This window comes from Amblyomma americanum, chromosome 1 (assembly GCF_052857255.1).
Source record: "Amblyomma americanum isolate KBUSLIRL-KWMA chromosome 1, ASM5285725v1, whole genome shotgun sequence".
In the NCBI taxonomy this organism is placed as follows: Eukaryota; Metazoa; Arthropoda; class Arachnida; order Ixodida; family Ixodidae; genus Amblyomma; species Amblyomma americanum.
The window spans coordinates 412,730,341-412,874,519 of NC_135497.1; the positions used below are offsets into that span (position 1 = coordinate 412,730,341).

The 144,179-nt window shown below is 45.5% G+C and overlaps 3 protein-coding genes and 1 long non-coding RNA gene across 9 annotated transcripts in view; 1 reads left to right on the forward strand and 3 right to left on the reverse strand.

Annotated features, from left to right (window-relative positions):
• Nucleotides 1–6,391: 6,391 nt before the first annotated feature.
• On the reverse strand, nucleotides 6,392–6,950 carry LOC144103070 (uncharacterized). Its single transcript, XM_077635978.1, has one exon. The coding sequence runs from the start codon at nucleotides 6,948–6,950 to the stop codon at nucleotides 6,393–6,395; it is 558 nt and encodes a 185-aa protein (XP_077492104.1). The 3' UTR covers nucleotide 6,392.
• A 17,170-nt stretch (nucleotides 6,951–24,120) lies between these two features.
• Nucleotides 24,121–65,560, reverse strand: Hs2st (Heparan sulfate 2-O-sulfotransferase). Its single transcript, XM_077650313.1, has 8 exons — nucleotides 65,308–65,560; nucleotides 62,155–62,426; nucleotides 56,520–56,605; nucleotides 54,288–54,426; nucleotides 52,589–52,686; nucleotides 36,998–37,155; nucleotides 25,031–30,734; nucleotides 24,121–24,882 (listed from the first exon to the last, which is right to left on the reverse strand). Exons 1-7 carry the CDS (start codon nucleotides 65,429–65,431, stop codon nucleotides 30,511–30,513), a joined length of 1,101 nt encoding a protein of 366 aa, XP_077506439.1. The 5' UTR covers nucleotides 65,432–65,560; the 3' UTR covers nucleotides 24,121–24,882; nucleotides 25,031–30,510.
• A 6,311-nt stretch (nucleotides 65,561–71,871) lies between these two features.
• LOC144115815 (uncharacterized) lies at nucleotides 71,872–84,739 on the forward strand. Of its 2 annotated transcripts, none has more exons than XR_013311556.1 (4): nucleotides 71,872–71,919; nucleotides 72,485–72,636; nucleotides 76,888–77,123; nucleotides 84,387–84,739. It is a non-coding gene; the product is annotated as an uncharacterized LOC144115815 (long non-coding RNA). The 2 variants fall into 2 exon arrangements; XR_013311555.1 differs by lacking the exon at nucleotides 71,872–71,919 and adding an exon at nucleotides 71,960–72,066.
• A 5,840-nt stretch (nucleotides 84,740–90,579) lies between these two features.
• Nucleotides 90,580–144,179, reverse strand: part of Cip4 (formin-binding protein 1-like Cip4) — a 193,745-nt gene continuing 140,145 nt past the window's right edge. For 3 of the 5 annotated variants that reach the window (XM_077650316.1, XM_077650314.1, XM_077650317.1), the window contains exons 5-15: nucleotides 142,991–143,053; nucleotides 141,032–141,136; nucleotides 138,607–138,735; nucleotides 137,535–137,681; nucleotides 132,859–133,077; nucleotides 127,717–127,835; nucleotides 117,893–118,025; nucleotides 116,232–116,398; nucleotides 108,713–108,864; nucleotides 99,399–99,580; nucleotides 90,580–94,239 (exon numbers count right to left, since the gene is read on the reverse strand). In XM_077650316.1, coding sequence (XP_077506442.1) covers nucleotides 99,423–99,580; nucleotides 108,713–108,864; nucleotides 116,232–116,398; nucleotides 117,893–118,025; nucleotides 127,717–127,835; nucleotides 132,859–133,077; nucleotides 137,535–137,681; nucleotides 138,607–138,735; nucleotides 141,032–141,136; nucleotides 142,991–143,053 — 1,392 coding nt within the window. In that variant the 3' untranslated portion in view covers nucleotides 90,580–94,239; nucleotides 99,399–99,422. The remainder of the gene's footprint in view (nucleotides 94,240–99,398; nucleotides 99,581–108,712; nucleotides 108,865–116,231; nucleotides 116,399–117,892; nucleotides 118,026–127,716; nucleotides 127,836–132,858; nucleotides 133,078–137,534; nucleotides 137,682–138,606; nucleotides 138,736–141,031; nucleotides 141,137–142,990; nucleotides 143,054–144,179) is intronic. The other 2 variants (XM_077650318.1, XM_077650315.1) reach the window with 1 other exon arrangement.

The following is a 144,179-nucleotide window of genomic DNA, read 5'->3' on the forward strand; positions in this document are numbered from 1 at the left end:
CCCACCATTTCAGACCCGCGTGCACTGCAAAATGGCGCACGAGTTAGCTTCGTACGAATTCTACCACGAACGACGTTCCATCGAACAACGACGCGGCGAACTACGGGACAATAGTTAGGTGCAGTGTCAGCACCCCCTATTCCCACTCAGATGCGCATGCAGTATCCCCACGCACCGTCCTCATGCAAAAACACCGTCGTGGTTTCTAAACCCTCCTTCAGACAGGGATTACGTGCAGCGCAGACAATGTACGGCACGACAGGCATGTCCACAGATCTGTCACACATACTTGCTCTGGCTAGACGAAGCCAGCCCTGTCCTGTGCTTAACTACGCCCCAAAGTAAGCACAGAAGACTGTTCTAAAGGGATTGATAATGGCAACTCCCCTTTGGATTCTTTTCCCGCAGGACAAATCTGTACTTGGCGTCCATTGCAGCCATTTCCCTTTTGGCGGCGACTTCACTGGATCTTTTCAAAAACACTCAATTTCCCACGCCGCGAAAAGTATCCATAGTCTCCACTTGCCTCCAGTGTGTTCATGGAGACTTACGGACACGTCATTGTCAAGGCAAACCCAATATTGGTACTTAAACACCATCCAAGGCCACTGTCAAGCAAAAAGACATTATTGTTACTTAGATACTGACCGTTGAAAAACTAGTCTAAACATCTTGTCTCAAGCTAAACAGGTGCTCATCGCCTCAGCAGCAAGCGCGGGAGCATACGTGCGTAACATTCGTTCGGGACATGGAAGATGCGTAAGAAATTACCGCTTGCTTAGAGAATCGAAACTGAGAAAATTGGTCAGAGCCCAACAGAGCCCCGCGCGGCTCACCACCACTTCGGTGCGATCAAGGCTGTGCCAGGGAAGCCACGAGCGCAGTCGGCCGCGGCAGTAAATCTCTCATCCCCTCTGTTGTCAGCAAACAAGGAAAGAGTGAGGGAACGTGAGTGAATGGTTGTGACTCGTGACAGCGAGCGGACGTGACTGTGAGTAGTTTTGGGTGCGAGTGAGAGGTTGTGAGTGTGAGTGAGTGGTTGTGAGTGGACATGAGTGCGAGTGTGAGTGGACATGTGTGCGATTGTGAGTGAGTGGTCGTGAGTGCGAGTGAATGGTTGTCAGTGCGAGCGGTCATGAGTGCGAGTGTGGTAGAGTGGTTGTGAGTATCAGTGCACATGAGTGTGTGTGAGTGTGCGTGAGTGACCGTAAGTGTGACTGAGCCACATCTCGTGGTTCTGAGGTATGGGCACGAAGCAGACCGAGACGAACGAGGACACACGACGACCAACACTAAATTACTAACAATTTACTAGCACTTCATTACTAACAAGTGCGCATTCAAAACCATCACACATATGAACCACATCCCTCTGGGCACAGTGCGCACCCACGTAAGGAAACAGTTTGAAAATACGCAGAGGAAACTGTATTAGATATGAGTTACGGCCATTATTTGATGAGGGTTCCAAGAATTCCCAGTTTAGTGTAAAGCTATCTGGATCAATACGCGTGCCTTTGTTTTTCTATCTGGAAGGCCTCCACGATTTCATACGCTTGTGGCTTATTGTGAAGGAAAAGAACATTAGCGCACTGTTAAGTATCGACCTGTATAGCATCAATGCATTGCATCAGGCCGCACAAGGAGCACCCTAAAATGCACGTCGACGTAGAATTTATCTGGGCACTGGGGACAGTGTGGGTGCACCTCAAAGGTAGGGTTAACCACCATTGCAAATTTACGCAAGGAGTATACCTATAGTCCCAGATTTCGATCTGGTAATACTCACGAGCCGAGCGCACCCGGCGCGTCGCAACAGAAACATCTTGATGTCTTCGTTGTGAGCAGCATTTCGTAAACAGCAAGTAACTAAGCTAAGAGGCCGCAATAATCGAAAGCAGATAAGCGATGAAAAATGTCTCGCGGAGGACCGTTCTTAAAGCGGCAAGCAGAAAGAGAAATATAATTTGCGCTCAACCATAGAACGATTGTCTTGCGCTTACTTATCTCGCTGATTTTATTTCTACTGTTATCTTGAAATGGCAACACCTGCCATCCCACCTCCCTTCTTTTTTTTTTATGCCCGACATCCTTCATTGGAAAGTTGCTTAACAGCTCACAGCTGAATGGCTCTAGGTTCGACTGCTAGAGCGACTGTACTCGCGGTGAAATTTATTCCGCACGTAAAATGAGAATAAGTTACCATATTTATAACTGTCTTTTGGCTGCCCTTTCCGCAGCGGAGAACAAGAAGTCGCGCAGCAATAAAGAGTCGCTCGCTTCACGACGAATTTGCCTTCGTTCGCTCTCTATGCATCGCGCTAACAAGCAAATATGAGTGCCCCCCCCCCCCCTCCCTCACTTTGGTCAAGCTTTCTCCCTGTCTTTTATTCACACAAACAAAAAAATCACCTTCTCTGCGCCACGAAAAGCGCGTTTTACAAATGCCCCAGCTATCCCAGACTTTCAATCTGTTGGCCGCTAGTAGCGAACATCGCGTAACTAAATGGTGATATTTAGAACTCATAAATTTGAGAAAATTAGAGTCCTGAGAAACTCTGCGCGAGCTTGGTTACGGCCGACTCTTCTTTATCGCAGCCAAATTTGACGCACAAAATGCTTCCGCGCTCACAACTATTTCCGAAGGCCATAGAAAATCAATGGGATATTCCAAACATTCGAAATTCCCGCGGTGAAACTGAGTGTTTAGCGCCACGCGACATGTGGTGGCAGCCGTGGAAACTAGAAGCGTTCGTCCAAATATCCTGGGCTTGTAGAGTAACAGCATACAGCAGTTGATGTATCGGCTTGACACGCTAGTAAAGCCATGTGTACAGTGGACAAAGTCTGGATGGCTTTCTTCTGGGGAACGCTGTTGCCACTCGGCATAATAAGAGTGGTAATAAAATAACACTCAACAAATGCACACGTAGAGAACTAAGAAATAATCGGCGAATTGTTGTCTCCGGGAAAACTGCAGTACGCCATGAACAAATACTGAAAATTGGTTTTGAGGCAAGCAGGGGCAGATTTAAGGGTCACTCTTGGAGGGGGCGGTTTCTGGGTGCGGTCCCATTTGAACCGCATATTTCTTGTACCCTTTATTGCCATCCGTCCGTCCGTCCATCCATTGTTCTTTCCACTGCACTGGTATGCCAGAAAGCGTTGTTGGAACTTCCACATCGACAGATGGAGAAGACACCATACCATTGCTCCTCATTTACAAGCTGCTGTTCGCTCGCGTTCAGCCGCTCGAGGTCTCAATAGAGAGTTTTAGTTGGGCGGGTTTACGGCCAGCGGGGACGCCACTGCGCATGCGCACAACGCTGAGGAAGCGAGCGGGTTTACGCAGCGGCGCTTACGTCCGCTGGGCGGCCTTTCCCAGCGGAGCGTACGCGTCGCGTGAGCGTCTCCCAGCGCGCGCGGGCGTGTATGGGTAATTCAACATGGCGGCCTGCTACACAGACGCATCGCTATGCATCGCCGACTGCGCCGACCGCGGCGCAGGCCCGTTTGCAAGCGAAGAAGTCGCGTAAGTGCTACACCGTGCAGGAAGACCTCTGTCTGCTACGCGAAGTTGCAGCGACGAGGCCATTTGGTGATGACATCAAGTGGATGACTGTCATCGCAAATGTAAAGCAAGCGATAAGCCGCGAGCTTACACTGCGCGGTGTGAAAGACCGGATCGATCTCCTGATAGGATATTGGAGGCAACAAGACGCAAGAAACCTGAAGAAATGAGTTTTGTTGTTCTTTACAGCAAAAAACGGTCATGCGCTCTGGTGCACTTGTTTGTGTGACGTGCATGTTGTGCATTCAGGTCAGGGACTGAGGAGCAGTACTCCGAGAAGGAACAGATTCTGCAGGACCTGTCGGATTACGCCCGGGCTATAAACTATGAGCTAGCTCCGGATAATTCCCCGAAGTGGCGGCAGCGTACTTAACAGGAAGCGACAAGCAACTACTGACCGCACTACCTCCGTGAAGAGGTCCGTAATGGACACACGGGCAGGTAGCACCACCCTGATGCAGGCAGCGGAAGGTGACTGCAGCGCTTCTGTCGCGGCGCCTTCTCAGAGTTGCGTGCTTGGAGAGATAGCTGGTAAGTCTTGTCACGCGCACGTCCAGTTTCGCACGTTTTGGCTTTTGATTTTCGCCGGCTGAAATTTAAAAGCGCATGGAAAACGCGAAAGTTGTGGGTCTTAATCGGGAATATGTCTTTGTACAAATGAAACACTGGACTTCAAGGGCTTCGTCTGTGTCGCATGCATGTTCATACAGCCGAAGAAACGCATTGAGGTGTGTGGACAGTCTTTGTAAGCCCTACTTCCAAGACGGCTAGCCTCAATGTTTAACTTGTATTCTTGTGGGGTTAAGCAATTGTAATTATGGTTCTGTAATTATAAAGTGGGCTCACTTAATACTCGGCTGTTGAGGCTTGGAAGAATTAATGGGCGAGCTAGAGTGTGCGAGTGTGCTTATTTTTATGGAATCGAGTCGCAGGAAAAGATGCTGTCAGGATGACTGCTATCATTTTGCCTCTCCTTTTTCTCGTACATTAGAGCCAGAATCTCCTGCTGCTCGGCTCCTTTTAAGTACGATTGGGCAAAATCCTCCGGATACGCCACCTCCTGCTGATACTGCTGCTTATGGAGAGGCCGAGCAGCCAGAGACAGATGAACGAGGAGGTTCGCCCTCAACAGGTGGCCTTCAGCAGCAGCAGCAGCAGCACCATGACCCCGCAGGGCAATGCCACCAGCAGACAAGTGGATCAGCCAGAGGGCCGCACCAGTCTTCAGCTGGGCGACAGCTTCTGCCTGTCACGACTACAGGCAAGACATGAAGGAATATTTTTCCACTGCGTGTACAGTCGGTGACAAAAATCTCTGGACGGCTCGGATAGAAATTTATGAACATAGCTGCCGTGTATGTTAGCAATCGTATCATTCCGCTACCACAGAGTACAAAATGCGAGTTTGTCTTTGCCTTGCACAAGTGTGGTCTTGATGTAGCGGCTAGTAAGGGAGAAATTGGCGTTTGTCATTCACACATTCTGGCGACTTTCGTTCCCGACTGTGCATGGCAGAATGACGTATATAGAAGCACCATAAACGCAAATTTAAATGACGTCGTCATTACGGTTTCTGCAGTTAGCACACAGGACACACTGCAAGTGAAACTCTGTTGACTGAAATCATAATGAAAATGTCACACAAGCAGAAACACAGGAATTGTAATATTTTTACTGTTCTTGCTACACAATTTTTTTTTCCATTTTATGCATGTTCATATTGTATTACACATTGCATACAAACAAGCTGAGCTCAGCTGCACTTGTAGCATGCCAACTCATTATGGCTGGTCGAAAAACACTATGGCAGCTATTTTGCTCCAGTGGAGGAATCCGAGGACTACAGAACTTAGGACTTCAGCTGCTCACAATGCGCGAGGCTATAATGAGTACGAACTACGCCACAGGGAGATTCAAAATGAAAAAGAAAAGATTGCTATTGAAAAACAAAAAGCGGACAATGAAACACGGCGCATCGCTCTAGAGGAGCGGAAATTGGACCTCGAAGAGCGCATGCACCAGTTGGAAGTTTCCCGGCATGAAAGAGACAATGAGAAACTGCTTGACAGCATACAGAAAATGTTCAATGCACAACGCAATGAAATGCTTGAATTTTTGAATGGAAATCATACTTAAAATGAATGTCATGAATAAAGCCACCATTTCTGCAACTGTGTGTTACTACAGAGAGGTGAGGTAAGTCTCAAGTTCTGGTGGATCAACGCCAAAGTAGTGCGATACCTGGGCACCATACAAGCAGGTATGACAGTTCGCGAAAAGTGCACTCGCTTTATATATGCGTGGCAAGTTCTGGAGGCGCAGCTTTTGGTTTTTTTTAAAGTCGACAAAGGCGAACAGTCCCGCAATTTTGCCAAACCCCCACTCCACAGCCTGCCTCACACCACTCATTGCCTTGTTGAATTCGCATTGCTCCGGAGTCAGGGACACACCGCCATAGGGCTTCAGCAGAAGTGGTCGCAGTGGATAAGCAGGGTCTCCGTAAATGCAATAACTCTGGCCCTGAACAAGCTTTTCTAGCTTTGAGTAGACCTTGCTGATCCCGAAGTTACCTGAAAGAGTAAAAATAAATTGTACATTATGATGTAACGGGGCTGCTCGTTATTTACTCACCAGCATCATGTTTGCTGCCGGGGTAGGACCCATCCAACTGGCAAATGATCCCGTTAGGGCACATTATCGATTGGTACTTCAAAGCATGGAAGCGCTTGTGGCCACTGAAAGTTTTTGATCTCTTGATGGCCGGCATATCGCCCGGGCGGTGCCGTCGATGAACGCCCAGCAATTAGTCCGAGGGGCACCTTTAGCATGAATGGCCTGAAGAATGAGCAAATGTGTTAGAAATGTCGACACACGAAATTCTGACCCTAAATATTTTGTATTTGCGACTTACCTGCGAGAATTTCTCAAGCGTGTTCAGGTTCAGCCACTTGTGATTATTGAAGTCGTCCAGCAAGTGGAAGAAGCACTCGTCGACGTGCCGGAGAACTTCGTTTGTCAGGGACGATAGCGCTGAGCTGTGCCGCCCGAAAAGGTCCTCGAGGTCGCACAGGCGGTTCGGATAAGCCAGCCGTCGAAGGGTTATACACAGAGCCTCGTCCCCAGGAACTGACACTTTCTGCGGAGTTACCACCATTTCGGGAATGCGCAAAGCCGACTGCAGTTTGCGTAAATCGTCCTTTTCGAAACGAAAATACGTCCTGAAGACGCCACTGTCCATAGCATCAATGTTGATAAGTCCACGAACTGACAGCGGGTAACGCCGTGTTTCACCAAACACCTCTAGGCACAGCAGATCTTCAATCTCGGACCACTTTAGTCGAGAAAGAAGCAGCGGGTCCTGCAGTATGCTCTTCGGCATCGTGCAAGCAGCTGTAGCTGTAAGCAGCAACAACCCGGAGAAACAAAAAAACCAGCTTCTTTGGTGGCTGCGGCTTGACTGCACTGTTTCAGTGCTCAACACTTTTTCTAACATACCATCCTCGCGAGTACATACAAAACAACACTATTATAAAGCAATGTTTAAAAAACGATTTTATTTAGCAGTTCTACCAAAATAAAAGCAAGTGTGATTCATATTCTTATCACGCTAACTCCAATTTTGCCCACTAGACGGGGCAACGGAGCGCTCCGCTATCACGCTAACTCCAATTTCGACCACTAGATGGGGCAGCAGAGCGCTCCGCTACTCGATGCCAGCGCCGCTTTTCAGGGTGGGGACACCCTTTGTAGCTCTCCGCGCCGCCTCTGCGCCATGTTGGTTCTTTCCCGCCGGCCGTCGAGCTGAACGGAAGCGCGTCGCGTTCTATTTGCTGTCTTTGTGGTGTTGCGGTGCGAGAGCTCGTGTTTTATGTGGTCTCTTGGGATGTGCGCGCTTGTTAACGAAACATGACGGGCTGTTGTGTCCCTCTGTGCACTGGATCGAGCGCAAAAGGGCAGCGGGTATTTCGTTTCCCCCGCGATGCTGAACGAAGAAAGAAATGGGCAGCGCAAGTAAAACGTGACGGCTGGGAACCGACGGATACAACTAAGATATGTGAGGTAAGGCTCATGATTTTGTGATACACTATTATGAATAATGTCATTTTCTATTGCTTTTCATCATCTCAATACAGCAGCATGCATATGTTGGCGTGCCTTTTGTAGTGATCACGCTGCAGTATGGTGCGATCGCCGTGTTTGACTCGTTGCAACGGCGTAGGTTTATTCTAGACGTGTGAACTGCGCATTTTTTTTCTATCTAGAAGTATTGGGGCGCTTATAAACTCGGTTCGTTTCCGAGTTCGTGCATTGATCTCGATAGGCATGAGGGGTTTATTTATTCGTCGACTGGGGTGTGTGTGAAGAAAGCGCCTTACGATTCTGCTTGCCACCTCATCTTTCAATGGCATGCTGTGCTTCTTTTTTCATTCTTACAGCTCCACTTTGGGCAGGATCAATATGAATTAAATCGTCTGGATGGACGACGGCTGCTCAAATGGAACGCCTTGCCTACTCTCTTCGATTTTAGGCGTACGTAAACATGAATTTGTTGTTTTTTATCTTTCGCTATTGTGAAAAATCTTCTAAAGTTTGCAGTCGCGCGAATTTTTCGTGTTTGTTTTCCGCAGACTGCACTCGTTTAAGCTTTGCTCAAGGAGTGTGCATATGTTGCGTTGCATGTATTGCTCATTATGTAGAAGATCGGCGGAACTTACACGCGTGTTTGTAATATGCAAGCGTATATTTGATTACTCTATTGGACTCACTGATTATTGAATCCTTAATTAGGTCAAAAGTATTACAAATTATTAGCAGCAGGGGTCTTGTGCTTCCCATGACATGCACTTATTGTGTTGTCATTGCCAGTTCCTTAATCACGTGGCTCTCATGGGTAACAAGCTCTGTGGGCCGTCTGCTTTCAGGGTGGATTCATTGTTGTTTTTATGAACTTATTGCTCCCATTGGTTACGACTTTTTTCTCAAAGGTGTTGTCCTCATTTTTTCGCCACTTGTTTGTGTAGTAGATACTGAGGCTGCACTAACTGCACACAAGCTTCGAAGCTTAATCTAGGTGGTTTTAGATATACAGAATTTTCATAATTACTGATATTTGTAATTTTCACTTTTGCAGCTCGGCCCAGGCATAGAAAGCCTCCGTGTCAGCGAACGCTGCACACGACCCTTGTCGTCGATGCTTCAGAGAGTTCGTCTATTGCACAAGGGGATTGTGACAGTAGTGACTCCGATATTGCTGAGCAGTGCAAGACAGTGACGGAGTCCGCTGATGTCTTTTCTCTTCATCCAAGCGAGCTGATCAAGAAATTGCAGGACTTGCAAAAGAAGAATACTGCACTCAATGAGCAGCTGTTACGTTCCAAGAAGAAACTAAAGAAAGAAGCAAAACGAACAAAGCGTCTTCAAGAAAACATGTCTGCTTTGACTTCAAACATGAAGTTTCTAAATGAGGATCAGAAGTCTGCCTTGCATAAGCGGAACAGAAAGGGTTGCGTGTGGAGTGCCGAGACTGTGAAGAAGGCTCTCCAGCTCAAGTTTGCCTGTGGCTCAACAGGCTATGACGTTTTGTTAGAGCAGGGCAATCCTTTGCCTTCTAGAAGAACTCTTTGTAGGCGGCTTCAACATCTTTCATTTCAACCTGGTATCCTTAAAGAGATATTTGACATCATGGAAACAAAGGTTGCAGCAATGACAGACATTGAGAAGGACTGTGTTTTATTTTTGGACGAAATGGAAATAAGAAGGGGACTTGACCGTGGCAGTGATGCATTCCTTGGAACGACAACGCTTCCAGAGAATGACCAACCTGCTAACCATGCACTTGTCTTTATGGTTGGTGGAATGAACACCCGATGGAAGCAGGTGATCGCCTACCACTTCACCGGGGCGTATGTTTCTGGAGACACGCTGAAAGACTTCGTGTTCCACTTGATACGTCTCTGCACACAAATATCGCTGCGTGTGTTATGTGTAACCTGTGATATGGGTTCGTCAAACCGTGCCATGTGGCGAACTTTAAATATCTCCTGTTCACGCAATTCAGTGACTACATGCAGTGTACCACACCCTTGTGATGAACAAAAGGAACTTCACTTTATGCCGGACCCTGCGCATGTCCTCAAAAACCTAAGAGGGCACCTTGTGCGAAAGGACACTATGCGCCTTAGTGATCACATTGTATCCAAGTATGGATTACCAAGTGCTCATGTTTCGATACAGCATGTTGAACGTGTGATTGAGCTGCAGCGAGATGACCAGCTACAGGTGGCCTCAAACCTTAGTGATGTTCACATATCAAATGGCCACTTCACGAAAATGAAGGTTGGCATTGCCGTACAGTTTTTCAGAGAGGTACCACCAGTCATTCGGTTCTGGATTGAAAAAAAAATGCTTCCTCCTGAAGCTGAAACAACAGCATGGTTCTTTGAGCTTATCTTTCAATGGTACACGCTCATGACAGCTCGCCATCCCGTAGTTGCTTTGAGCCATCTCGATGACGCAAAATACAAGCAAGCCATATCAACTCCTAGTCTTGCTTCAGATGTGATCAGGGGTCTCAACATTGGCGTCAAGGGTGTATGGAAGCCATGCCAGTCTGGCGTCTTGATGTCAACGGAAGTGGTAATGAAACTACATGCTGTTCTTATTAACGAGCGTGGGTACACATTTGTGCTGACTGGAAGGCTCGCTCAAGACTGCCTTGAAAACCTGTTCTCTGTAGTACGAATGATGAGTCCAGTACCGAGCGCTTACGATTTGAAAAACGCACTAAGAATAGTGTCGGTGAGCCAGTTCCTCAAGGTACCGAAAGCGTCTGGATACACAATCGATGACAGCATTTACCTTGTCGATTTGCTCTCACCAGAAATTAAAGTTTCAAAGTATCATCCAGTCGGAAGAGAGCGATGAGAGAAGAGACTTCGTTCTTGACTTACAGGAAGTGTCTTCTCTTGAGGAAGATGTGCTCGCCCACTTGGCGGGCTTCTTGTTAAAACCAATTGTCCGCACTGTGGAACACTGCTCTGTATGCATGCGCATGCTAGTGGCAGAAGAACCTGGACCGGAACACCACCTTACTCAACTAAAGGAATATGTTAAAGGTGGCAGGAATTTAATTTATGCAAGCAGACAAGTGCTGGACTTTGTTTTTAAATGTGAGAGCGCTTTCAAGTCCTTTGCTGAAGCTCAAGATCTGAGCCATCTAAGAACACCATTGAAAGCACTGAAGGAAATTATTGCAAACAATGTAACCTTGCCAGAAAACCCATGTTGTCAGCACAAAGATGTGATCGAAAAACTTCTTCAGCGCTTTGTGTCCACAAGGCTTCAGATCTATCTGCGATGGCTTAACACTCCAGAAAAGCCAGCTGAGTGTTACGCTAGCAAGACTGTAGCAGGTACGAGCCTCCAGTAAGGCAATTACATTTCAGCCTTATAACCTCGTTGAGACCTCATAACGTGAAGTATGAGTGATTATTTTACAAATAAAATGTGTTTGATTGTTGAAGACTGTTTTTAGTGCATTTTTTGCTCTTCCGTTAGCACGTGAGCTGCTTTCGGCGAACTTACGCGGCGTCTCCTCATTTTTCTCCTAGTTTTATAAATCTGACCGGAAACACACAATAAGAAACAAAATTGTTACGAAAGTACTGCAAACAATAAATTTCATCCAAGTGTGCAATTCCAGTAATGTTTGTATGACGTGTACGAGTGAAATGAGTAAATAAAAAGGGGTAACCTCAGATGCAAATCTTGCCAACATCAGGTTGTGATGCACGCGAAAAGTGTCGCCACAACCACTCTGGAACTGAACAGTTTATGCAAACAAAATGCTCAATAGATGGTAAAGCAGAAAATTTGCATTTAAATAACGGTGGTATCGCCCTCATACGCCCGCGCCCCTTTCTTTCTGCCCGATAGTTAATCTGCACGCCCTGCGCCTCCGAATCGGAAAGAAATAAGATGGCGCCGAAAAGAGTCGGTGTCCCCACCCTGAAAGCGGAAGCGCGGGCATCGAGGCACCCTACTCCGCTAGAGCCGCTGAGGGTTCCGCCGGGCTAAAACTCTTTTCTTGCGCGACGTATCCGCTGGTGTATCCGCTGGCCGTAAACCCGCCCAACTAAAACTCTCTATTAAAGGAACCTTTCGTCCTGACGCCGTCTCCAAACTCTGACGCATGTGCGAAGGCAGGAGGACCCGCAGGTCCACTACAAGCGTGATCTAAACGAAGTTATGCATACCCGCACTGATCAGCAGTCGTAGATGACGGTGAACATTTACAGTGGAACCTGGTAAACGGAGCTGAAATCTGGATTACCACTGCTTCGTTGGAAAGCTGTCGATGGTTTGACGGCATATGTAGTACGTACAAACCTGAAACAGAAGATGGGGCCGCTAAACGTCAGAGTTAAGGTTGCATGGTGTTAGGTGCGGGTCCCTGGTTCGCCTGTGTCGTCTCTCGCCAAGGTCGGTGTCCCCGGGTTCCGGATCGGGAGACTGCTGTTGTGGGGGTGACGAAGATATGAGAGGATCTTCGAGGTGAAGAAGAGACTGAAAGGGTTTATTTACATTTTTACATAGTTCGAAAGAGTGAATCAGGAGCTGGCTGATCACACGCCAGATCGCTGCTTAAATAGGGTCCGCTGTCCCCAGGTCCCTAGTTGGAGAATTTAGTTCATTAAAATGCGTCGAATCACTGTGATGTAGACCACGTGTGCAGTCTTTAGGGTCCGCCTTCCAGGACGCCCCCAACAACACTCTTGCCACTTCTGGCAAGTTATGGTCCGCGCTGTCCAGGCAGCCGTGATGAAAAGCCCGAAGCGGGTCCCAAGCAGCGTCGAAGGTCAGTAACCTGCACTTCACAGCGGTAGCGTGGGAACTAAAGATTGCCACTGCAGTTTGCAGAAGGTTCCACGTATAAGGAAAAGCACTTAGTCTAAGACGAGGTTGTTTTCGAAGCACGAGGATTCCGGCGTCGTTGGCTTAGTCAAACACGGCCGCATTTGCCACGGCACATTTGCAGTCCCGCGGCTCGCCGGCTCCCCGCCGTCCCCTCCGGGAGAAAGATGTCCCGGGTGTGTCCGGCGTTGAGAACAAAAGACAGGTTCACGAAAGCCGTTCTCAGACAGCGGAGGGCCGTTTCACCCCGTAAACAGCAGGGGGGGGGGGGGGGGGGGGGGGGAAGGTCCCTTGTAGACGCCACCACCTGCACTCGTGGCGCTGCAACCACATCGACGGCCCTTTGAAGCCTCTGTAGATTGATGATTCCCAGTGGCTTGAATATTCTTGGCATGTTGGCGTCTCCAAACGTAACAATGGCAACACGCACACAGTGGTCTTCGCACAGCGTATGACAGGAAAACTTTAAGGACACGCTTCGTAATAGGAGCGATACATATGTCGGCGCTCCAATGAAGACCCGCTCTTAATTCCCACGGGGTTCATGTTAACGGGCTAAGTGTTCAAAGGTGAAGAAAGCTATGAGAGAACCAAAGGCGCAGTAAATGCCGCGCTAAGCGATAACTGCACACTTAAGAGAGAGAATGTGGTTCAAAAAGATAAAATTTGCCTGGCGCATGCAACTCTTCACCGAGCTAGTGGTATCGATCACCGCAACTGTGTCAGTTTAGAATAGGGGAGCTGGGAATTAAAAGAACAGGAGGAAAAGACCCGCGGGGAGGCGCAGGGCATCGCATGTGCAGCGCAGCGCGGTGTCGGCTGGCGAAGATAAGAATTGAAGTAGTGGGGGGAGCCGCAGAGGGCACCTGAACTGCCTAGGGGGCGCTCCTAAATCTGACGCCCAGCGCCACCGGTTGTCAAATGAGTAATCACACAGTAGGACGGAGCAGATGATGCCGTTGGAGCGTGGTTGGCGCGATCGCTGGCTCCTCCGCTTTCTGTTGCGTTCGTAGACTTTGCCTAAGCTTTACTGTTCCGGAGAGCAAGAGCTTACCGAGGTCAGTTTAGCAACACGTCTTGATCGTCGCAGTTGCCTAGCAGCTTCGGCACCGGCTATGCTTTCGCAGCACTGCGGGAAACATGACGCTGTCGATGCTGCACTGCGGCTTTCGAAGTCAAACTTCTTTTGAGTGTGTTTTTTTTTTCGCTCCGGTTTTTCTGAGAACAGCGGAAGAATTTGCACAGCAGAATATGTGTACCCCGGTAAGGAAACCCTCTGCAGCAACCAAGCTTCGTTCCAATGCACGGGGTCAATATTCAAATGGCTTTCCGCGAACTACACGCGCTACGCACAGAAAACTTCAACGTGTTTTTGTGCTTTCGAAAAACTGTGCTAGTATATTAGCCAGGCCAAAATCTGTCCACTTTGGTTGCCCTTAACGCGTCATCATCATCATCAACCTGACCACACCCACTGCAGGACAAAGGCCTCTCCCATGTTTCTCCAATTAACGCTGTCATTTGCCAGCTGCGCCCACCCTATACCTGCAAACTTCCTAATCTCATCCGCCCAGCTAACCTGCCGCCCCCTGCTACGCTTGCCTTCTCTTGGAATCCACTCCGTTACCCTTAAGGACCAGCGGTTATCTTGCCTTCACAGTACATGCCCTGCCCAAGCCCATTTCTTCCTCGTGATTTCGACTAGGAAGTCATTAAAACGCGTTTGTTCCCTCGCTCACTCTGCCCGCTTCCTGCCTCTTAACGTTACACCTATCATTTTTCTTTCCGTGGCTCGCTGCGTTGTCCTTAACTTAAGCTGAACCCTTTTCGTTAGCCTCCACGTTTCTGCCGCGTAGGTGAGTACCGGTAAGATACAGCTGTTGTACACTTTTCTCTTGAGTGATATTGGTAACCTGCTATTCATGATCTGAGAAAACGTGCCATATGCGCTCCACCCCATTCTTATCCTTCTAGTTATTTCCCTCTCATGATCCGAATCAGCTGTCTCTATCTGCCCTAACTAGACGTATTCCTTTACCACTTCCAGCACCTCGGTTCCAATCGTGAACTGCTGTTCCTTTGCCAGAGTGTTGAACATTACTTTGGTTTTCTGCATGTTAATTTTTAGACCCAGCGTTCTGCTCTGTCTGTCTAACTCATTGATCATGGTTTGCAGTTCATCTGCTGAGTGACTCAGCAAGGTAATGTCATCAGCGAATCGCAGATTATTTAGGTATTCTTCATTAACTCTTATCCCCAACTGTTCCCAATTCAGGCCCCGGAATATCTCCTGTAAACAGGCGGTGGATAGCATTGGCGAGATTGTGTCTCCTTGCCTGACGCCCTTCGTTATTGGAATTTTATTGCTAACTTTATGGAGGACTATGGTAGCTGTGCAGTTCCTATATATATCTGCCCGTATTTTGACATAAGGCTAATCTACACCCCGATTCCGCAATGCCTGTATGACTGCTGAGGTTTCCACTGAGTCAAATGCTTTCTCGTAATCAACGATGGCTATATATAGGGGTTGGTTATATTCTGCGCATTTCTCTATCACCTGATTGATAGTGTGAATACGATCTATTGTGGAGTATCCTTTACGAAAACCTGCCTGATCATTTTGTTGATTAAAGTCTAAGGTTGCCCTGACTCTATTAGCGATTACCTTAGTAAACACCTTGTAGGCAACAGATAGTAAGCTGATCGGTCTGTAATTTTTCAAGTCTTTGGCATCTCCTTTCTTACGAATTAAGATAATGTTAGCGTTCTTCCAAGCTCCAGGTACGGTTGAGGTCATAAGGAATTGCGTGCACAGGGCGACTAGTTTTTTTAGCGCAATCTCCCCTCCGTCCTTCAAAAGATCTGCTGTTACCCGATCCTCACCAGCTGCTTTTCCCCTTTGCATTGCTCCTAATGCTTTCTTTACTTCCTCTTTCGTTACTGGTGGGATGACTGACGCATTGCTGTGCGCTACTGTCTCTATCATTCACGTTCTCATTACATTGGCTACTGTATAGATTTCTGCAGAACTCTTCGGCTACTTTAACTATCTTATCTACATTGCTAATGACATAGCACTCCTTGTCTCTAAGCGCATACATCTGGTTTTTACCTATGCCTATAGTTTCCTCTTCACCGCTTTCAGGCTACATCCGTTTAGTGCATGCTCGATCCTCTGCATATTAAACTTCTTTATGTCGGCTACCCCCCTCCCCCCCTTGCGCTTATTTATGAACTTCGATAGCTCTGCTAGTTCTGTCTGTAGGGTTAGACGCCCTCATGCTTCGACGTTTCTTAATCAGATATTTCGTCTCCTGAGATAGCTTGCCGGTATCCTGTCGAACCGTCCTACCGCTTACTTCTACTGCGCACTCCGCAATGATAACTGTCAGATTACCGTTCATTGTATGAACATCAAGATCGTCTTCCTCAGTTAAAGCTGAATATCTGTTCTGCAGCGATATCCTAAATTCCTCTATTTTCCCTCTTACCGCTAGCTCGTTAATGGACTTCCTCTTCATTAGTTTCTTCCGTTCCCTCTTCAAGTCTAAGCTAATTGGAGGCCTTACCATTCTGTGGTCGCTACAACGCACCTTTCCGAGGACGTCCACATCCTGAACGATGCCAGGTTGAGCGCATAACATGAAGTCGATTTCATTTTTAGTCTCATCATTGGGGCTCTTCCAGGTCCACTTCCTGTTCTCTCGTTTGCGGAAGAAGGTATTCATGATCCGTAAATTATTTCTATCTGCGAGCTCTACTAATAGCTCTCCCCTGCTACTCCTAGAACCTATCCCATAGTCGCCTATCGCCTGGTTGCCAGCCTGCTTCTTGCCCACTTTCGCATGAAATCGCCCATCAGTACAGTGTACTGTGATTTTACTTTGTACATTGCCGATTCCACGTCTTCATAGAAGCTTTCAACAGTCTGGTCATCATGACTGGTCATCAGAATATGTGTACCCCAGTAAGGAAACGCTCTGAATTAAGCAACCAAGCTTCGTGCCAATGCACGGGGTCAATTTTCAAATGGACTTCCGTGATCAACACGCGCTACGCACAGAAAACTTCAACATTTGTTTTTGTGCTTTCGAAGAACTGCGCTAGTATATTAACCAGGCCAAAATCTGTCCACTTTGGTTGCCCTTAACGCGCCGTAATTTAAAACGCATATATTGAGTCTGAGGACATGTATAGAAACATGCTTGGGCGTGAAATGAATATGCCTGCCCTTGCGCCTCAATACATGCGTACTAGCTTACGATCGTTTATGACTGCCATTACATGGGTTTTATCGAGGTTACCACTCTTCATGCCTTCTAGATTAGCAGCATGCGTGGGTTCCGCAGGTGCATCATATATATCAGGCACAGGACTTGCTTTCAGGGCACTGCAAGCATGACACCGCAACAGGACGCCGCCGTCGTAATACACGACTGTGGTAGCCACCGCGAAAAGACGCAGGCGTGGGGATGACACAGTGGTAATCTGCAGCAGGCTACTCAGCCTGAGAACCTGAAGCGTTGGAAGTTGTTTCATTCAGTGTCACACAATGAAATAGTTATTCCGAGAGAACTGGAAAAACAAGTTTCTGTCTATGTCTGAATCAAGATACGAAATTTAAGGCTGGTATGAACTTAACATGCCTTCCTCTACCCCTTCAGTGCACTTGCTACGGTCAAAAATTAAAGAGCACAGAGCACTTCGGACAACATTAAGAAAGCCACACGGCAGCCGATAATGGCATACCGATCTCAACAAAGCGAAGTGTCATCGTAAAGCACAGCCTACAGTAGCCCATTTAAATACAGAAAATTCGTTTCGATTCAATGTAAAACGAATAAAGCTATGTGGGATTAGCATGTATCCTGAAACAAATACTGCGCGAAAGTTTTCGTGCCATGATACTGCGCGAAGGTTTTCGTGCCATGTACACAAGAAAATACTAACACTGAAGCAATTAAAAAACAAAAGTGCTCCGAGTGCAGTTGAAGCGATGTGGATTTTAGCAGCTGTATCAGCGACCAAGGCCGACCCGGTAAATTGTTTTTAGAGTGCACAGCTTACTTATGCATCTGCAGCCATCCTTAAGGAGCCACTGTAGGAGCCTCGCGATGGTAGAAAGGAGGAAGTTGTCAAAGGTGGTGCATTATGTCGCTTGGCATTCCCGACATAAATACTTGCTCCTTCGGACGTCGGCTTGCATGGTTTGCCGTCTTCTCTGCGCACTTTACATGCGCGACGAGCGGCAAAGCCGCATTGCGGTAAGAAAATTAAAGCTTGCACGACAAACCAATGAACGAATGAGCCGCATGCGGATTTTCCGTGCTCGTTCAACCACCTGAATATATCTCGCTGTCACTTTTATTCGCACATCCACGCCGGAAACAAGTAGAAAACACTCTTATCACAGCTCTCTTCAATGTGGCATTTGCAGACACCGCAGTATGCTGACGGTATTGGCGTTTCATCGGTCGCCGTTCCGTATTTCTAGCCACGGTAGCTGCCCTCGTCCTACCAAACAGTGCAGGTGATGGCCGCAAGGCGGCGCTAGTGGTAGGCGGGGAAACTTCAGTGCAGGTTCCCTAATGAAGAGCACGGCCGGTCTCGAGGGGAGCGGAGAGAGCGAAAGCGCGCGTCGAGACCGGCCTTGTGAAGAGCTAAAGGCGCAGGCCTGGAAAGGAGACAACCGTAGAGAGAGAGGGGGTGGGAGGGCCGCGACGAGAGGAAGCGGTGAAGTCATGCCCAATGAACGTGCCCGGACTGCATGGACTAAGCGAGAGCCGAGTTAGCCGAACGGAGGGAACGACGGGAGACGAGCTTCCAGAAGAGTTGGGGATTGGTGAGGCGCCGATGAGGCCAGAATTAACGAGAAACCGGAGCAAGCTCCGGAAGACATGGCAAATGGAGCACCGCGTGGGAAGAGGATGTCTTGCCCTGTGGAACAGGGGAGTCCTCTCTTCCCACGATGTCACCAGTACAGTGGTATGGGCAGCAAGCTCCAGGAATTCCATTAAAAAATCCTGGAGCGTCTCGTCGGGTCCGTCGCAGAGTGCAAGGAGTAAGCCTGCCGCCCATGGAGGAAGGCTGTCTCCACCATCCAGAAGCAGCCAATCCCGAGGCGAAGAAGCAGGGAGGGGTCCACATGCGCCAGGCATCGGAACGAGGGTGAGGCGGCCGGCTGGCTGCGACACGGGCGTCCGAGTTTCGTAGCCGCAGCTCCCACCGCAGCGCGAATCTCGCCACGCCGAATAGCGCGATGTCCTCACTGACAGGCGTTGTGGCAAGGTGGGCAGCTCTGGACAGTTCATCGTCCGCCTTGTTGCTAACGATACCGACGTGCGTAAGGGGGGAACGTCACACGCCAGCCCCTGTGGGCAGCTCAACGCCGTGATGAAGGCGCGGCGTCCAGTTGCTCGCTGCTGCGGCTCTAGGGTGGATCATTACCTGTCTTCGCTGCCGAGAGCAGGAGTCCTCGGGTCCGAAGATGCGCATCGACGGCGTCAAGTGCAAGCTGGATGGCGCGGCTAACGTGCGTGCATTGGCTTGTCGGGCCTTTATTCCAGAGGGTGATGTCGTCGGCGTATATGGACGCGCGGACGGGCTTGCGGACATCGCAGGTAATAGAGGACGTCAGCATGGAGAGAGCTAAGTTGAAAAGGCGACAGCATGCTGTCGCGCGGCACTCCACAAAGAACTGGGTGAGGGTCGCTAGGGACGCCGCCGACGGAGACTCGAAACGACCGATTGCTGAGGAAAGCCGGACGAAGACGAGCAGGAGATCGCACACTCCCAATTCTTCGACAGCAGCGAAGAAGGTGTCGTAAGGGAGGCGGTCGAAAGTGCATTTGACGCCCAGAAAAAGATAGGCTGCCCCCATGGGCGTCCTCCAGCGTTGCGGCGACGTCCGCACTAGAGCCAGCAGTGCAGCACTGGCGGCAAAATCCGCTCTGCTGCTCGGCGAATGCGTCAGACACGCATGCAACCCACTCGGGGCGGTGAAGAGCGAGCGCCTCGGACAGGTTGCATTCCACCGAGGAGACTGGCCGGTCGGGACAGATGGAGCTCTACGGTTTGCCGCGCTTCATATAGAGCTCCATAGAGACTACAGCGACCTTCAAGCTGTCCGGAAGCTCTTCGATGCTCCAGACCTCATCGAAACGCCGCATGAGGCTGTCTTGCTGTGGGCCATCCAAGTTGCAAGGCAATTGTATATAGGCCAGTCCATCGGCACTAAGCGCGCTTCGGCGTTCTGTCCAGCACAGTGCACGTCGAAGTCCAGCGAGGATCAAGTCCGCCGAACAAAGAGCGATCATTTCGGCGGCGGTGCACTTGGGCGATCGAGCCCGGCCGCGCTTGACGATGCGAGGAGGGAGTAATCGGGAAAGGCGACGACGGCGCAAAAAACTCCGCCGCTCCTTGCTCGGTTGCTCGCAGAGCACCAGACAGGGGCATTGTGGTCATCTCTCATCGCTGCGTGAAATACAGTCGAGCCCGGATATTCCAAACTGCTGGCTATATCGAACACACATATCCCCTTGAAAATCTTGCGTGAATGCAAAATTCGCGCAGTATATCGAACTCCAATTTCGCCAGTCGTTCGATATATCAACGTTGCGTCATGTCGCTGCAAATGGCCCTTCTAACGACGCTCTTCGATCTGCGCGGAGGCGGGTCGGCTACGTGGGCTTATGCACCTGCTGGCAGCGCAGCGCTGTGAAACCGCGTGACGAGCTGAAGGTGGGGTGTGTTTGAGGGTGGCCTTCGGTTTCTTGCACTCATTTTCAGCGCCACATCACTGCCATGCGGTGAAGCCAAAATAACTAAAGCCTAGCGGCCCTCGTATGGCAGGCCTCGCTCGCATCGCTGCTGAAGGCGTTGCGGAAACCAACTGTACCTTAATTTTAATTGGCGATTATGCTATTTATAGCGTACTGGTAACAGGATTAGACATCTTATGGTAGGCAGTGGCTAGTTCGTTCCAAAGCACAGTTATGCTATTTATAGCGTACTGGTAACAGGATTAGACATCTTATGGTAGGCAGTGGCTAGTTCGTTCCAAAGCACAGTTATGCTATTTATAGCGTACTGGTAACAGGATTAGACATCTTATGGTAGGCAGTGGCTAGTTCGTTCCAAAGCACCGTTATGCTATTTATAGCGTACTGGTAACAGGATTAGAGATCTTATGGTAGGCAGTGGCTAGTTCGTTCCAAAGCACCGTCCGCTGCGACTTCGATACGAAGCAGCTAAGACCTATAGCAACGCCTAGCGGCGGTGCACTGCCAGCACGGCGACGGGCGGAACGTCGCCATTGCACCATCGTGGGTGCAATGTATCCTTGCTTTCGGGTTACAGATAAACCTATCTATTGCCATTTTATCCATAGAATTATCGATATATCGCACTATTTCGCGATCCCCTTCGAGTTCGATATATCCGGGTTCGACAGTATACACCTTGAACCACACTGCGATATATAGGGCGGTCCCTCACTCTACGTAACCGCTTGGCCGGGCATGGCCGCGGGCGCCAGCGGACTACGGGAATGGTAGCTAGTACGGATGTCGTTTGCTTCCACTCTGCGCGCCGCAACGCAGCCTTTGTTTTAGCGGAGGCTACGCTCAAGTTCAGCTGTTCGGTAACAACGACTGCTAAAATACCTTGCGCTGCCGGATATTCGAAACAACGACGGCTCCAGTCTGCTTCATTATCTTTTGCGTACACTCTTGACAGAGCACAAGGACGTCCCAAACAGTTTAATAACATTTAGGCTGTAGCAAGGCGAATCTAGATGTGGAGTTTAAATTATCAGTGCAGTAGCATTACCACCCGCCTTCTCGCAAAACCCGAATTCTGAAGCCAGGAGGTTGTTTGGGAAGAGCAACCTGGTTATCACAAGCCCTACCGCTGGCATCATCTGCCATCACATGCCAGTGGCGCATCACTCAACCGCTGCACCAATGCTCCGGGAGGTGTATAAGGGCTCCTAGCGATCTATGAATGTTAAGTAGAGGAGGACCAATTCCGCACATACGGCATTAACCAAGTATCGCTATCCGAACAACTTCCGTGAACACTGGATCTGAACACCGGAACCGGAGTGAACACCGAAGTGCTAGCGCACCTAATTCACATTTGGCCTAACTACGCAAATCGACTGACTTTTTCTTTTTTTCATCCTTGCTGCAGGGTAGGATTGGAGGAAGTTATGACTGGGGACTAGCTCTATTTAGTACTTTTAACTAGCATTTGTTTAGCAATACCAGAACCAACTAGCCTGACAAATCTTATTACGAGGTTAGAAGCCACTTTAGCTGCTATGGGAAAAGTGAGCTTTGTTTCAAAATTACGTGAAGAAACCATCCGGCCGGCGGAATTCTCAAGATTTCTGCCACCTTATATGGGCCCCGAATTTAGATCTACAGAAATATAGCTTCAGCAGATGCATTAACATACATCACATATTTTACAGGCATGTAACTTATTTAATGTTAGTGTTTTGCTTTAAAAAACTAGCAAAATGGCTTTCTTTGGGATACACATTTAGGAGGAAAAATACTTGCCTTGAAACGAAATAATGAGCACTGCTTAAAAGGGCATGAAAAGCAGGCATAAAAAAAGGTGTTTGTTGAAGACAGGAGTAACAGCGAGGAAAATATACGTTAATTTTGAAAATAGCTTCCCAGCTGAGGCTCTGGAAATTACCTTCTACTTAATTGTAGACGTGCATGTATGCTGGAAAGGGGAATGCACCTATAATGAAGCATAAAGCACTATAAGGATACAGTATATAGGATGTAATATGAGGGCTGCAGATGGATGCATTGGTTCCAGGGCTAACATTTGTGATCGCTGTGCTGTGCTTGAAATCAGGTGTGCTGCAAGGACTATAACCACAGAACAGATTGGCTGTGCTCATGGAGACAACTAACAGAGCTGAACAGGGGGATATGGGTTGGTGGTCCTTTGAAGCAATGGGAACAGTAAAACATCATTTCAGGGAGGCTAGAAAAAAATTAGAAGAGGTGGACAGCATAAGTCTTCAGGTACCTCTAGAGTAGAATAGTGGACACGCAATGAAGAAAAAAAGACTACAAGGCTTACGACAGGTTACATAGTATTAATGACACAGAACATGAAGTTGCCCTGGACATCAAAAAAGAAAGTCCGTGAAACCAAGACTGGAGGCAAACTGGAAGCAAAAAAAAAAAAAACTTGTAGAGCTATGCATACTGGCTTAGCGCATGCAAAAGTTGGTTGGAATTAGCAGCGTTTCTGGCAGGTAAGGTCAGCCTGGCGCATACATGCAACAAGTGCAGTAGCGCAGGTACAAGCATATTTACAGGCATTTTATGCACACAACAAGCCAATCTGACAAAAAAAAGCTACTTGGCTTTGCTTTTCCATTTCGCGCACGTTTAGCTACTTGGCTTTGTTTTTCTATTTCGCGCATGTTTAGCTACTTGGCTTCGCCTCTCTTTTCGAGCTCGTTTAGGTACTTGGCTTAGCCTCTCTGTTTCGAACTCATTTGGCCACTAGGCTACAGTAAGCTGGGCTTCGCCGCTTTATGAGCCAGCACCACCACTAACGGTGCAGCTTTGCACATTCAGGTCAGGTATCGACACGCTTTCAACAATCCTGTCGGAATGAAGAACATTCACTTCCGCCGACATGGCGAATTTACGAGCATCCGACGGTGCACACTTTTCGCGAATATACGTTGTGGACTCTTCCCCCTCTCAAAGCGGCATTGAACTCAGGAGCTGTGTTTTTTGAGCAATAAAAATGGCGCAGTAACTCATATCTCAGTGGACACCTTAACTGCAGCCTCAGCTGGCGTGCGAGGACAGGGAAAAGAAAGATGTAGAAGAGTGCCGTGAGGAAAAGGATAAAGTAGGGAGTGAAAGAAGAGAGAGAAGTGCCGCCGCATGCCGAGACCAGCCGCTCCAGCGGCGCCCTCCACTACGGCACCTCTTTCTCCCTTCATTCTTTCACTCCCTCCTTTATCCTTTTCCTTACAGCATTGTTCTGCATCTTTTGAAAGCTTACCCACCGCGGTGGCTCAGTGGTTAGAACACTTGGCTACTGAGCCGAAGTACTCGGATTCGAACCCGACTGAGGTGGCCGCGTCTGTATGGAGGCGAAACGAAACGCAAAAGCGCCTGTGTGCTGTGCGATGACTGTCTGATGCTTGTCATTCACTTTAACAAGCCAGGCATCCTTCCATGGAATGATGGCAACACTACCATTGACATAGGTTGTGAGCAGCTGCAATGAATCCTAAATGTTCTAAGATGCATTTTAGTTAAAAGGATGGTTCAGAAGAACGGTATCTCAGACAATGACAGGCCACTGAAAACACTGTGCACTATACAAAAAGAAACAAGACCTAAGGAACTTTAAAATTCGTAAAAATTGTGTGCTGACTGCTCACAGTGAGAGATGGTGTATAAGAGCTTTTTATGAGTGGATTACACATAGCAGGAATTACAAAACTAACACAATATAATTACTGTTTCTTTCCTGACCTCGTAAAATGAGACAAAGCTGGACATTCACCTGTGTACAGCCACGGATGAAAGTAGGAGATGAAAACTTGTGATCAGAATACAAAACTTCTCCACCAAGGCTACAGAGCACGGCCCAGCATTTTATTGCATTGCACTGCACAAAGTCAACACCACAGTTGGTTTCATTCTTAACTATTATATGATGGACTTGAAGCCAGATCCATCCACAGCCTAAGCAAAAGAAGCAAGAGCCACTTTTATACTTTCACTGTCCCAGCGAGGAATTTAATTAGCATTTTTATTACTGCTAGGTTGCTTCCATAACTCCCCTCCCTGCTGCACACATCTACTTGCTGAAAATACATTGAATGGATCCTACTCCAACAATAGATTTGAATTCTACACAACTGCAACCTTGTCTCACTGAGTTGCTTTATTGCTAGTGATTGAAGCGAGGATTAGGCGAAAGCTTGTGAATCATTCAACTTCAGCAGAGTTTAGCCATGGAACCCCGCCTTGCTTATTAATGCAGCAAGCAGTCCAGCGTCAAAAATGCACCAAAATGATCAATGCAGTCCAGTGCAAGTTTTACTCATTTTTTTTTTTCTTGAAGAAGGAAAAGCATTTCAGAGTGATCATTCACAGCTCAAGTACTCTCCAAAAGACAAGTAAAATAATCAAAATGAGGTCACCAATGATAACAAAAATGCCCAATTTCATTATTATGCCTATGATAAATATAAATGAGGTAACAGATTAGGATGATGCATTAGGGCAGTTAGGATGAAAATGCATTATATGTAGTCCTGTTAAGAAATAAACAGAAGATTAGTGCCACAAATAGGGAAACTTAAATATGCAGCATGACACAAGGTTGTAAAACTGACAGCGCGAACAAAGACGAGCACAAAAGACAAGAAAGCGAACGACACGGCGCCGTGTCGTTCGCTTTCTTGTCTTTTGTGCTCGTCTTTGTTCGCGCTGTTTGTTCAAGATGCTTAACCAACTAGCCCGCCAAAACGTGTAAAACTGAACTGCCACAGTATTAACCCTTCCAGGTGCCACTTGCCCTTTCAGTTCGAAACAAACATTTTCTCATTTAAAAAGTATAAACAAGCCTCGATAAAGCCAATTCATCAGTTTAGCAATGCAAAAACACCAATTTATTTTTTTCACACATGCACAAAATTTCCTGGAAAATTGGAGTATCTAAATACCAGATGGAAATCACTTAGTCCTGAAGATGCACATGATGCAAGAAGTAAAAAAAACCTATATTTATATTATTACTAGTGGCGCAATCTGTTTGCATGAAAATAACGGACAACATGCTATCAAGCTCAATGTTTTTTGCTCTTCAGCAATAAAAAGTGCCCTATTTTTGATATGAAAAATGCTAATCAGCCTGAAATTCAAAAACCCGGGCCTAGTTGTAGCCTATTATCAGAAAAAGCAGTGAGTTCACTATATACATAACTGTGTGCATAGCACCTTAAAGGGTTAAAGACCATACAAGTGGCACATATTTTAAGACACCTACATGTAAAATGTTTTCTTGCACAACTGTAAGGCTTTCAACTACTATCCCATGTCGAACAGTTTGAGAAAACACTGGGCTGCATAAGCAGTGCACAAGCTCTGCACAGAATGACAAATTATAAGCAGCTGCACAGTGTACCCTCAAAACATGCTCCTGTGAAAGCAGGGCAATTACAACATTGACCAACAGTTAGCTTTACATGCAGCGACTGTTTCAAAAGTACAACACTGCAGTAACAGCTGGCATTCCTCACAAAACAAAATTTCCAAATTCAGCTGATCACACCCTTTTCATGTTACTATGTCATCGCTGAAAAAACATAACAGGAGCCAGCATGAAGAGTGCACCAAGCCAAAATATGCTTTTGCAATGCAAAGTTTCAGAAAAACAATGCATGGCACTTCCCATACCTCATTTGTCCCATTTATCATTTTCCACTTAAAACCAACCAATGAATCTCTGATTTCTTATCAGCAACTATAAAGCAAGAACACACAGAGTACAACAAATGGCAATTCGAACGCAAGTGCTGCTGTGCACCAACTGTTAACAAACTCCTACTTCTCTGTGATGAAAAAAAAAAGCTAGAGGCAGCTCTTGAATAGACGCCATAAAATTTCATGTGACAATTGACATGAAAGAGGAAAATTAAAGGTGAACAAATATTAATTTTATATTTGAACTGAGTGAAAACTGCTAGCACTACCTGATTCAACTTTAAAATCTTAGTACATTTAAAATTGTAAATAATTTGATGTGACGAATAACTAATCCCAGCAGCATAACTTCTGCAATCCAAGACTAGCATACTGAATATCTTTGAATCAATAGTACCACTTAAGCACACAAATGTTTCTCTTTACTCTTCCCACATGGAAATACGCAGCAGTATTGCTGCAGTAAGCAGCACTGAAATGCGCGACTCATTACGATTAGCATGACTGAAAATCTGCTTGCCCTTATAGTTATTGTTGCTCGCCACTTAGCAGTGAAAGTGTCCTGACAACAACATTGAAACTTACCTATCTTGCATGCAACACTGTTCATTTGTGCCAAAATCGACAAAGACCTCTGACAGCCCTTCACAATGCTAGGCTTAAATTGGTTGGTTCAAAAGTCTTGTACACAGTGTAGTACACTCTCTGACTGGCCACTAGAGTAAAAACAGGTGGTGTAAAGAAAATGTGCCAGCTCCCACAAAACATTTTGCTGCATCAGTGCACAAGGCACTTGCAAAAATGCATTAAGTAGGTTGCCCTTTATAGACATTTCCAGCTTGTTTCTAGTGTTTTATTTTCAAAGCTGTGTGTTGTTGCCTGCAGTAATGTTTTGCACATTTTGTTGCTCTTCAAAGGCTCCAGTAAATAAAGTTCTATTCACTACCATGGATCTCAAGTTTGTGCTCCCATGGTTTTTGTCATAAGCAAGTTCTTGTGCGTTTTCTGGTGTGATGAAAGCTGCTCGTGTTTTCACGATACAGTCGACGACCGATTTTTCAGACCCTCTAGGGACCACGAAAACGACCGAAAAGTCAGGCAGTCCGTAAAATCAAATTTCACCGAGAAAAATCACGAACTTATTGCCAATATGCTGGAGGAGGAGGTGAGTTGTACTGCACACATTTTAAAGCTCCTAATGACTGAATTTCACCGCGCGACAAGTGCACGGATAACGGGTGGCGACCGCTTTCACGAGCTCGGCCTTGCTGTGCTGCCCTCCACATGTCGCCGATGAACACACGGGTTGGGACAAAGTTTAAACCGGAAAGCAAACATGCCGCTGCATTGCTGCTGCGTTGTGCCCGCAGTACGAAAGGCCCGGAACGAGAACACGAAGATGGCGAAACAATAAGAACCAAGAAACGGCCAAAGCAAGCGCTCCGTCAGCGTTGGCCTTCGTCATTAGGCCTAGCGACTAGAGCCAAAATCGGCATCGTATCCGGCGATAAGCACTCTGCGGTGGTTTGCATACAACGAGAGGAGTCTTGCCTGTCATTGAAATGCCAGTTGTTTACGGTTTTACAATAGAAAAGTCAGGGTTGCGGTGCGTTTTGCCGCAGGCACGCTGACCTCACTTTGAAATGCACCACCATTTCCTCCCGCGCTTGCCACCTCCGTGAACTCGTATGCTTTCCACGCGCCTCGCTGCTACCTCTTTTCATATTCGAGACGAAAGACTCGGCATAGATGAATTCCGCGAACTCTGACTGCTTTTCAAGTTCATGTGCCGGAAGACATTAAAGAACAGTATGAATTCGAAACCACGCGGGCGCAATGTGCTGACTCGCGCAGAATTTCAGCATCGGAAGTTAGGAGGCCCCCTTTAAGCTTGAATTTCGTTTCATTTGATCAAGTTTTAGATCTCTCCTGCAGTTTGAATTAATGAGGTTGCACTGTACACATCATATGGCGGCGAGTGCGAACGAGGTCCGAAAAATATAGCAGTCAGTTGCGATGCGTCCGAAATTTCAGGCGCTCTTATACATTGGCTCTATAGGCCATGTCACAGAGATGCAAAAAAGTCCGAATAATCAAGCATGTCTGAAAAACCAGGCGTCCGAATTTTCGGTCGTCGACTGTACTTGCAGTTTGTGCACTGCCATTCCCTGTAAGAACTACTACTAAAGTTTACCCCAGATTACTCTGTCAGACATTTACTGCTATACATTTAATGTACATAAAATTATTCAGAAACATATTCAAAGAAAATGAGAAAGTGAAATGTCATGGTTGCAGCCATTTATGTACGTTTGTTGCATTTTGTCTTTGATCTAAGTAACATTTTAGACAACCAACAAGTGGTGCTCACTAAGCTACACCAATCTAAAATAATTTATTGAGCAAATGTTAATCTCAAACAAATAAATGGTCTTCCTGTTGATTTAAGCTGCTGCGTATTCATTTCTGTGAACTACTACAAGATAAGGTTCTTGGCATTCAATAACCACTCTGACATTCAACCTTCCTTGCAAAATATGATTTAACTGGCTAAGTGCAAGAAACACAGTTCTCTGCAGTGCCAAATTTATAGATGAGAAGCCTGTTAAGAAGTTGAAATAGAAATGAGCTTGGAGCAAGGCATAACTTGACTCCATAAACTAACAACAAAATATTTCTTTCATCACCGCAACTTCAGAACATTTCTGATAGTTTGCAGCAAACAACATATAACACACAAAAATGCAAAGCAAGTCCACGCCTTGCTGCTCAGTGCTAACAAAAAATTGTGCGTATCAGAACTAAAAATACTTTGCATATTTAACTTAGCACAGCCTATGTACAAATACTACAGGGCTTAGTTTGCAAGCTAAGAACATATCCCTTATGACAATGGCAAACAGTATGCTGTAGTAAATGCCAGGAATGTAAAAATATTTAAACAAAACAACAATGTAATGAAGTTAATTCGCCACGAAACCTTGGCATCAATACAGACTCAACCATTACTCAAGATACCAATATACAGTCTGCAAGCAATGTACCAGAGGATAATTATCCCCTTGAAGCAAGCATATAAGTAATTCATATGTGCATATGCACTAATCCATGTTAAAAAAAAAAGCACAAAAGTGACACAGTTCAGTTTCTATGCATGGCTCCGAAAACACAACACTGCTTTATGAAGCAAAAAAGAGACTTCAAAGCATTTCTGTGTAGATGCATGAAAACAAAAGGCTCCAGCCACTGAACATTCATCACTGTTTTAGCCAAAACTATACGATGTACAGGTGCAGATAAAAGTAAACGGAGCACGCTCTCGGCTTCCAACGTTTCCCACGTCTTGCCTAATCGAAACTGCCAGCTGTGGTATGTTCATGCTGGTAGCAGATGCTAGTGCTTGTTCTCATGCACAAACATTTTTCCAGTTTTCTATAGGAACGGTGTGATTGCACTTAGAACCAAAAAGCGCGATCCATTTATGTCCGCACCTTCAGAAATGACCAAAACATGATTGCGACATCAAAGTGCCCTGATGCACTGTGTAGAATTCAGCAGGCATACTGTACCTTGTGCCTATGTTTGAGCATTTCAGTGCCATATTAGTTGGCCAAACCAACCATCATACTATGAATCTGATACCCTGGGTGCCAGTGCATTTTGATCACACGACCACGTTCTGCTTACTTTTGGCCTGAGTGTTAGAGTGACCTCTATTCTACTAGAAACTACCACAGATATGTCTGCCTGCAACCAGGACTATCAAGGGGATGGCAAGACTACTGGCCTGGTTCTTCCGAAGTGGCACTGTATTCTGACACAATAATCAATTAAGCAGACCTGACTTCTTGCTGCAGCTCAAAAGCATAGACTGAAATTGTAGATGGCAGAGCCAAGTGGATCACAGCACTACCACAGTCTGGCAACATACTCATCCAATAACAACAGACAACACTAGTGTGCTTGACAGAAGAAAAGGTCATAGAACAAGAGAACCTTTGGCCAGCAATGGCAGGCCAAAGAGTCATATTCCTCTATGTTTCAATCATAAGCAGGCCACTGCACTGATTGGCTTTCACTATCTAGAACCCTCTCCAAGCAGCCAGGAGCTGGTCCACAGAAAGAATCATGCATTTCATCACGACAATGATGAGAATGCTTCAGGCACAAAAAAGTGGTTGTCAAAGCATGAGCTCTTAGCTCAATATGTAAAGCCACAAGGTTAGTCATCAGTGTAAAATTCACAAAAAGTCTGCAACAGTGTTGCCCAGTGTCTTAAAACAAATTCTTTTTCAAACCATATGTATACTCTAAAAGGCCAACGCAAATGTATGCTTCTCATTATGTCTAGCACCAAGGGCATTTGGTCAGAGCTTTGGTACTTGCCTACTGTGTTCCATTTAAACTTGGCTTTTGAATAAAAAATACGTCAGGCATTTGCACACCCCCGGTAAAATATGGCTCAATAAAAACTGTGCACCTAGCACAGTTTGACTCCAATTCAGGCATTCAGGCAAAGCGTGCTACCACTGATCACTTGGGACGGATCTTTTCATAAAAGAACTGCTGACCAAGTTCCGTCAGCTGCCCATCTCGCGTTGCCACCAATGTCCGCTTCTTGGCAAACTCAAACTGTTCAGCTGCGAATTCGTAGAACTCGTTTTCCATCTGCCAGATTGCTGACTGCTTGAAGTGTTCCACAGTCTCCTCACTTGGCTGCACTTTGTTGAAGGTTTTTCTGAGGTGTGACCTTCTCCCTGCAATCACAAATAAAGTAATTGACCAAAGGTTTCTTGTAAATAGTGCTACAAAAACAGCACTTGAAAGAGAATGCTAAGCTAGTTGGTAATTATACTAGCAAGACAATTACTACTGCAAAAAACGTGGACTAAGGAAAGAGAGCAATTCAACATTTCATTCAGTTTGGTTACATATCAGTATGACAACACCTACTTCTTTAAAGACCATAATCACGAAGTAAGACAGGCTTCCATATGCTCTCGCCCTCCGCTCCACTCCACTTGCTGATGAACCTTTGAACACAGTTCCTCCCTTTTGCCACCCTCCTCACAGACACAATTTGGTCAGTGCATAACCTGTCAACATCCGTGCACAACAAAATGCAGCAGGGAGCAGCAGGCCAGGGTGATGACAATGGTAGATTTTAATGGCACAAAGAGCCATCATTGGCCGAAGAGAATCACAACATAAGGTAATTTCGTTACACAAGGTGGGGTCAAACACCCCTTTTACAAGCATTTCACCTCAGAAAAACTGAGCATCAGGCCAAGGGAAAGCTTGTACACACTGTATCATCAATGGGTATTCAACAGCACTGGGGATCAAACCCCGCACCTCCCACTGTGATAGCAGGCAGGGAGGTGGAAGCATCCTACCAGCGCCTCTGATTATGTTGCGATACTATCTATCAGATTCTCCATCATGATGAAGCATTAGTTGTGTGCTTTTTATCAGCAGAGCTGGCTCTCCTATCTATTTACTTTCTGACCAAAATGATCATTGATACATTGGCCTGTCTGGCTGATGTAGCATTTTCCATATGACAATGGAATTCTGTACACCACATTAGTCCTTCAATTCACGAAGAGCGTACAATGCCTTTTTTCAAACAAAGCACTTGTCTAGTTACTCTCGTCCCTTCGTCCATGGCCTATTGCACTAGTTATAACAACTTGCAGTACCCTCAAGCTTTCAATTCAGAACTATTCGACACAGTGGGCTAACTTCAAATGCTATTAAAGCACCAGTAAAAAAAAAAGTGCTTCTAAGTATACTCTTCTAATTATGCCAAGAAATTTTACTCTTGATCGTGTCATACTGAAGGATACTGCACAGCGCCTTAACCAGGGTGAGTTATCATGGATAACTATAAATTTAACCGAAAACTCCATCCATTTCATTGTTTGCTTTTGGCATCCCAGCCGAGCAATACTCCGAGCATTTCTTGCTTCGCTAGTTTTGCCATTTTCACAACTCCTGGACTTGCCACTGTCTCCTCCTGTGACTGACTAATGTATTTTCTCTGCTTGAACAGTGTTTTTTTTTATTTTAAACTTCATTTTGAAAGCCGCTTGTTATGTCAGCATTGTGCTAATCACTACTGTTTTTATTCCTTCTGTTCAAGCTTTCACCTTCTGGCTGCCTTTTACAAACTTTTACACCTCTGCAGAGTCTTTACCTTCAGTTTACGCATGTCAATGTCACCGCTACCGATGTGTTGATGCCCAATGTTTTTACACACTAATTGCATTTTGCTCACAGAGTTTTCGATTTTACTTTTTGTAACATTTAACACATAGTGCCTTTCGTGCAGCACATTGCCACCTCTGTACACTCACAATGATAAAAAACACCACTGTCGTATATGTCTGCCGGGTTCCACATGTAAAAGCTGGCAGCTGGCCATGCTTAATAAATATTCACTAGGTACTTCAGAATAACGGGCTGAGGGGCGAGTTGGTGCATGATGAAATGGTTGGTGCTAGAAAAGGAGGGCTGAACTGTGTACTGTGCGAGTTGTCATGCACTGTGCGACTTTTCAGCCCTCCATTTCTAGCGGCGCTCTGTTGTGTTTTTTTTTTTGGAGAATTTTAGTTATTCGTTTTATCTTTTCGTGTTTGTTGTTTTTCGGTTTCTGACTGCTTTTGCTTCATTAGTTTTATTCTGCTTTTGCTACGATTGTTATTTGTTATTGGTTTTTTACTTTGACTGCTTTTGCTTCTCATGTATGACTCTGCTATTACTACGATTGTTTGACACTGCTTTTGCTAAGAGATGGGCCCCCTCCTTTTAATTTTTTTAATTCTTTTATCAGAATCTGTTACTTTATCTGCAGGGGTTAAATTTTCTTGTCCGTTATCCTGATGTTGCTGCTTTTTTCCACGTGCTGGGTTCGGAGTGATAATGCGATGAGTCTCATGCTTGCGCTGCATGTTTAAATATGCCACTTTTCCGTACAATAAACAGTTGGTAGTGTGCGCATGTGGTGTCTCTTTCTTGTTAGTGTCCTTGTTAGCGCCGCCCCTCATTTTATTCACTAGGTAGCACAGTGCTTGTCAAGTGCATATGTAGTGCCTCTCATTTTCCGGTAAAACCTTATATTGCCCAATATTTGCACCTTGAACACATTTTGTGAAAATCAAGTTAAACACGAGCAGGTATCCTTCGCTTACTTCCTAGGAAGGACTACAGCTGCCAGAGCAAGAGGTAGTGTAGACCACAATATGACCCAGAAATGACGTTTTGTACTTTACCTGTTGATGCAGTTGTACTTTGTTCTGGTTTTATAAAGATTTCCAGAGTGATCTCTGATTCATTTATATCATAAACCAGCAGTTATCCCATACTCCGTTGCATACATAGCAGGCAATGCTGCGGAGGCTGAGGAAATAGTGCATCCGCGAAACCATATTACTCTGCCGCATACCATTCATTCTTCTCGAAACTCTGGTGAGTCTTTGGGAAAACAGAGAGTGGTATAAAACGAAGTGGTAGCACTGAAAATCACAGTCGGGACTGTGAGGCGCTCAGTGTTTGGGCTCCCTGGCTATGATTTTCACCGAATGAGAACTACTTTTTATGCGCGGATTGAATAAGAGTGATTCGCCCTACCATCCGCATGACATACCGCCACATCTAGTTCTTGCTTCTCGAAATCTCAATGAGTCACAGGACAAAAATGTGGCAAGAGGTAAAACGAAGTCCAGGAGGTGCCAGTCACGGCACTTAAGGTTTGTTGCAACGAAATATGCTTCTGTTCACTTTGGTTGTATGCTGGACTACTTTTTGGGCGCAAACTTTGCCTGCGCTAACAGGCACGCTAGCTTTAGCAACATTGCCTGCTATGAATGAAACGGAGCATACATAGGAAAGTTGACAAGTTTAGAGGCACCTACTGGCAGAGGCCTTTGGCCTTTCTAATTAACCTCAACCCTACACGGTCAAAATAAATACGACTCTTCGTAGTATAGTTTGCCAGGGAAAAGAGCAGAAAGCACCACACAAAAAGCAGCGCATATTTTGAACATATTCTGGAGCGGTGTATTCCTTTGCTTGTTGATGACTTTAAACCTCTTTTAGCACCTGCTATCTGAGCCGTGCCTTAGATAGTTATGCATAATTTCGAAAGATGCATGCTAAATCCAGCAGACAAAACACAGGCACTGGCCTGGCCACTCACTGACATCTTCGTAGTGAGTACTACCCATGCTGAGGATGTCCTGCTCCAAAGCTGTTGTGTGTTTCAAATGACTGCTCTCGTACTGAATGTTTTTAGTAGTGAACACGGTAAGGCAGATGGGTATAGCATAGATGTGGAAATACTGCTCAAGGGGATGGTAGTCTCCGTGACGAAACTACTGCAATACATGAGAAAAAAATACCTTGCCTGGTGAACACTTGGTAAAGTCTGCCATTTGAATAGCTTGTGAAAATAATCGCCTCAACTTACCCTATTTACATGCATGTAACGCAACCACGATTGTAACGCTAGGATCGATTTTTTTTATGGGCATAAAACAGGGGAAAAAAGTACATGAATGAAATGCAGAGAATGAGGCTGCCGTATACCGCAAGTTGGGTAGAAGTTTACAAACAAAAGTACCCCTAAAAAAATGGCTTTCCTGCTGCTCGTCTTCACTGGAGGGCTGCCTTCGAGCATAACACAGTGCGGCAGTTGCTACCGCTCTTGTCGCAGGAAGGTTCCCGTGTTCCTTCTTTTTCACAACCATGGAAAAGACTATCAGATAAGACCACTATCAAGATAAGCATGGAGCCCTGCCACACTGCCACAGTGTAATTGTAAGCACTTAAGAAGCCTCGTCGTAAAAACTAAACTTCTCCCAGTTGCTCAACCGCATGGCAAATCATGCCTCCCAAACATCAGTGAGCATCCTGGGTAGCATTTAAACAAATCTCCATCTTACGTGCAGAGTTGTAGGAAAATTGAGCGTCAGCACACAAGTTCGATGTTGCTGAGAAGTATGGTCACCTTAGTTAAATATTTACAGCTCGGAGCTAGCATTAATCGATCAATAAGACATTCCAACTTTTTTTGTGTGTTTCTTTTTCCATGCCACAAAGTTGGCGGCCAAACTGTATGACACATTAACCAATGCATGCGAGTAATTACGGGAAGGTGTGCCTTTGTTGCCGTATAATTTTGATTATGATGCCCGTAATATTCAATTCACGAGGGATGACTTTCCATATTCAGTAAAAAAAAAACTTGTTACATTTAAGTAAATATGGTATATCATTAAATGTCCCACATCAAATTGAGTAATCATATTTACTTATAGCTGCCGTGGTGGCTCAGTGGTTACGGTGCTCAAATGCTGACCCGAATGACACGGGTTTGATCCTGGCCGCGGCAGTTGCATTCCATCTAAATGCTAGAGGCTGGCATACTGTGAGTAATTGGCACATGTTAAAGAACCCCAGATGGCCGAAATTATCCAGAGGCCACCGCTAGCGTCCCTCCTAGCCCAAGTTGCTTTGGGATGTTAAGCACCATAAACCCATATTGACTTACCGTAAAAACCAGACTAGAGGTTGGAACGGAATATAGGTCAACCCCCCAACTAACCAATTATAAAAATGAAAAAAATCTTTTTCAATTGAAAAAGTATCGAAAGACACCGTTACTTTGAAATAAATGCGACTCTACAGGTTGCACGGTGGTGACGGTATTTATTTTCATTTAAATGCTGCTCGTATGTACACCCAGCCAATTTTTTAACAGTATCGCGCACCCATCGACCCGCGTGTTTGTTTCTGGCACACAAAAGTACGGCGCCGTAGAGCAAAGCCTTTCCTCTTCATCAATCGCTGCACCCAGGATGGCGAGCCCTTGAATTACGCCCTCGTGAGTCTAGAGCGACGCGCAACCTCTACCACTTTCACGCGGATGTAATCGGCAGACACAGGCAGCGATCTTGCACGCAGCGCAACCTTCCCTTCCTACGCTGCAGTCCGCCGACGAAATGATGTTTTTTTCTGGTTGCTGCAAGATGTATGAGCAGCTTCTGCCTCTGCCAGTACTGAATGCTCTTTTTTTTCGGATACTCCAAATTTGCGCTGTGCCGCCAGGTTGCCATGAGCTTCCGCACACTGAGTTGTGTTTTTCTGTTCTGCTCATTTTGAAACAAAATGTGAAAAAGCAGCCTTTAACCAAAATAGCTTTGCAACAACAAAAATGCAAAACGGCTGTGCGACAACATCGCCACGCCGCACTGCTGCTGATGGCGATGGTGATGGAGGCTGTTGAAAGACTTCCGTAGTTTTTCCGCCAATGACCAGTATATAAGACAGGGGTCGACTTTTCGCCATGGTTTTTTGAAAAAAATTTCAACCTATATTCCGGTTTTTACGGTACATTTGCTCGCAAAAATGACCTGTATAAACCTTGAACTATTCAACGGATTTTCAGAAACCTGACTGATACCTGATATAGAATGCAAAATAGCACCCTGTCCTTGCCCCCCCAACCACTTACAATCTCAGTTACAAAAAAAAAACAAGAAGGATTTGGTTTTAAGGGAGTTTATCGTCCCAAAGTGACTCACGCTATGAGGGACATCGTAGTGAAGGGCTGTGGAAATTTCGACCACCTGGGGTTCTTTAATGTGCATGGAGATCACACAGTACACAGGCCTCTAGAATTTAGCCTTCATCTAAATTCGACCGCCACAGCCGGGATCGAACCCGTGTCTTTCGGGTCAGCAGCCGAGCGCCATAACCACTGAACCACAGCGGCGGCAAAACATCAAAAGGAAGGGCCCTATGTATACGAGTTGGTTTTCTATCTGTTTTTCTGCACTAGCCAAGCTTGAAGTATAAATTTTCCACAAGAATAAACAACAGCAATAAAGACATAAATGAGATCAACTATCTCATCCAAGAGCCAAACTTATGATCACTAACTCAGTGTTGTAACTACACAGGTATACTGCTTCATTGTTTTCTACACAAGCTGGTCGCATACTGTGTTGTCACCTACCTGAGAGAAATTTGTTGGTGGCCCCTTTGAAGATGCGAGGAAAAGAAACCTCAAGCATGGCCACAAATTCTTGGAGTTGTTCTGTAAGTCCAACAAGGAAATAATGGTTCACCAGGTTGTGTTTTGCTTGCTCCAGGGCCCATGGATTTCCTGGAATCCTGAAAGAAAATCAACAAGTTTCTTAATTTCTTTTTTTATTTGATAGCAGGAACATGCAACACTAAAGCACAAAAGTGTTTAAATAATGTTCCACTCCTTTATCTCAACAAACAACACAAATGTAGTGCACAGTATAACAAAAAAACAAATGTAGAGCAAAACCAATTTATCGTGAACATGAATTCATCAAATAAATGTAGTGGTGATGGCAATCTGCTGAATTCTTACAAGATCAATGTTTTTCTGCGTGTCGATTCCGAATATGCCATTTAATTTTTTGTAACTCATGCCTGTACACTTGTGTGATATGTTGTGTATCTTTTTGCTGCGAGCACTTAATCCTTTCAGGTGCCATTGTTTGTTCTCTTCAAAAACAATTATTTTTCCACCTAAACAGTATATTCAAGCATCAAGAATGGCAATTTGTTAGCTTTCTAGCGTGAAAGCCCAGTGAGCAAGATTTTACAAGCATACGCAAAATTCTGCACAAAATGTTAGACTGGTTAGAAATACCATATTTACTCGGCTGCGTTTGCTTTCTGGAGCCAGCGAAGCAGAGCAGATTCCTCATCTTGATACGTGGGAGCCCGCACTCGTGACCGCTTCGAAGAATATGTCTTGCCATAAGCCTCTAGTATTTTTGACTTGTTGCTCAGTATTGTGGACAACGTCGAGAGGGGCACGCCGTGCCTTTTAGCCAACTCTGTCTTGGAACAAGCGTTCCTGCCTGCTTCTTGGATCAAACAGAACTTCTGCTGCAGCGTTAAAGTCTTGTACTTTGGCATTTCGTTCGCTGGTACGGTCACAAAGCTAGCCCTTCTGCACAGCCCAAAAGAAAAACAGCGGCACAGTAGCCGACCCCTAACCGCCGTGCACAACACAAAGAAATGGCACTGGCGAGACCTGCGTGGTGGTGGTGGCGGCGTACTTGCAGCGTCAGAGGCACGGGGGAAGAGCGGTCGCGGTACGGAACACATGCTCCCACTGATGCTGTGCGAAGAGAGGGTGAAGCACGATTGCCGCCTGTGCACGTTGCACGTCTACCCCATCGCGCGCTTTTGTCACTCCTGTTGCGGTGCGGACGTTTCGATGGCCTTGTTCAAATCTCGGGCCCTGGTTGCAATTCGGGATGGCGGACGGAGACATCGTGCCCATTTCCATTGTATTCAGCGGTAGAGCTGGTGAAAGCAGCCTGGGCGGAGGTGACGGCCACTGGCGAGCAGAACTGCTTCCGCAAGGCCGGCTTCGTCGACACAGTGTCTGATGCCGAGCCTGATGCTTCGGAAGATGACCAGCCCGGCGGCGATTTGTGGCAGTGCGTCGTCGACTCCGACATGGGAGGTCATGACATTGGTTGGAATGATTTTATTTCTGTCGATGATGACGCCAACACAGCAGAACCGTGCACAAACGAGGGCATCGTTTCTGAAGTGTGGGACGAGAGTGACGTGGAGGTATCAGATGAGGATGAAACTTCGGAGCGAGCACCCATAAGCGCGCCTGTAGCAATTAGCTACATAGAGAGCCTCAGAAAGCTTGTCTATGCCAAGGGCCTCCACGATAGCACACTTCTGCTTTAAATAAACTGGAAACCTCCCTCACTGGATCTGCGCTGCGGAAACAGACGTCCATCATGGACTTTTTTGCAAAGAAAAATTTTGTTTTTGGCAAGCAACTGTCTTCAAATCTGTGGTCCACTTACACGAACTTCGGGATATAACGAACGGACGCTGCCTGACGCACATGTTCGTTATAAGTGGGCTCGACTGTATGACACGTTTCCCTTTGCCGGCAGCCACAAAAGTGAATCAAAGTAGCAAACTCCAAAAATGACAACTACATCGCGAACCACGCTGAGATTCATTACTGGTCTTTAAAGGGACCATGGAACAATATTTACAGTAGACTCCCGTTAAGAAAAACTTGGTTAAGATGAATCCTCGGTTAAGACGAACAACTGAGACCATTTCGTTGGTTCCTCATGGTGCTCAATGCTTAAAGAACCTGCTTAAGGCGAAAGGTTTTGCACGTGATTTGGTGAAAACGAACTTTCACAGCGACTGCAAACCCTGGAGACCCAGCGCAAAGCACTCGCAGAGCATCTGCGTGGCACTGTCGAGCAAAGGAAAAATATATACAGTCGCCGAACGATTTTTCAGACTCGAAGGGACCCGAAAAATGGTATGAATAATCAAACAGTCCAAAAAATCAGTGAAGTACAAAAAAATATCTTTATTGAGATGAAATCGGCTTAAAAATGTCACTGATTTTACCTTGCGGAAAAATTTCTCATGCGGACGATGATTTGCGCTTGTATTTGCGCCAAAGTTGTGCTTTCACTGTACACGCTGGACAGCACGGTCACCGCATTTAGTTGGAATACTTCCCATGCTTTTTTGACAGACCCAGCGGGGCCATGTTGTCCACAACCCAAGTGTGCACCACACCGCTCGTTAAACACACGCAAAGGCACTTTTCTTTCAAAGTGGCGGAACCACCGAACACAATCACGAAATGGTGAACAAATGTAACTTCGTGAAGACCGAGCGCCACTCGGTCGACGCGGTCAGAGAAACCCAAGTGACGAAACGGCGAATGGCGAACATATGAGACCCGCCATGGTGGCTCAGTGGTTAGGGCGCTCGGCTACTGATCCGGAGTACCTGGACTGGAACCTGACCACAGTGGCCGCGTTTCGATGGAGGCGAAACGCAAAGGTGGCCATGTGCTGTGCGATGTCAGTGCACGTTAAAGATACCCAGGTGGTCGAAATTATTCCGGAGCCCTCCATTACGGCACCTCTTTCTTCCTTTTTTCTCTCAGTCCCTCCTTTATCCCTTCCCGCCGAGATGTGAGATAGCTCTTGCACAATTTCCTTCCCCCAACAACCAATTTTCAACGTATGGGACAAGCGATAACTGCCCGCGGCAACGTCGGCAACAAAAGCAAGTTGACGGCGATGACAATCCGGCTGCCACCTCGAGGTGTCAGAGATCGCAGGGACCTCTACTGGCAACAATGAGGTACCGAAAGTTTGTCAAGCCAAGCCAACTGCAGCATAAATCCACCTCAATCCAAGATGGCACCTTTTGCACCGGCGAAAAGACGATAAGATGGCAGATTTTGGCCCACAGACGACTGAAATTAGTCCGAAAAATCGAACTTTCGGACTTTTGAAGTACGAAATATCCGTCGCGAATATGTATGCGCTTCTATGGGGTGACTGACGGCGCCTCATCGAGGTCCGAAATATCCTACAAGTCCGAATTATTGGAGTCCGAATTACCCGTCGGCTACTGTATAACGCTTTCACTCAAGAAAACGTGCCCCAACAAGATAGCTTCTGTGCAACTTTGTGTAGTTGTGCAGAGAAGCTGCCTTGCAGGGAAGCTTTCTTGACAATGCAGAAAAGGCAGGGCACCTTCGCCCCTGCCTGTGCATGGCGCTGAGATGCCAGATCTCGGAATCGTGCACGCGTCACATGCCATGTGTTGCCACCGGCGGACTAAAGGCAAATAGGCATGGAGTAGACCTGCTCTTTGACTCAGAGCTTACACAGTTGAAAGCCGAATTTTCAACTAACACCACGCCATAATACGAGTCATTGCGGCATAGAGATGGCCAGATATTGCCACTGCATGGGCACTGCGTGCGCCGGGCGGAAAGGTAGATGGTGCCCCTGCTCGTAGAGTTAATAACAGCTACACCGTGGAAGGAGCAAAGTTAAGAGAGATGCACAGCTACCCAGCTGGGAACCTTCAGTGCACTGGGTGCCTCAAAAGTCAAGTCAGAAACAAAATATCCTCGTGTTTGGCGCTCTTTGGCCCTACATGCCCCTTGTGCCAAACAAACCTAGCATCATCAAAAAAAAAAAAAGCAGTCACTCCAGAAGAGAGAGAGCGGAACACAGACGGTGAAACGAAGAAAACTAGACCAATGCTGCTTTCAAGTAGGACAATGCGACTTTATTTTATGCCTTCAACTCAATGTTCAGCTCACTTAATGCATAGTGCCATACATGTTCCATTTGCAACTATCCTCTCACTGCAAGGTCATTTTATTCATCGTTTCCATGTAACACATATTTTAACATGCACAGTGTGCGTACATATCTTTTTGGGGGGCGCTTCTATCAAGACGAACTTCCAATAAGACTAACCAATTTTCTGGACCCTTCAAGTTCGCCTTAAAGGGAGTCAAGTTACTTTACTAAGGTTAGGAAAAGAGCACTAGCAATCAGTAATCCATCATTCATTACTGCACCACAAATTTTTTAAAGCTAGCTTCATTAACACCAAAGGCACTGGTGATTAAAAATGATGCTCCTCCTCCCTCAACTCTTATGTGCCGACACCTCAAAGAAAAGTACAGAAAACATGTTGGGACTACGCTTGGCTGCATCTCATCTTGCCATGCCACCTGGGCACAGCCAATGAGAAGGCTTGCCCAGATTCCTCTCTCTACATCAGACGAGGAGGGGCGGCTAAGAATGCATGGTGCGGTGCCACCCAAATCGGCTGCTAACAGCGATTTTTTAAAGATTATTTGTAAATTACAGGCCACATGAAGAGCCTTTAAATATGGCTCGAATACTCATAAATACCATCTCTACAAATATGTTCCATTAGTATCACAAGCATTTCAGGGTCCCTGTAAGAGACTAACAATGAACGAGATCTAGGCAGACATGCAAGAAACACTGCGAGCAAAACTGTGGCCTGCATTACACAACAGCAAACCGGTGGGTGGATTACTGCATTGAAAAGAGGGTGGCAGACTATCAGAGATGAACATTAGTTCCATTGATCGGATAGTGCATCGATGGTAGACAATGTGGCCCATGTCCCTAATCTCACCATGCAAGATAACTGTGTGACCTAGGAATTAATAGCAAAACAAGTGGGAATGTCACATGCACATGTACATGTCACTACCCAGTCTCAGCTGTACCCTAGGAAGGTTTCTGCAACATGGACACCACAAAATCTGACAGTGCTACATATGCAACAATGGCTGGTGATTGCTGCAGCTCACTTGAAGCATCTCAGCACCAGCCAGAAGGCTTTGGTTAGTTGCCCATCAAAGGTTAAATATAGGAACACCATCCTGACCCAAAAATGAAGCACCAGTCAAAAAAGGGAAAACATTCCAACTTCCCACTATCAAAAAAATTCCTAAAGCACAAATTTGCAAGAATGTCATGGCCTCCATCTAGTAAGACTAGAGGAATTCTGAAGGTGGATTACCTCCTAAAACACTGGGCAATGAATGCCGAATATTGCTCAGACCTTTTTAAAAGAGCTGAAGGCTACCATTTGGAGGAACATTCTGGAGAGCTGGAGCATGACATCATTTTCCTTCAGGACAACCCTGCCACACAATGCGCCATTCACTGGAAGCAACCAATGCCTAAGGCTTTGCACTATTACAGCACGCCTTTTATCTGCCTGACCTTTCACCGTACCACTTTCACTTGCTCCCTGCAATGAAGAAAAACACGAAAGCAAACCATTTTTAACAGACGGTGCAGTTATGGCTGCTCGTGCTGTGTGGCGCAACTCCCAGGAGGTACGCCTTCTTAACAGATGGTTTAGCAAACCTTGGACACAAATGGGAAAAAGTGTGTGAATGTGCAGGGGGAGAATGTAAAAAAGTCCTGGAGTATCACCACTTTCAGAACAACCACAAGGCATTTAGGCACAAAACAAACACTTGTATATCCCCTTCAGTTGCGAATAATAATCGAGTGAAGAAAAAATTTTTATGCAGCAAAACCTTATTCATACATTTTTTTTTTAATTGCGGGGAAAAAAGTATTATCCGGGAAAACGTATGATCCAAACCGCCTGATTTTGAGAAATGCAGCTCTTGAATGAGGTAAAAAGACATTTATTGACAATTTCACCTTATAAAAATGTCGATTGGCATTTCTTGGCATAAGACCTGAAGAGATCCTATTCCAGTGCTCGCTGAATTCAGTCCGCGTTCGCGCTGTCTTTAGCGCGGAAGGAATTCGTAACGCATCCGATCCGTCGACGGCAGTAACGAAAGTAACCAAAATCTCTTCCTTGTCATTTTCATATGCTTCGCCCTTTTGCACCCAAGTACCCTGGAAAAGCCACCGCAGTGTTTCTGCTTTTTTAAGCTGCGTTTCCCAGACCCGGCCAGTTAAGTTGTCGGGCTGGTACTCAGGGACCGATCACGCGCGCACCCCGAAGCCGGTGGCTTGGCCCCCTTGGTTTGTGTGTGTTAGCTGTTTTTGGGGCTCCTCGAGAAGCCGCCATCCAGGTGCCGCCGAAATGGGTTTGTTTTGAGACAAACGCAGCAGACGGCGGCAACGACGGTTAACCGGCAGTGAGGAGGCCCGTCCTTGTAAAGTCACACTCGGGCCGCAAGACGCAGCCGACGCGCGGAGCCCTGGGGTTTCGAGAGGGGGTCGCATGTAAATTTATTGCTTTCAACGGCGGACCAGCCGCGGGACGGGCCGGACGCCTTGGAGCGGGCAGCAGAAAAGGGGAGCGCGACCAGGCCAGCGCGCGGTTCGGACTGGGTGTTCGGTTTCCCTGAGCTTCCGCTGGTGGTTTTAGTGCGTTTGTGTCTGTGTGCTGTAACCAAGCGGAAATGCGCAACACCTTCGTGGAATTCGCGCGGTGCCCTCGAGACAACAACAACGTGAGCGCCGGCGTGCTATTGGCTCCTTCAGTTTGAACGAAATTCTCCTGATTGGCTCTGAGAAGCGCATTTCCTATTGGTTACAAAAAGGGTCCCCAGAATGCTGGGCGAAGGGATTTAAGAGCGAGCTTTTGGAGCTAATGGGAGATCGAAGGGAAGGTCGCCTGTGATCGCCTGTGTAATAAAGAGATAGTGTCCCGAAGAAGTTGTCCAGTCTGTTCCGCAACGTGTCGCCGGATCACCGAACCATCAGAAGACTTCAAGATCAACACCATCGATCGGTCGATCACCAACATCGATTGATCATCCATCCACCAACCACATTTCAAAATTAACTGGCGCAGTCGACAGAATGATTCCGGCGGCTTTCTGCGGAGCGGACACGGACATGGGCACTATGGGACACCAGCGAAGGGCGACACCTTGGTGAGAGACCCCGCCGCTGCGGCTGATCATCGTGACAAGGGGGTGCCGTTGTGGAGGAAGTAAGCGAGCTCCTGGGGACGGGCTTCGGAGGCTGTTGGGAGCGAAGAGAGGCGACATTCTGGTGCGAAGCCTCTGGAGCTGTTGGAGTCGAAGAGGGGACAGCAGTTGAGGAGAGTCTTGGACGAAGACTGCTGCAAATCTGCGGAGCAACGAGGAGGCAATGAGAGGCCTCCGAGCAAGAGAGTGCTGCAGCCGTTGGGAAGGACGAGGCGGCATCTGACTGAGAGGTTCGGAGAGGTCGCAGGAGCCATGGGCAGTGACGAGACAGCAGAGTGAGTCCCCCTTCCCATTTGCTTGCCTCCGTAGCGCTCAAGCCGCAGGGTTAGAGAGCAACGGGTGTGATGGCCGCATTCAGGTGTTTTGAGTGGGCATTACACCAGGCGTGCATTAGGGTCCAGGCAAGGTAGTTACCTTGAAAATGAGCTGGACGATGTCAGTCTGGAATCTCTCGAGCGCGAACTAGCGATAGCCGAACAAGAGTGCAGGCAGCTGAAAGAATCTCTCCTTAAAGAGCGAAGTGCACAGCAGGAGGCGGCACCGCTAGAGAGAGCTCAGAGCCGAGCACCCCCTCCGGGTAGAGGAGATGGCAGCGAATCGCTGAGCAGTGTAACAGAGGATGTGGTTGGTTGCTGCAGCTTGAAGCCGGTAGGTATTGAGAGCACTTCGAGCGAAGCGCAAGTCCCGGCAAACAATGTAGAGACCGCTGCCGCATTCAGGTGTTCGAGTGGGCATTATGCCAGGCGCGCCCTATGGCCCGGACGAGGTAGTTACCTCGAAAATAAGCTGGACGATGTCAGCCTGGAATCTCTCGAACGAGAACTAGCGATAGCCGAACAAAAGTACAGGCAGGTGAAAGAATCTCTCCAGGAAGAGCGAAGTGTGCAGCAGGAGGTGGTACCGCTAGAGCGAGCTCAAAGCCGATCGGCCCCTCCGGGTAGAGGAGATGGCAACGAATCTCTGAGCAGTGTAACAGAGGAGCTGGTTAGTTGCTGCAGCTTGAAGCCGGTAGGGATCGAAAGCGCTTCGAGCGAAGCGCAAGTCCCGGCAAACAATGTAGAGATTGCTGGCGCTGAGTTGCCGGATGCTGCTTAGTCAGCAATCCAGGTTGAAAGAGAACAGCGGTCCCTACCTGCTGGCTTGGAGATGAGCCCCGTGGAGGGGAAGGCCGATAAAACCCATTCGGTGGGCGACGCACGTGAGGGCATGACGGACATTTGCGCTGAACCTCATGAGCATGAGGAAAAGGGCGGCTCGCCAGGCGCAGGTGCCCAGTGTGAACTTTCTCTGCGCATCGACGTGGAAGCAGTGCGTCGTGGGTGTTTCACCAATGACGCGGATGAAACATCGAGCTCAGCGGTAGCGGCATCGCTTGAGGCGCAGGTGTCGCAGCTGACTAGAGGCGGCTCTGAGACAGCGGACACAGGCATGGGCAGTGCTCCGGCGGAGAGATTGCCATACGAAAGCAGATCAGCTGGTAGGGACAGTGTCTGCGTCATTTACCGTGAGCAGAGCACAGAAACGCGGTGAAAAATTGTGGAGCATCCCAAATCACAGCAAGATCCTGGCGTGGACTTGCCTATGCAGCTCGAGGGGCTGGCATCTGACTTAAACACGCTACCACAGTTGAGCACGCAAAGCACGAAGACGCCCTCAGAAAACATGGTTCTGTCCATCGTGATGGCAAGTGGCCTGAGTGCGCTGACCGCCAACGAGGGTTGTAAGTTGGGTAGACAGCAGCGCAAACGGAATGTCACTGCGCGGACCGCCTGCGCCGCACCGATATTCGGTCGTAGACGGCGAGTGCGAGTGTTCGACCCAGGAGGACGCCGCTGAATCGTAGGCTGCGGTAGTACGTCTCGAGATGAAACAAAAGGCTTGAGTAAGCGCGGATGCAGTAGGTGGGTGTGGGGGATCCAGAGTTGGAAGGACTCAGTGTTCAGGGACTACAGACATGGACATGACCGAATGTTCTTGTGCGGCAGTTATGCCGATTTTACCTTGTCTGCTTCAGTGATTACGGACAGTGTGGTATAAACTGCTCGGAACTGTCTTTGTTTGCATATTACAGATGTTTAAGTGCCCCGAGAATGATGTGCTGTCTTAGTTACAAGTTTGAGAGTATTTGTCATTAGCATTGTCCTCGTGATGGGTGTGAGTGTGCACGAAGAGTCCAGACTGTCATTAAGACGCGAGTTTTATTGCGAAGCAATACTACTTTAGGTCGCACTTCAGCCCGTTCCGTGGCGAGGCGGTGGTAGGCACCATTGACCTTTAGCGTGACCTCGCTGCATGACGTCACACCAGCTGTGTAAAAACAGGGCCCCATCTCACGCCGTCGCGAGGCGAGGCGGTAGCCACCAACGGCGGCCTAACTCCCGCTCCTCTCACCAGGGGCGCTACGGTAGTTGTGACGTCACACCAGCTGTGTAAAAACGGGGCCCCATCTCACGCCGTTGCGAGGCGAGGCGGTAGCCACCAACGGCGGCCTAACTCCCGCTCCTCTCACCAGGGGCGCTACGGTCAGAGTGACGTCACACCAGCTGTATAAAACAGCTCCGCTCCTCTCGCCAAGGCAGTCATACAGCCAGATGTTACGATGGTGCCTACGAACAAGGCAGCTCAGCAGAATGCAAAGAGGAAGCATCAGCGAGCTACGGAGACGGAAGAAGAACGAGAAGAACGACTTTCTAAGCGGCATGCCCAGTATGCAGCTCGGTGACAACGTGCAACCTCCTCTGTGGAAACAGCAGAAGCAAAGGAAGAAATTATGAGTTTGCCCAACAGTGAGTCTCCTTCTACTAGTTCAGAACGCTGGAACGCGACTAAACGGCAGAGGCGTGTCCAAGAAACCCCGGAGCAGCGGCAGCAGCGGCTCGAGAAGGAACGTGCGTTTCGAGAGAAGGAAAACGAAAAGCGAAGAAAACAGCGTGCAGAAGAAACACCCTGGCAGAGACAAGAGCATTCGAAGAAAAGACAGGAGAAATCCCCAACATTTATTACGGCGTAACGCTACCGTACTTTAAAGAACGCTACTGCAAGCACCGAGTGAACATATCTTACGACGCGGAGAAAATGGAGTGTTACCGCACCGTCGGCCAATTGATACTGGAAGATTTTGTAATGGGCACGCTGGTGAGGGAAATGTTTGTCGGCATACACGGATTCGACGGATGACTTCCTCTTAGATGATTCACTGTAAGCCGTAACACTAGCATAACCCAAGACTACCACCAGCCATACTACCAGCTGATCCGAGAATAACACACTATTGCTTCGCAATCACCAGGCTTAACCAAGCTAAGCCACGGCCGTTTTTTCTTGTTAGATGTGGCAGTTGCGTGTATTTTCACTGTGCTTTTGCGCATGGCTTGTTTCGTACGCCCCTCCACACTTTTTTTCATTGTTGCAACATGCTTAGTGTTGTGAGTACAGCGAGTGTACACACAACATTCTCGGTAAGGAGGAGTTAAGTTGTCGGGCTGTTGCTCAGGGACCGATCGTGCGTGCACCCCGAAGCCGGTGGCTTGGCCCCCTTGGTTTGTGTGTGTAAACTGTTTATGGGGCTCCTCGAGAAGCCTCCATCCAGGCGCCGCCGAAATGAATTTGTTTTGAGACAAACGCGGCAGATGGCGGCAACGTCGGTTAACCGGCAGTGAGGGGGCCCGTCCTTGTAAAGTCGCGCTCGGGCCGCAAGACGCGGCCGAAGTGCGGACCCCTGGGGTTTCGAGAGGGGGTCGCGTGTGAATTTATGGCTTTTAACGGCGGACCGCGGGGCGGGCCGGGTGCCTCGGAGCGGGCAGCACAAGGGGGGGAGCGCGACCAGGGCAGTGCGCGGTTCGGACTGGGTGTTCAGTTTCCCTGAGCTTCCGCTGGCGTTTTTAGTGATTTTGTGTCTCTGTGCTGTAACCAAGCAGAAATGCGCAGCACCTTTGTGGAATTCGCGCAGTGCCCACGAGACAACAACGTGAGCACCGGCGTGCTATTGGCTCCTTCAGTTTGAACGAAATTCTCCTGATTGGCTCTGAGAAGCTCATTTCCGATTGGTTACAAAAAGGGTCCCCAGAATGCTGGGCGAAGGGATGTAAGGGCGAGCTTTTGGCGCGAACTGGGAGATCGGAGGGGAGGTCACCCGTGAGCGCCCGTGCAATAAAGAGATAGTGTCCCGAAGAAACTGTCCAGTCTGTTCCATAACGTGTCGCCGGATCACCGAACCATCAGAAGACTTCAAGATGAACACCATCGATCTGTCGATCACCAACATGCAGATGGCGGCAACGACGGTTAACCGGCAGTGAGGAGGCCCGTCCTTGTAAAGTTACTCGGGCTGCAAGACGCAGCCGACGCGCGGACCCCTCGTGTTTTGAGAGGGGGTCGCATGTAAATTTATTGCTTTCAACGGCGGACCGGCCGCGGGACGGGCCGGATGCCTCGGAGCGGGCAGCACAAGGGGGGAGCGCGACCAGGGCAGTGCGCGGTTCGGACTGTGTGTTCGGATTCCCTGAGCTTCCGCTGGCGTTTTTAGTGATTTTGTGTCTCTGTGCTGTAACCAAGCGGAAATGCACATCTTCGTGGAATTCGCGCGGTGCCTGCGAGACAACAACGTGAGCACCGGCGTGCTATTTGCTCCTTCAGTTTGAACGAAATTCCCTTGATTGGCTCTGAGAAGCACATTTCCTATTGGTTACAAAAAGGGTCCCCAGAATGCTGGGCGAAGGGATTTAAGGGCGAGGTTTTGGCGCGAATGGGAGATCGAAGGGCAGGTCGCCCGTGAGCGCCCGTGTCATAAAGAGATAGTGTCCCGAAGAAACTGTCCAGTCTGTTCCATAACGTGTCGCCGGATCACCGAACCATCAGAAGACTTCAAGATGAACACCATCGATCTGTCGGTCACTAACATCGATTGATCATCCATCCACCAACCACCATTTCAAAATTAACTCGGCCCGTTCGTATATAAGCGCGTCGCTGTAGTTCGTAGAAACTTCATCTCCTTCCCCTTATGCACTGCTAAGGAACCTCAGAATTTCTCCTCTTCATATCGCATCCCCACAGAAACAGCCGTTGCGAATGATAATAATATAATAATTGGTTTTTTGGGGAAAGGAAATGGCACAGTATCTGTCTCATATATCCTTGGACACCTGAACCACGCCGTAGGGAAGGGATAAAGGAGGAAGTGAAAGAAGAAAGGAAGAAAGAGGTGCCGTAGTGGAGGGCTCCGGAATAATTTCGACCTCCTGGGGATCTTTAACGTGCACTGACATCGCACAGCTCATGGGCGCCTTGGCGTTTTTCCTCCATAAAAACCCAGCCGCCGCGGTCGGGTTCGAACCCGGGAACTCCGGATCCATAGTCGAGCGCCCTAACCACTGAGCCACCGCGGCGGGTCGAATGCTATCGCGCCGTTTTTATTTTTTGTTCTTGGTGGTGGTGGTAATAATGATGCTTCGCCTCGTTTCATCGAGGCACTGCAGAGAAGCCACCACGGCAAGTGACTGTCGCAAAAAAAAAATATGTCGCGTGCCCTCTCTTTCGGCCCATTTGTATGTTTGCACAAGTGTGGTTGGTTAATAAGCGTATTATACGACCACAATTTGTCGAAATTTTAAATGTAGTAGCCGGGAAATCGTATTCTCAGGGAACATATTAACCTGGAAAAATATAGTGCAACTCTGTGGGACATTTTTAATGCCTCCGATTTTGAGCGTATGAACTGGGAAATCGCATAAACCGGGAAAGTATAAACGAAGTTTTACTGTAGTTTGAGATTTATGCAAGCAGCATGCCAGGATTGCACGGAAAAGATTCCAACCCTCTCCAATAATTGATTATGCATTCTCTTTGGTGTCCTCATACATTCACATTGTGACTCAACACTATTTTCACATTTCTAATTATGCTTCTCCCGATTCATTTTTCATTAAAATATCCTGTCAAAGTCAATATGTAAACAAATCAATACATTTTATTTTAAAGCGCTTATGCTTGCAAAACTTTTAAGATTAATAGATGCTTGCACTAATTACATGTGCCTTACTCAATATTTTCCTATACAAGATTTTTCTTACTTTAGTGCATTATATACTTCATTATGTTCACATTTGCGTACTTTTTAGCCGTTATCAATACTATGTTACAAATGACAGCATTGCGAAACTAGGATTTAGGTACGCTAACAACAGTTTTCTTGTTTGAATCATGAAAGTTCAGGACACACCATCAGTTGGTAGAGTACTGCATATGACAAATAAAGGTTGTACATTTGGGTCCTACTGGCAGAATGTAGTTGTCTTTTCATCTACTTTCTGAAAAACGATCTCTTTGAAATTATTACAAGATAATTTCCCTCCCTAATCAACACCACTGTAAAAAATTACAACAATCCACTATGTCGTCATAGAAAGTTTAAATAGGCTTTTTTTCATAAGTATGATATCTTTATGAGCCCTTCTCTCCCTATTCTTGTTTGCTGAAAGCATAGCAAATGTCAGTTCTAGCAGTCTTGATGCCATACAAGGGTTCTCACACAGCTGCCGCTTTCAGTGAGCCCTTTGGCCATGTTCTAGTGGCACTTGCAGTATAAAAGGGCTTTCAAGAGCAGAAGGAGAGAAAGCCACCATCATAGCTCGGTTCGTAGCCCACCACAGGCTGCATGCAGAGGTCATGGGTCTGTATAACACTAGCGACACTTGGATTGGCCACCTCTTCTTCCACTCTCTGCAAAATATCTCCTATCTAAAATGATTATGCAGTGAATTTCCCCCTCTGATCAACACCACCATAAAGAGACTATGATATTCACTAAAGCTTTCTTTGGTTCCAATGTGCGACGGCTTCTTTTATATACAGTCGAAACCTACTTCAACGAAATTAACAGGACTCGCGAAGAATTTCATTGAAGCGGAAGCTCTGTTGTCGTGAAAGCGATCCAGAACATTGACAGACTGGACTGGATTGTGCATCAACAACATTTATTTTACAAAAATACACCAGCTTCGGTCTTTCGTCGTTTCGAAACTGGCACCATGGTGCGATTTTCTTGGTACTCCGGAAAGTTCACACAATGGAAGTGTTTGCGTAATAAATGCACCCGCTACATTTGCTGTCAAAAGTAGTATTTTTTTCCGCACGCATTTTAAAAGCAGCATCCCTGCTTTCGTCCTGCGAGAACCCGTACTGAGACAGCGCTGCCTGGATGCATTTCAGCATGGACTAAGCGCGTGCGCCCACGTCACTGCGCGTTGAGTACTGGTCACATGCACATCAAAATCGATGCTTTAGATGACGTGCCTGAAATGCGGTTCTTCCAATTCTTCAAAGACATTTTGTGAAGCATGCTACACACCAGTGGAGTGTCGTTCTGTGAGTCTCCGTCTAAGCCACCATCACGTGCAGTGCCTGCACTAGGTCATTGCCCACATGCACCAGACAGGAAAAAATAAATAAATAAAACGTTATCACGATACTTGCCTGCAGTTCAAAAGCGAGACTAGAGTGCACCCTAGCCGGCGGCAGGCTTTTTGCAACGGCGTGCCGCTCACCGGCATGCTGTGCACCGCTAGCTCAACGTTGCTAGGCCTATCGTGCCCCGCAATGAAGCATTGGAGAAAGCACTTTGTAACTTGCTACTACTTTTCGTAAAATGTTTAACGTTTTCGCCAGTTTCCATTGACACGATAGCTTCCCACTGAAATGACTGTTCCGTTATGACTTCACCAGCAAAACGACCGAAAGCTGCCTTGCATTAACGACCGCAGTTTGCAAGCGCGGAGTCAGAACCGTCTGCAAAACCGTCGCAAGCAGTCGTGCGCCGCATCACATATTTATGCGCACGTCTGCACATTATTAATTCAATTCCGCAGAGAATTTCCGCTATGCTATTGAAAGTGCCTTCGGCAGCCGTTCTTGTTGAAACCTGATGATATACAGGCATATGTGGATGCGCAAAAAAAAAATCGGCCACTTACTCAGAAAAATTTCGTTGACATGAAACTTCGCTCCGAAAATTCTTTATTGAGGGAGGGGGGGGGGGGGGGGGTCGTTGTGGCAGAAATTTCGCAGCCGCGGCGTTCATTGTAGCGGGGTTTGACTGTATTACACCTACCAAGGAAAGTTATAAGGCTATGAAAGCAGGAACAAAACTTGCCCTGCTTCAAGGGCTTTCTTCATAACACAAACAGAAACTCGAACACGTGCTTCCTGTCTCTTTCACCACAAGAACACATTGACTCCATGAATCAAAGAATCGGTCAGAACGATTGGCCAAACACGTACCAGCATCTCGCAGCATGGCCACAGAAGAATGGCACTTGAAGCCACAGCCGTTCTTCAGCGCAGTCAGCTCCTTTAGTGGCGATGCATTCATCAAAAGTCTGCATGAAGATGCATGTCGATGCACATCTTAAAACATAAGTGAACAAATTTTGGCATTTTGACTGTCACTATGTGTTTGTAACAAAACAAAAATGTATGCGAACGGAGGAATATAGAGCAAAGAAACATGAACTAGGGGAGACTGACATAGATCAGAGGAGACTGACAGAGACATTCTCCGCTTGCACATGTTTCTTTGCACTGTATTTCCCCGTTCATGATAAACCAAACAAACACCCCAACAGCAAGCTTTAAAACATGTATCTCCTTTTTGGCCACAAAAATCTTGGAAGGCCTCCCAATGAAGTGCTGATGAGCTCAGTTACCCCTCTTGCACCTGCAAGCTACAAGTACAAGTCTCACTCGAGTTCACGGAGCACTATAACTCCAATACGCCTATCAAAGGCTATCATACTACAAAGTGGCATATCCCCAAGCCCACTGTCACAAAATATAGTGGTAAAGCATAAACAAACATTCACCACAAAAAAGCATAAAATGCTTAAAATGAAATGTCATAACATAATCATGGCTTTAGAAGTACCACTGGTGACTAAAGGTTTGCGAACCACGAGCCATAAAAATTAAATTTCTTGATGGCCTAAGCACTTAGCTTGAATTTTTGGTTTCCCTGCAGTGGATACACACGCAAAGGCAGGATGTACCTCCTAATTTTAAATTAAAGAAATTCTTTTTTTTTTGTTCATCACTGCTTTTGTGGTTAATAGACTTTTGTACTCGACAACTCTTTTCTGCAGGTTATACAGATTATTCCACCAAAGGCTGTTTTAGTAATATTTAAAAATAGGCATTTTGATTTAAAAATATGTTTTCTTTGGGATAGTATATTCACTGGCGGCGGACATTAGAAAACACCTGACATGTAACAAGCGCACTAGTTAATTAATATCCCATAATGAACTTACCTATTATTACAGTTAAGTGCCTCTAATGTAATTAAAAGCTTGTAGCTTGTCATCAGAAATAGCCATAGCAGAGTTCAAAATTTTTGAAGATGCGATTTTCGGCTGAGGAGAGCATGAAGCCTCACCTGCAATCCTGTATCACCCAGTGGCATGCGTAACATGCTCTTTTTGCAGCAAACAGGTAGGAGAAGTAAGTGCGGCATACAAATATGAGGCAAGTGGCACATATCAACTTCCCAAGGGCACACCAAAGTCAGTAAATTACTTTGTGCCCTGTCCCCAAGTTAAAAAAACTGCCACTAAACTAGCCACAAAGCTATGATCACTGCATTTACAGCTTGCCAGTTTCCGTGTAGCAACTTTAAACTGAAACTATTACACATTCAAAGCCAAAATGCATTTCTTAATATCAGCAGATGGTGAATACTAGCAGGTGGCTTTTTAGCCCCCATTTATAGCACCCTATGAATTTTAAAAAGTTAGAGTTAAGAAAGGCTTCAACCTGTAGGTCTTGCTAAAATATAGCTTTTCATGAAAGTCAGTCTTTATTTCCATACGAACTGATGCATTTATTAGGAAGCTGCATTCCAAACAGACAGTACCTTTTAATTGTTCTGTAAAAGCAGCCTGTAACAGCCAGCAAAAATTCGTAGTGATCCTTAGATCTGACTTACCATTTTGTTGCCCTGCCTCCGCCGAACAAGATAAGGCCTGAAGTCATCTCCATGCCTGAGGAAATAAAAGTAGGAAACAAGGCGGTCCAGAGGACGTCTGATGAGGTTGATGTATATAGGCCTCTGGGTGACACCGTACCTACAAAGAAAAGATAACCCCGCACATTAAATAGAACAACAAAAAAAAACAGAACATTACGGGCTGCTGCCAACTTACAGATCAATATGTCATCTTGTTCTACCTGCCATCATGAACATTGGCACATTCCACAAGCAAGTACCAACTATGGCTTTCAAATGCTGAAAAATAGCCTGGCACGTACACTAAACAAATACCAGCTAACCAAAGAACAGCTGCACATTCTTTCAAAGAAACAAATATTAGAAATTAATGAGTAATGTAAGGTCTAACAGCAATTCCATGAATGTATTGTTCATTGTATCCCATTCGTCTCAATGCATATATTATTTCTGATGTGAACTTATCGCTCTTGATTATTTTTTCCTTTATATATACGTACCATGCTTGCTAACTGTCGTGTTTTTGCTGCCATATTGTACGGGAAGACGGGGCCAGTAAAGCTGCCTTGACACAGCTTTTGTCACGTCTCCCTCACCACACCTCGTACATGCCCTGTACTTGCTGCGGGAAACAAACTCAAAACTCAAACTTTGCATCACCTTATTCTGTCAAGAACTACAGAAATTCATCGATTATCATCATCAACGAAAGACCAAACAGCCTCACATTAAACAGTCTTGACAAAAATGTTTCGGGGATTCATAAATTCTGCTGGTCTGATGCACTCAGCTTAAAAGGGCTATGAAAGGGGCTCTTATAAGATAAAGTTGCAATATGCCTGGGATGTTAAAGGATGCAACTTCACGAATATCCTCCAGCAAGAATTTTTTTTTTAATTCGTTTGTTAGAAGCCAAGTTGTCTACAGTCAAAACTTTAATTTCAGCATCTTCATGCCTTTTACTCTCCTCTCGTCACTTTTTGCACGCTCAAAGGTCAGCACTGCTCTGCCGGCCGCACCTACTCAGCCCCACTGCCGACTGTGGATGCACGCGGGAATTCCCCGGGGGAAGGAGCTTCCTGACCTACTGTAGAGACATGGCTGACTGGCCGCGGGCCATGGTAGCTGTGTGATGTCTGAAAGAATCTAACCAACCGCCACCTCTTAACCGACATACACAGAAATGCAACATGGAGGAAAGCAAGAGTTTCAAAGCAAAAAGTCGCTGGAAAGAGCTCGCCAACTTTCGAGCGTGATTGTGGGTTCTCTGCTGCATGTAAAAGTGTATTACTGGCTCAGGTGTTCACAACAAGACAATTTAGTGATTAAAAGATTTTATGCACTCTCCTCAGACGGGGTTTTTGGATACTTTTTTTCCACATTCATTCTGTGAACCGTTCACACTGGACAGTGAAACAACTCGAAGCAGTAATGTCCGCTTAGATTGACACTGCAATAAGGCATTGCACCACGTATGTAGACTCCAGTCTTCGCTCTAGTGATGCATTTGTATCATAGCACAAACAAGTGTGGTTTCACATAGTACGAATGATTGAACATCAATCTCACTACTTCAGTGCACTTCATCACGTAATGCAGGAAAAATATATGTTGACAAATGCATGGAGAAGTCATAGCTTAAGCTGTACAGCAGTAACCAAGTATTCGGAGTAGGTGTTAATGCACCTGTTGCTACTGCTGATGATGGATTTTTTGGTGCAAGAGCAGCTTGGCCAAAGAGTGCCATGGCCCACGGTATTTTTCATCTATTCAAGGTAGGGTCAAAGACGTGTTTCCCAAGCGTTTTTACGCAAGATAAGCTGAACAACAGGTCAGGCGAAAGCTTGTACCCACTGTATCACCGGTGGGCACCCGGAGGCACTAAGGATAATGCACCTATTGCTACTGGAAGAACGCTTCATATCATGGTTTGACGCTAAAAAAATTCTGCTGTGCTCTACTTTACAAAATTAACTAGCACCAGCACACCAAGCAAGGGTAGTGACCGGAATAGTTGCATAAAAGAGCAGAAAAAAGGACAGCTTGTTCGGAAGTGAGACAGAATCTAACAGCGATTTTGATTTAATCTATTTTTATCATTTACCACACTGACTGATAACATGGCATGAGCCAGCCACTCAATGCACAACAGGAAACACAGGGATGAATAATGAAGTTACACTATCCGGTCCCAGAACTGCTCTCACTCACTTTGCAAAGTTGAGAAATGCAATGTGCCCATGGTAAATAGCAGGCTTCATGTAGTGCCACAGGGAAATGTTGTACACAAATCTAATCTGCAAGAAAAAGAAAATCAAGCAAAAATACCATATGACAAAATCACACCGCATATAGATCACTCAGAACACGACATAGCCCAGGTAATAAGAAGCTTAGGGCCCGTGTGTTTAAATATCATTGGCTACTCCCATGTATCAAATAACAAGAGGCCTCTCCTAGTTTTATCAAGTTTTCTTGCAAAATAAAAGCACTTGCGTATATGCTACCCTCAAGGTCATAATGCATTTAAGAGGGGAATGCACCAAGGTTATGATTCTATCACTGCTTTACTTTGTGCATAGCATTCTACCATAATGACATCAACTGTCATCTATTTCTGAGAATTTCCAAAAGCTGCATTTCATCACTATAAGCACAACCAAAAATGCAGGCATGCACAAACCTGTGCAAAGAGGTTCCTGCAAGCATGCAGTGCTGATGCACACTGTGTTTACTTATTTATCTGTCCTACTGCTAACTAAAAAACTAAGAGTAGTACCAGAATGGGAGCACACATACATATAAATCAAGAAATAAAGCATAAAAAAAATGAAATTCATAACAAATATAGACATAAAACAAAAAGATTTATACCTGAAAGGAGCCCACTTTGCAATACAAAGCAAAGATAGGCTGCAACAGTTCATACAATGACCAGGAAATTAAAAAAAAAAAAAGAGCACAACTGGAGAAATGAACGCAGGAAAGAGGAAAATAGTCGTAAACTAAAACATGCAAATGTGCAAAACAAGAAATTAAGAAATAGTGCAGCTTGGAATACAACACAAAACATAATGCAGTTACCGAAGTGATCTTATTTGCAAATTTAGCCATGCAATTTTCTTATGCAACATATGCATCTACTTTATTCCCCTCTACCACTGTACATGGAAAAAGGAAGTACTTAGGCACATGATTTTTATACTGAAAAAACAAAAAAATTATATTTATCTGTCCTACTGCTAACTGATCAAATTGCTAGTTGATCAAACTGGCAATGAATGCCGGGCCATACTGGTTAAAAATAAATCTCATTGCCTTGTTTTGCACCAGCTAAAGTTTCTGGACATTAATACCAGAAAAGTACCTCAAACTAGACTGCCAATTTGAAAAATAGAGAAAACAGTGAATTATGTGCTTGGATTGTTGTGTTGCCTAACAGCAGCAGAGCGATAATTTGAAGGAACACAGAAGACAACTCTATCCAATTACTGTTCTCAGTAGAAACTGATTCTCTGGCTCTTTCTTGCTATGCTGACATTTGTCCCACTACAAAAGAAGAGTTTATTGCCAAGAAAATTGGATTTAAACATCTTATTACCAATCGATTCAAACTTATGACGTCCTTACCAAAAAGGACGGGTTACCACTATTTTTAAGTGAATGGCACTGTGGCGCAACCCTTGGGATCCATGCACTAAAATCAGTATCGACGCATGAATTTTGCTTGCAAAACTGGCCGGTGATGGCAACTATTTTTTCGTCTTTTCTAGCCTAAAAAATGCCCATTTTCGGTGACAGTTGTCTCCCTGCGATTAGAAGGACTAATTAATAGGGCCTTCTAATCACAGCACTATCGATAGAGGCAAACTTCTATTTGGCCGCAGTGTCCCTTTAAGATAATGTAATTTAGCCACTCCATTATTAGCAACGACCGTTACATGCAATCCCAATGTAAGTCAGGGGTAATAACAGCCTGAAGTATTATTGCTCAGCAACTCATTCTAGCAAATTTAGCAGTATGCTAGAAAATGAACTTTTTTTTTTATGGTAACAGGCATGAAAATGGTTGTTTATGTAACTGAATGCCATCCACCAAATCTTGCACCATTTCATCTGGCCATCTCCAGAGTAGATAACATTGTATGAAACCCAACTTTTTGCATGCAGCCTTACTTTCATGTTATGCCCTTTTAAAATTCATTTTAAAAATAATGAAAAGTAAAAAAAAAACAGGTGGGCCAAGTACAGGGATCGGTATAATAAAAAAATTCCTTCCCAAATCGATTCCACTTTTTAATTTCCCGCTCTTCACCACAGGCTGAAGCAGCGCCATGCCCTACGTTTCAACCAGTAATGAAGAGTGAATGCGGTGCGGAGCGTCACTTAGCCAATGGTAAAGGGCGGGAGATTAATAAAATGGGATGGAATCGGTTACAGAACAGTCATATTTTACAGGCCGAGAGCTCTGGGAAAAGCAGACATGATTGGCAAGACTTCAGAAGAACAACAGTTAACAAAAGCGTGTTTGATATGCAGCCACTGTGACGCGAGAGAAAGCCACGTATATAAGAAAAATGAATTGGTCCTACTGATGAGGTTAGAGCACCACCAGGACCAATATCCAAAATTACTGCTCCATCATGACCAAAACAAGCAAGGCAGGCAGGCAGAGCTGCATGTGGAGAGGTCTACAACTCCCTTCACGCTTCCAAATCACCAAAGACACTCCATGAAATAATTTCAGCATTTTTTGCTGCTGTAAGTCTCGATAAAATAATGAAGCAGGAAAACAACCTCTTGCTAGTTTTTTTCCTGAATTCTGGAGCATTTCCATGTGTAGAGACACCTACCGTCTCTACTACTATGGACAGAAATCGCCTTTTTCACGAGAAGTGGCTCCCTTTTGGGACTGTTCAAAATTTTGTCTGCTACACAAAAACTAGTTGAAAACACATGTACATGAACATCGCAGACGCAATATGGTTCTGCGAGACACTAACTGCACATGCATAGCAGCAGATGTGCGCTCACAGCAGACACTTGCATATGTCTCCAACACAAAATGCGCAGGCGAAGTACAAGCTGGTTGTTTGTTTTCAGCCAGTGGAGTGTGGGAGAGAGCAGCGTAAATGAGGCGTGCATGAGTCGAGAAGCTGTGTCAAAAAGGAAAAACCTGGCATGCTTATTCACATAAAGAATGGCCACAGCCAAGTCAAACATGTTCATGGAGGAACACAAGAGACTATGATTTGGCCTTACCTTGCCTTGTTTTGACGCATGGTTTTGTGGGGACCTTATTTTAGGTGTGATTTAAGTATAACACCACATCATGGCACCAAGAAACTCATATGGCATAGAATGAAGAAAATGGTGCAGAAGTTCCATCCCTGGTCTCTTCAAAAAAACAAGTGGCATGAGCTGGCACTGTCTGGGCATGCGGAAAAATTACCTGGGGCACTTAAAAGACCACAGAACGGGGTATTTGAGCTTGGCTTTCAAATGCTTGCACTATGTAGATTACAAGCCACCAAGCGTTCATTCCGCGTACGAGGCCTCAAAAGCGAGCGGGAAATTTACAATACATTTTGAAAATTCCCGCTTTCACGCCTCGTGGCGATGTGCGGTGCGGGCTTTCGTGCGAAACCTGGCATATGACGACACATCGTGCAAGTGACGTCAGCAGCCGGAGGTTATCATTGGTTCACAGCGCGAAATTCTTTCAGACGTCACGCGCTACCACGGCCGCGGCCACTGCGCGCGCCGCGGCCACTGCGCGCGCCGCAGCCGGCGAAGAGGTAGGGAAGAGGTTGAGTGGGTGGGGACCGGCGGAGGGGCGCCGCCATTTTGGCGTGCAAGAGGAGAGGGAAAGGCGCGAAGATGCGGAAGTTCAAATTTTGTCTGCATATAACTCAGCTTCCACAAAACGCATTAAAATAATTCTTGCTGGAGGATCATTATGAAGTGGCATCTTTTAACATCCCAGAAATATCGCAACGTTATTGAGAGTCCCTTTCTGGGGCCCTTTAAGGAACTTACATGCGAGTAATACGAAAGCGTTGCAATTCTATTCAAATTCTATTCCAATTCTATTTCCAATTATAATCAAACTCTATTCTAACTCTGCTCTATTCCTTTATGGTTGGTGCAGTTGTAGATACTAGTACTAACTATTACTGGTTAACCATTAGTATTTTCCTGCCTGTGATGAAGTCACACTGTTTCAACCAATCGAGGGTTTTGTAATGCCGCCACTTTTTGAGCGATGCCGGGTTTTCGTGTTGACGAGCCACCTAATGCTTCCGCAATAATAGCCAGGGTGGCGCCAGCATACCCATATTGTGGTGGCGCAGAGTTTCTTAAAAGTGGAGTGGGGGGGGGGGGGGGGGGGGGGGGAGTAATAGTTTGGGTATGCATGATGCCTTTGTGGCACCGATCCTCATGAACTCATGAAGGTAAAATAAATCAGATGTACAAACGTGGTAGCAAGAGGTTTTCATAAAAATTTCATTAGATCTAAGCAGTGAGAGGGCTGCATAAGGGCTGCATTATCAGGAAACCTACACATCAAGGGCCTCAACCGTCGTGATGGCTCAGTGGTTATGGCGCTCGGCTACCGAGCTGAAAGACACAGGTTCGATCCGGCCGCGGCGGTTGCATTTCAATGGAGGCGAAATGCTAGAGGCCCATGTATTGTGCGATGTCAGTGCACGTTAAAGAAACTCAGGTGGTCAAAATTTCCGGAGCCCTTCACTATGGTATCCCTCATAGCCTGAGTCGCTTCGGGAAGTTCAACCCCCATAAACCACAAACCATCATCAAGGTCTAAACAAAGTGCTCATCAAATTATGTGTAGACCAGCAAATTTTTGGGGTGGCGGCTGCCAACCCCTTCTACCTTTCGCACCATCACTGTTAATAACCAATTAAAACAAATGGCACAAGCCTCCATGCAGTGGATGGCACAAAAGCAACAAGTAATAGCACACGTTAGTTTCACCTCCGACAGTCCCAAGCAAGATATCACACGGCACTGCAATAGTGAACTTATATCCAATCCACGGCTGACTTGCAATGTACGCTCACTCACGAACATTACTGCCACAGCCCTGCTTTGCAATGCTTATGTGTGCAAAAGATGGATAAGTTCAAAACACACAAAATCAGATTCAGGGATGTGCAAATATTTGAAACTTTCGAATAGCAAATAAAGCATCCTGATTAGATCCTCTGAATTAAATAAAATAACGCATTTTTGATGCCACACAGCAAGCCACTGCAATCAGTGTGTGCGGAAAGGAGGGTTCAGTGACATGATAAGGTTCATTCATGTGGCGGTGCTCATAACGCTCATACATGGCCTCCAATATTGGACAATGCAGCGGGGCTCAGGCAGTGTCAGCAAACCCTGCTTTCCCAATAAATTCATGACTCATGCATAGCTCTCGCCCCTGTTATCTACTTAAATGTGGCGCTCGCTTATTCACTACCATCACCAGTACCGAAAAGGAATTTTTTCATGCGTCACACAATTATTCATTTTTAACGAATATTTGCACACATACCACATATTTGCAAAAGTATTCTATTCCTATTTGATTCAGTTTTTAGCTACATTATTTATATTTAATTAGGTAACAAAGTCACACTATTTGTGTTCAGTTCGGCTTTGAAAAAGTTCGATTCATACACCCTTTGCCAATTCAAATGTATGTATCAAGCACGTGTTTTTTCTGTGACCGCCTTTGGCACTGAAGTTTTTCCAACTGACCACTGACAGCCCTGCTACACTCAGAACACACTTTTCCACTCCTGTAGAACTGCTGAGTGGTATGATCCCTGCTTACCTGATCAGGCAGCGACATGACATGCATGTTCTTGGATGTGTTCAGATGGAGCACGTGAAACTTGTTGGTAGCACACAAGTCGTATGCAACACCCATGAAGCTGGTGCTGCCTGTCTTGGGAACTCGGTTGTACAGAATGACCAAATTGTCCATTGTCTTCTCAGGCAGCCCAAAGTCATCCAAGGGAGCATCTGTATGGCTCTCTTGCACAGGGGGGAAGTCATGTAGCCGTTCATTGAGGTAAAATAGCTGCAGCCTACCAACTGTGTCTGCTGCATAAAGACAATGCGAGTGGAAATGCATCATTCATAGCAGGGACAAATGCACAATGATGATCAATATTTGGCAGCTACAAGCTTCCACTGCTTTCTTATTATTAGGTAAGTACACCTTCACTTATTTCCAAGTCACACATGAACACACACACATGCACAAAGGAACTAATCTTGAACATAACAAACCTTTTTGACCACTCCATTACATTTCCTCTCAATACAACCAGTATAATTTTAAAAGTCTATTGTGCAAGCTGTATACATTATCACAGCCATACCGCCCAAAAGACTCAAAAGAATGAAGTAGCTTTCTAGCATGGGCATCCACCATGGCTAATAATGTTTCAAAGAAGCATTAACACTGAATTCAACTAACTGTTTCTCTGTGCATGCATGTGTGTGCATGTGTCAAAGTGAAAAAACTTTCTATGTTTGCCTTGCAAGATGCCCCCCCCCCCCCCCCACACACACACACACATGCACGCACGCACACGGGGGACTTGTTGCCGCTTACAGATAATGGCGACACCGTTGGCAGTGATGGCACAAACCCACAAGCATCGCAAGATCTTGCTTGGGGTTTACCCATGAGAATAGTGCTTTAACATAAAATAGACAAAACCCCAAAACAAAAGACTACCTGTGCTTGATGTTCCATTTTGTTTAAGCTTGAGACGCTGCATCTACGTGCTTGGAATTTTCTATGAAGTATTTCTGCTGAGAAAAGCAATCGTTATCAAGACCCTCCGGGGTTGCACAATGATATCCCACTCACGTTCTACATTGACATTTGTGGACATAACCAGAGCACTAGCTAATAAATTCCTCGTATACAAGGTGCAATGTCTCTTAATGTGGATGCAATATGATTTGCTGAGACCTGAAAAATCATATACAGAAATAGAAGCCAGGCATACAAAATGAACAGAGAAAATCATTTTTGAATTGAACACCATTACATTTTATGGTAGCTCTGATATGGCTCAGGGAGTGTGTTTTGTTTTCCAAGCTTGAGTACTTCAAAGTGTCTAAAATGTGCTGATTTGTTTACATTATGACTTCATATGATATGAATCGGTAAATGAGCATAACTGAGACTGAAAGCAGTCACGAGTCAAAATGTGGATACCTGAGGATTCAGTAGAAAATGCATAATTCAGGTTGTAATTTTTGCTGTGGATTCTTGGCATGTGCCTACAACAACCTGAAAATTTGCCTTCCTCCATTGAAATGAATAGTGCCTGCAGTGGATAGGAACGAAAATCCTTAGGCGGAAATTGTACCAAAAGTGAACACCCAAAACACCTCAAATAATTCTTTGGAAGGCACTGGAACACTGATGGCACAAACCCAACAGCATTGAATTTCCTTTCTTGACCACACAGCACAGAAAATCACCAAGTATGCCCAGTAAGCTATGTGGAAGGTAGGTAGAGAACTGCGATGCTGTCTGGTGATGACTTTGCAGCTGATGCCTACTGAATAAATGGGTGAAGTGTTGGCACAATAAAAGCTTTGCAAAGCACCTGCTTTTTATTTCAACCTCAGTTATCTCAAAACAAGTTTTTTTTTATTATAACAGTACCATTACGTAATTCCCAAAGAAAGGACAGATGGCTGATATTTTGTGTGTGTTTTATATGATCACATAGGAATATATTGAACCAAGATCAGGCATGTGCAGAGAATGGCTTTTATTTCATGAAAACCAATTCAAAATTGGGGGCTTAAATTCAGTATTCAGGAAATAAAAACAAGGATTTCTTGTTATATGTTAATTTTTGTTCAGTTGAATGAGCAGAAAACGCTGGCGATATGTTTACTAAAGCGTCCAAAACATGCCCTAAAAAAACATGTGAAGAATAGGGCTTACCTTGTGCCTTTAAAACCTTGGTCTATGATACGTGATCGATTGGGTTTAATGTGTCAAAGCTGCGCTGTGGGCTATGAAGCATACTTAGTGGAAGACTCGGATTAATCCGGACGGCTTCGGACGGTTCAAGTTAAGTGGAACACCCGGCAGCGGGTGTGCGCATGCCTTTTTGCTCCTGTTAACTGTCACTCACTGGGTGCTGAATATTCAAGTTCTCATTTACATCACTTCCTGCTGCAAGGTTTTTGGCTGTGAAGGCTCAGTAATTAGTAAACGAAAAACCATCAGACACGACTGCCATATAACCTGTACAAGTCGTACCTAGTGCGACAGGTCACTTATCTAAAATAAATATAATTGCTGTACTTGTCCCTGCAATTTTCAAGGAAGAAAACTGGCAAGTTTTCTGCTTGAGAAACACAAGCAAAAAGAAAACGGCAAGCCCATACAACACCATCCCACACGGATTGTGCGTGCACTTTTAGTGCGCAAATTTCGTGGATTTCACATAGCTTTCATTTGTTTTGTTTTGTTTTTCTTTCAAAAAGCGTTGTGGTCAACGGCAAACGAAGCATTTGAAGTGTAGTAGTTAGTGCACTACCCTTAATGATACTGAACACGGGAAAACCCACCTGCGCGTAGAGACTTAAAGGCAAGCCGACATGACCACACGCACTGTACAGTACTTCCTGCACGCTACACCTACAGCCGAGCATGACCAGAACACAAGCAATTATTATTCAACAAAAACGGTACCTGCAGACCTCTGCCTACTGCAATATTTACAACGACATTCATCGTATCTGTAAGTGATAGGTACGGATCCCGGAAAAACATTGCGCTGGACCGCAGCGGACAAACAACACCATCACCGATAACGAGAACACTGCCTCGGAACTGTTAACTGCTGGCAATCGTTAGTTAAACATTATTCAGTGAGACACTGCACTGATTTTTCCGACATGGTCAAAGCAATGCGAAAACCATCGTGGGAACAAAACTCACTCAGTTTCAAGCGGGATGACTCGAGCACAGCGAGCTTGTTTTCAAACCGAAGAAAAACGGACGCGAAGCACACAATGATGCAGAAACAAAGGATGACTTTCCACTGACATATGCGTCCAATCATTGCTATCTCAGAAGTGTGCCGCGCGAGTACGGGTTGCTTAAGTAACAGTTTTGGTTTCCGTGGCAAACTACCACGAAAAGCATCGCGTCGGAACAGTGCCTCGTCACAAAGATGCGGCGGCGCTGATGTCAGCAGCGACTTTCGCATGGTTCCGCCTGCCCGACTGGCTGAAGAGGCCGCCGGGATACTAGAGATCCTGGCCAGCATCTGACGCGACTACCCCATGCCGCCGGATCTCTCCTGATCCTCCTCCCTCAACTGAGGGTATGGGACAGGGGAGGTCTGGATGAGGTGGTCTCATTCTGTTGGACAATAAAGGTTTTTTCACTCACTCACTCCGCCTGCCCGCGCAGGCTCCAGAGGTGGGCATCTGACCTCAAAAAATCTGGACCTCACCTCAACCCCAAAAAGAATTTGCCGATCACTCAACCTCATCAGTTGAGGTTGAGGTCTCCTTAGGCTCCCTCACCTCACTTTTCCTGAGGCCACTGCCGACCTCACTCAACCTCAAATTGTGAGGTTGAGGTTGGCTGCTCGACCTCATAAAAATTAACGAAAAAAAAACAAAAAGCGAATAAGAAGTTTTTCAGTTAAAAACAATTCTGAGAATCCTGTGAGAGAGGAAAGCCAAAATGATGATGGTATTATTTAATAAGGTGTGTACAGACACTATTCATGTACACGCAATAGGAGAAGCTAATAATCTGGGATGAACCCTCAGAGAGTATATGGCCTGCGGGCAGGGATGTCCCATGCGCGGTTACCACCAGTACGTCGGTGAGTACTTTATATGTGTCAATACTTGGCAACCTGCTTCGTGTATACTTCGTATTGGAAGCCTCTCGCTCATTCCCGCACGAACCGCCAATTGACAAACACAGCCCTTCTACACCATCTACCAGAAATTGGGAGGAGGGGGGAGGTATTCACGATACTCGTCGATGTAGTTTCCAATGCGACGGTTAGGCAGACGCATATCAGTATATTTCGATTTTCTAGCTCTATCCGGCATAGCGAGAATGCTCTTTTCACTGTATGTTGCCTTAGAAAACACTTAACAAGCTGCGACGACTGTAGTACTCTTCGACATTTGAAGCTCATTTGAGGCCCATTTGAAGCTCTTCTTAGACTGTAGTACACCAACAGAGGCACGTTGTATTTATGTCTGTGTAGAAGCGAGCAGCTTCTTTTATTAATGCTAAAGCATTAGATGGCTTACTTTCCAGGCCATATCCGCAAAAAAGTATCCGCAAGAAACGGCGCCATGCGACGTCACGAGCAGACGAGTCACGCGACGATGATGATGACGTCACATAATTAACCAATACTAATTAATATAATTGGGTAACACTAAGACTAATTGGTATTATTATAGAGATTACATCACATAAGTGTGACGTCATACCAGGTCACGTGACGGCGATGTAATGTGCCATCAAACCTAGTCACGTGACGGCGCTGTAATATGACATCACACCGACTCACGTGACAACGATGTAATTTCTCGTCATACCAGGCCCCCATCCAACCCCCTTCCACCCCATTTCAAGATCCATATGAATCCCACATTACTACGCATGCGCGCATGACGCATTACAAAGAGTGCCCACAACCCGGACCACATTAAGAACATTCGGATTGTCCAGCAGGTAAACGCGCCAGTTCTCATGTATATCATACTGCAAATATCATGCAACAACACATGCCTTTCCCTTTCTCTCGAGATGATGGCGATGATGATGATGCTAACAGTGTATCCTTATGAGACCGGGGAAGTCTGATATACCTCTACCAAATTAAAATTGGCCAGAATAATGATTAAATATTGTACATTACCCAGCAACCAAAGACAATTATTGTACGGGAAAATAGGAATACCTGCAGCTAATAATTAAGGATGATAATGTTCCTGGGGGGTCAAGACCCTCCCCAGTTTGCGCCACTTCCCTCCAGGTGGCGATGGTAATGGTTTCGAAATCTTGGGAAATCTCCGATGACTCGGTGAACCCGCTGCATTTTGAAAGAAAGGGCTTGGTTACGTCTTCGAACACTGTTCCAACTATTGAAATCACACGGGTCAAAACAACTGGCCTATAATGGGCAGCGTGAACCGCTCTCTCTATCAGGATCACCACGGCTCTCCTCTCAAGTTTCCCCGCAGCGAAATCTTTTTCCGAGGCCCCCTCCCCCCCCCCTCCCCCCAACCAACCCACCATCCTTCTCCCTACCCCGGGGAAAAAAAAAAACGCCTAAGTACTCATACGCCTCAACAGAATGCTGGGTACCATTTCGTCAACCAGTCTGAGACAAGCTGCTTTAAGGCAATCACTAAATTGTTTCCTTCACAACTGAACTAATCAATGGTACGCCGGCATTCTCGACGTTTTTTACCCACGAGCACCGCGCGAGCATTCAGCGAATTGCCGTTTAAGATGAACGATCGGTCTCTGAAAAATAGTTAAAGGAAAGATAACGTGTAGTGCCTGGTCGTCTGCAAGGCAGGCCGCCAACCTAACTGATCCCATACGAGAAAAGAAAAAAAACAGAATAATTACAAACACACAAAAATGGCACACTAAAAACAGAAGCGAACAACAGTGTGACCCATTAAACGTCATATTAGGTTTGAAACAGCGACTCAGCAGCACAGCGCGAGCATCTAATCAGTTCCATTCACGCATCTTCATTTAAAAAAAAGGAAAAGGAATCAGCTACCAAGGAATCAGAAACATGCACCCCGCCTTTCACGAAGGCAGGCGCAAAGACAGGTCAGAAGCATTACATGCTAGGTATACAGGTCGACAGGACGTCCTGTATACGGACGCTGCAATATATGAGAGCAAAGCCGCACACGCGGCTGTGGCGGTTAAGGAAGACGGAACCCCGGTGGCGTGCTGCACAGTCAGTGGTGTCAAGACAGTAGAAGCTGAGGAAGTGGCGATAGCCTTAGCCGCCAGCCAAGGAGGGGTCAAGGTGGTCATTAGCGATTCAAAAAACGCTGTGAGAAATTACGAATCGGGGAGGGTGACGGAGACTGCCATCCGTATATTAAGCAGGGAAGGAGGACCCAGAGAACTGGTTCTGCTCGTTAGGGCACCAGCTCACCAAGGACTTAAAGGGAACGAGGAGGCTCATTCGGTCGCCCGAGGTCTCACTTACCGGTCGACCCCTGGGACCTCCCAAATCTCTGGAAGTACAAACAGCACAGAGGATATGCGCGCATACCAGGAAATCACACAATACTACAGACTAAATCGTCAGATTTATCCGGGAGCGGACAAAACGCTCAATAAAAAAGAGGAGGTTCTTTGGAGGAAATTACAGACAGGGGTTTTTCCCAACCCAGTACTCTACAGCAAGTGGCATCCTACAGTACTCAGGTCAAAGTGCAAATTTTGCGATCAGCCAGCAAATTTGGTCCACATGGTGTGGACGTGCCCGGCTAAATATGATAGCTCACGCACTATAGAGTCCTGGGAGGCTTTGCTCCGCAGCCCAGACCCCAACGTCCAGCAAGACATCATCGGTCAAGCCCTTGCTGCTGCTGTATCCCAAGGGATCCCGGCCGACGGCTAGGGCCGACAGGGGAGATGGACTTCTCTCCTGGCGTTCATTGACTGGTGTTACAATAAAGTTGTTTCTCTCTCTCGCCGCTGCAACACTGCTATATGCTGGTGCGTTCGCCTCGTGTTGTGGTGTTTCGGCATAATAAGCGAATATCAGAGAAGCAACAAGGAACAGGAGACCAAAGAGAGGTTATTCGGAAGGATAAAAAAAGCGAAATTATATTTGTATCTGCTTGCATTATGGAACGGGAACATACATAATTAGTGTGAGATTCGAATGGGGAAGTCACCCATCAAAAGCTTCGACGGTGTTACAGGTTTTTCCGGCTTCGTGCTTTTTAAATCAAATCAGCAGGTGTCATTGTTAGTAACCACCTGAATCACATTCTCTCGCCTGTGCCGACTACTCCAGTTTCTGTTAAGTCAGCTTGTAATGTACAGCAGGATCCCCTTTATTCGACTGCAAGGCAAGAGTCATGACGTCAGTGCCGGCAACGAGCATGGACTGGCCGTCCGCGCTGCGACGAATTTATTGCGTGCTTGTTGGACTGAAATTATTTGTTTGCGGCATCAAACAAAGCTACCGCGGGTAAACGTGAGTTACGTGCTTTGCGCGCTCCCGGGAGTTTGAGCCGACCTGCAGGCAGCCGTGTGCTAGTTACGCTAGCGGGGCAAGGGGGAGGGACAGTGGCGTGCTGTGACAGTAACACTCCTTCCGGGAACACCAGAGGGGTGCGCCTTCCTGTAGTCTCGGACTGAGCGGACATTAATTATGGCGCAGCACAGGAAGCTAAGAGGGAACTGTGGCATCCGGTTGTCCAAACAGGGGAAACCGAACACCAAGCGTCATCACTGCATGAAAACTGCGGCGGTGCCCTGCAACTCAGCTTCGGAAGCAGCACTCGTCGGAGCAAGACGTGGCAACTGCAAAAAAACTCGACCTCGCCGAATGACGACCTCACTCAACCTCACGCATGAGGTTGAGGCCTGAGTTTCTGACCTCACTCACAAAATTTCGAGCCGTCGCCGACCTCACGTCACGACGTGAGGTTGAGGTCGATCTCATGAGGTTGTCCACCTCTGGCCGCAGCTACCGGCGGCTGCGTCATTCCTACGCACTGCAGAAGCAGCATGCATTGACCAGCTGCGTCACTGTTGGATCAGCGTAGTAGCATAAAAGGAAATTTAAATTAGCCACGATAGGATTCTCGCAGATAAATACCGCATTAGGAAACTGGCTAACAGGGAATGGGCCACGGTGTAGTAAAGCGCGTAGTCTGGGAGTCGATGCACTGCCACTCAATGTACTTAATAGCATGCAAGTTACTGCGTTCATTCACCTGAACATCAGCATAGTACGCTTATAACGGCGCAAAGAAACAAGCACATATGCAGCTGCACACGTACCATTTTGAGCCGGTGTGCACGGGGCTCCGGCAGGTTCATCGCCCTCAATAAATACGTTGTTTTGTTAACAGCACAGCATGTGTTAATGGCGCTTTTTATGACATTTAATCTTTACTTGAAACTGTTTCTTAATACGACCGACGTAATTATTCGATTCGGGTAGGAAGAGGTCTGGTAAGTTGTGTCAATATATTGCGCGGTCACGTACGTGAAAGCCACACCGTCGTCAAGTCACCCCGTACGTGCTCTTAAATAATTGAGTAGAAAGTGCACAATTTTTTTTATGCCATCATATTCATAAAGCCCTGTTCTGTATGATGACGCGATTAGTTGCTTTTTTAGATGATCAGTACATATAAGTACTGATATGCATGCATTGTTACATGAAAACGTTTCTTGCAAAAATAACTAACATAGTACTGCGCGTGTAGGGAAAAATTAGATTTATTACACTCCTCAATGCCTCAGGAATCGTTTGCGACAAATAGAATCATTCTATTTTCATGCGTTACGAAATTACGAAGGGGTGAATGATGCTAATCGCAGAAAATGTAACAGATAAGAAAACGAACCTTAAAGTTTATTCCCTCGTTTAGGGCCTCTTCGCTTTTGCTTTGGTCAAAGAAATGCGGCACTGAAATCAAAGAAAACCTCTAAGAAATTACCTCACCATTTTCGGCGACCGCAGATCGAAAAAGCGTAATTTATAAATGTCTACTGAATATTTTGCTATAACTTTTCGTCATGAAACAGAAGACACCAGGGCTAAGAAAGAAAAAAAAATTCAGAAATCAAAATTTTGAGAACTCGAGAAGTCGGCCTGTCTGGCGAGTGATCTTGCGGCTAAAAACAGCGCTTTAAGCTAGACAGAGGAGATCGGGGACACGACGCTGTCCCAACTTTTCGCACTGCGCGACATGTGTGTCAACAAACGGTGAGCGCACGTCTGCTCAGCCGAAACAACGCGATCACTTCCCCTCACTACTGTCCCGAAAATCATTCCGGCAAGTGCAGAGTGTCAAAACTTATTTTATTCTATGCCTAGCGTATAAATCAACGGCAGAAACGCTTTCTACATGTTACTACAATACACAGTGGCAAACTATTTCTCTGAATACGCCGCACGTGGCCAACGCGAGCTCGTGTACTTCGAGAAATTACTAAGTTGAAAGCATCAACCATTGCTGTGATTCGCAAAAACTAGAAAAGCGCCTGCAAGCCTTGAAAACCTGCGCTCAACACCTCTCTCAGCCTCTCTGCAACGCCACTCCCTGGCCTTTTGCCTACCGCGAGTCCGCTAGCGACTGCAGCGCCACCTCGTTTTGTTTACAAACATGTCGGAAAACATCAATTAACGCAAGCGTTATTTCAACCCATGACGTTGCATCCGGTTTGAAGAAAAGACGTGACGTCCGCCAATTTTTTTGCCGTTTGAGCCATGTTTGAGCCGAGCCGAGCATTGCTTTCAGTGCCACTAAGGCCGGTCGGCGGGGCGGGCGTGCGGTCGTGTTGCACGTGAGTAATTTGTTCTTTCTTTCTTTTGGCATGCACATACTGAGCAGTTGCCTGTTATCTGACACTCGGCATTCCGTTGTCAACTTCCTTGCGCCCGAATATTTTGTGGACTCAAAGGCCCGTAGGGAAAGACTCATCTGTTTTATCGTAAGTTCTGCTCAAAAGCTCTGTGCAGGTCTACGGAAAAGAGCAAGCGCTGAGCGTGTTTTTATATCTTTTGTCAGCCCAGCCCAACGTAACTCATGGTAACGCATAATTACCAGCTTTTGCGTGCTCCCGAAAAAAGGCGGGAAACTTTTGACAACAGTCTAGTTGAACCACTAATAAAGCCGGTCGTGAGTTGAACTAACCGTTTTTGCGATGAGTTTTGTTCGCGGTCCGATATTTTGTGGCCCCGCGGCTGGGAAAGTCTGTTGAGTGTTGACTTAATTGCACTTTACAATTGTGTGCTCTTGTTACAATTCGCTTTCTAAAACAGGTGCAAAAATTGTGGCGAGATAAGCGATTACGCTTTGGTGTCTGCAGAGGGAAACATGTTCTTCTTTTAAATTCATATTTATTTCAGACGACAGCACTTAAAAAACTTGCAGGCAGTTTTCTGGTATGCACGGGCCTTCCCGATTCCTGCTTCGAGTCCGGCGTTCACTTGCTGGCGCAGAGGCTGAACAAATGGGACGTTAAAATGCTGAGGCAGCAAAGGCTTTAAGGCGCCACAAGGTGAGCCCTCCACCTTCTGTGATAATTTTGAAATGAGTGCTGTGCCACCTGCACCGAACATCTGTTTTACGTGGGGAAGGTGTTTGGACTTAGGTGACCAACTATCATGGAGGCAACTGTAAAAGCATGCTTCCTTTTAAGGCCTCTAATCTTAAGACCTTTTTACAGCTGATCTTGTAAAGAGGCCTTAAAGAGATGAACACTGTGGACAATGTGCATGATGTCCTTTGACTGTTTGGAAGCTTGTGAGGTGCATAAAGCTCACAAGGCACTGTTGTAGTGTGTGACAGGTCATTGTGGTGATATTAGAAAAAGACATAGTACAGCACAATGGGACAGAGAAAAGGAGCACACAGGATAAGTGCTCGTCCTGTGTGCTCCTTTTCTCTGTCCCATTGTGCTGCGCTATGTCTTCTGATATGCTATACCAACAAGCCCAAACTACCACTTTGTTAAGATTGTGGTCATGATAGGTTTCTTTGATTTGGCTGCACTCTCTGCACTAGTTCTGTGAAGTTCCACGGTGGTGCCGGTAGCATGCAGTGTCAGTTCAGATGGTTCAAATGCAGCTTGGCACTGTCTGCTTCCAAAACCAATGGTCGAGTGCAGCCCGATTGATAGCCTTGCTGTTGTCACGGAATTGCAGCCAACCGCATGCTGCCGACGCCAACGACCACCAAAATCCTGAAATACTTGGAAGAATTTTCAAGCAGCAAATCGCAAAGAAGTCTTACCATGAACCTGCTCTAGGAAATTGTCGTTTCACAGAAGAAAAAAAAATTGTTGCATGTATACACACAGGCTACTTACGAATTAGCGCTGAAATGCTGCCCATTCAACTGGACTTGACCGCTTAGGTTTTCATTATGACGCCTCAAACAGTCACTCAATTCTTCCATGTGTAGGTCGAAGAAGCAGAGAAGGTATGGCACGTGTTATTTAATGAAATGATGACAGTTATTTGCTGAAAGGTTATGGTTTATGGGGGTTTAATGTCCTAAAGCAACTCAGGCTATGAGGGACGCTGTAGTGAAGGGCTCCGGAAATTTTGATCACCTGGTGTTCTTTAAGGGAGCTGCTGACCTGAAGGACATGGGTTCGATCCCGGCCGCGGGGGTCGAATTTTGATGGAGGCGAAATTCTAGAGGCCCGTGTACTGTGCGATGTCAGTGCACGTTAAAGAACCCCAGGTGGTCGAAATTTCCAGAGCCCTTCACTACAGTATTCCTCATAGCCTGAGTCGCTCTGGGACGTTAAACCCCCATAAACCAAACCAATCTTTTTTGTAATGAGGTGTAAGGCATTATTATACACGGATTACACGTGGTATGCTCCTACGGCTGCTAAATAATTTATAACTGAATTTCTTTCTCGTGCTCTTTCAGTTTCAGCAGCTGAACGATGACTATGACCTTAAAGAGAGGTTGTAGGTCATGTGAGGTGTGAAAAACTGCAATATAATTGGTGCTTCTACATTTGTTGTCATTTTTCCTCTAAGGAAGGCTGGCTTCAGCAGTGCAGTAAATAAAAACGATAAAGCAGCAATTATATCGCAGTTTTTCTATGCCTCTAATGACCTAAAACCTCGCCTTGTTGTCACAGCTCTCATTCGGCTGTTTAAACCGAAACAGCATGACAGAAAAATTCGATTATGAATTATTTAGCGGTCGTAGGCGAATACCAAATCGTGATTCATGCATTGTAGTGTCTTCATTATAAAGAAGAAAATATGCCACCAATATTAGGTCTCTATGCTCCATTAACATGCACTGACATCGCACAGTACACGGGCCCCTAGAATTTTGCCTCCATCAAAATTCTAGAGGCCCGTGTACTGTGATGTCAGTGCATGATAACGAAACCCAGGTGGTCGAAATTTCCAGAGCCCTTCACTATGGCATCCCTCATAGCTTGAGTCACTTTGTGACGTTTAAACCCCCATCGACATTTCAACAAAGAGCTGTCATCATTTCATTAAATAACTAGTGCCATACCTTCTTCAGTTATTCAACCTACACATGGGCATTGCCATACTGCTGCACCGCAGCTGCGGTGCAATTCGGCTTTCATTTCATTCATTTCGGCCAGCCTAGAACTCGTGCCGCACTAGTGCAGAAAGTGCAGCCGAATGAGAGACATTATGATTATGTGGCTACTTCCGTTGCATTGGGTGGGCAACAGTTTTTTGTCCTAGCCATTACATAGAAAGAAGAAAAAAATAGGAAGCGTGGGAAAATTCACTACTAAGACAACAGCTTTCACCTGTAGACCCCAAATGAACAAAGCCTGCCTGTATACTGAACAAAGCAATTAGGCTGTCACGTATCTAGCAAGTTATAATTTTGAAGGTGGGCCTCCTGCTGTGAAACTGGCAACGTTTGTGCCCCTAGAGACAAGCAGTGGCGAGAGGCGAGAAGTCGCAGGCGAATGTAGGTAGAACAGGTAGCTGAACGAGGTAGTAGTTCCCATAATTGAAGAATACAAGGAAAGACAAGGACGAGACATGTTTATGTTCTTCCATGTTTGTCATTTTGTTTTCACAAGTTAACAGTAGATGTTCGTTGTAGTTTCACTTTTCGAGGAAAATGGGGAAGGGGTTGTTCATCTTGAGACATACAGCCCAAAAGACAGAGCACAGGAGTGGCTCACACATTAGTGTTTGCGTTTTGTTCCTACTGTTCTGTGTGCTTGCACCCCTTGTCCCCAAATGAGGCATTGACATGATCTTACGTGGTGCTATGCTGGTAAAGGATGTCTGCTGCATGCATATGGGTGTGTGGCATTCAGTTTCAAGCACCAACACACGGCTTCTAGTGCAGTAGGAATTATGGGAGCAAAAACACCTCAAGGATGTGGATGAATAGTTTAGCTCTTCTACACGTTAGCAAGGCGGGCGAGTTGGTGATACATATTTAAAAGATTAACAGCGCGGAAAACGGGGACTTTAAGGGTACAAAACACAGGACAAGCGCTTGTCCTGTGTTTTCTACCCTTGAAGTCCCCGTTTTCCGCGCTGTTATGTTTTTAACTCTTCAGTTTGCCTTTTCTGAAAAAATTCTGTGAAAGGAGGTTCTAATACATGTCAGCCCACCCCTCATGTAATACTCCCTTGTGGGCCTTTGAGGTACGAATAATGTACAAATAAATAAAAAAAAGTAGTGCCCTTTCAAACAGTATAATTTGCAACTTTGGTGCAAGATTTTCAGTGGCCCCTTCAGGGAGTGTTTGTCCAGTGCTTGTAGTGATTGCTTAATGTCACTTGGTCCCAAGAACCAGACAGTTAACCAATTGCCCTTGTGCCTCTTGATGAGAAAATCTGAGAGGTAAAAATGACAATTTACCATAGCTGTGAACAGTAATGAGCTGGATGTATTGCCGAAGAGAATCGAGGTCATCTACTTGACAGTGGTAAGAATTTTGGGTTGGTTAGAGCATCGATGGCTTAACATCATCTTCCGTATCTTAATAGATGTGGCATTGTTGGCGTGTGTAATTAAAAATTTGTTTCGATGTGAGCTGTCAACTCGGGCATGACGAAGTTGTAAGCTCGACCAGAAGTACCTGTGCTGTTTGAGCTCAGGGCAAGAGCTTTGAGCGAGGCCACTGCACTACGTCCTTTTTGTACATTTGGCTTTCATGGTGCTCCAACTTCCTCCTTCCCCCACCTCTGTTAGGAATGTCGCCATGGGGCCGAGCGAAAGTGGTAGGGTGTAATTAGAGCAGTGGCATGGCCATAAGGTCCATCCGAACAGTACTGCATAAGACTTGTTTGCTGGATTGGCCCCGCAGTCAGAACTGAGGTGAGTTATGAGTGGGCCACTGTGGAGAAAGACAGTAGAGCAGCGGAAAACATGCCACGAATGGTGGAGAGCTATAGTTTGGAGGCAACCTTTGATGCCTTTGTTGCCATTGTGGTCAAAGTTATCTGTGAGACCATCAAGGGCAGCACCTGTTCTGAATGCATCGCATAGCAATAGATCAGGGCTTCAATTTTATAGTTGGATCATGGGCTTTACTGCTGGAGGTGTATGAATTGGTTCAGATTTCACATTGAGGCGCATCAAATTCAGCAACGTCAGTACTCACAGGTACAGTAATACCTCGCGGCACTGTGGAAAAACTGTGCAAAGCGGCAATATTGTCACGAAGATGGCGAAGCTGGCAGTGGTGCAGGAACGGAAAAGTCACGTTATAGGCGAGCGGCCATTAAAATCATCTCACTGCCATCATTCATCGCCGCTTATTATTCAGCTGGTCGCCACTCAACATTTGGTGTGAGATGTGGGGTATCATCCCCATCCTGGTCCTGGATCTTCGGAGTCTTCTGCCTGCCGTTATCGTCGGCCATGTGCACCTGGTTTGCCCCGCTGTGCCCCAGCCCGCCGAACCTGAATTGACCTCGCCGCTCACCGCAGTCCCGTCCCCCGCCCTGACCACAAGACACGTTGACATGACAACGCTGCCGCGACCCGAGACGCCGCCCACACGTGAGGACACCACCCCCCTGCCCATGCCATTCAGTGCATTCAAGGGCTTTGTCCGTTGGCTACTGGTGACCTGTGTCCCAAGCGTTTCGTCGACTAGAATTCACTCACACATATCTTTCATCGTGGCAGCCAGCACTTCCCTCCATGCCATTTGTGTTGTACCGTCCTCCTCTGAACCCATCTCCACTGAGCCGTCTCTCCGTCGGTGTGTTCTTCTATTCACTATCGGGATGATCGCTCGGCAGCCCCGGGTAGTCTCACTGAAACGAAGAAGCTGGCAGCGGCGTGGGAACAGAAAGGTCGCGCTATAGGCGAGGGGCCATTAGAATGATCTCACTGCCATCGTTCATCGCCACTTATATTTCGGCTGGTCGCCATGTAACAATATGCCCAAACTGAAAGCAGCCTGAGTATATCCGTTGACCTGGTAAAAGATGATACCTGAGGCATTTCAAAGAATGTGCAGGCAAAACCTTTTAATCACATAGCTACGAGTGCAGCCTCGAAGGTATGCAAGCCAGGTCTCGTGTCCCAGCTGCTCTATTAGGCCGTATTTGAGTGAACAAGCAAGTGTTTAGCACGCATGCAGTTTTTTCCAGCAGTACAAGTTTAGCTGTCTTCAGATTCCACGCAGGCGTTACTTTCATTGGATGGTGTTTTGCCAGTGATGGAAGCAACAGTGTCAAAACCAAACTGTGCTGAAGAAGTCGTGGACTGCTTTGTCTAATCCATCACCAGTCATGCAGAAAAAAAATGAGTCTCCGCAATGCGTCCTCTGCAACAAAATACCTCCTGTAAACAGGACGTATTTAGGAATACCTGCTCTATTCCGAGGCCTGGATTGGGAAAAGTAGGGATAAGAGTTAATGGAGAATATTTTAGTAATCTGCAATTCTCAGGTGATATCGCTAAGTCGCTCAGCAGATGAACTGCAAAGCAAGATCAGTAAGCAGAATGGTGGGTCTAAAGAATTAAAGGAGTATAAACACCTAACTTTTGGGTGCGTGTTTTTTGTTTGTAACGATGCGTAAGGCGTTGTTATACGTGAATTATACCACCTGGTATTCTCCTATAACCAATAAATAATTTATAACAACATTTCTTTCTCGTGCTGTTTCGGTCTCAGTTTCAACAGCTGAATGAGGACTGTGACGCCAACGTGTACTTACAGGTCATGTGAGGCATGAAAAAACTGCAATATAATCACTGCTTCCACATTAGTTGGCATTCCGGCTCTTCAGGAAGGCTGGCTTCAGCAGTGCAGTAAATCATAACGATGAAGCAGCGATTATATGGGCGTTTTTCGATGCCTCACGTGACACAAAAGCACTCTTTGACATCACAGCAATTGTTCGGCTGTTGAAACTGAAACAGCGTGACAGAAAAAATTCAATTATAAATTATTTAGCGGTCATGGGCAAATATCACATGGTGATTCATGCGTAGTAGTATTTTCCACATAATTGTAGAGAAGAAAACATGCCACCACAATTACGTGCCTATACTCCTTTAACATGAAAACCAAATGGAAAATGCTCTTGGCCATTCTCTCCATGCAAATGATGTGTGGTGTATAATATTGTTACGTGGTGGCCGGCCAAAGAGTGAGACGCAATGAACGATGGCAGAGATATGATTTGCATGGAGGGAATGGCCGAGTGCTCTGTACCAACCACTGCCAGCTTTGTCGTCTTTTTTCACAATATTCCATTTTCTCATGAACATTGTCACTAATAGGAAACTGGGTGGCGTGTCATTGTTTGCGTAAGAACTTAAGGGCACTGAGAAGTTCCCTAGGCAGCCGCTGACCACACACCATACGTGGCAAAATTACTTTTGAAAAGTAATTAAATTCCATTACTAATTACTTTCCTATAAATCACAGAAGTAATTACATTACAAATTACTGGTCTCAAAGTAATGACATTACATTACAATTAGCTGCCTTAAGTAATGAAAATTACTTGGTTTCGATGCTAAAATGTTGCGCATTGGCCATAGTTTGTGCAAAATTTCGAGTTTTTTGTTTTTGTTTGCACCGCCACTGAGCTTGAAAATGGGCGTCAGAAATTTTTCCCCTTTTTAGTCAATTTGAACTGCAGCTTTACTGATGTAGATGAGGTCTTTGTCATATCATTCTTCAATCAGAAGTACATTGTTCAATGTGTAATATGGTCCCACCATCCTGATTTTGAAGAATTTGTCATCCGCGTAAACAGTGGGAGTGCAGTGACTGCTTATCCACGCATCATCCCAGAAGTGCACAGGCGTGCGAGAAGCTGCCAATTCTGCTGTTCAATTGATTTGTTCTGGAGGCAAGTTGGTGGAAATACATTGTATGTCGCTGGGACGCTGTTGCCTATCTTGCCCTTGAGTTAGAAATACGGCCTCAGATGAGGCCACAAAAACCCGACAACTCATGGCCAACTTTCTTATATATGTCAGTTGAGACTTCTTGTCAGTGTCAAAGTACTCAAAGACGTCAAAGTACTTGCTCAAGCACTCGCAGTGCGTCTGCATGAAGGTGCCATATGGCTTGCCTTGGTCATCGAGCTCTCCTGGTGGCCATGCAGTGCGTTTGTGTGTGAGACCTTATGCAGTGCACGGAGATGCGTAGCAGTACTGTGACTGATATGCAGACTTCACCAAGGCAGTGCTGACGCCTGCGCGCACCTCTCGTCCACGTGCTTCCCTGGGGTGCTGGCTATTACTACTTGCACGCTTTTAAGGCACAAGCCTTAAGTGGCACATTAACATCGATACCCGGCATTGTTGTCGATGTCCAGGAAAAGTGGTCCGTAACCCCCAATGACATAGTCAGCAACGAGAAAAATTTCTTCCAAGGGTGCAGAGAATTGAACCCAGGGCCTTCAGATTGCGAGGTGATCACACAGCCCATCGGCCACAAAACCGCGTTGTTTCTTGGCAAGTAATGATTCATTTAATGTATGTGTTGCCCTATGACTATAAGCTAATGAGTAGGTGTGTCACTAGAAAGGAAGGAAACAATATAAATTAAAAAGTAAATGTTTTTTGCCTTCAAAGCAAGAAAGTAGTCTCTAGTGTGTCCGTAATTTATTCTTGCTTTGGGAGTCGCCGTGGTGGCTTATTGGTTATATGGTGCTCGGCTGCTGACCCAAAAGACTGGTTTCATCCCGTCTGCGGCAGTCTCATTTCGGTGGAGGCGAAATGCTATAGGCCCGTGTACTGTGCGATGTCAGTGCACGTTAAAGAACCCCAGGTGGTCAAAATTCCCGGAGCCCTTCACTATGGCGTCCCTCATAGCCATAGCCGATTGCTTTGGGACGTTAAACCCCCATAAACTGCATCTTTGCTTTGTATACGCTCATCTCCCTAACGCGAGGCCAAAGCATGGCAGATACGAGGAGAAGCATGGACTCGGTATGCAGCAAAAGTAATATTGCTAGTAATTGATTAGTTTTCCGTGAAATTACTGCTTGAAAGTAGTTCATTACATTACTAAATTACCAGGCCACAAAAGTAATGAATTACATTATAAATTACCGAGAAAAGTCATTTAATTACTGTAAATATATTACAGTAATTTATTTGCTGGCTAATCTGCCACACACTGATTTCAAGGTGATTGCACACTGCTTTTCAATGAATGCGAAATCCTGACATGATAGCTTTTGCAAATGGTACGAAACAACGCCTTTTGCATTTTTAAGGCAAAGGTTTGTGCCACCTTCCCTTTTATTTTTCTCTCCCCCCTTCATGTTTTTTTTTTTTTTTTGATGTTATGAATGCAATGTTTTAGCAATAAGCTTGAATTAGCCCCTATGAAAAATTTTTTTGCTGTTCTGCACGTGACTGTCTCTATGTCCAGGTTTTGCGCCATTTCCTAGTCCCTGGCATTTATTAGCACTTTCACTTCAATAAAACTTTTGTGAATGTGCTGGCACAAATTTTGAAAAGTTCCTTTGCTAGCGCTTGCAAGTTGTTTCCATATTTTTGTTTTCCATGGGGGTGAAGTTTTATGGCATGTCCAGTCCGTCAACTATTTCTTACCGTTCTCAGATTTGTCCCGTTACACTTATGTATTGTGGAAGAGCCGCAGCTGCTCTTAAGATGCTTCGTGTCCTTGCCTTTGTGCAGGGCAGCAGCGGCGTCTTCTCCGCAGTGCTCAGTTGCATGTGGGCAAAGCATCCAAAAATGATGACTAGCTTGGCTGGCATTTTCTCTTGGTCTCTGAATGCATCATGTGGTCAGAATTTGGCAAAATTATGGACATGTATACCAGGGAATCATTTCAAAAAGTTATCCAGGATTTGTATTGTGAATAAAAATAGCACAACACGCATAATTTTTCGTTTTGTGATACTGCAGATTACACGAACCAAGAACAGAACAGCAAGGTTCTACTGTATTTCTTTGAAGGGCTGTGACGGTTTTAAAGGGTGTCTAGCAACCTACAATTGTCCAGAGGAATTTCGTTTACCTGGAAAATTCTGGCAGTTGTGAGGGATACCATCAAGGAAGTGGTCAAGTCTGTGAAAAGGACGGACTGAAATTAACGCAGAGGTCTGCTGCGAGTTTTAACGATATTGTGAGTGTCCAGCACACGGTCCGTTCTTATTGGCATGACATAGTTTTGCTTCTAATGAGTATTAGGCATGGCAGCCTGTCTGTTTTAGCTGTATTTTTTCTTGTCTTCAATTAAGTGAGCATTGTATATACCGTATTTACACACATAATTTGCGCACTTTTTATTCAGAAATTAGGGCTCTAAGAAGGGGGTGCGCAAATTACGCGGGGATTTCGCGAGCGCGACTTAAACTCCACAAAGGTCATAACGCGCAATATAGGTATATTGTATGTTGCTGCGTACACATCAGCACCCGGACCCGCACCCTACGCTGGCCGGCCCCCGAAAAAAAAAACCCAGCCATTTGTTCGATAGTTCCAGATTCCGTAAGTTTGCTTTCGCAACTTCGTCTGGGAAAGCAACCGCGAATCATTAAATCAATTATCAGACCACACAATTCTTTAACAGTACCGCGCGAGTATCGACCAAACTGCTTGTCAGCGCCTTATCACGGCGCGCAGCTGAGAAGCCAGCGAGAATAACCACATGCACACAAGTTTGCTGACACAACGATTATCGTCTATGGACAAACTTGTGCGCACGCGGTTATTCTCGCTGGCTTCGCCACTCCGCGCCATGATACGGCGCTCACAAGCAATTTGAAACTTGCCGTATAGTTGTGATATCCCATCGCAAGACACGACCGAACAAACACAAGTCGTCAGAGCGACAGAGAAAAGCATAGCCGGCAGTCGAGTCACATGCATCAGCCAAACAAACAGCGGTGTTGGCTCTTCTATCAGCTGCCGATCCTCCCTGAAAGCGCTGCTGGCCGTTCCGAGTGGCGATGCCGCTGGTGCCACCGTGATTGTAACAGCGGCCCGACACCACCGTGCACAATGGATTCAAAAAGCCTTCCGAACAAACACTCGGAATAGCCGAATGCTACTGGGTAGAGCCCGCGTGCATGATGGTGGTCTAGCGCAGCACGGTACGTAAAATATGCAAGTAAAAAATTTTTTTTTTTGTAAACCCGAGTGAGAAGATAAGGGTGTGCAAATTATGCGTGTAAATACGGTACTAGTTGGTTCTGTACAGGTTGCCACACTCCTCATTAAGTTTGGTCTGGTGCATATCAATAGACACAGCTACGTTCAAAAGTATTTTCTGTTGAATAAGCTGTAGTCATAGGAATGTGCAGAATTCATGCGCTTTCAGTATACTGATGCGAGGTGCCACTCCACCCCAATGTGGCATCAAAATCAATCTGTAAATCTTGCTCTCAGGCCTCGTCAATCTTGTAGGCTATTGCAGAAACAAACAGAGGCTAGTTTCTCTGCGGTTCGAGCTGTGATGACGAGGTCGTAGTAAGCTGTTACTTTTTGTGGAAATGCTTGGTGCTTGTCCTGTGGCATTGCTGCTATCGAAAGGGGTGCCAGAGTGTGCCTTCATTGGAAAGGCAGTAAAAGGCAGTGGTTCTCGGTGATGAGCAAACCAACCTTTGTCAGCCCTCTTTTTCAAGGGTTCCTTCTTGAAAGCCTGAAATATTCTTTTGCAGTACAATGAACAGTGTAAGCATGCAGAGTGTTCCGTTTAGAAATTTTCCAGAATTGCCTCAAAGTAGAGTTGTTTGTTTCTTTTGTGAAAGCACATGTATGTCAGCACATATGGCCACCACTCTTATGAACCATTAAAAGAAAGCAAAAACTTGTTAGCATAATTTTAACAAACTTCCAAATCTAAGAGTCCGGATCAGTCAGGCACTTTTCGTCCAGTGAGAATGAAAACAGCTGCTGAAATTTCAGCACAGATTCCTAGTTGAAATGTGCCAGCATCTGTGAGTCCGTTACGGCCAGGGATTCCAGTGTGGTGAAACCCATACACAAGAGTTAAGTGGGCCATGTCCCGTTAAGAATGCTGCATCTGGGGCAGCATTCCACAGCTGGAGGTGTCGCAAGAAAGTGTGGAAGAGGTCGTCTTGTTAATGCTCTAAAGCATATCGCTGTACTGGCTGCCATTTCGAAAGGCCCTGATATGCACAGCATGTGTACGAGAGCAGACGATGCAGCGGTCCCTGTGTCATTACTTTTGGAGCCCACATGACCAGGGTTGCTGCTTTTCCTCGGGAGCGATGTCGTAATGCACCCCGACACTCAGAAACCGAAATCGCTCAGTATAAATAATGCGGTAATATTTAATGTTCATATTTAAATTGCGGAGCACGTATCACGCACCGGGTGGGAGTATGCAATGTTTGAAACTAAGAACACTCCAACCAAAAATTTGATGTCTCCGCTCCTTTAAGGTTTTTGGTTTAGCATATGGAGCTTGTGACCTCCTGTGTGCCAGCGTCAGAAGCCTTTCAGAAACCCTTTCGTTGTTTGTCTTGACTGTTTTTATTCATTCCTGGTCTCTGCCTTGTATACACTTCTTTTTGTGTGTGGTTTCTCTGGCACATCTTGAACAATGTTCCTTTTATCCTTTTTTTTAAGGATCTTTCTAATGTCCATACGCAAAACCACTACAGGAGTGCGTGGGCTGCTGCTATAGTCTGTTGGGAGATGTCCTTATCTTTTTTCCCTCATATGCATTCCATTTTTGTGTATTTGTTTGTGGTTTTCTCTTAGTGGTTTATTAGTTGCATTTTATTGTTCTGAGCTTGCATACTTTTTTCTCTTTTCATGGCATCCAACCCTGTGAATGACTGACACTAGTGGAGGGACTGCAGCAGCCTACCTTGCATGGCGCGGCAATCTCTGGTCCAAGGCACCTATTCCCCGTTCCATGCTATTGGCTCAAGATTGTGCCCACAAGTCTGCACCTTGGCCTACAGGCAGAGTCTCATTAGGCCCACGTCGGCCAGGACTTCCTTGCCAAATAAAGTGTTCCTACCGACACGCCTTGTCAGTAATTGATGAAGCGTATGAATAAATGAGTAACAACTTCGTTGGCCGTATAGAAAAACCGTGTTACAAAGCAGTTTTTTTTTAAGGCCATACCCAGCCACCACATTGTTTCCTCTGAGCAACCTACTCATCTTTGAGGTAAGTGCTTGCCGTGTGTCGCATCACAGTCTGAAGTGTTGCTGCAGAACCGCATATTGCCTTCCTGTTTATGCCATTGCAGCAGGAAATGCTCCACAAAGCTAACGAAAAAAAATAAATTTCGCCAACATACTGCTTTCAGACAACTGCTAAACGGGTGCTGAAGCCCACTGAACATTGTAATTGAGGCCCTTTGAATTGAATGTTCTTTGTAGGTATTTTACAAAGGCAAGATAGCAGTGCTACTGGGATTGCAAGTCGCTGCAAACGAGGTGGATTCTGTAGCACTGGGCTCTTGCTGGCAGTTTGTGAAATCCGCATTACCCGAAACTGCACTGTAAAAGAGCATAAAGAAAACGATGTCTTCCTCGGTAATTCATGCCATGCAACATGACATGGAAACCATCGCATGGCCAGTTTATCCATTGCCTTCAGGTTCAAGACATCTGCCAGTTTCTATACGGTAGCTTGAGACTGTTGCACTGGAAAATTACATTTCTCTTGAAGGCACTTTTTGAGCACTAATTGGGTTTACCCTGGTTTTCGTGATTTATGTTTTGGGTGCACAAACTGGGTAATATCGGGCTTTAACTGCTAACAAGAGGCCCTAAATATTCGCTAAATTTGATTTATAGTCTTCTCTTACTGTTGTAACCTATCTTTCCTCAAGCAGGACGGTAGCTGAGTGAACTCGCATCACCTGTTAATGTCAATTTTTTCTTTTCTCAGCTGCTGAGGGCCATTATTGCCAGAGGGGTATGTAAGGTGTGTACTGTAGACAGGTAAATCGCTTAATTCAAACCGACGGTATTTACAAACTGGCACTTTGCTCCCATCAAAATCGCGTATTTCAGTGCGACAAAGCTGCCGGTAATATAAGCATACGCAACGGCCGTACAGCTTACCTGTCCTGACCGATGAAGCATGGCAATGCAGCGCTGCATGTGGCCATCGTGGAGAACCACTCGTCTACTACCCCTGTCACACGGTGCTTTCGAAGTGCAGTTTCTCTCCCCAACTGCGCTCCTGTTCCTGCCACGACGTGGGACCAGTTTATTTTACCGTATGCGGTGCCTATCGAGTGGAATATATGAGGCGCCGCTGACAGTGCTGATGAGCGGTCGCATAAGAATGAAAAGACCCGTACCAACCCATGGTCGGGCTCCCAAATTTATTCTGAAGTCTGCGTAAAGAACTATTTTCGGTCCCCTTACCCTTTGTTTCTAATCAGCATAGTTTGAACAAATTTCCGGTCGCTTAATAGTTTGAAGTATCGAGGCGTCGAATGCCTGACCATTGGTACGTGGCTATATATATATTTCCCACCCATGGCGCGCGTGCAATTTGCCCCTAAACGTAATGACCGTTGGATATATTGTCTTCATCTTCAAAAGACGTGTCGAAAATCTCAAAAGTTTAATATAGCGACAAATTTATATATGAGACTGCTCAAAGGGAGCACGACTACAAAACCACCGCCGCACACACGCGTTCACTCTTGGCGCTCTTAATTCAGTTCCAATAGATTGACCGAAAGTTTGAGCTATAAAAGTGAGCACGAAACAACGAGAATTCACTGCGTGAGCGTGTGTTTGAGGAATGATCGCGCATAAAAGGTTTTACCACTAAACGCACTGATCATAGTGCTTGCATGCGGCACAGCGAAACGGTGATATCTATATGAGATGGAATTCCGCATCTGGCGCTTCTAGCCCTCGCAATGAAAAGAGGCAGGATTAATTTTTCCCTTTGCAAAACAAACATCTAGTAGAACCCGCTGTTACGTTCGCGGTTGCTGCGTTTTTCCCGGTACGTTTTTTTTTATTCATATGAGCCAGATAGTCCAGCTGCCACAGAAGCCCCTTCAACTGAAACTCGATCGCCTATATCTGTTAAATAATGCAATTGTTGCATAATTCTCTTGTCGTACTTCGCGAAAGTCATCTCACGATGGTAGTTTGCACCGTCCCGGAATTCGTTCAATGCGCGCGTAATGGCGACGCCGGCCAGAAAAAGCGATACTATACACGTGCTCTATATAGGCACTTGTTCGCCGCTACGTTCGGCGACGTCTGGAAGCACCCAGGCCAACGCCAACATACAGACCATGTGATTTTTTGTGCATCTGTTGGCACAGTTACATCGACGCTGCGACGCTAGCGCGAACGACAGCACAAAAACGAAACTATGCCGCGGCAGACTGCACAAACAGCGCTGTACGAAATGCGCTTGCGTGGGTTCGCTCCGACAGTTTTGTTTCTGCCATCCGCATTTATTCTTGTCGCCTGCACTTTAAAATACACAATTTCTAGATTCCAATATAGCGATAATTCTATGGGATTAATGCGGCCACCGCGATAGCAGCGAAGAAGCGCACGCGTACTGCATCTTCGCACGCTCCAGGTATGCTCCCTCTTCATTGCTAAATACCTTCCACAGACAGCTGCTCAGGCTAACTGAGACTCGTCGCAGTGCGTTTCTGAAGGACGTTATTTGATTATGTCAGCTTTGTCCCCCTTTCCCGTATATATCGTGTTCATTCTACTTGATCACCATTGGATGTGCCATGCTGGGCAATGTCCCACAAATCCTCTTGAATAACGTTGCCGTAGGCTCGCCTGATATCCAGAAATGCTATCCACAGGGGCCTGTGTTCTCTTTCAGCAATCTCTATATAATGCGTCAATGAAAACAGATTGTCGATAGCTCCAACCTCCTCTGTTTCCGGAACCCATTGTGTAGCTCCCCTAGCACCCCCTTGTTCTCCACCCAAGCCTGCAGTCTGTCCTTTATAATCTGCATCACCACTTTATAAACCACACACCTCACTGCTATGGGACGGTATTTGCTTATGTCAGCTTTGTCCCCCTTTCCCCTATATATCATGTTCATTCTACTTAATCGCCATTCATCCACTATCATTTTGTTCACTAAATCTATTAATGTTTGCTTGGATTTTGGTCCTAGCTTCTATATTAACATAATCGGAATACCATCTGGTCCTGTCGACGTGTCACTAGCAACCTTCTTCTCTTGTCATAAGGCGAGCGCATGGTTGCGCTCTGTGGAGGGCCATTGCGTCCGACACGGCCGCGCATCGAAGCGAAGTGGCAGATGACGCGAAGCGCCACGCCCAGGTCCAACTTCTGCGCCACTCGACTGCGATGAGTGGCCGTGTCGGACGCAGTGGCCCTCCAGAGAGTGCAGCCACGCACTCGCGTGTTCAGGGTGGACGACCCTGTAGTACGTATGGGACCGCTGCTCGCTTCGACTGAAGGATGCCTCGGGGACTGCACAACCACCGTGCCTGATGGTATTTCTGACCATTGCCACACGTTGTAAAGAATTCACATTACTGACTTGCCTATACTCTGCGCAAATCAGGACGAAAGCTCGGAACGGATGAGCGTACATATGGCCACTCGAACAACCCATAAATTGCGCGAAATGAAAGCGTATTTTCATACGGTCAATTACGACAAGATTTTCCTGAGAAAGCTTCGAAAAGACTTTCATTTTTCTGGAGTGCCTTCGAAGGCACAGGCACTACACAAGTGCGAGCCCACAAACCACACAAGCGTCCTTTCACAACGAATGTGCCACACCACACGTCCAGAGCATCCAGAGGCCGACCAAACAAGCAAGCGATGCAAAACGCCCGCACGACCGCGATCCACAAGTCACAAATATGGGTGAAAATAACGCTTCCGTTATTACGACCAGGTCGGAATAACGATTTGGCTTGGCTTTCCGTTATTTTCACCTGGTCGAAATAACGCCGGCCGCGTTTTTATGGAAGCAAAACGCTAAGGCGCCCGTGTGCTGTGCGATGTCAGTGCACGTTAAAGATCCCCAGGTGGTCGAAATTATTGCGGAGCCCTCCACTACGGCACCGCTTTCTTCCTTTCTTCTTTCACTCTTTCCTTTATCCCTTCCCTTACGTCGCGGTTCAGGTGTACAACGATATATGAGACAGATACTGCGTCATTTCCTTTCCCAAAAAACCAATTATTATTATTATTATTATTATTATTATTATTATTGGGGCGCTTTCAGCCAATGCGACTGCAGTTGCGAGGTCCTACGGCACGCGTTACAACGTGCTCTTCTCGCTGTAGTGGCTGCGTTTCGATAGCGGCGCAACGCACAGAGTCAGTGCACGTTAAAGAAACCCAGGTGGTCGAAATCATTCCGAAACCTTCCACTACGGCGTCGCTCACATCCTGGGCATCGTCTCGAAATGAGCACGCACAATACGCGCTTCAGTCCAGCTGCGCAATGCAAACTGCGCTTGTGAAGCAGCATATTTCACGCAAATAATGATGCCAGTTCACGAAACATTATTTTATGGTAAATATTCATCTTTGACACTCGCAGAAAACTCGCGGTAAGCGAAACGGGCTCATTTTCGCCTCAGTGGTAAAAATTTAGCCTACGCGATGCGCTCATTTCGGCTGCGCGCCTTACCGCGCCTCTGCCGTCAGCGCCGCCACACGGCATCGGCGCGCTGCGGGGCCGTGCTTCCCCGGCCGGTTTTCACACCTGCCCACTCTAGCCACCTTAACTATGCGGGAAAGATATTTTCGAAAAAAGAAAACGAGTTAATATATATACTTATTTCCGCTTTGTGAAACTACCAAATGGTGCAAAAGCAGTCTTGTTAATATACGAAACCATCACTAACCAAATACGGGTTATTTCCACATTCTTTGAGCGCCAAATCGGCCAAATCACAGAGCACTTGCAACCAACACTGCGGCAACACTGCAGTGGAGGGTCACCGGAACGGTTAACACGTTTCCTTCCGATAAACCTTCGCGGCTATCACTAAACACGCGACGTGGGTGCGTCCAGGTGGAGTATTGCATGCGAGAGGCGCGGGCAAGAGTTCACGGCAAGTGTTCGCACTGACGACGCCGCACCGAGCTGCAGCCTCAAACCACGAACCTGATGTGCTACCCGGACCAGCGTCTCGAAATAATTTTCTCACCTTTAGATGCACCCGCAGCGGTGGGGCTCAGTGGTTAGAGCGCCCGCTCGGCTATTGAGCCGGTGTTCCCGGCTTCGAACCCGGCCGCGGCGGCCGCGTTCCGATGGAGGCGAACCGCAAAGGCGATCATGTGCTGTTCGATGTCAGTGCACGTTAAAGATCCCCATGTTGCCGAAATTGTTAGCCTTACAAAAGATTGCACATACCCACACTGGGGGATCGGCCAAGAATCGGACGCATAGGTTGCTATACACCGGAACATTATTCCGGACCCCTCCACTGCGGCACCTTAGTTCTTCACACCCAAATTCCTCCGTTGCCTTACGCCGCGGTCTGGGTGTTCCCCGAGGTGAGACAATTACAGGGACATTTTCTTTCCTCAAAAGCCAATTTTTCAATTTACCTACAGGTGCTCTGTTGTACTGCGGTTGAGCGGTCACCTTGAATGCCACGATAAATGTCCTAGTGCAGAGACTGAACCCCTTACGCCTGCACTCGACAATGGCAGCAGTTTCTCAGCTGTAACATGAACTACAATACCTTTTTAGGGCATGCAATGTAAGCAAAAACAACTGAATTTCATTCTGAAAGTGGTCACCTATGGGACACACCAACTGGAGCCCTCCTGGTCTTTATATTTGCCATCGAAGTTGTCAACTATGTAATGAAGTAATGGTTACAGCAGAATTGAAGTGCTCTGATAGCTTTTTTTATGAGAGCTTAATTACATTCAGCAAGTATGAATGTGCTCGTCATATTTTGTTTAAATGCACTTGCATAAATCTCAGTTCAGCATGCCTCAGCAGCAACAGAGAATGACCATTCTCTGTTCCTGCCTGCAGCACACCAGATATCACATATTCAGAACCAAAGGACACATACGTCAACAATTTTTATTGTCATTCATAAATGTAGTGGGGACAACAGATAAGAGGCGGGAACGAGACACACATGAAAGAAAAGGCGGCAGGAAAATCACAGTAGCAAGGCAATTCACTCACCCTCACCTGCACATTCACTGATTCGTCACAGACAATTTGTGAGCACATCCTCTGCATTACACAAAAACCACTCATTTAGTCGTGCAGACTCAAAGGCTGGATTTAAGCCCTGCACTATGCGGACTCGCCACAAAACATTAATACTTTAAGATGCCGTTTGGACACATTCTTACAGCCATACACTTGCTAGCACAAACTTACCAACAACAACAAAAAAAAAAAACAAATATCCTACCATGAATAGAAAAAAACGTAGATATAAGAGGAGAACAGGCACGCACTTTTTGAAAAGAATACATTTGTGAGGCTTAGCAACAGTCACTCACTCAGACAGCCATAATGGACACCTCTGTATTTACATAAATGTTACACAATATGCCGTTTGTTCAGGACACTGCACTGCTCATGACAGCCAGTCATTGGACATCATAAAAATACCTTGAAAAAAACAGTCACACTTTGTGTTCATACATGACCACTCTCTCATGCTAATTAAAAACAGGAAGCCACAATACTAAATAAAAATAGCACTCAGTATAATGAACCTCTGTGGTTTCTTGGGAGCTCACAAAACAGCCATTCCATTAGAAAAGATTGGTGCTTCAAGCATGCAACACAAGTAAAATGAATGCGAAATGAGACGAGTGAAGCTTAAGTTAACAGAGCACATTCGCCAATTTCCTAAATGAAAGAAAAAAAATGAGTTTAGCCAGTACAATGTCACACCTTCTCTATGCTTGCTGCCAACTGCAAGCAAGTCGAGAGGCAACAAGGGATTAAAAAGCAGATGAATATAAATCTGTAATGAGAATCTAGAGGACTGAACTTCATTACAACCGGAGCAGTATACAAGGAGTGCAAGAAGAAGATTTGCAAGTGGCCTTTTGACAGAAAAAAAGACAACTGAAATAGGTATTTACCATTATATACTAAGATAATAGACATTTTGGGTAAGTTTTCCACAACAGAAACAAATACCAGTGCTGTTGGGACCATTTGTGAAGAGTAATATGGTTGCTCTGCAGGCAAACTGTTACAAGCTCTTTTGAAGCTAGTCATATTATTTTGGCAAAACAAAAAAAAAAAGCAGAATATATAAAAAGAACAAAAGATTATGGCATAACGATACTCCATGCATAGCACGCAAAAATAATTTCAATAACATGATGGCAGGATGCCAGTGTAAAAATAAACAAGGATGTTTGCCTCTGTGGTATTTAGTCCCCCATTTTATGGGCCATTGGGACACTCATAAATCGTGCATATTTACATATATGGTGCACAAAAGTGTCACCCAGTATGCTGAACTAAACAACCTTTTCTTGTCTGCCCACAGAACACAGACTGCAAGTCTGTCTTAAATGCACAGACTGCTTGCCACTGTGTGCATGTGTGGGTATTGTTAGCAGACATTTATTAGGTTACATATTTTTTGCCCCCCAGCCTTCAAACAGAACAAGAGCTACGAGGACCACAACAACAAAAGCATAATGGTGAAAAAAAACATCACCACATCAGCAAGCACTACAGAAAGCTAAGAAGGCAGAGGCTACAGAGTGTCAAGCAAGTAAAGAGCTCCACTAGTGCAGTTCAACCTAAACGAAAGCCAACAATTCTTCACAAACCTCATTAACATAAAAAAAAGAGCACAACAGAATACCATGCAAGTTGAGTGCACCAAAACTCCATTGCATCATTTCTGCTCACAGTAACTTAACACTTATTGCATGGCAGAATGACAAATTCAGTTCAGCAGAGCTTATAACAAATTCCATTTAGCAAGAGCGGGCAAAGAAACTATCAACAAAATAAGCAACCACCTAGCGCATCATATTTATGACAATCATGCACAGCTGAATCGCAGTTCCTGTGAACTGTATTACCACCATCTTTGTATGTGTATGGCACGCACATATTTCAGCACGGAGAGATTTATACTCTCTGGCACAACTCATGCACATACAAAACAAGCACACTAACTGTGGATGGACTGCAAACTTAGCATGCAGTTGGGCACTGTTAAGAAAGTTTAACGCTTCAGAAGCATATGTGAGAAAGAAGAGCTTCTGAATTTGCATGCATAAATTCGCTGTTAAGATCGCTAAGAATAAAAAGAGTGGCATAGATAATGCATCTTTCCTGTGCATTCAGTGCTTTAGTATGGCTTTGAGTAACAAGTGGTGGTTGGCAGTTGATTTCTGAAGCCTGTTTTGAGTGAAGCAACACACAGATTCTTGTAAGCTTGATGTGAACCTTGCGCATAAAGCTAATACAATGCTGTTCCTGGCACAGCTAGCTTTTCACTGCACTAACAATATTGGAACTTAATCCCATATGCTGCAACCTTTCCAGCATATAGCAGCACTTGTAGAATGTATGTTGCATGGCACAACCGTAGTTGAAAGTGATGCAGCTCTCCCCTGTGACAGAAGAGACCTCAATGGCCGTCAAATTGAGACCCTAGAGATGCTCTTTTACTATTATTGGTCACCATTACTGCTCACAGGCACACATCCAAATGTGATCCAGTCTAGTTTCAGTATTGAAGGTGAAAAGGTGGGAGTACAGGAAAACTGCTGCTGACCCATAAATGACAGTTCACGATAAGCATCTAAATAAAGCTGTCACTTCTACCACGACACAAATGGCAAGAACAGCCAAATTAAAAGCAGCATTACTTTTTTAATATGACCTGTGTGAAATAAACTTGCCAGGCAGCACAAGGCATGAAGTACACCAGTAGGCTACATGTGCCTGAACAGTCATTGCCAGAAAAGATATACACATTAAAGTTCTGCCGACACTTTTCCAGTGACCTATGTCATCAGCTGTCTCACTAAACCATGCTGACTACCTTGGACACTGGCTGCATCAAGAAAAAAAAAAAAGCTCAAACAATGTCTGCTGAAACATAATAAATACAATTAGTATAACTCAGACAGAAACAGGCCTTTGGGGCCACAGTTTATAAGGCGCATTTTTCTGCAACTGTTTCTTTCACTTTACTAGTAGCAAGGACTGGAAAGCACATCACCACCTTGACATCAGAAAACTAGGAAATCACTGCAATAAACATGCAGAAAGGGGAGTGTTCTTCGAAAGAACATGCTCATACAACAAAAACTGAACCTTTTTTCGATGTTGTCAACAGCCCATGCAAATCCTCGCACCTCTCCATTCATATTCGTCCATAGTCACACACACACACAGACATAAACTAGCAGATATACAAACTCTCAATACAATTCAGCACGATTGCCCTTCTCTCTACATGAGCATGTGACTAAAGAGAAGGATCAGCTAAAAGTGCATTTCAGCCAACATCACCTTCTCTCTCTGCCTGTGCAGTGGCGGAGGATAAATTAACTGCGGGCATCCCTACATGGCCACTTATGTCAAAACCAAAGGGAATACTGAGAGTGATGAAGCTGTGGCTTCCATCTTTCCGTTCCATGGTAGTTACCGTGCTGAGCAACTCTTCCCTGTCCTGTCCATCCTGGGCGCAGAGGAATGCACTAAAGAGAAACAAGTCCTGAAACAGAAGGAAATACGCAACTCCTGTTAGCAGGAAAATTGCCCTTTCAAGATGGACATGCTGCGCCATGGCAGCGGGTTCACTCAAGGGCAATAAAATACGATCCACATCACTGGCAAATGATTCATGTTATTTAATCAGTTTTGAAAGATCTGAAACCCCCACAAGACAGCAGCAGGATGAATAGACTGTTAGTTTAGTTAAAAGACGTCAGCTGTCACAAGGGTGCCCAGAAAGAAACATCTTGCTGTGAACAGTTCTCACAAACTTCTAATGGTAGGTCCCAATGACTCACGAATGGGACCTGTGTGGTAATATGAAAAGGAAGCGACCTCATGCTGAATACTGCCAGTAGCAGAACTAGAATTTTTAAAACTGCACCACTAGTGAACAAGCACTGCCAGCACCCCCTTTTCAAAATGGTCTAACAGTGAGCCACCATGTGTGAATTGTGAATGGGCACAACATGTGTGTGGCTCGTGCATATACCGGGAGATACTTTTCAATCTTTACAGCTTTATAAAAAAAAAAAAAATGGCCCTGACTGTTACCCAGCTGCTGCCTTCACTTAGTGGGCTTGGAAGACACAAAGTAACAAGATAGTGGTCACAGTTATGCAACTAATTATATGGGAAATGTTAATTTTTCTAGTTATTCACTTTATGCTGCATGTTGCCAGTGCAGCCTTCAAGATTATACTGATTCTAGACTAATCCAATTTACAGAATGTTCCAAAGTACAACAGGCCTTGAGATATTCATCAACCTCCTGCTTTCTTTCAGCCTGCGCCCAGTTGCAGCACACACTAAGAGTTCAGTTTTGGAATGAGGTGCGAAAAAGTAGAATATTTATTGATGAATACGTAAGACCAATTGCACTTGTATATTTATTGATCAACTCCCTACATTTTTGCACAGCATTCAAAAACTGGGCGAACAGCGTGCACCAGAACTGGCTTTTGATTTAACAAGATTATTGAAGTGGGCACCAGTTATTGCAGTTTAACACCTGTGCCACATGGGTACATTCAATGACATCTGAGTCGAATGGCATTCAAGACACGGAATGGCATTCGGACTTGACGGACTTCCGCGGTGCTACACGACACTTTCCAAATGCATTCGAAAGCTGCAGCTCATTTTCAGTGTACAACAACGACAACGGCGGCAGCAGTCACTGCGATGACACTAGTCCAACAACGACACCATCACGGTCAACAGCAGCATATGATTGTAGCACGACATGTTTTGTAGGCCAACGACACCGACGAATCCGATCGGTGGACGGTCAGCCTTCATGTCCTCGGCAGATCTGCGGCCGAGTGAAAACACGCTGATGAGGTGATGGCGTGAATATATTCGAGCTTCTACGTTATCCGTACTAGAAATAAGTGAAACAAGTGGCTATATTTCACATGTGCACACTTGAACACTCATCAGCGATAAGCACTTGCCAAAATCTGAATTTTAATCGACGACTGCTCCTTTCCCTTCCATGACAACTAGGCCTAGCGAGTCCGAGGTGTTCAGTCTGATTTCGGCGGTTGTGAAGAGCGAATTCACAAGTTTTAGTGAACGCAAATGGTCAACGAGTGTAGTTTTGACAACAGTGACATGAAATCGACGATTGCTTACTTCGCAGGACACATATACGATGAACGGGAAACGCCGGTGTGGCCCAAACTTCCGAGCAGTGCTTAACGGCCAGCAGCATTTGTCGCCATCGCTAGCTTGTGGGTAACAAATTAGGCCATTTCAATTAACGCGAATGGTCAAGAGGAAACAAGGTCAATTAGCAATATGCGCTGGTCCTACGCGATGTCAACAACCCAACTGTCAAGTGTTTCGCAGGGAAGCGATCGCATCGGCACTTCCCACAGATTGTCGCACTGCATAAACAAGCACAGGTACAACCACTACAAAGGAGATTATTTAACAGAACCAAAACACAGATTGCATTTCATGTTATGCAAATGAGCACTAGCTGTTCGTGCGCAGCGATGTAAACAACAGTATGAGTGCAGTCCTCCTGACCAGCACGCTCTTAGGGAAATTTCATGCTCATGCAGCAAATGTTCAGTGGTGTACTACAGTAAAAGCTCGTTTATTTGGACTTCAAGGGAGTAGAAAAAACATCTGAATTATTCGAAAGTTGAATTACAGAATGGCCCCCCCAAGACTGCCAAAAACAGTTCGCGTGAAAGCAAAATTTCTTTTATGGAAGCCTGGGCAATTGTCTCCTTTTAAGACAAAAAAACGCGCGACAACAGCGATGTCTCGCAGTTCCACCAAATGTTTTACCGTATTTACGCGCATAATTTGCGCACCCTTAACTTATGACCCGGGTTTACAAAAAAAAAAACTTTTTACTCGCATATTTTATGCACCGCGCTGCGCTAGACCACCATCATGCACGCAGGATCTACCCTATGGCTCTACCCAGTAGCATTCGGCTATTCCGCGTGTTTGTTCGGAACGCTTTTTGAATCTTTTGTGCACTGGGCGTTCATGGTGGTGTCAGAGGCCGCTGTTACAATCGTGGCGGCACCAGCGGCATCACCACTCGGAACGGCCAGCAGCACTTCCGGGGAGGATCGGCAGCTGATAGAAGAGCCAACACCGCTGTTTGTTTGGCTGATGCATGTGACTCGACTGCCAGCTACGCTTTTCTTGGTGGCTCTGACGGCTTGTGTTTGGTTGTTCGGTCGTGTCTTGCGATGGGATATCACAACTATACCGCAAGTTTCAAACTGCTTGTCAGCGCCTTATCATGGCGCGGAGCGGTGAAGCCAACGAGGATAACCGCGTGCGCACAAGTTTGCCCATAGACGACAATCGTTGTGTCGGAAAACTTGTGCGCACGTGGCTATTCTCGCTGGTTTCGCAGCTCCGCGCCGTGATAAGGCGCCGACAAGCAGTTTGGTCGACGCTCGCGCGGTACTGTTAAAAAATTGTGTGGTGTGATGATTTATTAATTCGCGCTTGCTATCCCGGAGGAAGTTGCGAAAGCAAACGTACGGAATCCGGAACTACCGAACAATTAATTGGCTGGGCCGCAAGCGATGACGCTGTTTTAGCGTCTTATTCAGCTTCATGCAACCTTCATGCCATCCCACAAGGTGGGGTGCGGGGGGTGCGCGGGTTTTCATTTAGAGTAAATTTTTTTCGGGGGGCGGCCAGCGGGGGGTGCGGGTCCGGGTGCTGACGTATACGCAGCAACATGCACTATACCTATATTGCGCGTTATGACTTTGTGGAGTTTTCGAAGTCGCACTCGCGAAATCCCCGCGTAATTTGCGCACCCCCTTCTTCGAGCCCTAATTTCTGAATAAAAAGTGCGCAAATTATGCGCGTAAATACAGTAATTCGTGCATGCTATTGGGAGAGGCGGAAGTAGAACTGCTCCATAATGGTGGGGTTCTCCGCATGTGGCGTCGCACGTGAGGAGACTTCACTGCACAAACAGCGAACAGCACGTGACGAGCGCAGAGTTCCGGCACGCTGTAAGAACTGAAATACAAAGCGGATGGAAGTGAGGGAAGCACGCATTGGCGCCGAAGTGGAAAGACGCCTTTGAAAAACAAACAAAAAACAGCAAGAAGGCAATCATCGTACCAAATGGTGTGCGGCTTGGCTGGTGCACTGTTATGCACAGCCTATAGCTGCCATCGGCACCGGCTGGCGACGAACCTCTGAAAACAAAACTATGCGGCCGGACCACCGGACTCTCTCTCGGCCTATAGACGGGATCCTGCCGACTGTCAACACATCTGCATTTGGGCGCAGATCAAAGGGGCCCAAAGGAAATGTAAAATCAATTCAGGCCTGACGAGCATGTCATGTCTTGACACAGCGACGCTTCGGGGGCCCGTCTGAATTGATCGATGTGAGCCCCGCGGTGTCCGAATAAACGAGCTTCCAATGCCATAAACTTGCATGGGTGTTTGGCGGGACTCCGGTAGCAGTCCAAATTTCTGAATTAATGGGGGCCGATTAAACGAGGTTTTACTGTAGCAGCGCTGTTCTTCGTATGTTTTCAGTTTCGGAACAGAGCCCGGCACTGGTTTCCTGATTATGACAGTAGCAATGCACGTCTCGAAAACTAACTTCAGCACTGTTCCTGGCATGTCTTCAGTCCGAATTAACTGGTGTGTGTGCGATTTCACTCCCAATGAATGAGTGTGTGGTGCCATTGACTTATGTACATTTTTGGTGGAAGGAAGCAGGGAGGCCGAATTTTCCGATTTAACGGGGGCAAAATTAATGAGGTGCGACTGTATTATCTTCAAGCACTCACTTAGACAGTAAACGAGCTATTTGCTGAACAAACAGCAGAAAAAAGTGAGCAGCGGGTATCGAAATGAACAGCCACAGAGCCAAAAGCATTCGTGCAGCTGTGGACGGGGCGAAGCGGCGACAGCTATTGGCCTGTTCGGGCTGTGTTCACGTTTTGAAGGCTTTCCAAAATCTGGAATGTCTCCATGGAGCTCCGTCAACTCGAATATCATCTGAACCGAATGCTGTTGAAAAACTTCGTGTAGCAGGGGTACAAGTCTGAAGCTGAAATGTTGACACAGGCCTGCATTCTATGTGTTGTTCTTTGCACTACTCTGTTCTGAGCAGCACTGAGCACAACCATGTATACCACACTGTGAATGCAATGTCTGTAGAAATGCAATTACTTTTGCAACACTCCACTTAGCCTCATCCTTGCTCCAAGTGTACGCTGTCAAAAAGCACTGCTGTTGCAGCACTCTCACAATGCAGGTAGGATGTGCTTGTCCATAACTTTTGTTGCAAGTAGTGCCATTAAAAAGGCCTCTGGGTTCCCTCCAATACAGATCTAAGCAGGGGTTACTTTAAGGCGGGGGGAATGCTCCCCACCTCTTCCAACAGAGGAATTCTGCACAGGAAAACTATGCTGAACCCCGGATGCAAAAAGCTGAAGAAATACATGGTTCAGAGACAAGACTGCCCTGAGAGTGAGCCATAAATCCGCTCCTGACTGAACTATAGGAATGCTCTTGGTCATCCTGTCTTCTTCAATGCCACACCATTTAGAGGAAACAGACTCCTGGAGGACATGCCTCATGAAGTCCTAGTGAACACTTATGCAAATGAAGACACTCACCACACCTACGTAAAAACAGCACTCACTGAATAGTGGAAAGCAGGGGTGGGCTAGCAGCTGTTGAACATCGTGCATTCGAGGTACGAGGTGGGCACAAAGCCCTCCTCTAGGTTCTCTCGTCGCACTCGTGTCCACCCGTCTCCTTGGTCTACCTCCACCACCAGGAACTCCTCCCCCTCCTCCATTGGGATTGAGCCCTCACTTTGGGCTGCAAAGCAAGATGGCACACTGGTGAGAGACTCCGTTCTAGTTATCACACTGCCTTGCATACAGGCTCTTTGGAGACGTGCCAGGCACCTTTAGAAAATTCCACAACAGTGGGGAAACTCTTGCTGAATTTGAAAAGAAAATCTCCCAGGCTTTCTTCTGAAGCAAAGAAGTTGCAATGACAACTGCACTGCAGCGCAAAAGCCAGAAAACAGCCAATTTTCTTGTTGCCTGGTCCAGCCAGCCTAGAAATGAGAGGTGAACTTAGCGGCTCACCAATTCAGGCTGCATCTGGGGGCAACAGCTAAAGCAACAAGGGGCACTGAACAAAAGCATACAAGGTCTGCTATCAGTCGTTGGAAAATTCTGCTGAACAGCTGCAGCAATAGTACAAGGTTTCCGCAGGTAGCCATAAGCCTAACCCGTGAAAGAGCCACACCCAGTCAGGATTCCAAAATGATGTTGAAGTTCTCGCACAAGTAAATTTGGTATCCAAAAGTTTGCTGTAGCGCTACCCATCATTTGGCAAGGAAGTGACCAACAATGCAAGCTGGAAGACTAACTACAGAAGAGCAAAGTTTGAATTCAAATTAACTCTATATCATGGGGCTTAATGCCCCAAAGCAATACATTGTCTATGAGAGACACCGTACTGAAGGGCTCCGGATGAATTTAAACTGCCTAGGGCTCTTTAAGGTGCACTGACACACAGGTGTTTTTGTATTTGGAGACAAAATACAGCCATCGTGGCAGGATCGTACTCATGACCTTGGTGTCAGCAGCCAAATGCCAAAGTCACTGAGCCACTATGGCGGGTGAATTCAAATTAATGAAGTGTAAATTCACAAGCTTTCACAGTACTTACATTTTACTGGAGCTAGCTCACATTTCAAGCTAGTACTACAATTAGTTGAGCTGAGCCCCCCAAATTTTTAATAATATCTGGGGAACTCTGACCACCCCATGCTGTAGGCACCAGAAGGTGAAGGCAAGCGAAAAGCAGGACAGAGAGATAGGGCACGCCCACATACCCTGCTTCTGAAGCAGAAGTCATCTGGTAGGCTGGTCCCTTTGGTGCACACCAACCCCTCTGCAGCACAATTGCAAGTAGCGTGCTTCAACCTTCTAGCTCTCTTCGGTCCGCTACCGCACGTCTGCGGCTCTGGCTTCCTACATGTGCCCTGTGTTCTGAGCCAGACGCTTTGGCTCAGCTGCATTTGCGAGCACTGGCTTGAGGGCATTCGTCTTAGCGTTCTTAAAGCACCAGAATTGAATGTCCTCTACAATTCATTTTAAAGCATGAGCTGCTGATGTGACACATTCAGCCGCCATTAACGCACAGCTCTTGCCGACCCCAAATAGCTCTTTACCATGAACAGGTGACCAATCCATTTGTGCAGCCCATGCCTTGCTCCTGCTGCCAACACCCTTGCCATCGGGTGAGATGCAAGATCGCTCGACGATCCAAAATTCTTCGAAATTCCCCTTGAACACTCTGCACGCTTCTGTATAGGGGTTATAGGTAGTCAAAGTAAAGGCACTGTAGCAGTCTTAACTCGTAAATGAAGGGATTGAAGAAAGGGTGAAGGAGGAGATTTAAAATATCGGAGTTATGCATGCTCCTACTGGGCGTCACGAGTTACGCAACACACAGCGAGCGTATTACATTGTAAATTTGAAGATTTGTGGGGTTTAACACCTTAAAGAAACACATGGGCTATAGGGACGCCATACAGTTGAACCCAATTATACAGAACCCTTAAATTGAATTATCCTTTATATTGAATAATTTCTGAGGACCTAAAAACCACAACAGGAATGTATAGGCAAATGTACGACTACACTGTACAAAATTAGCAGTCACATCCGCTGCATCTAACTTCGGGCAACAGCGGTGCTCGAGAAGATGGCTTTCCCTCAGGACACCTCCGCGGGTTAGCTCCCCCGCAGGCCGACTGTATTTCGGACAACACCTGTCGACTCAAGAAGCTGGCTTTCCCTCTGCACAACTCCGGAGGTTAGCTTTCCGCATAAACCTGCGGGTGCTACGATGCGACCTAGTGTGTGCAGACCAATGATGACACTGATTTTCTATGACGTAGGTGCATAGCCATCCAACCAGAACATGCGTTTTTACCGTGCTGCAACAGCTGTGCCCACGCTGTCATGCGGTTAGCAAATACAGTGCATTGTGCTGCCATCAACAATTTCGCATGGTTTCCATTGTCTCTGTGTATAGGCATTGGCAGCCATGGAATGGCGAAACCTTGCCTTTTCTATGAAAGTGGAAATTATAAAACGAGTTGAAAGAGGTGAGAAGAAATGCAAAGTCGCCACAGCATACAAGATGCGGAGAAACACACTGAGCACTACTTTGAAGAACAAGGCTGACGTTTGGGCTAAAGTGGAGAAGAGACCCGGTGCTCCTGGAGCCAGACGTGTACACACAGCAGCAAATAAAGATGATAAGGCAGCTGTGTACAGACGGTTCCTCAATGTTTGATCACAAAACGTTCCAATATCTGGCCCCACGATTAAGCAGAGAGCAAAGGGCTTAGATTTTGTTCTCAACAGACCAGACATCTGTGGTGGCTCCGGTTGGCTGCAGTGCTTTAAAGAATGCCACGAAATTGTCAGAAAGGTAATCACTGGTGAGAGTTGCATGAATGTCAATGCTGAGAACAAGTGGATTGAAGAAACTCGAGGCGATGTCATGGCAAGGTACCAACCATGTGATATTTTCAGCCCAGATGAAACTGCGTTATTATGGCAGATGCTTTCGAACAAAACACTGGCGTATTATGATGACAAGTCCTAAGGTGGAAAAATTAACAAGGCATTCTTAGAATACCAGTGTTGCTAGCCACCAACATGGATGAATCGAGGATGCTTTGATCACTCATGATCTGGTACAAGGGTTGAAGCACAGACGTGGTGTTTGGTGGCAGAAAGTGAAGCTCAATGCTGCTGAAACTGGCACTGCAGCAATTTTTTTTGCTGCAGGGACTTTCTTTAAATTAAAAAAAAAAAGTTTTTGCAATGCTTGCAGAACGCGCTTTCGGTTCCGGTGACCTACAGGTCCAAACGAAGAGCATGGATGACCTGCACTAAGTGACTGAAGTCTATGATTGGAACGATGACCAGGCAGGCCAAGGCCATGAAGTCTGCTTCCTCGTCGACAACTGCTCTGCCCACCGCTACAATGCCGGTTTCTGCAACATTCAGCTTCACTTCCTGCCTCCAAAACTATGTCTGTGCTTCAACCCTTGGACCAGAGAATAATCAGCGCAGTGAAGGCTGGTTATGGGAAACGTCTACTTGAGAGGCTCCTACAGTACCCGAGGACTGGAGGAGACCTAAAAATCGACCTCCTAGGCACCTCGTCTATGCTGAGTGGGTCGTGGAATGACGCCAAAACTGACACTGTTCAGAATTGCTTCCAATGTTTTGGTCTCTGCTTTCCCGGAGAAGACTGAGCAAATGCTTTGTCGGGTGAGTCCAAAGAAGCCGTCGCGGGTCTTGATTTGTGGAACCAGTAGTCCAAATTTCCTGGTGTTATCTGCGATACAGCAGCCGTAGGCGATTGTCTCCGCAGACGACGTCATTGAGACCGCGGGAGAGCTTGCAGACGTCGTGGATAACCAGGACACCACTGATGCGAACTGTGACGAGGAGTTGAGAGAAGGGTCACTCCACGCCAAACGTCCGAGACATTGCGCTCGACCATCTCCAATTTGTTCAAAAAAAATTCATGGAAACTTATCCTAATGTGCATATTCAAATCCTGAAATATTTTTGCCGAAAAAGAATTTATTTGTGAGGTGAGGGCAGTTTGAATATTCAGAAAAGGCAAGAAACCAGGCACTGCTCAATAAATAAAAAATTCAAATTTTTAGAAAACACTTCACAATTTTTTTCATTGACATTTGCACAGATTCTGGCTTTTGATCGAATTCGGAGCATGCAGCTTTGTACGGCATAAATATTTTTTAAATAAAAAAGTATGAAAATACCATTTTTGTCATTTTTTGGTTTGGTTTGGTTTATGGGAGTTGTTTAATGTCCCAAAGCGACTCAGGCTATGAGAGATGCCGTAGTGAAGGGCTCCGGGAATTTCGACCACCTGGGGTTCTTTAACGTGCACTGACATCGCACAGTACACGGGCCTCTAGAATTTTGCCTCCATCGAAATTTGACCGCAGCGGCCGGTGTTGTTTTTTTTCTTAAATATCAACTTCCCTGTGGAAATCCGGAAATAGCCGTCTTGTTTTTCTAGATGGCTAGTACAGTATTTACGCGATTGTAAGTCCAACCTATTCAAATTTCGAAAATCCGAAGTGGGGGGGGTTGACTTAAAATCGAAAACAAAGCATGGCACCATAAATAAAGGCAAGGCAAACAGGATATCAGGCATACTACAGCGTGGTTGCATTTTTGCTGCGCGGCTCCGTCACACAGCTCTTGGTGCTGGCCTTGAGCAGCTGCTATGTCAAAGCACAGAACCGGCATCCCCACCCCACACGAGGCGGCCGATAATGGCTGTCGATAAGCAGTAAAGCATCAGGTCACACACGGCCGCAGATTGTCTGCTGATAAGTGGAAGTGGCCTGATAACGGACTCTTGTTCTACTCTTAATAGGCGTCGTCCAATTTTTTTTTTTTATTTCAACCGCGCACTCGGCGCTCGATGGAAGGGCCGCTGTTCCAATCGCAGCGGCACCCACACTCGGAACCGCAGTGGCGCCGGGGAGTCTGAGTAGCCGATGGAAGAGCCGATGCCGCTCACGCGTAGTTTCTCTTTGGCTCTGACGCATTCGACTACTCCCGGCTGCGCTTCGTAAGTTTTTTTAATGTAGTGCTTCACCATTAGTCATTTGTGCTCCGTGTCCGGTAAGCAACCGGCACTCGTTCACGGCTACATTCGAGATGGCTGTCGTCACTCTTAAACGACGATGAAATGAACTGTGTGCTGGGCCGAAAGTTCAACATTCGGAACGAGTGATACAGGTGTGGCAGCTGCAGCGAAGCAAGATTTTCAGCTGTTCCACGCGATGCCGTGATGTGGCTGTTTGCGAATTGCAGGTTTTCGCTGCATGACGATGTTAAAATGACGAGCTGTGGGACCGCAGCAGCAATCACGACGGCAACGCTAGTGAGGACGATGGCGCAAGTGTGGAGTAGTAGTCCAGGGACTAACACATTTTAGTTTTGGAATGTGCCCACGGGCACTCCCGCGCACGGCAGCCGATAGCGGCTGGCGATAAGCGGAGGTAGCAGGATAGTGCTATCGTGTTCTATTATTAAAGGCCAAGTGTAAACGACCTCCAATTTTTTATTTTTTTATTTTTTTCCAGAAATGTGATGTGGGGGGTCGACTTACATTCGAGTCGACTTACAGTCGTGTAAATACGGTACGTATAACAAATGAAACCGAGTACATCGAAGTAAAAAAATACTAAAGTTGCGAAACGTGCATTTTGAGCTAAAAACAACCGTTAATTTCACCCTGAGGTGTTGCAAGTAAAAATACATAGCAGATTACTGAGAACACTTTAATGCCCTTCATTTCTGCAAAATTTTTATCGAGGTAGTTTTTGTTTAAAGTGAAAAAAGAATTTTTGAAGTTGAGTTCTCGCGCCGCAAGTTGTGTCGTCGTTTAACGCCTCGTCACCGCAGAGCACGACACTGCCGACACTGTGTCCAGATGGAAATGTACCGGTCCTGTTCTTAAGTGAGGTTTCCACTGCAGGCAAGCATGGAAAGGTTGAGTACTCGGACAGGTATTCGTGGGAAAAGATTTTCTTTACGTTGCCAGGGCGGCACATGCCCAAGTGAGCTAGTTGTTCGGTGCGGTTCTGTCGCAGTCAGTCATTCTTGTCAGCGCCATGGCAGACATAAGCACCAGCATAAGCGGTTGTGAGACACTGATACACCGATCTGGAAATTACCAGAATGGTCCGGTGTTGAAACAATCCGCGACGCAGCAGTACCACATGGTACCTGACCCTCGTGGCCGTCAGAGGCTCATGCCCGGTTGTTTCCGATGTGATGTCTTGGTTGCATTTGATTTAATCAGTGCAGTTTCTGCATTAATACTCCAGCGACAACTGTAGATGAGCCACTATGCTGGAGAAGCACCTTCATGCGAGCGGGCCACATTCACCACCAGTGCGTCTCGCGTTACTCGCCGCAGTGGTGCGCACTTCGCACCTTCACGTGCGCTCAGAGGCGCGCGGTCTCCGCGATCTTATTCGGATTTAAATAAAGCACTTGCGATACCCCTGCCATGCCAGCTGATAATCCCTCCTCGTGGTTCATGCGAGACAGCAGACTGAGTACCCTTGTCTTTCTTCTCTTGGCTTCCCCACATCAAAGCGGGTCTGTTCAAACTTCGAAAGCGAAAACGATCTCGTTTATTGCATACCATCCACCGAATGTCACGCGATATCTTCTTTAGCTCCAGCCCTAAAAATGCATGACAGTGAACAACGGCAAACTGAAGTTGTTATCTGGTCGTAAGTGTGGCGCCATGCCAGTTGCTGTGTTCTGAGGTGAAGAGGCGCTGAAAGAAAACGCAACTTGGGGTGCGAGAGCTCGACCTCAAAAATTCTTTTCTCATTTTAAACAAAAATTACCTCGATAAAAATTTCAGAAATGAACGGAAATACACTGTTCTACGTAACCCGCTATTGTTACGTAGAACAGTTTGTATTTTAACTTGGATCACTTCAGTGTGAAATTCATGACTGTTTTTGGCTCAAAATGCACTTTTTGCCACTTTAGTATTTTTTTTTTCACTGTGAAGTACGCAGTCTCATCACCTGTAGCATTTGTTATAGGTACTAGACATTTAGAGAAACAAAACGGCTATTTCCGAACTTCCGAGAGCAAGTTGATATTTAAAACAAAAATGATGCATTTTCATACTTTTTTTGATTTAAAAAAAATATTTATGTCGTATAAAGCTGCATGCTCTGAATTATATTGATAGCCAGAATCTGTGCAAATGTAAATGAAAAAATTTTTGTAAAAATGTAAATTTTTTATTAATTATTGAGCAGCGCCTGGTTTCTTGCCTTTTCTGATTATTCAAACGGCCCTCACCTCCCGAATAATTTTTTTTTTCGGAAAAAGTATTTCAGGCTTTGATTACGCACATCAAGATAAGTTTCCATTAATTTTTTTGAACAAACTGGAGATGGTCGAGCGCAACGTCTGGGACGTTTGGCGTGGAATGATCCAGAACCTATGCCCACGTGCTTCAGCATTGTCAGCGCAACCAGCATGGTTCACCGCTACTGCATGTCAATAGAAGGCTACGGTCTTGGCTCTTCAGAGTCCATCGATAACACTGAAAAATCTGTTCCCTCAGAGACAATGCAGATGAAGAAACAAAAAATGTGACTATTTTGATCGGTAATCTGCACGCAGTAAATGGCTGCCATAGAAATAAATTTTTTCAATCTCAATATGTTTGTAAGTTAAATTTACTGCTACTTTTATATTGAAATACATGCTATATATATTGCCTAGGCTTTTTTTTTTGTTGCTAGTTCGATGTATGCGGGTTCGAATGTAGTGGAAGACTCTGGATGCGTTTGGACCACCTGGGGTTCTTTGCATGCAGTGACATTGCACAGCACATGGGCGCGAGCGTAGTTTTTTTTTGTTTGCATGATTGGAGCTGTTCCCTCAGATTTTGGTTGATATTTATCACAACCATGTGTGTTTCAAGGTAAAACTCTGCACCATATACGGCGGCCGGGTAGAATCAAGCGGGTGCCAAGTCTTGGCATTCCGCTGTGCACTAGCGATGAGTGTGGCAGGGGTTGTTTGCACCAACAAGCAGAACAGCTTAGCAGACGAAGCTTGCTCCAGCAGTAGAATCGCTGCGCACGCTTGAACCTTTGCCCTCTTTCTGGTCTGGACTGCTCCAGTGCCGCTGCACCGGTTGGTCAACGCTCCCCGGATATTATTAAAGGGCTGTACTTGTGAAGGCACTTCACTGTGCAGACATGATTAAAATAAAACTGCAAGTTCAGCATTCTCCTGTCACCTTCTTCATGCCCTGCATCATTTTTCAATGTGCTGACTTCTGTAACCATACACCAAAACTTACTGTAAAAACCAGAATGTAGGTCTAACTTTTTTTTTTTTTCAATAAACCACGGCAACAAGTACCCCTATCTTATATAACGGTCATTGGCAGAAAAATTACAGTAGTCTTGCAACAATGGGCGGCCAAAGTCAACAGCCTCCATCGCCATCATCAGAAGCATGGTGTAGCGGCACCATTGTGCGTTTTTGTTGACGTTACAAAGCTGCTTTTGTTCTGCTTATTTTGAGAGAAAAGAGGGAAAAGAAGTGCAGAAGCCGACAGCAATCCAAGATACATTTCAAGAAAAAAGTTACAGAATACACGCGAGCACGTCACCCTGGCAGCATAGCACAAATTTGAAGCATCGGAAAAGAGCGTTTGATACATACTAGCAGTGCCAGAAGCAGCGCATCACAATGTGCAACAACCAGAAGAAAGCCTCATTTCGTGGACTGACTGCAACGCATCCCAAACTGGAAGCAAAGGTTGCGAAGTTCGTCTGAGGGCTGCGTGCAAGAACGCTGCCCGCAACTTCCGAATGCATCTGCTTGAGATATAGCACAAGATACGGTGCGCAAGTTATTTCGAAAATGCAGCATCAGCAACGTGCTGAATGACAGAGGATGATGCTCTGTGGGACGTGGGCAGCGAGAGGCACGCATCATCTGATTCAAGTTCTGATGACTCTGATGACTCCGAGTAACACTCGCACATTTTATGCCCTTGTGACATGCACTGTACATACGAGCAGCATTTAAATGCAAATGAAAATAAATAGTGCCAACACTGTGCAATTGGTTGAGTCGCAATTGTTTCAAGGTAAGGGTATCTTTTGGTACTTTTGCCATTCAATGATTTTTTTCTTTCATTTTTAGAATTTTTAAGTTGGGGGGTCAACCTATATTCCGGTCAGACCTATTTACCAGTTTTTACAGCACACAGTTTCCTCCTAATATACCATGCTCAGAACTTGATGCTGATGTTTACAACTTCTTAATATTTATGCAGTAAGGTGTTACCACCAAATGCACTCACCATCAAACGCATAGATGGCGACAGCCTTCCCCAGAGCTGGCAAAAGCTCTGCCTCAAATGAGTCCACTTCATAGCCATTCTCAAAGTCCCCATCGTCATCAGGGATGCTTGTGTGACTTGTTCCAAGACCACTCTCGGGACGACAAGCCGCACTGTTTGCAACAGAAACAAACCAAAAGTTGAATGCTAACAATTCCAACTGCATCTAAAATTTACTTCAGCTCAGAAGAGCAAAAGTTTTTGCACGCACGTTTCTAGAGTAAGCTGAGCATTAAGGGACACCTTCTAGTTAAAGGTGCACTAAAAAGGAATCTGAACTCGTATTTTTACTGCAGGAGCTCTATCTACATGTTCCGGGCATTCTTAGAAACTTCGAATTATTGTCCTGTGCGGCCGATTGCCCTAATTTAAACGGATTGATCGTCCTGGCTCCAGCCTTTCTTTGAACTCAACGCGGTAGCTAGGCGGAGTCAACCAATGCGTGGAGTGCCTTTCAGCCAGCTCATCGGCGGCTTCACTTTCGATTTTATTATTTTTAAGGTTTCTGTGAATACACAGTTTCAGTGAGACAATATAGATGCAAATTAGGCCCATATAAATAGATATAAATGTGGACTCTTTGATTTACGTATCACTCTGCCGATGGCAGAGCGGCAAGCCGCCACGGGACTGGCTGACGCGTTGGTTGACTCTTCCTACCTACCTAGTTGAGTTAAAAAAAAAGGCGGGAGCCAGGATGTTTAATCCGATTTAATTACGGCAATCGGCCACACAGGACAATAATTCCAAGTTTCTAAGAATGCCCGGAACGTGTAGATAGAGTTCCGGCGGTAAAAAGACGAGTTCAGATTCCTCTTTAGTGCACCTTTAATGAACAATAAGCTGTAGATTTTCACCCACCATTCCACATTTGTGTACCAAGGATACAAAAGCAATTCTACCTCACCAGTATCTTTTACTCTGCAGATTGTTTAAACTATAAAGCAGCAAGGACTAAAATGGGTTTCAATGGTTGACCATGAAAGGCAACGCACATGAAGGCAGGTATGCACATAATGTAGCTTTACTTTCATTTTCATGCAGCTTCACACAAAGAAAAATTGAAGGCACCTACCAGACTTGCATGTACCTTATTTGAGCCCCAACAGCCAGCATTACATTGCCAGACAACATGCAAATGCAGTTTAACATGTGCTCTCACAGTGACCGTGCATATAGGTTTGCACCAAGATGTACCCATGTTCAAGGCTCTGGACGTTTTGGGCGCCAGCCAAGCCAACTCCTTTCTCACCGTGAGAAAAACAGGCATTTTTTGTTGATTAAATTTATTTCTCCAGCAAAACAGCTGTCTCTTTCTTAGGAAAAAATAACTGCCTTTGTAGAGATGGCAGGTCCGAATGTTGGCCTCATACTGTATTCATTTGCATATTTTTCACCCTCGCATAATTTGTGCACCACTGATTTCTTACTCAAGTTTATAAAAAAGAAACTTTTACTAGCATATTTTATGCTCCCTGCTGCGCCAGACCACCAGCATGCACACGGGTGCGCGCAAGGTAAATATGGAAAGGTCAGCACAGCCGTGCCGTTGTACACGGCTGCGAAAGGTATGAATGGCAAAGGGACTACAAACTGTGCGCTGTTAATCCAGCTCACTCGTGCTGGCGGTCATTTCCCCGGATGAACAGTTGCGAGAGCAAACTTCCGGTAACCTCTGGCACGCGTTGGAATCCGAAACTACGGAACAGTCTGCTTTTCAGTTTGCTGCTAGTCAGCCAGGCCGTAAGTGAGGGCACCATTTTATCACCTTTTACTTTCATCTGCCTCTGACTGCCGGCACTGTGATTACAGTCGAGCCCACTTTTAACGAACATGAGCGTCAGGCAGCGTCCGTTCGTTATATCCCGAAGTTCATAGTAAGTGGACCACAGCTTTAAAGACAGTTGCTTGTCAAAACAAAATTTTTTTCTTTGCGAAAAAGTCGATGATGGACGTCTGTTTCTGCAGTGCAGAAACGATGAGGGAGGTTTCCAGTTTATTTAAAGCAGAAGCATGCTATCGCCATGGCCCTTGGCATAGACAAGCTGTCTGAGGCTCTCTAGTACCTGATTGCTACAGGCGCGCTTATGGGTGCTGGCTCCGAAGTTTCATCCTCATCTGATTCCTCCGCGTCACTCTTGTCCCGCACTTCAGAAAACGATGCCCTCGTTTGTGCAGGGTTCCTCGGTGTCAGCGTCGTCATCGACAGAAATAAAATCATTCCAACCAATGTCCTGACACCCCATGTTGGAGTCGACGACGCGGTGCCACAAATCGCCACCGGGCTGGTCATCTTCCGAAGCATCACATTCTGCATCAGACACTGTGTTGACGAAGCCGGCCTTGCGGAAGCAGTTCCGCTCGCCAGTGGCCGTCGCCTCCACCCAGGCCGCTTTCACCAGCTCTACTGCTGAATACAATGGAAATGGGCACGGTGTTCCCGTCCGCCATCCCGAATTGCAACCAGGGCCTGAGATTTGAACAAAGCCATCGAAACGTCCGCACCGCAACAAGAGTGACAAAAGCGCGCGATGGGGTAGACGTGCAACGTGCACAGGCGGCAATCAGGCCAATCAAGCTAAAGGTATACAGACGCACAGCGCCAGCGGAGAGACCAATGAGGGGCATCCGTGAGCGTCAGTGCAGCCACCTCTTGGCTCCCACGGAAGGCCTGCTTCACGGAGCGTGGCCACCGCGATTGGCACCAGCAGTGGCGCGGTTTATTGCAGAGGCCACCCGCGGATTTGCAAGAGTGTGAGGAGAGGGGTTGCGAGGAGGGGCGGGAGGGCGATGTTGGAAGGCGCGTCGGTGGGAAGGGTAGCTTGCTCGAGAGTGGCGCGAAACGGGGCGGGCAGTTGGCCTGCGATGAGTCTCGGGAAAACATGCCGCGCGCCGGACGCGCAAAGGGGCCAGAAGTAGGTTATCTCGCATCGCCGCTCCGTGTTTACGCCGTCCGTTCACTGTAACCGATCAGCAGGGCCTAATAACATTCGTTATACGTGTGATTTTGTGCCATTGAAACAATGTATATTTTGACGGTCGCGCAGGTCTCATTCGTTATAAGCGAAAGTTCGTCTTAAGCGGGGCCGTTACACATGGGCTCTGCTGTATATCATCAAGTGTTTACTGCTTACAACTGTGCGCACAGTCATGGCATCTGGCGGGGAACTACTTAACGAGGGGCAGGGCGGCAGTGGGTTTGAGTCCTATATTTTGAGTAAACGTTTTTTCTGGCCAGCAACCTTTGTAGAGTTTTTTTAGGACGTTTTCGCGAAATACTGTATTTCAGTTCAGAAATACCGTATTTGCAGTTCTCCCGAAGACAGGGCAAACGACTTTGATATGGTGCGGCAAGAACTTTCACGCAATGACTACCCAGCATATTTCGTGGCATCGGTCGAGAAACAGCTGTGTCGACACGAACGTGAAACTGATGTTTCTTCTTCCCTGAAACAGGCCGCTGTTTCCTACACGCCTGGAATCAGCGAGGCATTGGCACGCATTCTGTGCACCTTCAATGTTGACGTTGCCCACGTTAAGACCAGAAAACTGCGACAGGCTTTGGTCAACGTAAAGGACGTTCTTCCAAAGTAAAATATACCGGCGTGGTTTACAGCATTCCCTGCGCCAACTGCGACTGAGTCTACATTGGCGAAACTGGTAACTTCGAAAGGCGCCTAAAAGATCACAAAAATGACGTTAAAAACAGGAAAGTGGATTCCAGTGCTATCGCCGAACACTGCATATCAAAACCGCACATTATCGACTGGGACAAGGCACAAGTTCTTGCGGCACAAAAGAGGAAATTCCCTCGCCTTCACCTGTAATCTGATTATACAAATGACCTGTCACACCTTGAACCGACACTGCGGCAATCTGACAACTGCTTACACACGCTCTCTGCACCCCCTTTTCAAGCATACATAACCTCGCGCACCCACTTCTCGTTTTTTACTGTGAACAAGGCTCCCGTATGGGAGCCGAAACGTCTTTTGTATGTTCTTTTCTTTGTTGTGGTCGGCGTCTTCAAAGTCAAGTTTTACTGTATTTACTTGCGTATAACCCGCACGTTTACCCGGAAAGAAAAAAAAGAACGCTAGAAAGATACAACTGCGCACTCAGTGATCATTTCATTTTCAGAACACTTACTCAAATGGCCACCGCCACGTGACTGGTTATCAGACTCTCAATCATCGCCGCTCTCACTGCTGCCATCTGAGGCTTCATCGCCACTCTCAAAGACTTAGTCGTCCTCGGAACCATCCAAGCTGTTACTGATGGCAGATTTTTCAAAGCTTTTACGCACCAAGACTACTGGTATCGCTTTCCACGCATGCACGATCCACTGGCACAGCAATGGAATATTGGGCCTTCGCATGCGTCCCGTCGGTGTGACTATCTAAGAGTGACTGGTGACCAATGCTTAAGGAGGAGGAAGAGGGAGTTTTAAAAAAAGTATTAATGAAGTCACAATTATAAAATCTTCAGAGAACATATATTTTTGTGTGGAAATTCTAAATATGTCATTATATTGTAAAATGAGTCCTCGTGCACTTGTGCATTAATTTGCGGAAGAGTTTTTAACGCGAGAGCGTTAAGGAGCTAGTGTCCCAGAAAAGCCAGTGTGGTCGGTGTCGTTGGCCATGAGCGAAAAATGGCACATCTCGGTGGACACCTGAACCACACCAAAAGGGAAGGCGCCTTCCCAGCCTGAATTGTCAGACAGGTGTCATTTCCTTTCCTTAAAACCAATTTTCATTTCAATTTCCTTCCCTCATGGCCTCGTTCAGTGTCCACCAAGATATGCAAGACAGGCATATGTGAGACAGGCGTCCTTTACTTAAATTGTCTAACAGGCCAGGCACCGCCAACTTCTGTGGACTCCTTGGCAGCGCTGCAACATGCTGTCCCATCTCACTCTTAAAGACGAAGCTTAAGCGTCCTCCAAATTTTTGTGAGGAGCTTTCAGGAAAGTTTGCTGCAGGGAACTTGGTAAAATGCAAGTCACTTGTTTTTACCAGTATATCAAGAAATGCAGTAAGGATAAAATTACTATCCTGTCCATCACAGAACTTGAGTTCAAGCATTTTGAAATTCCCACCTCAGAAACTGGAAAAAAAGTTTGCACTATTCGCATTTCTGAAGTGGGAAACTCGTTTTACGACAAGCAGGATTATGATTTTACCCTTCTTGCATTCATTGATGTCAAGAAAAAGCAATGGCAAATATTTTAGCAAGTCCCTTGCAGTGAAACTTAAAATCTCTCGACAAAAATTTGCATAACATATTACATGAGTGCACAAGGTTTTGTTTTACATTAAATTATTTAAGTGGCACATTTGGAATCGGCATGCAAAAATACATGTTCCCTGAAAATTTAATAGTTGTGACTTGATTAATAAAGATTTTTTGAAGACCCTCTTCTCCCTTAATGGGCACAGTAAGAAAAGAACTAAACAGCTAAAAATATCACCGTGAGGCACATTGTGCCACCAGTTCCAGCAGCCCGGCAAAAAGCCGATGTCTAAATGCGACCCTTGTAAGATATCCAACTCTTCCAAATGCTGCTCAATTTTTACTAATGGTCATTCGTGCCATTTAAAACTGACCGAGCAACGTTTACCAGTGTAATATTTAGGAGTGTGCGAATATTCGAAATTTAGAATACGAATCGAATATGTCTGATACTCCATTTGTATTCTAAAATTGATATTCATTAATTTCTGAATATTCGAAAATTCCCGAATACTCGCCAGCGATCGTATACTGCGCATACTTTCATAAATTCGACCGTGGCAAAACGACAATATCTGGGCAAATTAGCCGATAATCGAGTTAAAAATTCCAGGAAAAAAATACAGAGGACTTATCCCCTTCCTTCTCCGCCGTTTATCACGCGGACCGACCGCATCTCGACGCCGCAAGACTTCATTCACCTCGTGAGATTTCCCCAAGTGGGCTTTCCCACATAACACCCGTGCTGCGAACAAGATGGCCGACGGCCCGCTTCGAGCAATCGGAGCGCGAAATCGCGCTTTTTTAATCCTTCGGTAATACGTTACATATTTAATGCCCACATCCGAAGAATGCGTTCTGTCGCCTTCATAACTCACCGAGCGTGACTTCCGCCATCCCGTTTTGTAAACTACGCTCTGCGGGAAAGCCAACTTTCGGAAAGCCGCGGGAGCCTCCTGAAGGGGCGCATCGAGTAGTCACGATAGGGCAAGCGATCCTGTTAAAATCTCGCCTATTGCATGGTGAATTGTGACCTGCACACCTCTTTAGCAGGCGTAACGGCAGGCGTGGCAACAATCGGAAGGCCTCTGCCGCTAGGGAAAAAAAAATTAGCCTGGCTGCGTAGTTTCGGTTTCTGAGCTTCACCGTTGCCCCGCGGCAACTTCAAATGTCGGCCCGCGCATTCGCCGATAGTCCAATACTTCTTTTTTCCTTTTTAAAAACCACCTCGCCGCTCTAACGCCAGTGTGTGTTCCCCGGCCCCTTGCTTGCATTTGTGTTGTTCTTCCAGCACTCCAAAACGGGTGGCTCGTCACGGCTTACAGGTGTTAGCGCTATGCAGCCGCCTCATAAGGCCTTACTGCATCCAGCATTTTCGGCAGCATGTTTTTTTTTCGGGCGGCGCGGGCAATTTTATTAACAGAGGCCTTCAGATGAACCGGGCATTTCTTCCGGTCCCCTGAACTCCAAATGAATGAGGTTTTACTAGTCATCATGTTATTTTTTGTTGCCAGTCTTGTCATTTTATGGATTTTGTTTCGCATGACCTCATAGTTTGGATACTGTTATGCTGTCTAATCAAGTGGTATAAATTTCTGTGCACATGGTGTTTTTTATACAGTACTGAGGCAGTCTCGTTTGGTTTATTTTAGTTGCAAAGACCATACACTATTTTGAAAAAAAATAAGGTCAACAACGTTTGGTTGCTCACTGTTTTCTTAAATTTTTTCTGTACTGAACAGATATTCAATATTCGATTCGATATTCGAAGCCATTTTTTCTTCATATTCGTATTCGATTCGTATTAGAAAATTTCAATATTCGCACACCCCTAGTAATAATTTCTACTAATTGTGACTGATACGATGGGTGGAATGCCATACTGTCTTTGGTAAGAAGCTTGTGCACTGCTTAGAAAGTCGCATTCACAAAACAACATATAGAAGGAGGCTGTCGGAGGCAGATAACATGAAGCACCACCAGCAACTGGCTGCTCCACTCTGGCATCAGTGACATGAAAAATGGGAAAAACACAAAAATGCGAGTAGAGCAAACAGCTACTAGTTGCACTTCATTGCCTCTGCCTTCCCCTTTACATTGTTTCGTGAATGAGACTTTTCAGGCAGCGGTCGAACTCCTCACCGAACAGAATGCCATAGCAAGTAGCCCCTTTATATTGTGACAATTTCTTCCATCCAAGGGATCCATGGGCAAAAGCAGCTAGGTACTGTCAGGTGGCGCTCACTTGTGTGCCGTGATGGGTGTCGATGGGCCCTTGTTGTTGTTCTGGTGGTTGTTGGACACACTCGACTCTGAGGCACTGCGTGAAAGTGAGCCTTCCGAAAAGCTGTTACGGTAGCGCTTCTGCGTGTCTGGAGTCGCCATCTGGCTATCCACCTCCGTCAGGTAATTCTGCACAAAACACACAAATTATTCCAGCAGACAGCTGCGAAGTGTCAACAACTCATGTCTCAGCCAACATCTCCCAGCAGCAGATAAAAGTGATGGTACTTTATCCATAAGGAAGCTGAGCTGTATGCGTCCTAAGCCAACACTGGGAAAACTGTATACAAAAATGGCGAGTTGGGCTAGTTGGTGGCAGTCCATAGTGGTAGCAGTGCCAAAGATAACCAGCAAAAAAGCACTGCTTCTTCACATCTGGCCACCACTGTCACAAATGTGGTTGAATTCAGTTATTTAAGGAAAGCAAGGTGCTCTTCAAGCACAAAGCTATCTAGAGTAACTGCACTTAATTTTTAAGAAAGCTGATACTCATGTGAGCAAACCACCTGTGGCTCTCATTTTTATCCAGTTAGGAGGCCCATGACACTACTGGGAAGGTAGCAAGTGTAAGCTCTTGGGGCGTGCGGGCTTTGTGCTTGTCCGATCTGCCTGCTGTTTTTAAGAGGGTCAGTTGAAAGTTAGCGACACTGCTGTCGCAGATAAAGTATAAATTGATGCTTTAACTTAGTTCCATAGGACAAAATGCGGCTCTCATTTTAATCTAATTAGGAGGTCACACATCTTGAGAAAGGCTGAACTCCCATTATCTTCGTCATACTGTTATCACTTTCGAATCTGTTTCGTAGTTTTGATTTTTTATACTTCGAGAATGGTCGTGTGTATACCAATGTGTCCTTGTTGAAAAAAAAAAAATTCAACTGAAGGAACAGCGCTGTCAGCTCCATGAAATAACGTTGCACCTATAAAAAGACTAATAAACATACCATAAAAACTCATGTAAGGACTTCACTCTTTTTTTTAACTCACTTGTGAATTTGGAAGGTACGGCCCATACATGAATTTAAAAAAAACTTGTAATTGCATTTTGTTCTCAATTATCTAGTCTGAAACAGGGGGTGCGGTCCATACACGGCTGCCGTCCTTACACGAGATTATGTGGTATACGGCCACCAGCTGGTTCTCAAAACGCTATACAAGCTCTTGCGCCATCAATAAATTCTTCTGGCCGCCGCGGTGGCCAAGTGGTTACGGCGCTCGGCTGCTGGCCCGATCCCGGCCGCGGCGGTCGAATTTTGATGGAGGCGAAATTCTAGAGACCCTTGTACTGTGCGATGTCAGTGCACATTAAAGAACCCCAGGTGGTCGAAATTTCTGGAGACCTTCACTACGGCGTCCCTCATAGCCTGAGTCGCTTTGGGACATTACACCCCCATAAACTATAATCCATAAACCAGTAAACTCTTCTCACAACACAGAGACAACTCTATTAAGCAGCCAAAGGCTAAATAAATTCTCCATTCCCAATCAAAGCTGGCTGATGAGTAGTTCTGGTTGTTTCCCATAATAGACTACAAAATGCATATTTTCTTTTCATCTCAAGCAACCTTTACCAAGGCAGACCACCCAACTTGCTCAAAAATAAAAGCAAGATATATCGCGCACCTGATACTTCTCCAAATCTGTCTGGTACTTTTCAAGCTTGGCACCAATGTCGTTTATTTCTCCCTGAACAGTCTGGGGGTCACCAAGGGCTGCATTCTCCTCATATGAACCCTTCAGCTTGTAGAGGCCTTCCCTGAGGCACAGAAAAAAAAGGAAAAAAGGATTAAGCACAATATCATGGCACAAAGGGGAATGAGAATGCTTGATCATACTTGGCAGTGAATTAGGGAACACTGGGTAATATCAATGACTTGCCTAGGCTAATCTAGCCACAAGAAAGATTATTGCATAAAAAAATATAAACACTAAACTACCACAACTAACACAGTGATGCGTACAGCCGCCAGAAGTATCAGCCCAACTTGTGGTAGAAAAAAAGGCAATTTGGAATACCTTCCACGTGTTTACAGCATGTGCCCGACACGCAGAAACCAGATTAAAAAAAAATCAAGTTTTAAGTGTTCAATGTGAGCATGCATCTTGACTAGAAGCAGAAGTCGAAAGCAAGGAAGTGATGTGCATACATACCATATTTACTCCCTTCACTTACGCCCTCATGTAATTTGCGCACCTCTAATTTATTACCCCGATTTATATAAAAAAAAAAACTAAGTGACTTATTTTGTGCTCCCTGCAATGCAAGAAGACCAGCATGCACACAGGTGCGTGCAGGGTAGGCTTGGGCACATTGGCGCGGCCGCTCTGAAGAAGATGACACTAACAAGGCCAAGCCAGAGCAAAGTCGCACCTGCGGTGTATAGTGCGAGGGGCGAGCACGACAGGATTTTTTGGCCAAAAGTGCCAGGTTAGGGCGCGACGACCAGCATGCCTCAATCGCCTTGATCTGCTGCGAGGGAAAACTTCCGATAACCCCGGAGCATGCGCCGCATCAGAATCCAAAACTACCAAACTGTTCGCTTTCGATTTGCCTCCAGCAGTTCCGTACGCGAAGGTGCTGCTTGATTGCCTTGTATCTCTGCTTGCCTCTGACTGCTGGCTTTGCAACTGTATCATTCCACGTTTATTACAGAGCTGTGCACACACTGTAATGCATGCCATCCTGCGGGGGAGGGGGGGTACATGACTTAAGGGTCATTCCACACCAAGCGTCCCAGACATTGCGCTCGACCATCTCCAATTTGTTAAAAAAAATAACGGAAACTTATACTAATGTGCGTAATCAAAGCCTGAATTTTTTTCGCCGGAAAAAATTTATTCGTGAGGTGAGCGCAGTTTGAATATTTAGAAAAGTCGAGAAACCACGCACTGCTCAATAACTGATAAAAAATTAAAACTTTTAGAAAACAGTTCACAATTTTTTTCATTGGCATTTACACAGATTTTGGCTTTCGGTATAATACGGAGCATGCAGCTTTATGCGGCATAAATATTTTTTAAAAATCGAAAAAAAGTATGAATATGTAAGATTTTTGTTGTTTTATGTTTTAAATATCAACTTGCTGTCAGAAATTCGGAAATAGCCGTTTTTTTTCTCTATATTTTAGTACCTATAACAAAAAAATATATCACAAATGTTATAGGTAATGAAACTGCTAACATCGAAGTAAAAAAATACTAAAGTTGCAAAAAGGGAGTTTTTAGCCAAAAGCACTCGTTAATTTCACCCTGAGGTGGTTCAAGTAAAAATACAAAATATAGCGGGTTACATAGAAAAATTTATTGCCTCTCATTTCTGAAATTTTTATCGAGGTACTTTTTGTTTAAAGTCATAAAAGAATTTTTGAAGTTGAGCTCTCGCGCCGCAAGTTGCGTCGTCACTTAACGCCTCATCACCGCAGAGCACGACACTGCCTACACTGTGTCCAGATGAAATGTAGAGTTCCTGTTCTTAAGTGAGGTTTGCACTGCAGGCAAGCATGCAAAGGTTGAGTACTCGGACAGGTATTCGTGGGAAAAGATTTTCTTTACGTTGCCAGGGCGGCACATGCCCAAGTGAGCTAGTTCTTCGGTGCGGTTCTGTCGCAGTCAGTCATTCTTGTCAGCGCCATGTCAGACATAAGCACCAGCATAAGAGGTTGTGAGACACTGAGACACCGATCTGGAAATTACCAGAATAGTCCGGTGTTGAAACAATCCGACGCAGCAGCACCACGTGGTACCTGACCCTGGTGGCCGTCAGAGGCTCATGCCCGGTTGTTCCCGATGTGATGTCTTGGTTGTATTTGATTTAATCAGTGCAGTTTCTGCATTAATACTCCAACGACAACTGTAGACGAGCCACTATGCTGGAGAAGCACCTTCATGCGAGTGGGCCATGTTCACCACCAGCGCGTCTCGCATTTCCCGGCGCAGCGGTGTGCATTTCACACCTTCACGTGTGCTCCGAGGAGCGCGCTCTCCGCAATGTCATCAGAGTATAAATAAAGCACTTGCGATACGCCTGCCATGCTGGCTGATAATCCGTCCTCGTGGTTCATGCGAGACAGCACACTGCAAACCCTTGTTTTTCTTCTTTTGGCTGCCCCACACCAAAGCGTGTCTGTTCCAACTTCGAAAGCGATCTCGTTTATTGCATACCATCCGCAGAATGTCACGCGGATATCTTCTTTAGCTCCAGCCCTAAAAATGCACGACAGCGAATAACGGCAAAGTGAGGTTGTTATCTGGCCGTAAATGTCGTGCCATGCCAGTTGCCGAGTTCTGCGGTGAAGAGGCGTTGAAAGAAAACGCAACTTGGGGCGCGAGAGCTCAATTTCAAAAATTCTTTTCTCACTTTAAACAAAAATTACCTCGATAAAAATTTCAGGAATGAAAGGAAATAATCTGCTCTGCGTAACCCATTATTGTTTGTATTTTTACTTGCACCACCTCAGGGTGAAATTAAAGAGTGCTTTTGGCTCAAAATGCACTTTTTGCAATTTCAGTATTCTTTTTTTACCTCGATGTACGCAGTTTTATCACCTGTAACTAGGGTTGTGCGAATGTTCGAAATTTCGAATACGAATCGAATATGTTTCATATTCGGTTCATATTCGTAATCGAGAAATGATATTCGTAAATTCCCGAATACTCGGCAGCGATCGTATACCGCGCAGACTTTCGTAAATCTGATTGTTGCAAAAGCACAATATCTAGGAAAATTATCTGAATATAGAGTTTAAAGTTCCAGGAAAACAATATAAAGGCCCTGTTCCCTTTCTTCTCCATCCTTTATCACGCGGACCGATCGCATTCCGATGCCGCTAGGCTTGATCTTGTGCGCAATTCCGCAAGTGGGCTTTTCCACATACCACGCGTGCTGCGAACATGGAGGACGACCAGCTTTTAACAATTGCAACACGAAAGTGCGTTTATTTTTTTATCCTTCCGTAATATGTTGCCTAATTAATTCCCACACCTATGGCATTCGTTCTGTCGCCTTAACTCTCTGAGCGCAAGCACCGCCATCTTGTTTTGGTCAACTACGCTATGCGGGAAAGCCTACTTGCGGATTTTCGCGTGAGGCTCCCGAAGGGGTGAGTCGAGGTGACACAACAGCGCAAGCGATCCTGTAAAAATCCCGCGTATTGCATGGTGCACTGTAACCCATGCACCTCTTAAGTGGGCCTAACGGCAGGCGTGACAATGTTCGGTGGGCCCCTGTCACTAGGTCAAAAAAATAACCTGGCCGCGTAGTATAGGTTTCTGAGCTTGGCCACTCGCCCGTTGCAATGGCAACTGTCGGCCCGCGCATTCGCCAGTAGTCCAATCTCAGCACCGTGCCGCTTTCAGACGCTGACTGACACGTCGCTCGTCACTTCTTTTCCTTTTGTAGAAACAGTCTCGCCATTCCAACGTCAACGCATGCTCTTATCTCGCTTATCTCGCGATGTCTTCTAGCACTCTGAAACTCTGTGCTCGTCACGGGGTAACAGGTGCTTGCACGATAGAGCCGCGTCATAAGACTAACGCATTTTAGATATTTTTTTTCCTTCGGGGCTGCGGGGCATTTTATAAATCGACCTTCAAATAACCTGGGCATTTCTGTCGGTTCTTTGAACTCCGAATTAATGAGGTTTTACTGCCCATCATGTTATTTTTGTTTCCAGTCTTGTCATGTTATGGATTGCATTTTGCCTGACCACATTACAGGTTGGATACTGTTATGCGGTTCAATAAAGTATTATACATTTTTGCACACACCATTTTTTTTTTATACGGTGCTCAGGCAGTCTAGTTTTGTTTACTTCAGTTGCAAAGGCCATACACTATTTTGAAAAAATATGAGCAACAATTTTTGCTTGTTTATCTTTTCTAAATTTATTTTTGTGCTGACCAGATATTCGATTCGATATTCGAAGCCATTTTTTCTTCATATTCGTATTCGAAAATTTCGATATTTGCACACCCCTACCTGTAACATTTGTTATAGGTAATAGACACCTAGAGAAACAAAACGGCTATTTCTAAATTTTGGAGAGCAAGTTGATATTTAAAACAAAAAACGACAAAATGGTATATTGTCATACTTTTTTTCGACTTTTTAAAATATTTATGCCGTATAAAGCTGCATGCTCCGAATTATATTGAAAGCCATAATCTGTGTAAATGCCAATGAAAAACATTGTGAAGTGTTTTCTAATACTAAATTTTTTTATTAATTATTGAGCAGTGCCTGGTTTCTCAACTTTTCTAAATATTCAAACGGCGCTGAACTCACGAATAAATTTTTTTCGGAAAAAATATTTCAGGCTTTGATTACGCACATGAGGATAAGTTTCCATGAATTTTTTTGAAGAAATTGGAGATGGTCAAGCACAACGTCTGGGACGTTTTGCGTGGAATGACCCTTATATGAGTCAACTTCTCTTTTAGAGTGCAGCTCTTAAATGCCCGTTTTCATCACCACCACATGAGCGGAGGCAGGGTGGCTAGTGGAGGGGAGGTTTGTCTTGAGCAGCACGCACCCACGCACTGCCTCCTCGTAGTCACGTCACACGCTCCATTGGTAGGCAGTGCTGTGTAATGTGCTGCATGCAATGATAGTCTGTGTCGGCCGATGTCTTCCTAGTATAAACCGTCAGCCACCGAGAGGACCCAGGAGTTCGTGGTGCCGAAGTAGAGGCTAGGCGGCGCCTTTGAGAAGGCCCTGCCGTTCGCACCGCCGAAGCACAACATTGTCGCCACTGCCGAGAGAGAGAACCCTACCGGTCGGGCCACCGAAGCAGACAGAGCTGCACTCAAATTTTGCGTTAGGGAGTATCGTAATAGTCCTTAGAATTTTTTGGCCCGAGACAGTGCGAGTTCCGAGGTCGACTTATACGCGGCAATATACGGAATACATTACATATTATGACCCTTGTAGAGATTTTTTTAAGACCTGTTCATGAAATCTCTGCGGTAATTTGCACACCTCCTTTTTGAAGCCTTAACTTTAGAAAAAAAAGAGGCGAAATTATGCGAGTAAATATGGTACTGACGGCCACCAAAAGGTACATATTCAAAAAACGACTATTGCTACACAATGGGAAGCATTCACGTGTGCTCAATTTTTATATGTGTACTTTAAAAAATAGGACCATCAGTGAAGGCAAAAGAAAGCGGAAAAGAGGACAGTACACTTCGTACCACAACCATGCCTATCCACAAAGCAGATAAAGCCACATGAGAGAATGACTTGGCAATGTACTCAGTATGCACGCAATATCCCATGCCGTGCTACAGTCATGTACAACTCTAGAATGAAGCAGATAATTCCCCTCAAAGAGGGCAGTCACAAATTTTTTTTTCTCTCATCGATGTTGTTGCGTCCTGATGTTGACATGGAGTGGTAGGGGGCAGATCTCCTGAGTGACCCTGGGGACATACTTCGCAACTGGTGAGTTCAGACAGATGCACAGGTCTTCTGATGGTGAGACACTTCAAAGCCTTTCCTCGAGAAGTTATTTATTACAAAATGTACACAAACTGGTTTACATCTGCCAAAACATTTCAGCCTGTCTGCTTTAATTAAAATGAAAACCATCAACCTGCCATGGCTCCGGGAGCACCACCAGCTGCCCATGACCAATCTGCCCGGCTGCCACACAACCAACCATCCCCGCGCTCTCCTTCACACGCGCCCATCTTGTTGCATTCCCGCCAAAACTCCATCCTCAGCCAATAGACAATCTTCCTGCCAAAATTTATTCATTAGCCAATAGATGATTTTCCCGCCATCTTTCACACGAAAGATGTCGCAACGCAAAAGAAAAGTACACAATATCAAACACGCCTCGCTGAAAGCCGCCGTGGCTAACTAGAAGATACTACAACGAAAAGAAATGAACCCAATTTCAAACACACATGTCACTGTTAGCCGCTCTGGCTAGCTAGCCGGGTAGAATAAGAAAAAATGCACAGCGCCAGTCTACCCGTGCGGTCCTGTCGTCTAATGTTTCGGACCAACTTCGAAAAACAAACCATTGCTCACTCGCTTCGGCTGAGGAAAACGAAACTAGGGCGCAGTGCCGTTTCGAGAGTCTTTCCCTTCCTTGTCGACGCATTCTACTGCTCCCCTTCAGAGGCACTCCTCACGCTTTCCCACGACATACTCTAGCTGCATTGTGACAGAGGCCCTCCAGATAATGACGTGGTTATCTCCTAGCACTGGCTAGCCCCCTAGCGATGTCATGCTACCAGGTACAAGGGGATTAACTATATCATGAGAACCAGTCAACGCCATTTATTGAGGACCCCCTTTGAGGAGCCTTTGCTGCTTCATTCTTGAACTGCATGCAACTAAACCAGTGCTGCGCAAGTATAAAGGAGTCGCGACTATATACAGTAATCCCCCATTATAACGAAATCGCTTTACTCGAACTATCACTTTATTCGAAATTTCTTTGGGTCCCGACCCAAATGCATGCATTTTAAGCTGCATTACTCCAAGCGCATGAAGAGCTTGGCCCGCTTAGAGTGAAGTGGCGAGTAGAGGCATCGCCACCGCAGCGGCGACCCTTTAGCGCATGCAGTGTCAAATTAGGTTTGGTTTGGTTTATAGGGATTTTACGTCCCAAAATGACTCAGGCTATGAGGGACGCCATAGTGAAGAGCTCCGGGAATTTCGACCACCTGGGGTTCTTTAACGTGCACTGACATCGCACAGTACACTGGCCTATAGAATTTCGCCTCCATCGAAATTCGACCGCCGCAGCTGGGATCAAACCTGCGTCTTTCGGGCCAGCAGCCGAGCGCCATAACCACTCAGCCACCGCGGCGGCTAAGAGTCAAATTAATACCGCCGACAAATTGGTCTCATGCAGGCACAGAACAGGCCACAAAAGTACCAAACCTACGACCAATGACCTGCCTACTAATGAGTACCAAGCAAGTGCCAAGTGCTCCCATCTGTTTAAAGCGGATGCGAACGGAAGTGCACCCGAATCAGCCACAACCGCATCACTGGTGTCCCCCGTGATAGAATCCAAACGAAAATAAAATTTTCGTGACGCTTTGCGATGCCAGAAAACCGTGGTCTCTTTCTTGGATGCCGAAAAGTGGCCAAAAGACCGCGAGCAGACTTGTGCCATAGCATTCCATGGGATGCGCTCGGTGAGCAAAATTTTACCGCTCTAAACATTTCTGGCACTGAAACGTACCAAAAGCACAAAAGAAGTGTCCCTCCAATTATGATGAGCCATTTCATGCTTGCGAGTCGCGAGCGAAGTGGGCTTTCGGCAATGAACTGAGCTGCGCCTTGGCTGCCGGAGTCGTCACTAAGCCTAACCGTTTCCCATTGGGCAAAGCAGACTAAACTCCCGAAAGCGCGCGAACAACATAATTCCCAAGAGTTTTAGCTTCAAACGAGAAGGCAACCTGCAGGTCGCGCTTGCATATGCAAACAACGGTGTTGTCGAGCTGCTGCCTGGTCGCAAGCGACTGCTGGTTGCACGCCCATTAACGTATTCGATGCGAGGAGCTACGTTAACAAATCGGGAAGACGACTTTGGGAAAGCCGGTCTAGAAATTTGCTTGCCTCTCGTCATAATCGACCTGTATCACAGTAAGAGACCACCCCTAGGTTTGTTGCACTTTTCACAATGCAAATCGACCGAAATCTTGCCGAAAACACGAAAAATCCGAGCGTCGCTAGCGCCGAGTCAGGCTGTCAACATGATGGGTCAACGCAACTACGGTGTTTCCCCGGCGATTTTCTCGAGCCGGTCATGCTCGATTCGTGCCATCCGACCAGACAAACGGTCTAAATGCGTGGTAGGGTCATTGAATTTTGTTCCTAGACATATGTCAACGGCGCGGACGTGACACTGCGTGAACACAGACACTTGAACCATAGAAATAGCAGTGTCGTCGAAAACGGTGCGGCGAAAAAATTGCCCAAAAACTTCATTGCAAACTTCACAGCTACACACCTCAGGGAAAAAAAACTGCCCAGTAATTATGCGAATCCCCTACTGCAAAACTGTTCAGTTTTCACGATTGCACTGCATACCTACAATGACCGGCTAATCGTTTTTTGAGCACAACAAACACAACCTCAGATTCGAGCCACGGCATTTCCGTGACCCGGTCCCATGAAAGCGGCCACTGCCTTCAAAATACCCCGAAACACTCCTATAAAAGCAGCCACTGCCTTCGAGATTCGAAATTCCCCAAAGGTTGAATGCATGGGCGGCGACCGCGGCCACGTACAATGCTTGGTCAGATTAGAGCAGGGGTTGCACGCGCCCAGCAATTGAGCTTGAAACAGTGAAAGCTCACTGCCTTTTTCGCACCTGAATAAAGTTTTGCTCCACTGAATGCATTGTATTGTGAATTCCTCGCAGCTGCTGTGCAATTAAAGCTTAACTGCTTTAGATTTTCTCTGATGGTTGCTTTTATCGAATTACCACTTACAACGAATTTTTTCGCCGTCCCGCTGACTTCCGTTATAACGAGGGGTTACTGTAGTAGTGAAAACAAGATGCATGCAACATTTACCCTTACTATTGCAATTTCTAGTAAGGGGAAACATTCCATACAAGGAATGGCCCAAATCTGCTTTTTGTTCTCTCCCCTTAACTTAAAGGACACCCAGACTTTCTCTGATGGTTGCTTTTATCGAATTACCACTTACAACGAATTTTTTCGCCGTCCCGCTGACTTCCGTTATAACGAGGGGTTACTGTAGTAGTGAAAACAAGATGCATGCAACATTTACCCTTACTATTGCAATTTCTAGTAAGGGGAAACATTCCATACAAGGAATGGCCCAAATCTGCTTTTTGTTCTCTCCCCTTAACTTAAAGGACACCCCAGCTTGCTTGAAACATACCTCTTTAAATGAAAAGCAGTGCTCTTCATTTTTAACTTCGCAAAAAACAAGAGCAGTGTAAGGTATACGGTGCAGTAGGGAAACACAAAAAAGGACACTAAAACACAGGGCACTGCCCACGAACTCATAATTTGTAGTGAACATCATCTCTTAAACACAGTTTGACAGGCTATTAATATCGAACAAGGAACCAAGATACTGGGAACAGTAAGAAGGAGTGATAGCTCCGTGATTGTGGACTGTACAGGACAGACAGGCGGCAGCATCAGATGTAACCTGATAAAGCGGCCAACGATAATGAGGTGTACAGTCACAAGCTTGTGGTGTACAGTCATAGGGTTATCACTCCCCTTCTTATGGTTTCGAGTACCTCAATTTCAGATTTTACTATGCCGGCTATCGCCTAATGGATGGTATTCAACAGGTGATGTTCGCAATAAACCATGAGTGTATAGTGAGTTCGATGTGTGTATGAATCCCTCATCTGTGCTGCCCCAACTGCAATGCATACCTTGAACATGTCCAACTAACTTGCACGGACACCAACCCTTGTAAACAAAAGCAGCCTCACCTTGCTTGCGTCAATGTGTTGATCTGTGCTCTCGTCTTCTCCAGCTCTTGAAGCAGCTTTTTTCTCCGCTGATTTGGAGGCAGATTGCTGTAGTCATCCTTGAATTCATCAATGTTGTTCTGGTTTTATTCATGTGGAAAAAAAGGTGAAAGAAAAAAAAATAAAGAGTTTGTTCAACTGCACAATGTCAAGCACATTTTTCCTGATGCACATTATAAGAGTTGTGCCTTTCATGCACACCACATGCTGAAGATCTTAGCTACAAACAACTAAACCTAAAAAAATCCCATTCTTTAAGGAACAAAATTATGAACACAATGGGAATATTAAAAAAATATATTCTCTTAACAAAAATAAAAAATATCAACCTTTGGCTTAAGACATTTTTTTGGTCTCTTCAATGCTGCATCAAGATTCCTTGCCTACTCAAACACAGATTAACTGAAATAATGAATACAAATTAATATATTCCTCAAAATATGTTATATTACATACAAATGTACACAAAGCATTAAACAAAAATTAACAAACACAAAAATGAGTATACTAACATAACAATCTAATCCTGCTAGCAACAAACACGGGCATGTTGCACAACATTAGCTTGGAGCCATTCCCCTCAGCATGAAGCAAGCAGTTATGCTTAAAATGTCTCAGCCAGATGCAACCCACAATTTTTGAACAAGCACTGCATGCAGAATGCAGAGAATCTGTACACGAAATTTTATACAAAGTGTACAGTATGTGCAGTCAGTCAAAATGAGAAGAAAAGTGCTTTTTTGGACATGCTTCATATGGCAGAGCTAAGATAACGTAATTAAAAATGAAAACACCATGCTAGAACACACAAGTAAAAAAGGACCGCAGGGGCACATAAAATGTCAGAACACTTAAATTAAGGCTACTTTTGCTGCACCGAGAGTTATATTATAATGCTTACTGTATACCATAACAGCCTATATCATAACGTCCTAATAGTATTCAAATAAGACTAATAGAGCAAGCTACCAAGCAAAAACTAAGCTAGGAGTAGCTTCCATATTAATCATGTCATCAACAATGTTTTTATTATGGTCATTTTTTAAACTCTAATGTCAATTGCAAAGCGCTTGCCTGATTCCTGAAACCTATCAGAAGTGGTCACCATGGTCGGGGGTGAACATAGCTCATGTTAAATGTTATATTGTCAATACTAAGGCAGGAATGGAAAAACAGGAATACAGTAGAGAGGTACCACTGAGGTATGCAATAGAGAAACGGAACTAAAAGCTAAACCTAAAATGGCACCAAATTAAAGCTTGGCAATACCGTATTTATTTACGTAACTTGCGCACTTTTCTTTTTAATTTAAGGCTTCGAAAAGGGGATGTGCAAATTAAGCGGAGATTTCGTGCACACGTCCTAAAGCCCTACAATTGGTAGTAATGCGCACTATATATTGTGTGTTGCCGCCTGTATGTCGACCCCCTCAAGCTCGCACCCGTCGCTAGCAAGAAAAAAGTTTACTGGAAATATAGGACGCATAACCCCTCCCGCCCTGCCCCATGTTACGTAGTTCCTCGTGGGATGGCATGACGCTGCATGCGCAGTTCAAAACAATAAATGCATATGATAGAATCGCAAAGCTAGCAGTGAAGCGGCAAATGGAGATAAGAGGCGATAAAATGGCACCCTCGCATGCGGCCGGGCTGACTAGCAGCAAACCGAACAGCAAACGGTTCGGTAGTTTCAGATTGCGACACATGCTGGCGGTTACCGGAAGTTTGCTCTCACACCTGTTCGTCTGGGGAAAACTACCACCAGCGCGAGCGAGCCGGGCAAACAGCACGCAGTTTGTCCTCTCGCCACTCACATCTTTCGTAGCTGTTCACGGCAATGCAGCCGCACTGATCTTCCCAAGCTTGCCTTGTGCGCAGCCATGTGCGTTGGTGGACTAGCGCAGCATAGAGCCCAACATGCACAATTTTTTTTAACCCCGGAAAAAAATTAGGGGTGCGTAAATTACGCGAGTAAATATGGTATTGTATTTATAAAAGAGTTCTTTATACAATATTTATACAACCAAACCAATAATAAAAAACACAGTAGAACCTCGTTAACAGAACTTTCAGAAAACAGCATGAAACTACCATATAATCAGAAATCTTGCATAATTGGCACACTTGTACAGAACAAGAACCCATTATCCTGGCTGTCAAGAAGAGTAATTTTCCTCCTTTCACCGAAGTTGCAGTGGAAGGTGGTTCAGAACTAGCCACTGCTTAACATAAAAGGTCTAACCTTGTTACTAGTTTACCACTAACACGGTAAATCCACGCTGAAATGAAGGTATGACTGAATTCTGCAGTGTATTAAGCCACAAAACAAGTGGAAAAGCAGGCCTAGAATCGACCGGCCAAGGGTCACACACGCAGAACGCCATTCTGAACTGTCAGCTCCTGTGGTCAGCTAAGCACCGAACTTCACCATTATAGGCACACACGTCTGCCTGAATGCTAATGAGGAATACCTTGATCTGACGTGACGACTGCCAACAAAGTGCTGCGCTAGCCTCGATCATTCCAGAAGGTCCTTGCCACCAATCGTGGACGGCAGTGTGTGTATAATCTTGCATCATATAATCTATGCAATTAATGCATTACCTCAGTGAAGGGTTTGCCGAGCCTACACTAATTTATTATGAAGTGCAGTTCACCATAAGAACAGAGGGTATGTACAGGGTTCCACCATATTGTTTTGAGATTTCTAGATGAGTACAAAGTGGAGATTTCTGTATGCACACAACTAATACTGCTGTTGTCGTGTTGTGTTTCATGGCACAAAAGTGACTAAGGCCATCATGCGCCAAATGGTGTGTAACACTGCTAGACTTTGATAAGTAAACATTGGTATACGAGTCAAACACCTGCCCTATGGCCTAGGCTATGGCCTTAAGCTATGGCTCTCCACCCAGGAAATGCTGATCAGCACCACACAAACAAAACAGCCAGAAATCAGGATTCTACAACAGCTGCTTGCAAAGCGACAGTCAAACAAGAAAACTGCTAGTTTCAGACCTTTTTCTTCATAGTGAAATCCCACGCAAGCATTCAAAAAAAGAAAAAAAGAAAAAGAAGAAAAGAGTGAGAAACACAGAGTGAGGTGCCATGCCTAATTTACACACTGCAGTGCACTTAATATCCGAATAAGAGGAAGGTGTGAGTAAAGAACGGGGGGAGGGTAGGGCAAGGCAGGTGGGCGTGGCAAGGTGCATGTGTTAGCCAGAAGCGGTACTTGCCAGGCAGTGACCGGTCCCCAGTTTGTTGAGATACTTACGTGATGGAAGCAGAAGAGAAAGGAGGAGGGAGAAGAACCACCACCAACCAGCATTTTTGGTTGTTTTTTGTGTGCACACAAAGATTCCACAGAAGCAAAACAGGAGGGCAGAGGGGTGGGAGTTGGCAAGAGAGAAATTCCATCCAGAAAAGAGAGAACAGGGGTTGGGCAAGAGGAAGGACAAAACACAACATGTGAGCCTTAAATCCCTACAGTGGAGCACGCACAGACTCCCTGTACAAAAATTTGTCTCGCCAACCAAGTACCTATAACATGAAAGGCTAAAGAAAAGAGGCCCGATGGGAAATCCATTCAAAAGGGCGGTGCTTCTGTAAAGATCTTCCCTCTTACAGCATCAAGCTGAATGATTATACACAGGCAATTTCATTGAGACATTACTTTTTGGCCTAAAGGTGGTAGAAAAAGGCTTCTGAGCATATTCCTTAACCAGCAGCAATGACTGCATGATATTTCAACTAAAAACAAACAACTAGATGCATTTTTAAAGTAGACAAACTTTTTCAGGCAAGTGTTTATTTAAAAAAAAAAATGGCAGCAGTAAGCACAATGAGAACAAAGGACAGCCAATTGTTACAAGTTCAAATCCATTAAAAAAATTAATGCATTACCGAGTCAAATCACAATAAGGCAGTCCAGAAGCTACAAATGACCGTAGATAATAAGTGCTTGAATTATATTTATCTCAAAGAAACAAGAAGAAAAAGATATACATATTAAGGTGTTTCTTTAAAGTCAAAGTGAGAAATAAAAACTGTTTCAATGCAGTCTCAACTGATTCACCTCCAAGCAACCACGGACTTGCTAAGGCAATCAGAAAACAAAAAGAAGGTCCGAACCTTTATCTCACCTTCTAGTCAAGCCAATTTGCAGGGCCCTGAAATAACTACCACCTCGCACAACTGAATGAATCAAAACATGGTCACAATGTAGCACTTCACAGCTGATAAGCCATTACCAGACTGAAAATCAAAACTGCAGACTTTTCACTCTTGTTCCCGATGAAAAAAATGACACAGCTAGCTGGGCACTTCCTCTAATCTTTCCCTGCATGAAAGTACCCACTGCAAGGCCCCGATGGCCTTGGTGTACTAGGGTCACGGGACCACACAAAGCATTCTTAAGAGGGCCCACTGTGAGGCCCACGTTATTAACACTCCTATTTTCCGTCGCTCTTCTCTTTCACTCCCAACTCTCTCTCTCTCAGGCCAGCAAGTGAACACTTAAGTTTTCAGTTGAGACATACTAGGCTGATGTCATTTACCTCAAAGAAAGTCCCCTCAGCAGTGTTCATGGCATACACTTGTCCTGCAGTGAACAAAACTCGTTTCTTTTTTTTTAACACACTAGGCTACTTCTAACCTCCCCTTGCTGCAGTCACTGATCAATAGACTAAAGGCACATAGTAAAAATTGCCAATTGTGAACACAACCTCAGCAAATTCCCTTACTCTGCTCCATAATACTGGAATCCAGCTACATAATGGCAGAGGATGCAAAATGCAACAAACCTTTGTGTGAACCATATAATAGGAAGAAATCATTATCATTCCCCTACCTTCTGCGTAGACCATTCTCTCCAGTAAGCAAATAGTAAAATTAAAGCAAACAAACTGCAACCGCTTTTCCACACTAAGAGTCAAAGCTAGCCGTACATTTATTGAAACCAGCCCTGGGATGTAAAGTACCTCCCTTAAACTTTTCTGCGCGAAGAAAACATATCAAAGAAAGAAAAGGCAAGGGGCAAGGGAATGGGGCCTACATTAGAAACAGTAGTGCAACTAGTCATAAGTCCCAAAGTTCTGCTCACCTTGTTTGAGCTGAAGATGCCAAACAGGCCCGACCGCTTCTTCTTTCCAGTAGAGATGGTGCCTCGAACCGTATCTCCTGCACCCCGGAACGATGAGTTCACCGTGCTGCCTGTCGTGCTGCTTGAGTCACAGTTGCGTGTTACACTCAAGTCTTCAAAAGGAAAGTCATCGGCTGGTACAAATCCAGACTTGTACCTCTCCACCACTGTTTCAGCATCCTGCAAAAAATCAACACAGTTACCAGTGCATTAGCAATGATGATCATTTGCTGATATTTCCAGCTGGTTTGTCTCAATTGCAGTTGTCCATGCGTAGCTCCGGGACATTTGGGAACCGTGGTATAACTGCAAGCACACACAGTCTACAAGGTGCATTTTCAGTAACAGCTCTTTCAGTTCAGTAACACTAAAGGTAACGCAAACATGAACTCTTCAGAAAATAAATCAAATCATAACCAGGGGTAGATTTAACGGGGAGCACCAATGCACACAGCACATGCGTGACTGTTGACACAAGTACAGTTAAACCTAGATATAACGAAATTGAAAAAGGCCAAAAATATTCGTTATAGGAAGGTTTTCGCTATATGCAGTTTCCGCGAGAAAGAAAATAAATACAGAAACGAAACCAAGGTGCAAATCAAGGCCATTGAACTGGCCCAGAATGCATTTATTGCACTGAAAAGAAACGAGTGATTTTGCTCTGCTGTTTGTTGATGAGGGTCGGCACCACTGATCCTTCGTAGCACATCAAGGCACTTAATGCTGTACCACCATCGTCCAGCAAGCCCGCGACGTGCCGCAAAACGTCAATGGCATTCAACACTTCATTTGTTGAAGGCATATCACATGGTGACTCGACCTCTGGAGATCCATCATCGTCTGTCTGACATCGGACACTTTCAATCAGCGCCTCATCCGACATCTCTTCTGTAGTTATGGCACAGTCGTCCGCATACAAAAAGTCACAGAGCTGCGCGTCATCCGGGGCTGCTCCATTCCCGTACAGCAAACCCCAAGCTTCGGCGAGATCGGGCGGCCCTGAAGGCTCCACTCCTAAGTGCTCCTCTTCGTCAGTTTGTGCAGCCTGAACTTCTTTCGTTATGCGGGCTTTTCTGAAACAGTTGGCGATAATGTCCGCACTTGTTTCTCGCCACGATGCTTCAAGCACCTCAACTGCTTAGAAAATGACCACTTTCATTTCCCGTTGAAGACGAATGTTCAGAAGCAGCTTTTGGATCAGTCTACATCGGTAGCTGCACTTCACGCTGTTGATAATTCCTTTGCTGAGGGGCTGTATTAGTGAAGTGCAGTTCGCTGGCAAATACTGCATTTCGATATTTGTAAGGTCGAGGCCTTTAGCACGGTGCGCAGCACAGTTATCTAAGAATAAGAAAATTCTGCAGCCTTGCTTCTTGACATCTTCATTAAACGCTCTCAACCAGTCACCAAATATGGCCCGCGTCATCCACGCCTTCGTGTTAGCTACGTATTTCACTAGCATCCGGTGTGTTCCTTTGAAGCACCTGGGGCAGCCACTCTTACCGATAACCAGTGGGACACGCTTGTCAGTCCCGTCCGAGTTAACGCACAGCAAAACAGTTACACGAAGTTTACTATGCTTGCCTCCGTGGCAGGAGTCGCCATTCAGGCTAAGGGTGTGGTTCGGAAGCAACTGATAAAAAAGAGCGGTCTCGTCACAGTTGTAGACTTCGGACACGTCGTAGCGCTTCAAAATTGCTGGCAGTTTCTCTTCAACCCAGGAATTGGCAGCGTCGCTGTCCGCAGAAGAGGACTCACCACTTATCTTTCCAGCGATGCCATACCTGCTTTTGAAGACTTGAAGCCATCCGTTGCTCGCTTTTAGGTCATGAAATCCTAAGATACAGGCATAATCCCGTGCCTTTTGCTGCAAGAGAGCGCCGCTGATCGGAAGATTTCTAGCCCTCATGTCCATGAACCATGTGAACACCGCCTTGTCCACGTCGGCGTATGTTGATGGCTTTAGCTTCTTTTTGCCACTAGTAGTACCGGACTCCACTGCATCGCGAATCGCATCTTTCGGTTTGAGTATCGTAGAGAGAGAGCTGGCTGGGATTTCAAACCTGGCAGCTACATCTCTTTTTTTCACCTGCAGCAATGGCGTCCAGAATAGCACTTTTGTCCTCAAGAAACAATATTTTCCATTTTTTCATAGACGCATTCATTCTCGATGTGTCAAAGCACCAACGCGACCCGGCGCACAGATATACGAAGTCGAGAATAAAGTGCACACGCCGGCGCGGCGAAGGGAACAAAGAAACAGATTCGGAAAGTGCCAGCTTTTCAAACATAGAAAGTTTGAGAAACGCGTGTAGTGCCACCTAGTGTCACGCATACGAAGTGAAGTGACTTCTCCAGCAGCCAAAGAGTGGCGCTGCCGGCGCGAAAGCAAGCGGCGCCTGTGCATTATCATCATCACCACCGAGCGGGCGGGTGATGCTGCTCGCTCGCGGCCGCTGCGAATGTTTTTTTTACACGTTCATCATTCTTGATCATTAACTAACGAAGAAATTTGGCCTAATTTAGCTCTATGTTCTTAAAATACGGAGAAAAAAAGACAAGGCGGTCGACGGGGCAAATTTGTTATTTCCAGGTTCTCTCCCCCGGCCACTTTGTTACTTTGAGGTCACAAATACATGGGTTTCTATGGGACTGGCGATGGAGAATAGAGAAACTTCGTAAAATCGAGGAATTCGTTGTATGGAGGTTCGTTAGAGACAGGTTTAACTGTAAGTGGAGCTTTGCTCAGCTGCCTCTATAGGCACACTAGCACTGCGATACAGGAAAGAAAAGAAATGAGTGGACCTTTATGAGGTTACATCATGTGCACTGGTGCTGCTGAACCACATGACAGTTGGCTAAATACATAGAAAGTGAACAACGTTAAGGATTTCAACATTCTACTCAACATGGAAAGGCAGGACGCTGCAGTTGTTTGTTGCAGTCATGCCCGAGAGCAGAAATGGTTATGTGCACAAATCCTGAACAGCACATTGTGGGGAACGTGTGAAAACAGCAAGTGCAAGCAAAGAATGACAAGCTTTTATGACGAGCCATTACTATCGCTCAATTTTGCAATTTACACAGCAAGCGCAAATGTTAATTTTTTGTGCATTCCTCTTTGTTACGTTTATTTCAGAGTAAATTTGTTTTCCACAAAATTAAGCAGCCCCACAGGATTCACTGGATTCTTGTCTCTGAGCCAAAGTAAGAAAAAATGGTTTCATATTTTTTCTCAGCTGCAACAAACTTCTACTCTTGAGATCAATGTGCAAGCCTAAGCAAGTGATTCCTTTCCAAATAATGATGGTGATGAATTTTTACGGCACAAGGGCAGCTGTGGCTAATTAGTGCCATGGCACAAGAGATTTTTTTTCATCTACACAAGGTGGGGTGATAAGAATTATTTTCCAACATTTCACCGCAAAAAAGCTGAGCACCAGGTCAGAGGAAAGCTTGTACACACTATATCACCGGCTGGTACCCAGCAGCACTGGAGATCGAACCCCGCACTTCCTGCATGCGAGGCGGATGCTCAAACTACTAAGCCACTACTGTGATGCCTTCCTTTCCTGATGGTCTCAGAGCTTGTACTCACTAAATAAACACTAAGGTTTTATACACACCTAGTTTTACACACCAAGTTTCAAAGTGACAGCTGTTAGGGCTTGACCTGAGCCTTAGCGATGTACGCATCACACGCAGGCGTGAGAGAAGGTATGCACATGGGGCAGTCTGCATGTGCTCGTCATTCACAGCGAGGCATGTGCAAGCTGGCTGATTGACTGCATAGAGTTTCCCGTTCTCAGATGCAGCGGGAAAGTTGGCTAGAACAGATCCTGCTACTGAGCAAGCATTACAGCATGCCCAGAACCAGGAAAAAAAGTAGTGGACCCGACCAGCCTCCATACTTCGTGCTGCAGAATGTAAGGCATAAAAGCACTGGCATCAAGACCTACAGTGCATGCAACTGAAGCTAAGGCAAGGCAGCTTCAGCATCAAGGCCCCCACAGCGTGCCACACAGGCTCAACCAAGGAGGCATCAGAGGCAAGCAAAAAGCAAATAAGCCACAGTGGTATTTCCCAAGTTATTTCGCGTCAACCAGTTAGGCTATGGTTGCAGAATGGGTGATCGTCTATGGTTCCGCTACGATCTCACAGCCTTACCACTAGTTTGCTACTCTGCTTAATTAAGGCATTTTCAACTGCCAACCTCACTACACTCCAGTTGTATATCACCTTTCACTGAATTTCATATCACAAAACAGTGAACAGTTGCGTCAGTTTTTTTTTTAGTAGCATTAACCCCATTCCTATTCACACTGTCGTTCCACCTCCTGGCAGTAAAAGCATTACTTCCTCATTTTACTTGCAAGAAATTCCAGCACACACTCCAAGCCAACCACTAAACAATCAATTCAGAGTGCATAAGCATGAAAACTGAATTCACTCAAGCATATTCAAAGAAACTAAAAGGCATTAAGTAATTTGTGTGTGACTCAATGGTTGTTTGCAAATGTGAATACTGACGATGCACCGTGTTGTACAAGCACCAAATTCGGGCTACATCACAAGTTGACTATACAAGCAAGGCACTAAAATGTAAAACAAAAAGTTTACAAAATAGCCCGCACCTTCTTTGGGTCTATGGAGTCAGCAGCTACTACAATGCCATCGAGACATTTGAGAATGATCGGGATGACTTCTCGATGAATCTCTGCCGCTTTCTTTATGTAGCCCTGTAGTGATGCTGTTCGACGCTCATCCAAGCTCTGCAGTTGCTGCAATGTGCAAACAACAAAAACAAGTCAACACAACTTGTATCCCAGCAAATAATGCAGGAATATGTCCATTCCCGGCTCCTGAAACACGGGCAATTCTTGGGGCACTCGGTTAATCAGGCTGTAAGCAGTAGCAGAAATGTGGCTAAAAACATGCTTGCAACAATGGGTCACGGACACACGACAAGTCCATAGACCTTTGCAATGAGGGCTCCCTGGGTGCTGCCATATTGTTTGCTGGACTGCCGTGTGCACCTCATACTAGCATGGTGGCAGCGGCAGCAGAACCAGTTTCTGACAGCCCACTGAAGAGGCATTTTGACAAGTCTCTCACCCAATGCAAAGGTCTCTAACCCTGTGTACAATATGTGACCAGTGACTGACAAAGAAGAAAAGAACTGTATTCTTCCCCAACACCAAACATTTTGAGATAAGACTGCAACTCCCCAAACCAATGTTTTCTTCAATATAATCAAAAAGAGTAATTTTCTTCTATTAGCTGGAATTACTAAACTGCTTTCTTCTGCAACCTTGCACAAGGCTGTAACAGGAGGGGGAAGGCTAGTCAGGCTGAAGCCTGCCCTCCCAGGCACAGGTGCAACCCCGAGCTCACCATCTCCCATAAAAGCCAGTCAAAGTTGCATGACAAAGTTTTACTGCTAATTGATGATTAACTGAAAATGAATAGAAAGCCAGGCTATAACAGTTGAGGCTCAATGCCATCCGAGTGTCCTTCTCGCTGTCCTTGGTTTGTAACACTGTATCCAATATAAATTAATTGAACATGGTTTTTGTTCTTCATGCGTTCAGCGGAAGGCGAACTATATTTCCCTCATTGGAACTGAAGCGTGCATCAACATACACACACATACAGATTTTATGAGCACATCAGAAGAGAGCATGGAAGAAAAAGAAAAAAACTTGCCTCAAACACTTTTGGCATAAGTTCAGTGTAGTGCTTTCGCTGAAGCGCGTTTGTTTTCTGCAGCTGATTTGCATAATCAGTCTTTGAGTCTTCACATGCTTTGTTTTTAGCCAGTGAATTCTGTTTTGCCTGCAGTAGAAACAATAGTCAATATGTGCACATTCTGATCAAAAAAGAATCACATGAACAAAGTTGCCTCCTTTCAAAGGATGAAAAGTGCATTCCCAACTTGACCTGCACTATGCACCATAGGTACAGTTGTGGACAGAATATGCGCCACACTTCAGTTGTGAATCTTCCCTCATGTAGTGTAACAGAAACAAATGTTTGGCGCCTTGATGCGTAACTGTACAATAGGCATTTACTTGGACAAGAACCAAACACTCAGTTTTCACTAGGTACCACCTCAAAAGAGCTGACCACCAAAGCATGGTCCACATTATTCTGTCCACAACTGCATATTCAATGATCAATTGATTCTTAGATGGATGGTTTAACTAATACTGCAAAATGTCACATCATGCAAAAGTAGGCATGTAAAATGACAACAACAGCAATAAAAAATTACCCACTGTCTGATATGCCGTAAATTTTGACTATTGCACAAGATGTCGCAACTAATGCCTTTTGAATGCTGCCTGTTGTGCAAAAGAAATGAAATGTAACCCAACTCAGAGGTGTCAATCAAAGGAACTAATTCAAGACAACAACTACCTCAAACAAAACTTGCATGAATAAGTGCGTCAAAAGTACATCAGTGTGCCAAACTATTTGATAATTAACCAACTTTTGTGTTCCAAAGCAACACTGATGCACGCTGTAGTGTAGCAACAGATCAATTTTGGCCATCTGGGGTAATTTAATCCCCAGTGGACACTTCCTTTTTAAAATGGTACCAAAGTGGTCAACTAGTACTTGTGCTGCAATATGTCAGCAAACCAAAAAAATGCTTTGCACAAGCCCCCCATTAGCTTTAAACCGGGCAAACAGTGGCAGAAAACCCTCAACAAGCTCGACTTGTGAAAAGTCAGAAATGACGGTCTGCTTATGACCAGCCAGGCTTGTACAAGTCCACTAGGTGGTTATAACATTCGCGAAACTGTACACAGAAGTGTTAATTTCGCCTTCATTCAAATGCAGCACAGAAGGCAGTGGCCATGGCTGAATGCCATGGCCACTGCAACACCTATAAAGGTGCCAAAAAAAAAATTCTCGAAAATAATTCCTCAGAGCTGCAACATCCTCACAAAGAGTTTCTTCATGGCCAAAAAAAAAAAAAAAAGCAACCATGATGGCAGTGCAGAAGCAGTGCAAGGCCTCACAGTTCAAAGTATCAAGATATTCACTGAAAAGACCTGCTTCAGGTGAAAACCAGCAGTGCAAAAGATTATCCTTTTCAGAGGTTTCGCTTCCTTCATCCTGGTAGTACTAAACTATAATTACTAAATGCGGGTGTCTGCATAGTGAAACATGTCACATGTGCCTATAGGGAGTGGCTCCCTCTAAACTAGTTAAAATGCAAATTTCTAATTCAAACTTAAGCGGAAATTTATGAAAGTATGTGTATGATCTATTTATGAAAGTATGTGTATGATCTATTTATAAAAGTATGTGTATGATCTATCAATGCCTAATGTACACGGAAGCAACAAGAACTAAAATATTTCAGAAATTATTCGAACACATTTTTATCCAGGGCCTTCCTCAACCAGGCCCCACCACACCTGCCCTTAGATGTCTGAACAGCAGCAGCACAAGGTGCAGAGAGCATTTGCTTCACAGCCGCCCATTTAATAGGACAAATGGCGATATGCGTCAATTGGCCAAATTGGCGGTGTAGAGCATTGAACCACAAAAAATAGGCTATCATTCACAAATTTGCGATTTTGCACTACCTTTCGCTGCTGTCCTGCACTCAAAACACAGATACATATGGCTGGAGCAGCAGACATTTTGTCCTCATCACTGTCCATACTAACGATAGAAAATACATGGGCCCAAATGGTCTCTACATTTTCACCTTGTCCATAGTCCAGACAGCGAGTTTCCATATTAAACTACAACTAGAATTCCTTCCCTACTTCACTTGTCACGAAATTACTAAAGGCATAGCCGTCCTTGTTTAACAAGGCATAAATGCATTGAAAAAGCTTGGTACCCTGAAAAATCGTCTGCGACTTGAGTAATCCATAATAACTGGGGTACTAGTAACAAAGAGGCAAGACATGATAATGAAGCATTTACATTGCGGGCCTTTTTTTTTTCTTGCACACAAAAAATGCGATGCTAATCTATGAGCCACTAAAACAATGATGCAACAGGTTTGAAATGTTACAGAAGACACTGGTTACTCAACATTACTAATGCTGCAGGCAGCTATCAAAAAGCACCACATTGAATGCTGTCTCCCAAAATATAAGCCCACCTTCTCCAAGTCTGCTCTGGAGAGTTGAAGGTCAGCATCAGCCTTGGCGAATGCCTCCTGGGCCTTCTCAGCTTCTCTGAACATCTTCTCATAGTACTTTTTACTCTACAGAGGAAGTGAAGAAAAAGTATGCAAGTGATAGCAGTTGTGTCCAAGCCATCACTGAACATCCATCAGCATTTGCATCTATTGTGGACAGGGACTACTTATTTTGGCAACCATATGCAATATCCGTGAATTTGATGAGGCCCTGTGACATCTCTTTGGGCTGCCCATCGCTGTGCTCCAAAATGTGCTCTGTATGGTGATGACAGCAGTGCAGAGAAAGTTACAGAAGTCAGCAGATGCATACAGAAGCTAAACTAACAAAGTTCAACTTGCAAGGAGACCAAAGGACCACATTTCAGAGGCACTGCCCATTTCACTCCACCCCCACAAAACACATGTAGTGGAAGCTCGCATGCTATCAAAGCCTTTAAAGGTACTCTGCAGCCATGTCTCTTTTTAACTTCATTAAGGCACACATTTACACCAATGCCACCGTGTTGCTGAAGACATTGCTTTGCACCCTCACGCTCCCTGTGTGGATGATAAACACCAAGCAGCATCCATACAGCGAGAGTGAGGGTGCAAAACAACATTATCAGTGGTAATCTAGGAGCAAGTGCCAGCGAATAAAATGCCACCTCACGACCATGCTCCCACTCCCAGGCCGTTCGCACCTGCCTGGCTACTTTTCACGAAGACTGCACATTACCCACCCTGCAGAGCCCAGGAGGAAACTATTGCCAAGAAAATTTTGAAGTGGCAGGCAGTGCCCAGTAAGTAAATGCAGATTTTTTGCTTTATTTTTCTTTCATTTGTAATGCTACTTCCTGTGCTGGTTTTCTTCTCAAGAAAACCTAAAAGGCTGGCAGATACCTCCTTGTTTTTAGCTCCTTTGCCAAGTATCTCCATCTACAAACTTGTGATGCTAAGTATAGGTGCGAACAAACTCAACACCCAACCAATGCTGAATGGCACCTTTACTACCTAATATCTATAGCTGTAAAACAGTTGCTACGGATACAAGCCATCCGCACTTTTAGAGTACATCAAAATGTACGATTTCAGCACTCCCACAGATGCCGAGATATCATGTCTCACAGTATGCAAGTAACAGGTAAAAATGGCACACACAATCAGCCTCATTAACATATATATTGGACTGGGTGTGCGCCTAGAGTTGCTGACAACCTGGTTCTATCTTTCCTCAGTACATGCCCGCATTTTTATTTCAATTCACGGGAAGAAATAAAGGCAGCACTGAAAAAAAACTGGGTGCTGGAAAAAAGTGAAAGTGCTTTCTATAACAGTATTTCAGATGGCGCACTTAAAAAATTTTCTGTTTTCCCATTAAAAGCAAAAACGGGAATAGGCCACTGCACTTTGCACAGCTCTTAATCCTTATAAATATCAAGAATGCTACGCAGGTGCTTGAAATTTTAGCGCAAAGCCAAATGCAGCATGAACTGAAGCACATTACTGTCACTGAATGAAACAGCCCCACTCATTGCACAAGGTGGCGAGATAGAAAAGACAGCCATATTTAAAGTACAACTGGCAAAATAATGTTTTTCAGAAGCATGAGCAGCTTGCTACATAATGGCTGTGCCTGCTCCCAAGACAAAACCTGAATACGTTCTGGATCACTGAATTACCATGCGGCACCCATCATTAAGTTACCCAATATAACCTGTTTTGTGCATGCTTCAGAACACTTTATGATCAGCCAATGACAGCACCAGATATTTCACCTTGTTCATGCTTATTTGTTTTTTTTTAACTGTATAAAGGCTAAAACTGTATAAAGGCTAACAAACATAAAATACAACATCCACAAAAAATCAGCAGTCAAACTTCACAAGTTTCACAGAGTAGAGAAACCACCTCACAAAGAGTGCTCTGTCAACACTTTACCTTGTCCAGAGATGTGACTGAATTCTGCAGAGCTGTTTGCAGTTTTGAGCCTTCAGACAAAAGCTTCAAAAGAAAAAAAAATACAGAAAACAATGAACATCATGCATAACTGCAAACTACAAGTCATAGAATAACCTAAAATTTTTTGCAAGGCAAGGCTGAGAATAGTTATAAAACTAGTGACAAAATGGCAGGTCCTATGATATAAAATAGAAAAGTAGGCTAACATGTGCATGAACAATACACTCGCTAACCCAATAACTTCTAAAGTGCAATCAATACAAGGGCAAAAAGTCAAAGAAGTTAAAATTACAACAACAACTGCGTGGTGGTAGTGGCCTACAGCATATACAAAGCAGCACTGCAGTTGTAGTCATTATGCAAGACCACTCACACATTCTGCACCCACGTTACGCAGACTCCGTGAGAAGAAAATGAATAGCTCCATTACAAAGCTCAGAATACCATTGAAACTTGCGATTATTGACAAGTTGTCCCAACTACACCAAGCTGCTAAATGTGTGAAGAATGCCATCACCCAAACCAAAGAAGGAATGGAATGAAGACTAGACACTGAGAGGTGTAATGTACCAGACAGTGTGGCTATAATGTGGGCCCTCTCAAGTGGAGGTGGTCCTCTCAAGTGAGATGGTCCTCTCTCAAGTGAGATGGTCCTCTCTCAAGTGGAGGTGGTCCTCTCTCAAGTGGAGGTGGTCCTCTCTCAAGTGGAGGTGGTCCTCTCTCAAGTGGAGGTGGTCCTCTCAATTGAGGTGGCCCTCTCAAGTGAGGTGGCCCTCTCAAGTGAGGTGGCCCTCTCAAGTGAGGTGGCCCTCTCAAGTGAGGTGGCCCTCTCAAGCGAGGTTTCTCTTTTTGGAGCAAATTCCCTACTGCTATATTCCTGGTTTCGATTATTACATCCTATGTTACTTTCATTATTTGTGCATTCCAACCTTTGTTTTGCCATGGTTCACTCTTCACTGATTTTTCAATAGATTAAAGAAGGATGGAGTGAAGATTTGGTTAGAAGTTCAGCACCAATGCTGTCTTCATGTGCTTCTTCTGTCCTCTCATAATTTGCACTGAGTTTAGCCTGTCATGAAGCGATCAGTCAAGTGCAGCACCAATGAAAAGTTTCGCTACCATTTTGCAGCATTGAACATGACTCAAGAGTAACATGGGGTGCGCCAAG

What these genes read in the sequence shown, in the direction of transcription:
- LOC144103070 (XM_077635978.1), bottom strand. Translation starts at nt 6,950, where the DNA reads ATGCCGAAGAGCATACTGCAGGACCCGCTGCTTCTTTCTCGACTAAAG.
- Hs2st (XM_077650313.1), bottom strand. Translation starts at nt 65,431, where the DNA reads ATGATTGGACGCATATGTCAGTGGAAAGTCATCCTTTGTTTCTGCATC. An exon ending in GCATTTCTCAACTTTGCAAA is followed by an intron (nt 54,427 to 56,519) that starts GTGAGTGAGAGC and finishes TTTTCTTTGTAG; the next exon opens with GTACGGTGTCACCCAGAGGC. An exon ending in CACCAACAAATTTCTCTCAG is followed by an intron (nt 30,735 to 36,997) that starts GTAGGTGACAAC and finishes TTGTGATTGCAG; the next exon opens with GGAGAAGGTCACACCTCAGA.